Source organism: Meleagris gallopavo, chromosome 1 (assembly GCF_905368555.1).
Source record: "Meleagris gallopavo chromosome 1, MGAL_WU_HG_1.1, whole genome shotgun sequence".
In the NCBI taxonomy this organism is placed as follows: Eukaryota; Metazoa; Chordata; class Aves; order Galliformes; family Phasianidae; genus Meleagris; species Meleagris gallopavo.
The window spans coordinates 35,905,780-36,010,841 of record NC_139404.1 but is presented as its reverse complement, the minus strand read 5'-3'; the positions used below and the strand labels follow the sequence as shown (position 1 = coordinate 36,010,841).

The 105,062-nt window shown below is 38.4% G+C and overlaps 3 protein-coding genes and 1 long non-coding RNA gene across 5 annotated transcripts; 2 read left to right on the top strand and 2 right to left on the bottom strand.

Moving 5' to 3' along the window:
- Positions 1 to 2,695: 2,695 nt before the first annotated feature.
- RAB21 (RAB21, member RAS oncogene family) lies at positions 2,696 to 12,914 on the bottom strand. Its single transcript, XM_003202088.4, has 7 exons — positions 12,601 to 12,914; positions 6,260 to 6,319; positions 5,961 to 6,068; positions 5,124 to 5,187; positions 4,286 to 4,340; positions 3,783 to 3,871; positions 2,696 to 2,982 (listed from the first exon to the last, which is right to left on the bottom strand). Exons 1-7 carry the CDS (start codon positions 12,745 to 12,747, stop codon positions 2,843 to 2,845), a joined length of 663 nt encoding a protein of 220 aa, XP_003202136.3. The 5' UTR covers positions 12,748 to 12,914; the 3' UTR covers positions 2,696 to 2,842.
- Positions 12,915 to 33,645: 20,731 nt separating this feature from the next.
- Positions 33,646 to 48,792, bottom strand: TMEM19 (transmembrane protein 19). 2 transcript variants are annotated; one of them, XM_085221344.1, is made up of 7 exons: positions 48,687 to 48,792; positions 48,229 to 48,379; positions 42,353 to 42,466; positions 40,909 to 41,046; positions 40,383 to 40,637; positions 39,132 to 39,341; positions 33,646 to 36,391 (listed from the first exon to the last, which is right to left on the bottom strand). In XM_085221344.1, the coding sequence occupies exons 1-7, from the start codon at positions 48,747 to 48,749 to the stop codon at positions 36,228 to 36,230; spliced, it is 1,095 nt and encodes a 364-aa protein (XP_085077470.1). In that variant the 5' UTR covers positions 48,750 to 48,792; the 3' UTR covers positions 33,646 to 36,227. The 2 variants fall into 2 exon arrangements, with proteins under 2 accessions (XP_085077470.1, XP_085077477.1); XM_085221351.1 differs by lacking the exon at positions 48,687 to 48,792 and adding an exon at positions 48,478 to 48,669.
- Positions 48,793 to 56,681: 7,889 nt separating this feature from the next.
- On the top strand, positions 56,682 to 59,022 carry LOC146545254 (uncharacterized). Its single transcript, XR_014882596.1, has 2 exons — positions 56,682 to 56,747; positions 56,879 to 59,022. It is a non-coding gene; the product is annotated as an uncharacterized LOC146545254 (long non-coding RNA).
- Positions 59,023 to 66,120: 7,098 nt separating this feature from the next.
- On the top strand, positions 66,121 to 104,110 carry ZFC3H1 (zinc finger C3H1-type containing). Its single transcript, XM_085221332.1, is given in 36 exon segments — positions 66,121 to 66,874; positions 71,150 to 71,569; positions 74,028 to 74,092; positions 74,365 to 74,563; positions 74,763 to 74,989; positions 77,064 to 77,187; positions 78,741 to 78,841; positions 79,667 to 79,870; positions 80,460 to 80,624; positions 83,305 to 83,442; positions 83,775 to 83,893; positions 84,222 to 84,368; positions 85,428 to 85,602; positions 85,773 to 85,904; positions 86,620 to 87,168; positions 87,246 to 87,355; positions 87,774 to 87,905; positions 88,957 to 89,078; positions 89,436 to 89,537; positions 89,951 to 90,067; positions 90,982 to 91,165; positions 91,737 to 91,923; positions 92,356 to 92,479; positions 92,482 to 92,546; positions 94,178 to 94,415; positions 95,586 to 95,691; positions 95,770 to 95,968; positions 96,431 to 96,525; positions 97,470 to 97,580; positions 97,973 to 98,077; positions 98,164 to 98,329; positions 99,031 to 99,131; positions 100,274 to 100,375; positions 100,963 to 101,002; positions 103,075 to 103,137; positions 103,263 to 104,110. Coding segments are annotated over 36 exon segments (5,958 nt in total). The 5' UTR covers positions 66,121 to 66,288; the 3' UTR covers positions 103,401 to 104,110.
- Positions 104,111 to 105,062: the final 952 nt, after the last annotated feature.

The window sequence follows — 105,062 nt, the reverse complement described above, 5'->3', positions numbered from 1 at the left end:
CTACCATCCCAGCCTTTTAGATGCACACTCCAATCAAGTGTTTTCAAACTTTAATAAACAACAAGCATTCCAGATATCACCTCAGGTCAATAGGTAATATTAAGGAAACAGGTTTTCAGGTGACTGTTTTACTATTCATTCAATTAAACTGTTATTTCTAAGAAAAGTGACTGACTGGAGACAATCCTTTCCTTTCTTTCCTTTCAAGGAAGTATTAATCTTAGTACAGAAGTGTCTATAGACAACTGCCAAAATAATCTGTATTACTGGCTTTGTAACATTTTATAACATTTGCCTGAGACATTAGGTTGTTAAATGTGCTGTAATATATAATGTCAGAAGTAGGATTTTTAAGAACTATACTCAGGTTCCTACTCATATTATCAAACATGATATCTTGCTTAACAGACTTGTTCTCCAACTCAAGTCCAGCCAAGCTGCAGCTTAAACAACAAAGCTCCCAGTCAGGCTTTGTCATGGTGTAGTTTCATTGGCCCTACGAGCACTAACTTCTGAGAATTTCTTTAAAAGTAATATTTTTTTAATAGCAGCCAAATATTTTAAGTACCAAAAAAAAAAAAAAAACCAGCTTTCTTACCCTCTCTCAAGTTTTCAGTAGTTAATAATTTTAGTTTTGCAAGTGAATTAAGAGTTGGCATCAATGTGACTTTGTTAGTTTTGTATTTAACAGAAGTCACACAAAATCCCTACTACAGAATACTTTTTTTTGCATGTCTGCAGACTGCTTCACTGTGGTCGAATTCATGCAGTGTTTACCCAAGTCCATGTTGCTGCAGCTATCTACAAAGCAGAAAACACTCTGCTATGATGGGAAGACATGCCCTGGAACAGATAAAGAAGCAGATAGCTCAGGAGAACTTACCAAGCCTAATAGTGATGTCTAACTTGAACACAGGGGCTCAACTTTACTCCTCCTAATATTGTATAACCTATACAACTGACTTGTCTCATGAATGTATTTGAAGGTAATTTTTAAAAAACTGACCTGTTTTTAATTTTGGCAAGCCTCATTTAAGTTTGGATGTAATATTGGAGTGTTTACTTAAGTGTTGCTATATTGACACAGTCATAAATTTTAGAATCAGAGCAAGGCTCTGTGCAGTCATGTAGTACTGTCTTCACTTAGCAAGGAAAACACTCATTTATTTTTTTTTTTTTTAACATAGTTGTATGCATGATGGGAAGAACACACCAATGTTAACTTTAGAGAGAGTTTATAAACCAGTTTAAGCAGAAAGAAAGGAAATAAAAGCATCAGGACCAGTCTGTAGCAAAGCCATCTATTATTTCAGAGAAAATAGATACCAGATGAAGGCATTTCTTACATGTCAGACTGATTAGTTAGTACTACTCCCGTTGTGCACTGTAACATACTCACATCACTCAGTGCATTTATAGGCAATACTAATACTACCCTTCAGAAAAAGGAAGGCCAAGAAATACTCTATTTTGTCATAGACATCACCTTTACTGTTTTTCCAAGCAAGACAACTTAAGTAAAAAATCCAGAGCACAAAACACTTTGAAGTTTTAACTACCACCATTTGTGATCCTTCTGTGATAGTAATTTATACACTATTTCTGAAATCCCTCCTCCCAGAACCTTAAGTGGGCTTCAAAAAGCATTACAAGTAAAAGAGCAAGTCAAGAGTAAGTTCAGTTTTGTCTAGTATTCCCAAGTTTACAATTGTGTCTGGCAAGTTTCTTACCTTCCACATAATGATTCCAAGTCAGAAGCAGTTCTAATTAATGCCAATTCATTTTTCCCCACACAAGCCTTGCAACACAAGAAAAATTTACGCTTCATTTTTTTTTTCTTTTTAATATAATGCTGTCTTGGTGCATAAATGTATTAATGCAGATTAAGAGTTTTCCCATGCATCTGGTTTAGGTGGCTACCAGATAGACAAGGGCTAAATTTGCTCCAGTTTTCTAGGGATATTCTGAGAGGCAAGATAAATGCACACTCCAGCTGTTTCAGCTGGAAGTCAAATGCCTCAATGTTTAACAGCAGGCTAAGGAATCATTCCCTTCCTACTAAGAGGGTATTCTAAATACTGCTGCTTGCCAGAAAAAAGCTTTAAAAAAAAAAAAAATACTGTAGCTATGAGTTCACAAAAAAAAAAAAGCTGTTTTCAATTTTCAGGAAGGGGAAATAGAATGAACAGTTCAACAGTACACATGAAAAGTTTGCATCTTTTCACTGACTTATTCACTTCACAATCACTGACAAGACTGATGTACATATTTCTGCACCTGCACTTGTAAAAGCAGATAAAATATTTAATAGGTAATTTACAATGTATTTTACCAGCTTGGCATACAGGATGAACAGAATATATCAAAGTAGTTGACAGTTACAGGCTTGTGGAGGCCCTGCAAAAATATTACTTCATATATCTGCTAATTTAAAAAAAAAAAATCAATGTGCATTTTAGAAGTGATACAATTCAATCTAGCACAAAATACAAAGAGCTGCAAAAATGTATACCATTCCAACAACAACGTATATAAGTTATTAAATAATGATCTGATTTAAAAGAATATAAATGAAGCCTTTAAGTAGGTCTTTTCTACATGCATATTATTCCTCATTAAAGAAAAATATGTAAAAAGGCCATTGGTAATTGCTTTGTTAACCACTGTAGAAAATGCCAATTCTCTGGTCACAGACGCCACTAGTTTAGCACTTAAGGTCTCTGCAGTGTTATATGTGATTATTTTTAAATACTGTTAACTCTATTACTCCATTGGTAAAGAACGCGTGACTTGGAATATGGCAGTCTTCATATTGAGAGGGCAGTGATGCACAGTTTTGTCACTATCCAGAAGAACAGCACCCTCCGCTGCTCTGTACTTGTGGTTCATCATCAATGATCTGTACACCTCGCCTCGCTGTTCCTGACTGACTGGATCCGTTGCCTCTTGCTCTTTCATCCACTTGAGCAGTTTCTATCATTCCTGCAAATATAGTTCATTAGATGAAATGTATTAGCGTTCCATTCTATTATGACGTAAGACCTTAAGATCTTAATCTGAGTTACGTGCACAAAGTTCAGCAAGACCGATTCGCTCAATTATGCACAAAGTAAACACTCTGGAATCTCAAGGTGTAGTTGAAAGAAAATCTTAGGTCTTTTTCCTAGAGCATAAAACATTCAGAAGTTCCTGTTGACTTAAATGCTGATGTTCTGGAGTTATTGACCTTCAAAAGCTAGATTTACCCACTCATATTAGAAACGTTTGGTCAACTAAAGCCACACACTCCACAAAACACAATACACAACCATGAAGGTGAAGTCCTGCTAAAAGAATATTACAAATAGGATAGCTTCCCTGTGTGGTGTTTTATCCTGGATTCAGTATTCTTTATCATCTGTTTCATCTGTACAGTTTCAAGTTTATGAACTGTAATTGACATCATCTGATAATATATTTGAAATATGTTGAAATAAAGTATGAAGTAGACAGCAGTGAGAGCAATCACACTAAGCTTGATCTGAAGTTACTTAAAGTATATTGAGTGAAACAGAATGCTCAGGACTCCGACAGAGCAAGAAAGATGTTCTTGAAGTACAGCATGAATTTCCATCCACACATCAAGTTCACATAGCTCATCCAATACAGAAGTGGACTGAAGTACACTCAGAGGAACAGTTCTTCTCAATTATTTAAATTAAGGATTTTTTTTTTATAGGCTTTGAAACATTATTGAAACCTCTGTGTCTAAGCTCTTCACGAACAAACTAAATAGTACCTACTTTTACAAAGGTCAAGAAACAGTTCTTCAATTCCTTTATTCTGCTTAGCTGATGTATGATAATGTTTTGCTCCGACAGATTCAGCATACCTGTAAGAATGAAGATGCAGAAGAGTAAATTGCACTGAAGAACTCAGTCTTTCTAAGCAACTTTACATGAAGTGGAAAGAGGAGAGCTTTCTATTCTTAACTCTTAATTAATACACATGCTGATTTAACAAAGGGAACTGCGGTTAAAATTGAGCAATTCAAAAAAATATTAGCTTAAGTTCATTTCTAAACATGACATGAGCTGGAAATGTTGACTTCTGTCAGAAATGATATAAAACTCAAGTTACACTTTGTTCATTAAGGACACTCCAAAATTAAGATAGTAACAGAACACTCTGTAGAAGCCAGCCAGCCACAGCTAGTTATGCTTGCCAGTTGTTAGAAGCATCACAAATTTATTACTCCAACATAATTCTGCAATGACTGCTTCTATTAATAATGAGTGTGACTTACGTTTCTGCTTCCTGCACTGAAACATGTCTCTCTTTTTCCAAGTCTATTTTGTTACCTGTTGAGAACAATATTTCATGTCTTTGTACTCCAAAGTTAACAAAAGTCACAATCACTGTACTTCATCTTTTTTCCTCCTATAAGCTGCTTCAATAAAAACAGATTCTTACTCAAGTCTATTCAGACCACAACAGACCACATGCAGAAGACCCCTTTCAGTCAAACATTTAGAAACCACGAGCTTCTGTAGCCTAATCAAGATAGCTGAATACCTTGATTAGTTAAAAAAGAAAAGCTTTTACTAGGCAAAAATCTGTGTTGCAGAACGTAGTTTTCATAGAATATCCACATACCTATCCTCCTGAAAGATCTAATGATTCAATTTTAGTATTTACATGCATTTGTGAAAATTCATTGAAATACCCAAGTTTTAGTCTTATCCCCCACACTCTCCACACTCAAACACTTAATTTTGAAAACAGACAAGTATTGAGTCTATGCCATTGCACGCAGTACATAAAGAAAAAACAAGGAGTCAAGGTACTTGCAAGAAGGATCTAATACATTTGATATATCTTTCTTCATTCAACTATTAATTTTGCAACTTGTCTTAACCATGCACTTCAGCCATAGTGCATCATTAAGCTTTTCCCAAATTAACTCTCATTTTCTCCTATTGCAATCCCTTGAAACTTCTAGCTCCAAATGCCTTTTTAATTGCCAAATTCACTTAAGATTTATCCCTTCATATGCACAAGCTGTTACAGTAGTGTTTGGAAGATAATATCAAAAGAAACATTTCCAATTCGGTCACTAGAATCACATGCTAAAGAGTACTTACCTACTATACATAGACAGATTTCATTGCCCAGCATTTTTCTTAATTCCTTAACCCAGTTTTTTACCTGCATAAAGAACAGAGGTAAATTTGATTTCTCACAACACCCTGCCAGTTTAGGCATTGTGGAAATTGCCCACATCCTTCTTTAACTGTGTAAGTCTAAAACAAATGTGTTCAGAGCAACAGAGACTGACAAAATATTTCCTACTCTTTTTTGCCACAAGCTCATCAGAACCAGACTCCTCAGAAAAGCATATCAATTTTCAGCTGGGGCATCCTATGGAGCAACAGCATGACAAAGGATTGGACAAGAACTCACCTGTTTCAACCTGATCAACTAATACTTTAAAGTAGTTAATGATCAAATTTCAAGTTAAATGAAGACTGGGAAGTTCAAATATCTATTATCATCAAGAATGCAATGTTCCTGCTGCTATGTATTGCGATTTCAGGTGTTCATAATCTGAAGTTTAACATCACTTAATATATTTGAGCATTTTGATTTATACAGTAGAGAACAGTATATTATCACAAGAGTACTTTTATTTCATATTCATAGTCTGCCACACATTAATTCTCTGGTGTTCTTTGAATAACTCCACTAGATCTTTATTAAGAGTAGGCCTCAAAAAAAAGTGTACACTTAAATTACATGACCTGATTCTACAGATGTAACATTATCTGCAAATGACATGATCAAGTATTAATCCTATTATTCAGGCAAATTAAGCATAGATGCTATCCCTGAAAAAGAAGATTCCCCACGAGCACACTCATATCATAGATTCCCTTCCAATCAGAACAGACTTTTCATAGAGGTAAAAATCTGTTTGGTACCTTCTGGAAAGAGTCCTCATCTGTTATATCATATACTAGAATAGCACCATTAGAGTCTCTGTAGTAGATCGGCCCCAGTGCATGAAATCTTTCTTGTCCAGCTGTATCCTGCATAAAAAAAAAACTTGTTAGTATGTAAGATTATAACAATATTTTGAAAGATTCCAATGACTTCTAACTCCTACTTTATTATGAAGTGCCTAACATTTGAGTTCAATCAAACAGAATATTTTCCTGAAAAATAACTTATCTAGGGAGGGAGTGCATAGCGGGGAGGACAGTTAGGAAAGCAAACATACCCATATTGCAAGGTTTACTCTTTTCCCACCAATATTCAGCTTCTTCGTAAGAAAGGATGCCTGGAAAGCAAAACAGAGTTAAGTTTTCACACAAACATGTCTGTCTGAATTCAGATTTATTTACTAATAAAAATATCTTAATCAACAGAAAACGGATTTCTGAAGCTAAATACTCCCTGAGCCAGAAGGCTGGGTCAATACTAAGCTGGTTAGTCATTTCACTACAATTTGCCAGAAGTCTGTTCTAAATAAATTTGCCTTAAGCAAATTGTTTCCTACATCTTTTGCTGTTGCTTTGAATGATTTAGGAGAGATAAGAAGGTTGAATTCTGAATAAGGATAAGCCTACGATGAATTTGAAACACTTCACAAGAGTAAGCAAAGCTACTGGGATTTTAAGGTTGCAGGTATTAGCACAATAGTTCAATACCAGTGAAATAGTAAAAATAATTCAAGTTTAGAGCTAGAATTCTCAAAACATGAGTATTTTGCAAGAAGTTCCTTCATCTGCATTTTTTTTCCCTGCTGAAATGACCTCACAGCTCTCTTCATTTTATTTCTTCCCTCAACATTCATTCAGATACCATTCCTGAAAGCCTCGTGTTAATGTTTCTCAAGTAACAGAACCAGAGGAAGGAGGAGAAGCAGTACACACACAAAAAGAAAGCAAGTGGTAGGGTGAAAAGTTTCAGAAGAAGCATACATGTTGCTCTACATATTCTACTACATGTCTTCTGAAAACATTTGACATGACCAGAGCATATTACAAGCTTAGCCTCATTTCTGTAACTCAGGAAGATGTCTGCTCTCAGAGCCTGCATGATGCAATTTTCAAATGCTACCCTTCTGCTACCCATTAGATAATTCACCAGCCAAAAAGAAGTATTAAAAATTGATATTAAATCAATAGATAGAACAGGTTTTGAAGTAGTCAATGCATTAAGAACCTGCACCTCCATCCTGAAGATCAACAGTAACAGGTTAACAACAGACAATCCAGTTGCCAAGATTAACTTCAGTCAGTTTCCCAAGTTTACCTGGTTCCCATTCAGTTTCACCTCCGCATACATTTGGATATCAAGTACTCAGTGAACAAACATTTATCTTAGATCATTTTAGGCTGGCCTGTAGCTTCTCAGCACAATCCCTCTATATAAGAGCTCTAATCAGGCACTGAGCTGACTAAAAATCACATGTATGTAGAAAGGGAAAACGTCATTGGCCAGGTCAGCTGCTTGAACCAGTCTGCTGCTTAATTTACACCAGCATAAACTGCTGTTAAAATCTTCCTCGAGTCCTTCCTGTGTTAAACTAATCTAGCATCAATTCTGGCATTCATATTACTGAAGATGAGTCAGTAATTTCCCTCTGTGTTTTAAAAGAAGTCATACCCTCCCTGCAAAGTTTTCCACAAAGTCTGGCAACAAATGGAGCAGATCCAGAAAGACAGAGCACAGGAAAGAAGAACACCCGAGACCTTCCAAGTGCAGGCAGAAAGGAACTAATCTTGACCACTGTGTTGAACACATCTCGAGTTTAAAATCCCTTCAGTCTACAGTAAGGTGGTGGAAGTCAACTTCAGGAAGAGTTCCAGAGAGCAAGTTTGAAGTATTTAAAACACTGGTCAACTTGTAACAAGGAGCTTGACAGCAAAGCTGTAAGTCTTAAACATCAGGACAAGGCCAATGGATTTTCAAATAAATCATAAGTTGTGCAGAAGTTCTTTTGCAGCTTTCACTCATCTGTTCCCATAAAATCAGCGTCTACTCTCATAATTTGTTCCACAGCATCAGTTTAAAAGTTGTAAGCTCAGACATTTTAATATACCAACACCTGGGTCATATTAAGAAACGTTATGAGCTAGCCATACTAAGCCTATCTGCCAACATTTTTTTGATCTACTGCACTAAAACATTTGATATTCTACTGTACATCTCAGAGGAAAAGCTGTTCAAAGCACTGTTTGCTTTGGTCACTATAATAAAGCTCAACTCTGCCCAGTTGATGCAAGATTAGCAAAAAAAAAAAAAACCTCTAGAGCCACATTTCTGGACCTCTGGAAAGAAAAATTCTTCACTGAGAAAGGATTTGCATTAAAAACCACAAAAAACAATATTCATGAGGTTAAGTCATCATGGCTTTGGACATTGGCCCAGTAAGGATAGCTGTGCTATTTAGTCGTCTGACATATCAAATATTAAAATAGGTTTTCGGATCACAGATAAGGCATTGTGGTTTCTTTTTCCTGTTTTGTTTTATAGTAACACGTCCCACAGGTCACCATAGCTTTTGATAGAACATTATCTTTTAGCACTGAAAGTCGGGTATTTCCTTTTCTACAGATCCAAATATTAGAAGGCCAACACTCTCAGGCAAGTCTTTTAGTGTTTCCTGCAAGAAGTGACATGAGTCAGCAGCAAGGGCATTTAGGATTGACTACTGTATTTGCACTCCACATCAAAACTTGATATATTTGTACTGTTTTAGGTTATAGTCCAATAAAATCCTAGATTCCTAACCAAAGTGATGATAGTCTATATCAGATATCCTGATTACAATGAAGTTTATATATAAACTTGCTTGTTAACAAGACTGGTAGTTTGTATTTCTGGTAGTGATAGCTAATAACTAAGCCAAAAGCTTTAAGAGCATGCTGTGAGAAACAGTCAATACTATATTACACTTTAAATGCTTCATTTCTCTAATGTATTTATATACTTGAAGAATATTGTTCGCAGGTCCTGTTCTTAAATTAAAAGCTACAGCTAAGTCTGGCATAATTATCATCAGTTAAGTGTATTTTAAAAGTTAGAGCCATACACTCCAAAGACAAAACAGCTAATATTTGACATTCTAAAGTTATACCCGCATCCATTTCCATTTGTCTCACAGAAGAGCAAGGTTACTACTCTCCATCCATTCTGACATTAGAGATCAAAAAGCTGAAGATCAAAGGAGCAGCAGGACTTAATTTTTAGAAATTTGGGGACTCCAATGAGTAAAGAGAATCTTCACTACCGGTCATGAGTTCCCCTATCCAACCCAGCTCTGAGGTGAGGGAAAGCATCAGCTACCAAGAGTGTGAAAGCCTTTGGAAGCAATGCCATGCAGACAGCATTACATGACTGCACACTGAAGAGGATCAACATGTGTTCTCATCTCCTGAGGTTTTACCCAATTGAGTAATAGGGAGTTAAGTGTCAGTCATGACTTAACTTATAATCAGTGACTCCTTTCCACATTCTTTTCATTATTATGGCAATTCATCTTAGCTCTGACTTCCAAAAAACAAGTGTATGGGACTACAGTTTATTCCAAGATAAATAATCTCAAGCAGCTCTTTGAAGTAAACTAACCTTTGTATTTTGACTCAAGTGCCTTATGACTAGTGTGAAGAATACTCATATGCTTAGAAAGAAAGGATAATGCAATTATGAGCTCTAAAATACCAGTCTCTTTATGTGTCCCTAGAAAAACTTTGTTCTTTTAATTCTCTTTTAAGAGCTCAGTACCACATGTTCATGAGGCCCGGCTGAGAGCTGACAAAAGGGCCTGACAAGAACACAAGGAAGACTCAGCTGAAAAAGATACACTTGAAAGTCACTAGAATATAGCAGGTTTACATCATCTGCCCCTTGGCTGCTTTATACTAGGCATACAAACACTACCTGCAGCACTGGACTTCCTTGTACTGCATTTTCTAAGCTGTCTTACACATCCAAGACAATTTTTCCTGGTTACATGAGTCCAAAGCACTGAGGATCAGTACATATCACTAGCACCATCATGTCAGTGGCTTAATACACACAGGCTGTATTTATCCTGAGTAATTTACAGACAGTACCCATCCACATTTTAAAAAAAGAAAACAGGTTTTATTACCAGAATATTACCAGCATATTTCACTTGGTTTCATCTTACAGCTTAGAATCCTTTTAAGAAGAAAATACTGACCTCCATATTTTGATCAATGGGAACCAATTCTAATCATCCCACCGGGTCTAACAGAAGGTTATGGATTGTCATCATTGTCAAGAAAGAAAAGCCACAACAAAAACAAGGCTACCTTTCCTACATTTTCCTTCAGCAGATCAATAGCTGCCTTAATTTCAATTTGCATATCACTGATATCTGATGTAAATGACTCCAAGTTCACAGAACTCCAGCAACATACCCTGCAGCCTCCTAATCTTGATGTAAGCAAGTCCCAGTTTACCATTTCCTTCTAACCAGCAGTTGGAAAAAGAACAGGAGGGGAGAGAGAGACAGCTCCCTTTCAATAAAGCTTTGTTACCTACAAATAGGTGACTTTCCCCTCTGCTAGTACACAGCCAGCCTTCACAGCAGGATACTGGAAAGTACAGACTTGCAAGGTGCTAGAAGATTCACACTGACCAGCTGAAGGTCTTCCTGTGTCTCTCAAATCACTGGGATCCCACTGCAGGAAGCCCCAGCCAACACCTATATTCAGAAAGCTGTAGTCTCACCATGTTTTTGCTGCAAAAAGGTTGGCATGAAGTACAACAGCACCTCTACCTCAGCACCCCCTGCTAAATCAGATTACCATGGATTGCGAGGCTCTCATCCCACTGACCAGTGATTTTTTTTTTTCCATACGGCTCATCACTGTGGCTCCTTTGCCAAATTCAGAATCCAATATTTATCTAATTTTGGCTTAGTTGGAACAGAAACCTGTTTGCTGCAATACTTTGAACTGATGCCACAAAGCAAAGTCACTTAATTTGATAAAGTTAAAATATACAGGGAGCAACTAGAAACCTAACCACAGCAGAGGAACAGAACTTCAATATCACATGTGAGCATGTGCTCCTCTTCCTTTACAAGTGACTTCCATTCTCCTCAAGCAAAAGCTCTTGGGCTGTAGCATCTAGAGAGACATTTTACTGTCAATGTTTTGGGGCCATTTAAGTTTCCATTTTATGATGCCTGTGACCCACTCACTTTTGGTTTCTAATTTTAGGCTTTCCGCTGCAGATTTTGAGACAACAAAGCCAGAGCTATGTCACGTGACAAGCTATTCTTTTTACACAGGATATCAGAATTCGGCTATACAAAATCACTGCAACACACTTCTAAACACGTTTGCTCAACACTACACTTCTGGTGGTACAGCAACAGAAGTTACAACTGCAGCTCTGACATCTACCAATAACTGATTGCTTCTGTAGTGTGCCTCCGTGGCAATCAGACCTACCATTAGCTTGCCATGCATCACACTCAGTAAACCTACTAATAGGTACATCTAACAGCCCATGTATGAGCACAGACAGGCAAATGAACTTCAAAATATTTTCAGTTATTTAAAATAAATATGGAGCAACACTACCCGTCAATGAAATATTAAGCATACTGTTTCTAATGTGCCTCTAACACGTCTTTTCTTTATAAAGTTTCAGGATTACACACTCCAAGATATCCAGCCTGCTGGAATCTCCCCCAAGATGTGCATGAACAGCAGCTACCCCGAGGCATCACCATTTATCCTGTATTTCACAGAACTTCAAAAGCAGTTCAGAACCCACTCGGTGGCAGGGTTTGTTTCTTTATTTACAAGAAAACATAGCGAGCACAGCATACACTGCAGTGCTAAAACCACATACATGCCCACGATGGGTAGAAAAGATGCCGCGCAGCTGCAAATGAAGAGGCTAAGCATGCAGAGAGGGCTCAAGAGACACACGCTGATTGTACAGTCCACAACATGAAACTCAAAACACATTTTCCAAGGCCACGTAGAACACACGTGCGTTTTGCTGTGTGGGATGCAGACCATTCAGCACTGGGAGGCAGCGACAAACATTGCTTTCCAGTGGACCCCCATCACGCTTTCACCAGTGTGATTCTGCTGCTCAGATGTTTGTAAATTCGGCGGTAATTCAGGCTAAAATTCAGGGAGATTACATGAGGGCCTCGTGGATCTTGTCAGTTATTAAATCATAAGCCTTAATCTCACAGACCCGCTTGTCTGCTAGCACTGAGGTAACTCAGGCACCGTGTCCGCCAAGCAGAGGAAGGCTGTCATTAACAGAAAGGCGGCACACACGTAGCGCTCAGTCATCAGCCCACCACCGGCGATCACAACAACAGCCACGCTACTTTAAAGCCGCGCTTCCGCATCCCAAGACTCGAAGGAACATATCCACGAACGCGCTTAGACAAGAGCCACCGGTCGGAAAGCGAGACCCCGAAGCACCACCCTCCGCTAAGGCCGAAGAGAAGAAGCTCAACAGCAGCCCCCAGCACCGCTCCTCAGGGGAGGGACAGCCGCCCCCTCCTCCCCTCCCCCCCCAGCCCCACGCTGCCTCCCGCCCGGCCCGCACCTGCAGCGTGGTGATGTGCTTGTCGTTGAACTTGTTCTCGCAGTAGCGCAGCACCAGGGAGGTTTTCCCCACGCAGCCCTCCCCGAGCAGCACCACCTTGAAGGAGAAGCTGCGACCGCCGGCCGCCGCGCCGGTCCCCGCCGCCATCCGCGTCCCGCCGCCCGCCGGGGCCGCTTCACATCCACCGCCCCCCTCTGCGGCCGCGGGGCGCCGCCGCCCACAGGGACGAGGAGCGCAGGGAACGGGCGGGAGGAGGCGCCGCGGAGACGACAGACAGACACAACCACAAACACCTTCCCGCAGCAAGCGGCCCCGCTGCCCCTAATGGCGTCTTCTTCCTCCTACGTCACGCACCGCCCGGTCACGCGCCGCGTCGCCGCCAATGGGAGGGGCGGGAGCGGCGGCGGCGAGAGGCCACGCCCCCTCGGGGCGCGTGGGCGGGGCCAATCCGCTGGGGGGGCGGGGCATGGCGGGTGGGGCGCCCTGTGCCGCCCGGCTCCGGCTGTGGTCGTGTGGTGTGGGGGTGTGAAAGGGCCGAGCTGTCCTCGGGGTGCCCTGTAAGTAGGAGCGATGAGGCACTCGGGCTTTACCAATAGATTACCTTATCCAGAAATATAGTGTTGGAAGGGAAACAAAGCCAACAAAGCCACGCAAGGTTCATGCACGCACGTGATTTGTGCATAAATGCTTCCTCAAGACTTTCCACCTGTGGTAAAACCATGGTGCTGTGAGTGAGAAGATAAAACCTCTGTCAACAGATGATAAACATAAAGCATGCTTTCTGATCTGCCCACTGCCAGCGGCTTCATCCGTACAAACTATTGGTACTTAAATATTTGCCTGCCCGTGAACAGTCAATAATAAAATGCTTTGAAACAGAGATGTGGGAACAGGCAGTGAAAAAGGCAGAAGAAAAAACACGTGCAGAATGGCCTGGGTTGGAAGGATCCTCACGAATCATGAAGCTTCAACCTCCCTGCCACAGGCAGGGCCACCAACCTTTAGATCTGGTACTAGACCAGGCTGCCCAGGGCCCCATCCAACCTGGCCTTGAACACCTCCAGGGACGGGGCATCCACAGCTTCTCTGGACAGCCTGTTCCAGCACCTCACCGCTCTCATAGTAAAGAATTTCCCCCTGACATCCAACCTAAATCTTCACTCCTTCAACTTAAAACCATTCCCCCTTGTCCTATCAGTATCTACCCAAGTAAAAAGTTGATTCCCCTCCTGTTTATAATCCCTTTTTAAATACTGGAAAGCTGTAGTGAGGTCTCCTTGCAGCCTTTTCTTCTCCAGGTTGATCAGCTTCCTCAGCCTGTCTTCGTAGGGGAGGTGCTCCGGCCCTCTGATCATCTTTGTGGCCCTCCTCTGGCCCCTCTCCAACAGCTCCCCGTTCTTCTGTAGAACTCCTTGATTGCTGGGCTCCTTCCTGGAATCAGAGAATGTTTTGGGTTGGAAGGGACCTTAAAGACCATCCAGTTCCAACCTGTCTGTGGTGGGCAGGAACACCTCCCACTGGGTCAGGCTGCCCAGGGCCTCATCCATCCTGGCTCTGAGCATCTCCAAGGTTGGGGCACCCACATCTCCTCTGGGCAGCTCACGAACCTGTATTTCTCCAGCAGCATCTCGTACATCCAAGAACCGGATAACTGTCCTGTAAAATTGAATATCCTTCCTAAATTAAAAGCATTCTGCACATAGCAATCCAAACTGCTGCAATGTAACTCCTCTCTAGTGATCATTTAGTGGTAAGAAAAGTAATGCTTATGAAAAGGCATCATGGTGCAATTTCCTTTGTCAGATAAGACTAATGCTCTGTTGTGTGAGAACGAATAGAGGAAAGAACGGAGAGCGCTTCCAGGAGAACAAAGATCAAATTTCCTGGAGCAAGAAGCCTCATTAATGAGCAGCATTACATTCACACAGAAAATGGATTTGTTTTCCCCTGATGTAAGCGAAGGAAATAGGACAAGGTGAAAAATCAATGCAGTCAAAATCTCTAAGAGTATCTTTTCTTTAAACGCTAGTTTTATTAGCAAATGAGTTATTTCAGCAAGTTAGGATAAAAATACTGTCTTGCTGGAAAGTGACACTGACTTCTGTCAATCCTGCCATCCATGTTTGAGCTGTACAACTGCCTAGCAAGTTAGTAAGTCTTCTAGGCCAAACAGATGAAGAAGTGAGATCTGCTTGGATGAAGGTTGCACAGACAGTGGAAGTCGATGCTTGAGAGCATGAGCTGCTGGCACAGCTCCAGAATAGTCGTCAGGGAGAGTCACTCTGCACAAAGTCCATGAGCTGATGTTCCTGACCACAGCTGTGAGCACTGCTTTTCTATCAGAGGACAGCGAAGCGTAAGATGCCATCTGGAGCTAGTTCTGGCAGAGTGCATTTCTCCAACAGACCTGTGCCATGGTGCACAGCCAGAAGATGCATCTTCCTGCTAATGATAAGCACTTTCAAGTTACTACTTGGTTCCATCATTCCTGTTTTCCTCTCTCTTGTCTGGAACCTGTGGTTACAGATGCGCTTGTATAGCACCCAAAACTTTAATATCCAAAATTTCAGCCACCAATACTAAATGAAATTAAAAGGCCGATATGGCTGACAACAGAAAATTCTGTATGAGCTATAAAAAGTGTCACCTTTGACTCTAATCTGACATGTGTGATATTAAAATCCGCAAATCTAAATATCTGTGATGGTTATCAATTTATTTTTAATAGTGGTAATTAAATTTGGAAGTCCCTGTTTTATTTCAGAATATTTGAGAATGCCTTTTTCCACTTAATATGGTGTGCTTCCCCTTTTTACCTAGCTTCCTAAAAATACTTCTATAAAACTTCTGCTTTAATTTTTCTTTCATATTGATGTTTTCATACCATTTTTCAAAACTCTTAAAGAAACTATTTTTTACAAGGCAGTCTATTTTGTAGATAACTTACAGCCCTGTATTTCTTCATCACTGCCCTTGAGATTCAGGATAACTGCTGCTGCAGGCAGGGCTGGCAGTCAGTAGATGTGTTTGAAAATGGAGCTTGTAGCTCACTGGCCCTGAGGCGATAGCACTGTGATAGCGGTTTTGTAGTGAAGCAGTCAGACACAAAGTAGTGCTTTTGTAGCGTGAACTCCAGGACTACAAATGCCTTGCACAGTGAGGGTGTAGCTGATAGCCCCTTGGATTGGAATTCTTTTTATCTAACTTGTGGACACCTGCATGGTTAATGCTCTTCAATCTGTTTGAAGAGGAATGCTCGGCTGACATGGCAGCATGTGTTTTTCCCCACAGCTTCAGTGGAACAGATGTTTCACCTAGGCAATCACAGTTTCTGAAAAGAAACAGAAAGGAAAAAGGGAAAGTCAACTATATTGCTGATTTCATCTGCAAGAAAAATGTCACTCAAAACGTATTTTCTATTGCATAAAGAAACCACAGTAGAATCATAGAATCACTGAAGTTGGGAAAGAGATTTGAGATCATCAAGTTCAATCATTCAGCTAGACCTAGAAGTTCACCATTAAACTATGTCCCCAAGCACCCCACATCTCTTAAAGATCTCCAGGGACGGGGACTCTACCACCTCCCCCTGGTACCCTGTTCCAAAACCTGACCACATTCTCTGAAAAATTTTTCCTACTGTCCCACCTGAAAACCTTCCGTGGCCATTTTCTCATGTCTTATCACACATCACTTTAGAAAAGAGACCAGCACCTTCCTCACTGCAACTTCCTAAGAGGTCTCCTCTCAGCCTCCTCTAGACTAAACGACTCCAATTCACTCAGCCACTCCTCATGTGGTTTGTTTTCCTGTCACTTCACCAGCTTTTTGCTGTTTACACATGCATTCAATCAACTAAGTGTCCATCCTGTAATGAGGGGCCCAAAACTGAACATAGTACTGAAGATGAGTTCTCACCAGTGCTATGTACAAGGGGACAGTTACTTCCTAACCCTGCTGGCTGCACTATTTCTGATGCAGGCCAGGATGCTGTTGGTTGTCTTGGCCACTTGGACACACTTCTAGCTCACGTTCAGATGGCTGTTGGCCAGCACCACCAGGTCCTTCTCTGCTGAGCAGTTTTCCAGCTGCTCTTCCCCAGTCCTATACCAGGACATGGAGTTGTTATGGCCCAAAGCACTTGAGATCCTCAAGTTGTGCGAGGGGAGGTTCAGATTGGATATTAGGAAAAATTTCTTCTCTGAAATTTCTTCTCTGCTGGAATGGGTTGCCTAGTAAGGTATTGAGTCATCGTCCCTGGAGGTGTTCAGGAAACATTTAGGTGTTATACTGAGACATGGTTTAATGAAAAATACTGGTGGTAGGAGGACAGTTGGACAAGATGATCTTGGAGGTCTTTTTCAACCTCGGTGATTCTGTGCTATATTCTGTGATTCTGTGATTTCTGGGTAATTATCAGTTCCGCATAAACTACAAAGGTGGAAGTTATTGTGCAGATGATGTGATGATGTGAATCTTATATGGGCATTGTTTTCCTTTGAGGAACATTTATGAGCACAATTTGTCATTGTTGCACTAAAATGCTCTTATTTTATTGGATTTACTTGGAAAATAAAGACAGCATGAAATCTTAACCAATTAATTTGTTGTTTTGTAGGATCAAATGTCTCCTTGAAACAGTGTAAATGTCCATAAAATCAAGACATAAGAATAGGTTAAAAAAGCCCAGCTTATCATGGAGTTAATAAAATGGTATCAAGATGAGAGCTGTTCAGAATGAAATCTGTGTGTTTGTTTCCATTACAACTGATACGAACATCCAGCATAGAAGAGACAGGAAACACTGTTCCACCAAATGGCAATTATGAGTAATATCAACCCATCCATCAAGAGTACAGTACATGTATTCATCTAGGGTGAGAGCAATACTTTGGGTTGCTTAAATCATGACAATTCAGTAAGCATATTGAAAGAAATATCCACGTATTAAAATGGTGCATTCTGCTGCAAAAAGAAAGACTATTCAGGCACCTAAGATGAAGAGTAAAGATAAAGAAGAAATGTAAAGCATGTGAATCTAAACAGAAAAGAACAAGTAAATCAGGAAGAACCTTGACCAGGGGGACTTTCTTTACCCATATCTTACCAACTCACTCAGTGCTGATAGCCTTGGTGTACCCCTGGTGATGTGCTTGACAGGTTCAGTAATATGCTTGGAGACTTTGCACAGTATGAAATTTGTTTCCAATTTGTAGAAACAAGTGAAACATGGAAACTGATTTCTAGCTAAAAAACAATTCCAACAGGAGACAACTGTTTTGCTGTTGTTTTTCTATTCTTATAGAGAAAAAGATGATTATTTTTTAAAAGTTCAGTATTGAAGAGTAATTGTCTGTAAATGTAGTTCCTTCCAGGATAAGCAGTTCTGAAGCACTTGCTCTTTGCATTGTCTTTTTCACACGTACACTGTCATACATGAGGCTGTGCCAAATTCCATCCCCATGTGGTTCTGATAGAACACTTCACTGACGAGCACATACTGAGAACAGCAAGCAGCACACTGCTCCACTGTTCATACATCAATCACCTCCTCTAGGCATCTTCACTTGCAGGAATGAAGGTGCTTTTCAGGCTGTAAGTGCTCTGTCTAAGGTTTCTTTTTCTCCTGCTGTTCCTGGAATGGGTGCTCCTCAAATCCTGTAGTAAAGGAACATACTGGTGAAAGAAAGAGCGAAGCTGAGGGCATCAGGATGCTCAGAGCAAGCTCAGAGAAAAAGAGATGCTGGAGGTCTGGGGAGAAAAAAAAAAAAAAAAAAAGCAGGAATCAAAAATAAAGCAGTCAGGTCAATGTTTGTTTTTGTTTGTTTGTTTGTTTTCCATTTTTTGAGTAATTCTGCCATACCCCAGGAGAAGAAGAAAAGAAGAGTGAGTAATATTCTAGGCTAAGAATGAGAAGGAGGTAAACTTTTTCCTCAGTTTCTCCCCCTCCTCTTTTTTAAGATCATCCTTTCATAATCATACCTAAGATTTTTCTTCACATTTCTTCAGTTTGGGAAAATCTGGCCATTATTTTGATTATGTTTTGCTGATCAGAGTATGTTTTTAAAGTAACTCCAGTTCTTGCTGTATTAGTAATAATTAAGCTATAATAATAATAATTCTTGTGTTCTTTGACAACGTTATTCCAAATGACCTGTGGATGTACCATATTTATTATAGGAAATCAAGCATTTAAGTTGTAACACATATGTACACGAGAGAAATGTTGTCATCCACAAAAATGTTTTTTTGTCAGAAAAGCTTAACTTTAGCCCAGATATTCCTAAGGTTATCTGACTGTAACTATTCACACACACCGTTTCATTTCCTGTAGGCCTTCAATGTGAGTTTTAATTATTCAGAAATTGAAGCACAGAACATGAAGATAGGATCTCTTGGGGGGGAGGAGGGGGGAGGTGGTGGGGAGGGAGGACAGAAAAGCAGGAAATAATAGAAAAAATTGGACTAGAAGACCTTTAAGGGTCCCTTCCAGTTCAAACGATTCTGTTTCAAAGATTAATCAAGGCTGTAGGATATGGACATTTCTCTTTATGACACATTAGAACAAATAGATTGGAATCCCATAGAAACTAGACAGACTCTGAAAGAGTTGAGGACCAGACCAATGGTATCATTTATTAATCTCTTTCAGTTTTAAGTCACATTCCCACTCTTTAGCCCTCTTGGGTACAGGGACAGTATGGAGTTGGTACCTGACCCTTTCTTCTGAGGAGATATCCCCAGGCAGTACCACGGGGAAGCTGCACCCCAAGAGAGCAGAAAATATTCCATCCAAATGGTTGGATCCTCAGCTGCTGCAAATGCAAGCTCTCGGCTGTGTGGAATTTGTCCTCAGTCCAGCAGGCGGTCTGGAGGTTTCATTTGAGGATTGGTCCTCCTGGCTGGCAACCAAGCGGGAATCAGAAGAGGGCAATGAGAGGATAAATACATTACAAGTCCATCTACTTTCCACTATGTTTGTATTAGCAGCCTGGGAATGGAGCAAGGGGGAAAAAATTACTAACAAAATGTGATATGAATAGTGTTTCTGAAGATTGTGTGGACGTTTTGAATGGCCGAAATATAAAAATAATATGATATAGTCTATTTAACAGCCATAATGATAGTGAAAAATTGCTCATGGGACACTGTAACTTGTTTTGAAGATGCTATAGCGTATCATTATTATTAACGACTCAGCTACAGAGAGCCTTCAGTGTACCATTTCTACCAGAAAAACTCAATAAAGGGATATTGCTGCAAATCAATAAAAGGCCACCAAACAAACTAGAAAATAAGTTTAAATTTCTTCATAGAAACATGTCTGTCTTCTGCCTGGCATTGGAACAGGCTGCCCAGGGAAAGTGGTGGAGTCACAGATCCTGGAAATGGTCAAGAAATATTATAGATATATAGATGTGGCACTGAGGGATGTGGTTAGTGGACATGGTGGTGGTGGGTTGATAGTTGGAGTATATGATCTTAGTGGTCTTTTCCAACCTTAATGATCTTACGGATCTCGGAAAAGTGGAAGTCATAACTGAGACTTCTCTAAGAAGAGCATATAACGCTAGAAAAAACAAATTCCATGATTTAAAAAAGAAGGATGCAGAGGTAACTTACACTAAATGCCCTACATGGATGAGCTGGAACAGAAATTAAACAAATATTAATTAAAAAAAAGACATGAAAGGCAGGAGAAGTAGAAAGCAATTATTAGCCATTTATCATAATGATAGGCAGAACATGAACAGAGCATTCATATCTTCAGCTGTGGCGGGAGCAGGTGACCGTAAGGAGAGAAGTGATGATGTAAAAGAATGGCTAACAAATTAAATGAGGCAATGGAATATTATCTGTGCCAGTCAACAATGTCCAATGGAAAAGTAGGTCTGGTCAGACAAAGTAGAAGGAAACCCACTGCTTATAAAGTCAATAGGTTTTAAAAAGTCATAGGAACAAAAGCAAATGGCTCCCTCCCCAAAAGTCCATTTGCAAGATAAGGGCTATGACAGCATTAAGAATGAGAGAGAGAAAAAAAAAAAAGCGGAAGTGCTTATTCTAAACACTGCTAGACCAGGGAAATTCCAGAGGAAGGCAGAAACAAAGAGATTATAAAATAAATTAAAAAAAAAAACCACCATGAAAACGTGATCCACATAATTTTAAGCTACCTAGAATACAGTCAGTCCTTAGCAAACAAAGATCATGCCTTGCTGAAATAATCATGCCCATGTTTGCAAACGCAGAAGGCCAGTGCAGCAGCTGGCAGGCCTGCATTTTACCACTCGGTGTATAAAGGATGGAACCTTCCAGCAGAGTCACAGACTGACACAGTGTGTGGCAGAGACAGGGGAAGTAAGGGCACTGCAGGTTCCCTTGTGCTCCCAGTGAGAGGGATGTGGGAGCGGGTCCATGGTGAGGCCCACAGGACAGTAGCAATAAACTGGAGGTTTTGTGTTTTCTGGATGGATGATCAGCCTGTAAATCCTCCAAAGGACGTACCCAGGGAACAGGAACATGGCAAGGAAGGGCGGATGCTAATAGAGCTCCCCGGGGACAGCCTAAAGCCCACTTGTTCCAGCACTACTGAGCTGCAGCCAGGCAGTGCTAATTGCACAGGGAGGAAATAAATGAGCTCCTCTGAGAAAACCAGCCTGCTGGAAGCTCCCTAAATCAACTACATAGCTTCATCAGCAGCATCACAGTGACCAGCCCATTCAGAGACCAACTCCTGGGTACTGACAAGTGCCTAACGTGTACGGGCTTGCACTGCCTTTGTATACATAGACCTTGACTGATGACTCCTCAGCATGGCATTCACACCTTCAGCTGTGGCAGGAGCAGGTGACTGTAAGGAGAGAAGTAATGATGTAGAAGAATAGCTAACAATTAAGTGAGACATTGGGATATTATCCGTGCCAGTCAACAATGTCTAATGGAAAAGTAGGTCTGGTCAAACAAAGCTGTGATGAGGTTACAGATTCAGCTGTTAGAAGATAATTACATAGTTGTGCTAATTTTTAAGCTGCTTGACTTCACACCATGTGTTAATGATCAGAAAAATAATTACTTCATAAAGTGATAAGCACAGATGCAGTGCATCAAGAACAGACTGAGTGACTCAAAGCAGCTGTCAGTGGGACTGTTGTCTTTGAAAACGGATGTTTTCTTCAAGGTTCCTTGGGGTTCCTAAACTGTCTGGAAAGCACATATAAAATTGCTCCTAATCAAGAGTTAAGTAATGTGCTGTCAGTGTGATGTGCAGTGTTAAGAACTGGGCTGTCAGCTGCATGACAAGATGTCTCCTGGAAAGCATGAGGATCTAAGGGATGTAAGAGTGATAACTCTTAGGCAACAAAGAGAGTATGAGTGCCAAAGCCTGACAGGCATCTCTGTGTATGCCTGCAGTAAAAGGATGATGGTAATTCCTTGATACAAATGTCGGAGTAAAAATTATTCCTGTATATATCATTGGTAAAAATGATGCTGAAATTTGGCATAAAAATAAGACAGAGAACAGGAAGGAGATCAGTGGTATAGCAGGGACAAACACATGGAAAGAAGCCAGAGAGGGAATCCAGAGCTGACAAATACAGATTCAAAATGAACATTTTAAACCAGGAAGAACAACCAAAGTGATTCCTTCTTCCCTGTCAACTTTGCATGAACTCGCTGAGAGCTTGCTGGCACGACTGCCAGATACAGATAGTATTTTGGGCTGTCAGCACAGCTCACAGGAGGCTAACAGTCTCAGCCAGCTGTGAAACATATACAATTAATTTTTCAGTATTGTACTCAGCATACTTATTTCTGAAATAAAGACAGACAGAATTATTAATGGCCCAAATGAGCATAACATCTTAGTAATATCTTGTGCATTCAACTAAGTCTTCTACAACTTGGAGAAAAAAAACTGCTTTCTAAACATATTCTTTGTGTAAATAATTGGAGAAATCCTGGGACTACATCATATGGTTTAAATTGAAGCAGTTTCAGACTTCAAAACAAAACAAAACAAAACAAAACAAAAAACATTTTAATAGCATCGTTCAATCACTACCACCAATACAAAACTTATTGCAGTACTCTGAAATACATTTAACTTTACATATCCTTTCCTCTGCAGAGTGGTCCTTAAAATGCTTTTCAGTACAGATATCAGTAATGAAAAAGTGAACAGGCCTTACCCTGTTCTTACTCATGTGCTCAACTAAGACTCCTGTTCAGTCCTGCAATTTGCAATATTGTATGAAAGGCAAGTGGCTGGGCATTGGGATTACTATCATATAAGCCCTTAAAGAAAGTGCTTTCATTTCTACCAACCAATCAAATAAAGCCGAATCAGTCAGCCTTTTCCTTCTCCTCGTTATTTATTTCTTTAGAAATTTCCATTTCAAAGCCAGCTCTTCGTGTTTCAATTACAGTCCCTAACCCAGTTTAGAGAAAGTCACATGGGCACAGCAGGAAGAAAAGAGCGTAGTTCATAAAGGGCAATTACACAATTAATGTCAGAAGAACACATCCCATTAAAAAAAAGGCCAACACGCATCTTTCTGCTTTGACTGATTCAGTAGTCTCTTCTAAAATCCAAACCCTCTCATGGTTAGAAATGGAGAGCTGAAGCAATGGAAAATGATGGTTCTCAGTTTCTGCCCAGAAACATGTCCAGGTCTGGCTCCTCTCCCCAGGCCCGAAGCAGCTGATAAGGGGGTTTCCCTCAGTTCTGTGGGAAACCAGAGACCAGGATGACATGATTCTGACACCCGTGTTGTACCAAGTGCTGCTCAGAGCCAGCAGCAGCACTGCATTTCTGGCACACATCCTCCGCCTGTCCCTGAGCAAAAGCACTGCAGCAATGTGCTGCCACAGTGCATGCCTGTCACCTGGGATAAACAGCCCTGCAGAGCAAGCACAGCCGTGTATGCACGTGGTGTGTACATATAGGTGCATGTATATGTAATTTGACATTGTATCCTGGGACAGAATCTCCATTGGAGAGGGATTTCACAGTCTGCTCAGGCCTGAACTAAAACACTAAAACCACAGAGAACAGCTCTGGAGCCACTACATCACTTCTTAGTGCTGGAGATATCACACAGTGAAGATGCAGCCAAAGGCAGGAGCCTGTCAGAAATTCTGGTACCGATTTTCTCTGTTGTGATTTGAGTTTTGTATTTAATTTTACCCCTGTAGTAATAGCCCTTATACTGCTATTACAAAACAACTCTCAAGCTGAGTTGAGGTCTTGGGCCTCAAGTCAGTTGGTCCCATTCAGCTTTGCAAGGACTCATGATGCAAATCTTCCATTTCCATTTTTGGACAGCTGCTCATTTGGTGACTTTGTAATAAAACCTTCAAGACTTCATATACTCTTGGGCATTTCATAGGCAGGGCCTGAGATGACAAACCCAAACAAGCCTTCTATTTCTCACTGAATAATCACTTATGGAAGACATCCTCCTTAGCCCGAGGGTAATGCTGATCAGATAATGCTGATGGTATTTACTATTAGGACTTGTAGTTTGCAGGTGAATTTATACACAAGACTGAGGTGGCAGTTGCTTCTGAATACACATGCAAAAGAAATCTTTTTGCCACACAATATTCACTGTTCCCTTGAAATAATAGCCCTCTGAATCACAATAAATACTACAGAAAAAAAGAAAAAAAAATAAGAAAGTGAGAATGTTTTGTTAGCAATAAACTTTATATTTTATTAGCAAGACTTCATGAAGACTGTAGTTTTGTTGGAATATGTATCTGCATTACTGGGCTGTCAAGCCCAGCTGCACACTTCTTCTGATTTAGAGTACATATGAAAGACACACAGTCATCTGCACTCAGTCATGCCCTAACTGTCCCAGTTTGCACAGTTCTTACCCAAGTATGGCACTGCGTCACTTTAGTCCTGCCATAGAAGGAAGGAGATGTCCACAAAAACCTTAAAATAAACATTATTTTCATTCTTACAGTCATCGAGCTGTTGAAAGATTCCTCCTTGTACTGTTCAATCATGTACTTTTATTTTCCATATGAATTCCTTTTTTTTTTTTTTTGAACCTTACACTTCTCTGTAGTCATAACTCTTTAGGTATATAATGGACACAAGTTTAAGAAGACAGTCAAAAAACTAATGCACAACAACGTTTGCTGGTTCAGTCAATCAAAAATCCCATGGAGAGTTGTGACACTATAAATCTTGGGTCGAAATGGGAGACATTGTCTTAATTTGACGTTATCTGATGACCACCAATGTGCTAAGATTGCCTTAAGGCCATGGACAGAAGGGGTAAATGAGGCAATGGAGGTGCAACTAGCGCCATGCCTGAGTGGATTCTGTTCCTAAGCTCTTTCACTGTAAAGTGCACATTAGAGACCACTTGGATTACTTGTAACTTCTGAGGGAACAATCAAGCTCAGCCTTTTCTCCACAAGATAGCCCAGTAGCACTTTTCCACTGAAGCCAATATTTTTTCCAGTGGAAATACTTTCAGATTGAGCTTCTTGACAAAAAAACATCATAAACTTTTTACATGAAAAATTGTTTCTTTCTCTTCTTGGTGGATATTTTTACTCCAGGGAGTAAAAACCTGAAAGCATTTTCTGATAAATTCCAATTCTTACAATGGTGAGCACTATTTGCTTGTTCAGTAGGTGGCAATGATCTGGAACACCAGAGCCAAACACTTGGGGCTTTTTTTTTTTTCCCCCCCCTAAATCAACGAGTGGCTCAAGAGAAGAGCTACACCATACATGTATTTATTGGTGATGTTTTGTATATAATTACCACCAGATTAAATTTGCAGAAAGATAGAAAATTGCTTGGATTGCCCCAGGAAGAATTTCACTCCATTTTATTCACTAAATTCACCCAGAAGATCCCTGTGCTGCCCCTACTTGACATCTCTGTACCTGTTTCTACGCCAGCTTTTGTGCTAGGAAATATATCAGTATAATTGTGCCAATACAATGCACTACTTTAGCTCTACGTTGTAACTGTAATGGGGACAGTGTAACTCGATTAAGACATTTCTGATTTAGATATGCCAAAAGGTGATGATTGAATTGGGAAAAAAAAAAAAAAGGCTCTGTATCCTGAAACTGGGAATGTTATTTTAATGTTATTTTAAATATAGATCTATATCTTTAGGCCACTACATTTAGCCCCATATTTCAGATGTTTCTTAGCATCTCTGCTGTGCTGCTCAGACTGAATGGAAGTGGCTTCTGTTCACACTGACAACTGTCCTTTCCTTTTCTTTAATCTTTGCCCGAATGCTCTTTAATGGATGGATGGATAATCTTCTCTGTCCTCATCTCCTTGGGCTTACCAAGTCATCTGGAGCAATAATTCTGCTCCCATCATTTTTGCTTTCTTTTTCAGATGATCATGGCAGAGAGAAGTCCAGAGTGCCATTTTCTGGTAGGGCTTTGACCCATCTGATCCAGATATGTTTAGTACAGCTGCCCAAGATGAATTCACCACATGAGTAGGGAAGGACAGGCTGACAGACCACACTGCTCACTTTCAGCTCCTGAGTGCACAGAGTCTTGTGTCACCTTCTGGTCTTATTAAATAGTCAGACTTTCTTGTCTACTTTGTCACAGAATCATAGAATGGTGCTTGTGTCGGAAGGGACCTTAAAGCCCACCCTGTTCCACCTCCCTGCCATGGGCTCAGGGCTGCTGCCCAGGGCCCCAGCCAACTTGGCCTTGAATGCTTCCAAGGATGAGGCATCCACAACTTACTTGGGCAACCCGCTGTCCTTACCACATGAGGACAACTGCAAGGGGAATGCTGTGAGTCTTCATGGGAGATGAGCATACATCTAGGTTCAGTTGTCATCTTTGCCTTTCAGATGGTGAAAGCATTACAGGAATTTTAAAATGTTGTATAGCAGAGCTACGAGCGCTGAGAGTTCTCGTCTCTTGGCTCCAGGACTCCTCATCAGTTATTAAAGACCAGAACTCTGAAGTTTCAGAAAATTCAGACTCTTAACTAATGTGAGTAAAGAAACTACTGCTGTGTGCAGGTCAGCTCCTAATTGCCTGGGCCAGTTCTCTTACTTCATATTGATTCTTCCTTTCAGGCATCCAGCACTGGCCAGTTTCCAGGAGGGATCCCGAGACTTCTGCTCCAATTTGATGATACATTACGTTCCTAGGAAATATCATGTGTCTACGTGCATTAGACGAAGGAACAATACAAGATCCAGAAACGCAGTGCTTTCACATGGCTGAGTCATGGGAATTGCTGGAAACAAGCTGGTGTCTGGAAGCCTCAGGCTCCATTTCGGTAGCTCCCTACTTCATTTTCATACAAGACAGCTGCTGGTAATATTAAAAGGCATGGAAGGAGTTACAAAATTAGCTTATTTTAACAAAGGTGTTCTCAAAAAAGATCTGAAGTTGTAGATAGTGATTGGTTTTCCATTTATCTTTTCACAGAGTGGAGCCATTTCTTAGATTGTTTTTCTCCTCTGTTTATTAGCATCATAAAGGAAAACATGAAAGAAATCATCTATCAGTATAAACAGCTTATTTAAAAGGTGAAGGCTGAAGTTACCTGCCCATCTGATCTGACTTTCCATGGAGAAACATAAAAAAATTGCTTATATACTTCAACAAAATGACAAGGTCTCTCTGATGCCACAAATACACTACGGTATCAGTCACTCTCCACACAGGCACTGTTCTATGCACAGCAATTATCTTTCAACAAAGGCAGAGTGGACCACCTTGTCTTGGTGGTAGTAGTGTTTGTTATCTACAGTGCCTGTGCCAAGCTCTGCTTCCTACTGTCCCTGTCTCCCAGCGTGTCTTTTGGATGGACTTGAGACTCATGGGGTAGGCTGCCTTGCCTGTCTCCAGCTCTGCCTGATGGTCTGCAGATAAATGTCCTGGTCCCATCTCCTGGCCTGTGTCTGGCTCCATCTCCAGTGTTGATACTGCAATGTTGATTCTACATAGTTACATTATAGTACAGCTCCGCTGAGGCAAAACACTTCAGAAATCCTACGGTATCTTCTAATCTTGTACTTTTATCAGAAAATCACTTCAGCTAACCATCAAAAGCCTGCAGGTTGTTCAGAACACTTTCAGGGCCAAGTGTTCAGAGTCAGAATGCTTCAGGCTGGTTAGGTGTTTTTGTGTAAAAATAAGTTTTACATGTATTAGTGTTAGCAGATGAAGAAACTGTGCAACTAAAAGCAAATTCAAAGCAAAAATAAATAATAAAAATCATAGAGAGGCTTGTGTTGGAAAGTTCCAACCCCTGGCCATGGGCAAGGCTGCCACCCACTAGCTCAGGCTGCCCAGGAGGTGACACTGCAGAGGTGACAGAAGTCATACCGAAGCAGCAAAGCATGATGGACACTATCCAGTATCTCAGTGAGATGTAAAGCGGAAATTTTGGCTATCTTCATTGTTAATTAGTTGATGAAATGCTTTATACACCTGCATAAATGCATATTCATGACAGTTGTCTGCCACATGATCTCTGCCTAGCTCAATAGCTATGCTTACACACCAGAATCTGTGTCTTCTATCACAAGCAAGGCCCACTATTTTGAGTCACTGCTTGTCCAGATACATTTCTGGTCCCACAAAAGTGATCAGTACACCAAATTCACAGACCAGCAAGCTAATGTTGCCATCAAGTACCCTGACCTCCTGTCTAATCTAATCATGGCATCCTCTCTGACTAATTCTCATATGAGTTTCCGAGACTACATTTTAGACGAACATTGTCATGGCTTCAGTCTTCCATCTGAGTAATTATAGTCCATCACTGACAGCCCATTTTACCTGGAGGATCTTTAGGTGTCTTCAACGTGGATCCCTTAGTACTATGCAATTTAAAGGAGTTTTACTACACCCAGTTTCTGGGTGCAGCATTTTTAAATAGCCTATCCACATTCATTTCCTTATACCCTCCCTTGAAGATTATCAAAGTGCTTTTTTTGATCTAGAAAATATGTTCCAGGCTAGGGAGGGTCTGAAGTGATGGCAGTAATAATACAATCATTTTGAATTATGTTTGAGGCCTAAGCACAATTCAGCAAAGTTAAAACTGATTAACTCAGCCCTGCAGCTGCACATGCACTTTATGGGCCTGACCATAGGAGCAGGGCACACCTCCAGCAGCTGAAGCACAGGGCCCTGCTGACTGCTGGTTAGCAAGGCTCTTCAAACAACACAAGCTCACCCTCTGATTGCTAGCCCTTCAGTATGGCTAATACAAATACAAGGCTAATCTATTTTTCAGCCTTTCTATTTAAAAAAATGGTAGACAATCTATTCTATCTAGATGCTCTTGGATAGAGAAGCTATACAGTTCTGGTGCAGAAGGCTCTCTGCTGTGCTCTGCTATGGGCTCAGGCAGGACTACACCTGGCTTGCAGGGGGAAGATGCTGAGCTCACGCTTTAGCATTGCATTCAACTGTAAAGATGTCTCTGTGCATTAAACTGTTCCCCAGGAGAGGGTATCCTAACACTCCTTAGCAACCTCAGTGCTAAAGGGAGCTCAGCTTTCTGTAACTTTCAACCCCTGTAATAAGCTTTTATTGTTTTATGTTTCACTTTGGATGCAAAAGGACACATCGTAAACCCCAGAGGACATCAGGCTGTGTTTTTATACAGCTATTTGCACGACCAAGGAAAAAATAATGGTTCAAAATAGATCAGTCCCATGCCATGCACAGAAGCGCAAACACCAACTCAGCATCTCCTACTATGAAGAGAATCACTGTTCTGTGGTTCCTCTAAGCCACATTCATGAGGACTGAAGAACAGCTGCAGACTGCAGGAGGAGCTAAAGCTGAAAACAAAAAACGAGATAAAGGAGACAGGAACAAAGGCAACTGAATTCTTCAGATAATAGCAAAAAATAAATAGGAAATGATATGTTTCTCGTGTTGCAGATAACTAACAGTTGAAAAAATACTTTAATGATTACAGTGCAAAAAGCTGGTGATAGCAGCCCCAAAACATGCACGCAGGTGTTGTTTTGGGACTGGTGCGTCCCATGAAGATGTGGCCATAGGCTGATACGCGTTCATTGCCACCAGTCATTTTTCTCACTGCTTCTTGCTTAAATACTGAAGAGCTGCTGGTGCATAGAGCCATCATTGAAGTGAATTCAAATACCACAGATTTAATAGTAACTTTCAACTACCAAACCCATTTAATCTCTAGAAGACACTTTTTAGCATACAGTTCTAATGTTTCCTTCTCAGTCAAAACTAGGAGTAACCTTCAAACAAAATGCTATCCTCGTGATGGTGTGAAGAAAAACATGCACCTACAGTGATGTACCTCCTTCCTATAAGCAAATTAGAACAGAACTTTTAAAGCAGTAGGATTTCAGCTTCAGCAAATGGCTGTTGTCAGAGAGAATAACTCTCACCAATTTTTGGTTTTGAAAATTAGAGGTGTCAAAAAGCAGCCCTGTATGTGCCTATTGAATCTGGTAGGATTTTACTGCTATGTTATGTATAAATGACAGTCAACACCTTCCCTCTTCAGGGCACTGTTAGATGCTGAATATCAACACTCATGGGTGCCTCCTGGAATTCACAGCACTGCTCAATGAGATATTCCTGTTCCTTATCACGATGTATACTGTTGCATTAAGTTGTCCTTTCAGTTTGGCTGCTTAGAAAGTGCCTAAAGCATTTGCTTTTCTAAAATGCTAGTTTGGTAGTGCCACTAAGCGGGGTTTTGGCACAAGTATCTAGAATAAACTATGGAAGTTTTTTTGTTTGTTTGTTTGTTTTTCCCAACAGAAGCAGTCTGATTGTCAAAAATCTCAAGGAAAGAGAACATTGGAGTTAAGCCGTTGTGTATTTTCTAAATTAGGACTTTATTCTCTTCCTAAAAATGCTACTGCAGGCTCAGTCAAGCCCTGTGCTGTATACGTCTGAGCTCCTGAGACTGCACTTAGGGCTACAGGCGCAAGAGCATTCTGCCTAAGGATGATCAAAGGGCACAGTCAATGAAGACGGAGCTTGCAGTCCGTCTGCAACAACATCTGCAAGGAAGAACTGGGCAAAGCAAGTCAGACTGCATTTTCAAAAACTAATGTGGGTTTATCTTTGCCTCTCTTCTCCTGACTTTGTCACATCTGAAGAACAAAGACATCTCCTCACACAGCAGTAAGTGAAGACGATCAGCAGTTCTTCATTGTGGAAAAGAATCAAAGTATGCAGTAAGAGACTGGATTCATCTGAGAGAAAAAGGAAAGGCATCTAAGTTCCAAGTTTATGTTACATTCTTATTTCAGGTTAGCTCTGAACCAAATGAAGTAACATTAATCCACTTGAGGTATTACTCACAAACCCATAGACAAGCCGGTGTCAGTTTAAACTGTGAAGTACATTAAAATATGCTTTCACTTTGTCTTGTGATAATGGATTATGCATTTTTAGGTGTTTTTTTTTTTTTCTGGCATAGCTAACTTAGCTCAGAGCTGCAGACACTGTGAATGCAACGGTCCATGCTGACACTCTATTTTCTTTTTCTTAGAGCACCATCCAAACGACTTCTAGAATTCTAATAATGAATTACACCCATGCTTCTTATCCCAGTGCACTATGGATTACCTGTTTTCACTTCTCCATTTTAAAACACATTGGGAGGAGACGTAATACAACAAGATGATGCATATATTTTTCATACTGGGAGTAGCATAACTGGAGGTGTTTGGCTGCTTAAGACAGGCTATCAGCAGGCTGAAATGACTACTACTTTAGGATAAGCACTGGATTGCTGCAGCTTTCCTCGGTGATTCCAGGATTTAGGATATCAACAAATGGAATAATGAAGTATCAGGATAATGAACAATGATCACATGGAAACCAGGAAGCCAGAGTCAATGCTTTCCTAGTACGGGGCTGAACTCTTCAGCAATCATTGTAGCAGGAGTTCATTAGGTGTTACATGGGAATTTTAATGCTTTTATAAATACTGTGCTAGCTGTGCTAGGTTGTGGAGGTTGAAGTTGATCAGTGTATTTACCCAGATAAACACACTGGAAACCGAAAGGCTTGTATAAAATCTATAATTGGATTAAGTGAGAGAGAGCATTAAGAATAACATTCTCCAGTTCACAGCACAAGGTTACACTGCAGAGCTCACCTCTGTAACAAGAAGTGCCTGCAGAGGCCTTCATTTTTGCATGACATCCACGCATGTTACTCCCTCATGCTGACAGAAGTTTTAATGAAGCCCTTCTACTTTCATAGTTTTGCAGCTAGGACTGCAGTTGGAAAGCCTTGATAGAAGCAGTTATTGAGCTATGAGAGGATAATAACCAATGAGCACAAAGACTTTAATTGTTACTCTTTTTTGTTCTCTCCTGGCATTCTCTCTAAAGGCAGAGTACATTCATACTGCTGTCGTTCCTGCTAGTGGTATGGTTTTGAACCTCCAAATTCAATTTTGATGGTGATCACATAGAGGAATTTAGTTCTGCTTTATCCTTGTTTGCCACAAAAAAAAAAAAAAAAAAAAAAGGGAAAAAAGGGAAAAATAGGGGCAAATAAGTTCAAATAAGTTATAAAGCTGTCTGTGAAGCACTGTTTAAGTCCAAGTTGTCCCCCAGGAAAAGCAGTTGTTTCCATGCTGGTGGTGGTCCACTTTCTGAAACCCCTTCCCTCAATACAAGTCAAGCTGGTTCTTCCACTTTTCAGCTACACACAGTCTTTTCTTCTACAGCCACTCTGTTAGGAACCAACACATAGCCCTGCTCTAGGACAACAATACCCAAAGCAATGTAAAGCTAACAACTCTCTAGATGGCCTACTAAAGGAATGTAGATTTATTCTAATGATATTCCTACAGTTACAATGTTTACAACACTTACAACAGTACTGCTTCACACTACCAGTCAATCACACAGGATGTTTCTGGGTCAGAACCTGCACACAGAGGAAAGCTGAGGACCACTGTTACTGGTCTTATGGTATATCAAGGAAAACTGGCATTTAGTTCTTCATTGAGTAGCAAGATATTCATATTGATCAGCTGCCTCCTTGGGGATGGAAGCCAAAGAAAAGCTACTGAATAAATTCTGTCCTGCTGGAATTTGTTTCATTTTGGCTCAGAGTTTGATAGAGCAGGGTATGTAAGTACATGGCACCATTTGCCTGACAGTTTTGTTTCCACATTTCCAGATTTCATCTTCATTTGGGACTTGCAATATTTACTGGCAGCCCCAGACTTGGGTGTGCTGTAGTGCTCCACATAGTCTGAGTGAATTCACATCCCTGCTCTTATTCACACACAGGCCCCTAATTCTGAGAGTTCCACAGAACTTCCATCCCACATCTCCCCAAAACAAAGCAAGTATTTAAATTGAAAGAGATTACCCAGTTACAGTAACGTCGGAAAATGCAGACGCTCAGACAGGTTGGTCATGGTGTGAAGCAACAAATACCTGGCAGCACTGGAAGAACTGCCAGAAGCAGAGTGCAATGTATCTACAAAGTCAACACTCCAACTTCCTGAAAATAGGTTAACTCCTGCTTGAAAAAATAATGATCTAGTGCAATTTCAGGATCTGGATAATCAAAATCAGAGAAGGGATCAGAGCAATACTGGGGGAAAACACAGGAAAACAAATCCCACTTACAAATGTGAAAAACAAAATCCTAACAGATTTAAATGTGAATATCAATCTACTGCTGCATTTATCCAATCCATAAACCAAGGTCTGTAAAATGTCAACAGTCTTTCAAGATTTTTCAGCCCCTTGTTGTCAAAAAAGTGAGTTATCTGAATGTTAGCTAGCCTTTAAATCTCAAGAGAGGTGATATATCCTCTTCACTTTTTATACCGCTTTATTTCATTGTCCCAGCAAAGTGTGCTTTACAGCTGTAATGACAGACCAGTCAACAGCAAAATGGACAGACCCAAGACAATCTAAGAGAAATTCAAAGTAATTCTGAACATTGGTCACTCTGATACCAATACTCTTCAACTCTCAAGATCAGAACACCAAGTCTAAGCAAGACCTGGCTAAAGACTTCTCATACACAGAGTGATTGCAATATGTTATTTATTAAAAATAAATTATGCCATTATCATACTTTTACTTGAACTTGAAACTTCTAACACATCTAAAAACAAGCCAAAAATGAGGAACAATGTTTCACAATTGAAACTTCTCAATTAAAAAATAAAATAAAATAAAAATTCAGTGCATCCTCTTGGTGCTATGGAAAATCTCTGTCACTTCAATAAAATTTAGTGACAGAGTTATCTCACACACTAAAGGTACCAACAGTTCTGAAGCAAAACATATTCAGGTGTTTTTGATTTCTGTTTTCAATCTACCTTCTCTCCTCATTTTCCCTTTTACTTCTATATATTTCCCAAAGTATCACGTGGAAAGGCAGCACTCCTGTCTGCTCCTTTCTCATCTCAGTAATAGCTCTTAGTGACACATCAGTTAACAGGCTGTTCACAGGTACAGCCACACTGTATCGTCCTCCCTGTACCTTCTATAAAAAGAAGTAATGAAATTAGCATAAGCTGTACCTCAGTTGATATAGTATACCTAGAATTAACAATGTCCTTTTTGGAGTTCAAGAGTACTCTGATCTTTCTAAATATTGAAGATTTAGGAGTGGGAATTTCATAAACAACTCAGTGTCACCATCATGAAGATAAAGGTAAAATTTTGGACAGTGGCCTTTGAAGGTCCTTCCTGCAAGACTCTGATGGGATCACATTAATTCACATGATAACAGATCAAAGCATTTCATGCTGCTATGGACTTAAAACTACAGATGTCTTCTCACTGTGACATGCTATTTTTAAAATGAGACCAGTATTGAACAGCAGTGAAAAGTAGGCTAAGTCTACCTCAGTATTTGAGGTATTTGAAAGCAGACTTTGTTTCAGGAACTGAAATAATATTTAAAAAAAAAAAAAGGCATTTAATTGAAAGAAAAATTATTTTACAAAAATGTGTATTTCCTAATTCTAAACATTACAGAAGTACTAATAAAATCCTAAAAGCCAACTAACACAGCCTTTATGTAGAAGCAGCATAAATCCACTCAAAAAAAAGAAAAAAATCTCATGTATACCTTGCTACAGATCAAGTGCATACATTTCTTTTATGATTGTGTGCTTTTCCACAAAAAGGCTGACATACAGCAACCACACAACTTGTTCTTTTCAGAAAGCTTTTATACCTTCAAAAAGCTGGATAATACAGTTCACTAGATCCAGTGCTAAATTCCAGACTACTCTATTTATGGAGTAAATTTCAAATCAATAAATCCAATGTGGAAGGTACTAAAATTTTTGAATGTTCTCAAAAAAAGGTGACAGAGTATGATCCAGATGAATCTGGACAGGCAACACACTCACAACATGTTTGTAAAAGAAAATAAAAACTAAAAAAGAAAATATAAACTACAAATCTTCACCTACCTCTAACAACAAAAATAAGAAGCTTTAAAGTTAACAGAAAGGGCTCTACCCTCTGAACATCTCCAGCTACTATGAAGGTACGCATGAAGTTTAAACACAACCTATGCTGGCTCAGTAACTTCCACATCTTCTACAATTAACAATGAGAGATGGAACCATCTATTACAGCAAACAAAGAACTAAAAATTAAACTCCCACTTTGAAATGATTTGTCAGTGAAACTTTCTCTATTCACTTTGAGGATAACCTCCGTAGCTTCATTGGTTGAGACTCTCATCTGTGAATAGCAACCTCAAACGAAAGAAAAACTTACACTGTTGTGCAGGAACCAAAGAATACAGTTTGCTCAGAATGCTAAATATTATGAAGCAATTCTATGCTTACAGAGACAATCTGCATATTTATAAAACAATGAACGTGAATTCAAAATTTTGAAACTCAATTCCAGATAATTTAATAACTATTGCATTACAATAGTGATAATAATCTTCATATATTTAATTAGTTAGGAAATAACAATTTCAAATAAACATGGGCAAATTTATTATTCTTACTGGAAACATCTTTTTTTTTTTTTTTTTTAAATTCTAACCATAGTCTCTTGCTCCAAACGTTATGTAATGGTATTATTTTTAACAACTGTATTTTAAGGGAAGGAAAAGTTTTATCAGGATACAGAATAGGCAACAAGGCTTACCTTTCCTTTTTTTTTCCTCCCCAAAACATTTCCATAAAACTTTACATACTCTAGATTATAGGGAATACTAAACCAGAATTCATCCTTTCTACTTGTGTTATCGCTGCCTACACAAAGTTGCAGAGGACTTGTGCCTGGCTTGGACAATAGCTTCAGTGCTCCAACACCCTGGTAAATGTACATCACATTTCCATTTCCAGCCTCTTGCTCCTCCATTGAGACCACTGAAGCTAATCCTTAGGTTTCAGGAGTACAAAGTGCTTTACCTCACTTGGCAATGATCTGCACCCACTCAAAGAAGAGCAACAGCAAAATTAACAAAACTTCTTGTCCTGATGGATGACTACTGCCATACGAAGCTTACATAAGTTGAGATGGAAATCCATTGGCTCTCTCAAATGTTCAGATTCTCTTTGAGCACTCTTAGAAGTCTTTAAGAAAGACTGTATGTAACTGATTACATGCCAACAGCCTTAAGCCATTTCAACGTCTTGGCCAGAAACACAATGCCACAGCTGGAAAAACCAGAGCAACAAGCAGAGAGGAAAAAAGATTTACTGCATTGTTGTCTAATATAGGTTTTCCAGATATGTGCTGGCAGTCTCTTGTTTGATAGTTGACAACCATGCTGGTATTCTTGTCAAAACCTGGGAAGAGAAAGACTTCATTTTAAAAAGGCAAAGCAGATGAAAAGAAACAGTAACCAAGCGTATACAACTTTCTACATTTCCTTTACCATTACAGTGTCTGACTCTGTAAAAAAAGACAGTAAAACACTAACCAAAATTATAGTTAGCTACATCTGGTAGATTCAAAGAATGCAACCTAAATACAATCCTTTAAGTTCAAAGTTTTGAGCAGCTGTGCTTCTACCGAGTCTACTTATCTCTTTATGTAGTTATATGAGAGAGAAAGGTAGGAAACACGAGCTTAAACCAAAAGAGGAAGAAGCTATTGGGAGAGCCACTAAGGCAAAGGATGCTGTTCTGAACAGAACAGAAACAACTGACTGTTAGAAAGATTTATTTGTTTTTAAAGAAAACTATGAAGTAACACTTTTAACTGAGCCGACAGAAAACAAACTCTGGATAGAGCCTGAATTTAACATTTCTGTTTAGTTTTATACCACCAGGCATTTAATCCCTATAACTTAAGTAATTTCCTGCTGTGCCACAGTGTTCCCAGTATTCTAGCACTGTGCCTCATTTTCTGTCACCGTGCACATTCCATTATCCAATGCTTTGTCCAATTTTATACACTGGTAAAAGTGTAGCATTCTAGCATGCTAGATTTTAATGGCCACTCACAGGTCAGTGCAGTATTGATCAGGTGTGTGCATGCATACAGATCTAAGGCTGACATGAATGAATGCTCCAAAACACATGAGCATATTTTGAACTAAAATTATTTTTCTCTGTATATTGGAGTATCTGTTAATGCTCACAATACAGAAACATCACTTGGAACTCCTACTTTAATGACACATTTTCAGCACCTCAGACAAATCGTAAAACAACAACACAATCAAACAGAAACCACAAAACACATCCCTCCCCATATGCACACACCATAAACCAACTTGGGAACTATGTTTTAGAATGTCTCGAGCTTCCTTGACAGAAAAAAAATGGTCTTTAATAAATATATACCACAAATGTACATACATTGTAGATTGTAGATTCAGAGCATAAAAATGTTCCTTCAGCAAGTTTTTTTTTTTTTTTGTAGTTTTGTTATTTACATCATTGGTATAATCTCAGTTTGGAGATACAGGAAAATCTGGATGCAATTCTGCAAAACTGTTAAGGAAAGTCTTGATGTGTGCAGTAGGGAAGGACTTCTTCTTCAAAACAGACTATTATATAAACTGAAAGTACCAGTAGGTAAAACATCAAGAGAAGGTATAGGCTGCACTGGCATCATGTTTTCCAAAAAAACCCACAGTATCACAGCTATTATGACTGCCATATTCATTTTTTCAAGATGCTGAAGAGAGATTGGAGCACTTCTCATGAGAACACATGGAACACAGTTTGGGAAAGCAGGTTAAGCAAAGAGGGAGATGTAACCTAATAGTGTGCACACCATGAGCAGCACTTATTCATCTATGTCACAGCATGTATACCACTCATGCATGTATAGCAATCACATGCATACATAGTAAACACGGTCCAGAAGTGCTTATAAATTTGGAAATGAATCTGTGAACTCACACACTGTCCCTTCTGTAGCTCAGTAAAGAAGTTGCTGAGCATGGAAAAACATCTTAAGTGAGTAAGAAACGAATGACAAAGGCAGACATGCATTAACTAAGTTTACCACATTATCTTAATCCATCTGCCTCACTAGAAGAATGAAACATGGTCTGAGTGCTTCAGTGCTTCATCTTTTATAATAAAGCATTATATTTAAGAATTCCTCGCATGGTTAAACACGCCATTTTGGTTTGGACTTTCCTGGATCTACAACGAATAGAGCACACAAACTGCTGGAAAGCCAAATCCACAGCATCAACAAGAGTGCGGTGCTCACTGTGACAGTAGCTTCAATGGGCTTTTATCTCTCATCTGCAAATTCAAACTGTGACTTCTAACAAGTGTACTGACAATGAAATCAGAAAACTAAAATTCTTTCTGTAAATCAGCTTTTGGACAGAATAGCATCAGATATGGATTTTAAGTACAAGCTTAGTCTGAAGGTTGCCCGTATTGTTCATTCACAATGATCCTAAGGAGCAATGAGTAACTAAATAGTAGAATTATTTAGAATCAACCAGCTGACAACCTTTTTCAATGGACACCAATTTGTTTGTTTTAAATAAAAGCACAGCTAGCTCATGAAACACTTAACTTCCAGGAAACAGTACTCTATTACCCTACTAGACAGTCAAAAAACAGAACCTAAAATAAAGGGTACATCTTCTCAGAACTCTCCTTGTTTAGTTCTCAAAGCTGGCACTATCACTAGGTCTCCAGAGTAAGAAATGGACATTCTGCAGTTCCCAATTAGTCTGAGTGAATGGACAAAATTAAGGTGACATTTTCTCTTCTAAAAGGTTACCATAATTAGATACAGAAAAACAGAAGAAGGAAGAAATTATTCTTGGCAAGGTAGCGTGATGGAAATCTCTGGTCTCTTTCAGTCATCAAGACAATAATGTGAGACAAACAAACCAAAATGTGCAAAAGGAAGAGGATGAAGGACACAAGTGAGGACCAACTGCCGTAGCTCTTGTTGTCATTATCATGCCCACTGCTCTGACTCTTTGTTCTTTGCGACGTCTACTCTGTACTTGTCTATACATCTCAGCCCTTCCTGATATTAAGTCCATTTTTAGGTCATAACAGCAAAAGAAAAAAAAAAAAAAAAAAAAAAGACAATTCTTACCACTGTATTGCATTGTAGCACCCAAATATGAATCAAGAATTGATCCCAGTAAGCCAGCTGCTGCTCCAAACACAATAATTGGCCACTGTGGAGCTGACACATCCAGATCACTCACGAAAACAAGCTGTGTTATGTAGTAGGCTATACCTACTGCCATGCCACCAAGAAAACTTGAGAGCAGACCCACCAATGTAACTCCTCCATTAGTACCTAAATCAAAGAAAAATCAAGCTGATTTACAATTCTGTTTTTCTCTTACAGACTTAAATTTACTACGCCCATAGTCATATCTATCAAGAAGACTATGCCATAACAGCTTGTATTTATAAATTCTCATGAAGCTGCTCAGATGCTTAACTGGTATATATACATTATTTTATTATATATACAAGTATTAACATTACTTTCCCTGTCTCTAAGGCTTGTTGTCTAGAAATATTTCCTAGCAATAAATGAAGCAAAACCAGATAGTAAACTTCTCAATACAACCTAGTATCTGATTGCTATAAACCTGGAGGAAAAAAAAATTACTCAAAGAATACCAAGCTCGAGTTCTGCAGGCTATTAAAACAACGCCTCTTTCAGAAGTATATTAAGAAGCATTTCACCAATATGTTTAAAAATAAGAGGAAAATCCATAGAAAAGACATTTGATAGCCTTCTGAAAAGAAATAAATCTGAAGAACACTTCCAATGAGGAAAAATTGCCCATACAATGCCTAAAACGTGTATCAGCACGCCTGCAAGACTCAACAGTGATTTAAGGCAGCAATGTCATCTACTGTGTAAAAATGATTTCACAGACAGAAGGCTCACTTTGCGCAGTCTTTGTAAGACATTAAAGGAAATGAGCAATTTGATTAAGAGGTGAGTTTTCTGCAGCATCTGTAATGAAAATATTTTTTCTATTGATTACAATTTTAACGACTGAGAAACACAGTTAATTTATAGTCTTTGTGTTATTGTCTGTATAAGCACTTCTAAGAGTCAAATACCTGAGTCAAGAAGTGACAGCATTCTCTATGAATGATGTCAGCTCACCGGATTCTGTGTCAACACATCTCACAGTTGCTATACAGCAGAAAAACAACTGAGTAAATTACATTTCAGAGAACGCATTCCTCCTAGCATTTTCGAATCTGTTTCCAATGTTTGGGCTTTTTTTAAGGCTCTTCTGGAACTTTTCCAGTTGGGTGCATAATTCAAAACAAAACATTAAGATATAAATATACAGAACAGACAATATCTCACCTACTGGAACTTGTTTCCAGGTTGTTATCAACCTTGGTTTGCTTTTACTCATAACGCTACCAATCTCTGATGCCCACGTATCGCCAGCAGAGCATGCCAAAGCTCCCAAAAGGGATAAGCACATCCACGATGCCGTGTAATACTTTGAAAAGTCTATTGGAATTTCACCAGGTCCACTTTCTATCATGTACAAGATAGCCAGCTCAGTAGGAATACCACCATTACAGAATACCTGCAACCAATTCCTCTGGCCTCCTAAAGTGACAGAATGAAATTTTAGTATTTTCAGATAAAACACCTTGAAATACAACAGCTGGAGACAAAAGCAAAATGCAGCGTATAAAATTAAATTTTAAAAATGCACATTTTCAAAAAGTAAGTTGCTTGCATTCATGGGGATAAGGAGATGGGAATGACAAGTGTTCCCTATTCTGGGTGTTACATCACATCTGATGCTTTGAAAGAAAGGGTACACAGTATTTACTCTTCACAAGGGATCTGAAGAAATCAAAGTGTCAGGGCTTACCTTCTTTGTATTCTGAATCTATATGTTTCTTTATATCTTTTTTCCATTTAGTAAGTTTTGAAGAAGTAACAAAAAATACAAGCAAAGAAGTGAAGAAACTGTAATTTGCAACTGTAAGGATAAATCCAACCACCAATCCTATAAAGAAAAAAAAAAGTACGTAAAATTCCTTCACATAACAACTTAACTGCATAGCAATTAAGTACTTTTATACTTTTGAATACAATCTCCATGATAAATGAACATCATGATAAATCTAAGATAAACATGCAATAAGAAAATTAATGAAGCATCTAACATCTGTAATGCAAACTTTAGAGACATCTTGACTGAACAATATCAGTTACCCTTATTATTTTCTCGTAAATTTAACTACTAAAATTGTTGATTTTATTGCTACTGCTAGAACATACGATCTTCTCTTGCCACAAATCAGTAAAGTAGTGCAGAAGATGGAGCAATAAAGAAAAGTTTACCTGCCTGAAGAATTTGACTCTTCCTATGAGAAGTATACAGACAGCTGTGACTACCTCTCTATCTGGACGTTTATCTTCAGTTTAAGGATCAAACCCCCTCCCCACACAAGGCCACTCCCTGCCATTCATTTTCTTTTGTTTCTGAATTGTTTGATCTTTTTCTTTCCATTATTTTCTTTAGTATTTGAGCTGCTGGATGTGCTTCCTTTTTTTTTTCCTACCTCCTTCTCTACAGAGGAAGTCTACATCTCAGTGCCCACAGCTCCTCACAATTGGAAGAAATCATGATTTTAAACCAAGAAAATCCTCGCTCTGAACTCACAGACAGAACAGTATTTGCAGATGGGTGACATAGGAGGAATAGATTGTAGGTTGTTTCTTCCACTGACCATCAGCTCAGACAATGCCACAAGACAAGGAAGGGTCAGCAACCTCAACCAGAGGTCTTACATCGGATTTCAATGAACACCAAGTGCTTTCTTTCCTTGTGGCCAAGAAAAACTCTGTTGGAACAGTCATTGGCTTGAAGTGAAGAATAGAACTTAATTTTCTTCTTATTTGTGGGAGGCAAAAATGCTGATGTCAGATAAAGGAGAACCATGTTATCTTCACTGGTTTCCTACCAGGCAGATAGGCTGCCAGCAAGGCTTTTCATTATCCCTCTCTTCAACTTCTTTATCTCTAGATGTGTGAAACAAACAAGACCATGCAGATTTAACTGCAAATTGTACCTGAGTTCAAAACAATCTTGTGAATTATGTAAATCTAACAACAATGCTAATGGAATGAACTGCAAACAGCTGCAAAAGTTAACTGAAGCATTATAAAAATCAGTATGAATTCAAAGTATGCATACTTACATCTATATTGAACCAGGTAGAATGGTGTAAAAGAATACTACATACTATGAAAGGGACCTTAATTCAGTTTACTGAGTGTTTATCTTAATAATCTCAGAAGAAATATACCTGCCAATGCACCACTGTGATCAAGACTCCTCTTCTTAAAACCTTGTGTAACAATCACTACTGGAACTGTGACTGAAAAAAGCCAGCGCCATGGAGAAATTGGTCGGATATTACCTGGTGAATAAAATGAAATGGTTACATATCATCCTTATAAGTTTTTCAGTGCCTTTATATCTGACAAATATTTCTCTCCAAGAATACATTTAAAGTCTGGCTTTAATAGAGATTAAACCTCCTTAGCATTTAAAACCAAGTATTTTTACGGAAGGAAGGTCAAAATATCTGCAATTATTACTTTTTCTTAATTCAGAAAAAATACATAAAAGTAACTGAAATTAATGATCAAGAAATGGCAAATTCATTAGAAATAAACAGAATGAGATTTTTCTTTCTAAAAAAAGAGTTTATAAACCCCCTAAATTAATATGCAAAATGTAAAGAACAACTGAAACCTAACTGAATAAAACAGATATGTTCAGATTTTAGACAAAGTACACACCCACAATAAGGTATGTAGAACTCAGTTTATATGAATAAAATACAAAGTAAAACCGTAGTTAATAAAGCATTAACATTCCTTTCATGTGAAAAGACTACAAAGCAACTTCAAGAAAACAAATCAGGGCAAGAGTTTCTCTCACAGATCATGTGATGACTGACTTGCTCAGAACTTGAATAAATCTGAATTGTTCATGACGATGATGGTGCTTTTTGATCAAGGTTCAGAAGCCAGCACACTGCATCGAGCCAAGCATCTGCCTGACTCAGAACCCCACCTGGCAGCAGCCAGCTGCAAGTGCTCAACAGAAGAGTGTAAGAAAGATATACAGACTCATATTCCCCTTTTTATTGGAACTTTTATGTTATAATTTCTAAAATCACCCCCATCATATTTGCCCAATTCCATTTTTAAGCCAGTTGTTGTGTAGCCCAACTACACAGATACTGCTGCCTCAAGTTTCATTGGACACCTGCTGCAGTTTTCAACCTACTGAATGTGAAAAGATTCTGTGATTCTGTGATTTCCTATTCACATTTCTCTTGCCATTCATGACCTATACAGATGTCCCATTTCTACGCTGAAATACCTTTACCTGATAAGTCTTCCTAAATGGATGCTATTATCTGTGCTGCTCATACTCATTCTTTTCTGTCTGGTATGGACATCGTGAGATGGGATGAATGCAAGTATATGGGGAGACACCATGAATTTACAGTTATAATAGTGAGATTTTCTTCTTTGCTAGCAAATCATCAATTTTTTTAACAATGTGTTTCATTTCAAAATAAAAACAACAAAACAACAAATAGATGAGGATATATTAGGTAACTTGCACAATGCAATTCCCCTCTCCTGCATTAGCTGCTTGTACTGAACCAGGCTACTGACCTCTTCAGTCATGCAGTACATCAATTACAGACTACTATGGTGTAAAACACAAATATTTGTTTCATTGCTTCCACTGCTATCTGATCTTCTTTAACCTTCTTCAGGCTGCTGTTGGGTTCTTTACTCCACCACAGCAGTCTACCTCCTCAACAGGGAGAATTTATATCCCTCAGCATCTGCAAAAACATCCATTATCCATTCTAACACCATGGGTGTTCTTATGACTATATAAACCAAAAGGGCTAGCAGTCCTAGGAACTTTCAAAGTAAACTAGGAACACCTAAAACTGTAAAGAAACTGAAAATTAAGCTTATTTCAGCAAGCCTTGGGCTCCCCTATTAAACCACTGTTTTTATGAAAGATGTTATAGATTTTGTATTTAAGAAAAAGGTATCCAGAAGATTTAAGTCTGGGGTTAACCTTGTTTCCCTTTAAATGTTTATCCTTGAGCAAGTTTGAAGTTACCTAGTTCAGTTCTCCCAGTTCTGTCTCTGTTCCCCTAATCTACAGAAAACTTGGCTCAGCTGAGAACTACAGGTCACTTGGAATTCTTCACTTAGAGGAGACCCTCTTTACTGCCCATGCACACACACAGCCTCTTCCCAACCTGGCAGCAGTATAAAAACTGGCTGTGCACCTTGGTCCATAGCCCTGCAGACACTTGTTGGAAAAGAAGCTGTATCCAACAGTTTCATGTCTTGTAATGGATACTGACTGTCAAAAGTTCTCCCCCCTCATTCCCCCCAAGGAGTCTTTCATTACAATGTGAATTCCCTTGTAGAACAGAAAAACAATATCCCACTGAGCCACCATATTCCACACCATTCCATAAAGTACCAGTGTCCATAGCAGCTTATCTTCTAAGTAGATGATTTATCTTCAGTGTCCTACACATATTTGTTTCCTTCTCAAATTCCAGAACACTCACTGAAATAAAAGCTATTAATAAATTAAAAAGGAGTTATTACTGTCCAGTTAGAGGGTTGTTTTAATCATAGAACTGACTCAATGTATCTACTGCCTTAGCAGTAGTTAATATATGTACATACATGTTGAATCACCTCATTTTACTTTTAATTCTAAGATACACATTTCACAGCAAAAGACGTTTCAAGTACATATTCTAGAATATAAAAATTTGAAAGTATAAGAAGAAATGGTTGCTAAGACTGTTAAAAAGTCTTCTATCTTTGCACCCAGAGACAAGAAAGCTATTCATTATATTCTGAACTTCACAACTTCCTCTGAAAGAATGTTACTTCCAGAAAACATGACAAGAAATTCTACTAGGTAGAAGTGGTGCAACTGCTGTCTAGAACATCATCTTTCTGATTCCTTTTAAACTTCATGTAAGGCTCTCAAAAATATATCTTAAACTGATTATCTCAGCAAGATTTCATATGAGAGTTTTGTTTAAAAAAAGCCCATTAAAAAACAGTGAAGCTAATCGTTAACATGGCTTTTGATCTAAAACAATACCAAAACATGAGAAACTATTTATTACATCTGCTATACACATATATGACATCACAAATCTAGCATTACATTCGACCTATCTAATGGAATAGAAATTTCACACAGGCACAGCTGCTTGCCACACAAAGCTGAACACGATGGTTTGTAACACGAGTGCTTGCGTCAGCGTTACAGCTCTGCGGCTCTTCAGGCTCCTCAGAGGAAAGCAGGGCAAACATATCTCGCAGTGAAACACTTGTCAACGCAGCACAAGGGTTTTCATGATAAAACCACCTCTTTTTCATGCACTGGAAAAGCTCAGTGGCAGAGATGGTGTGGAGGTGCACCCTGTAGCTAACAGCTGGGTCAAAAACTCAAAGAAAAGCACCGCATCACAATTCTCTTTCCTATTTGATTAAGCCCACTCCTACTATACGCTTAATTCCCCTTCACATCTTGGTCTTTCCATAGTTTCGGTCAAATGGAAAACAGACGTCCCATGTTGCTGTTCCATAATCCTCTGCAAAAAAGAGGATTTGTCTCCAGTCTCCTGACTTCCACTAGCACCTGATTCATGTGATATCAGGGATTTCCACCCTACACCTTCCTGTTACATAGCAAGAGCAGGAATAACTTAATTAGTGAAAAAGCTGAGAGAGTTATACCTATTGAGCAGACGTGCAAAAATGACACTGTTATAAGTCTGCTTAAATTTGACTGTTGTGGCTTAATACAGCAGTTGGCTAAGAACCACAGCTATCTGTTCATCCCTCTCCTTCCCAGTGGAATGGAGGAGAGAATCAGAGAAAAAAAAGTAGAACTTGTGGGTTGAGATAAAACTAAGACAGAGGAAAGGAAGAAAATAACAGTTATGACTACATGTGTCTATAAACAATTAAATATATATATATATGAATATATGCAACAAGTATTGTACAAGCAATTGCTCACTAACCACTGACAGATGCCCAGCTAGCCCTCCGTGCAGTGGAAAATGAATTCCCACTCCTTCAAAATTTCTGCTTGATGATATGTTATGGAATATCTCTTTAGCCAGTTTAGTTAGCTGTCCTAATTCTGCTCCCTCACAGAATCTTGGGCCCTTCACTGTGAAAGGCCTTGGCTCTGTACATCATTGCCTAACGGCAACTTTATATATAGGTGTGTTATAAACATGATTTGGTTCTAGGAGAAAAACTATAACATCATACCAGACACTCTGGTGGAAAACAATCACATCTTAGCTGAAACTAAGACACCAACTCTTCTGCTAGTTCTGAAATAATTAACCAAACCTGTTTGTCAAGCCTGTTTTTGTACACTTGCTTTGTGTCAAGTACCTCTCCGGAAGGTGATGTGGAGGTGCCAGAGAACATTCCAAGTTGGAAGGGACTTACAGGAATCACAGAGTTCAACTCCTGGCTCTATATAGCACCACCCAAACCAAAACCCGATGTCTTAGGGCCAACACTCCTTAAGCTCCAATAGCTCAGGGCCGTGTCCACTGCCCTGGACAGCCCGTTCCATGCCCACCACCTACCGGCACAGAGCCTTTCCCTAACCCCACCTGACTATCCCTGACACAACTCCATGCTGAGCTGTAGACACAACCTGCACTCATGTGACACCTGATTTCATGTCAGCCTGATAAGAGAATCCTGTACGGAACCGCGAGTGTTCCTTTATTCTGTTCAGTTAGAATCATGGAGCATTCTGAGACAGAATGGAGTCGTAAGGATCATCAAGTCCAACTCCTGGCTCCACAAAGAACCACCCAAAAATCAGACAGTATATCTGAGAGTACTGCCATTCTAAAAACTAAAGCACTGGTGTCATGGTTTTATGTTTTTTTTTGTTTTTGGTTCTCAGTATTCCGCATCAAAACATCATGTAGTGTACTGGGAGTTAAAGTGTTAATGCTCCAATTCCAGGCACCTATCCCTATACATTACAGAAGTCATGGGATCTGGCCCTTCCGGGTGGGGCGGTCTCTTACTGCCTGGCAGTGGGTGCTGGAGGGTGCTCTCCTGGCCGTTCCAAGCTTTTCAGGTTTGAATCGGTATCGGGAACTCTCTCTCTCTCCTATTTTGTTTGATTTATTAGTCTCAATTTCAATCAGATTGTATTATATTGTGTTATCTTGCATTCCAATATCATAATTAGTAAAATAAGTTTTCCTCCATAGATTGTTGCCGCTGTTTTTTTTGTTTTCCTTCTTTCCTTCCCATTTTGTGGGCTGGGGAGGGGAGGGCAGGGGCCTACCGCCCCCTGTCACGGGTGTAGATTGATCTCGTTAACTCCGTGACAACTGGAAAGCACTAAGCAGAAACATTAAATAACCACTATGAGAGTGTGCATATACTGGTGAGGTATGTATTTTATCTCCTTTGAATCCAAGGTGACAGCAAGCACTTAGGCATGCTCCTACACTGGGAGTCCCTAGGCACTGAGTGGCACTGCAGTGACACTGGAGCTCCTCCTGCGGCAAAGCAGCTGATGCATTAGAGACAGCTGTTCACCTGCCCAGGAAAGCTGTTCAACTCTTCAAGGTTTGAACAGATGCTGCAGGCAGCACTGCCGCATCTGTATTTTGCAGTTAAAAAAAGGTCTTAACAAAAGTGACAGCCCACAGAGAGCACTTGTGTCCCTGCAACTACACACAACCCACAGCCCACCTGGGTTACCTGACCAGAACAGAGCTGACCGTACATACCCACCTCAGCAACTCCCCACTCACATCACTTTCCTGCAGCAGATTCCTGCTTCTTCCCCATCACACTTTCCCACATGCCCTATTCAAAGCCTTCAAGAGCATTTCCAAAACTTCTGCAGGCCGGAGCGCCCCTCGCTACCTGTCATCCTTACCCTCACTACAGGACAGCACTGCTCTCTCTGGGCCTCGGGCTCCAGCTCTACTCGGGCTGGGAAAGCCCTTCAGATGCCTCATCCAGACCCAGACCCCGTCCCCGGGGAGGAAGGTGGGGCGGCTGGCTGCGGGCCCAGCCGACTGACCGCGGCCTTTGCACTCACCGTAGTATGTGCTTGCAGTCATGGACACGATCCAGAACGCTAGAGAGACCGAGATGAGCAGGCTCAGGATGACGATGTTCGCCAACATCTTGAGGTAGTCCCTGAAGAAATCTTCCTGGCTGCTTGTCATGGGGAGCCAGAGGGCGGCCGCCTGCGGGGAGGCACAAGGCACAGGGCACGTCAGTGCCGCGGCCAGCCCTGCTGCCCTGCTGCCGTGCCCACCCGCTTTGCCGCTCTCCCGACACCTACGGACATCTCGGGTGGCTCCGCGGGGGGCTCCCGGCGAGCCGCCCGCGACCGCCCCCCGCCCGCTAACCCGCGCGCTGCCAGCGCCGAAACAGCCCCGAACCGCGTCAGCTCGGGGACGGAAGCGATGGCAGCGACGGCTGAAGGCAGGAGAAAGGCGTCGGGACGCGTCCAGCCCCGCCTACCCCCCGCCGCCCGGCTCCGCCACCGACCTGCAGTTCGGGCCCGCCAGCGGCGCCACCATCCCACCCCGCCGCCAGCGCCGCACCGCGCATGCGCCGCCCATCCCCGCCTCAGCCTGTGGAGATGGAGGGTTAGGCGTCGAAGCGCGGCCCTGCCCTGCCTTGTCCGGGCTGTTGTTTGCTGGTCGCTAGTTGTTGGCTGTTCCAATGGCTCTGGCATGGAGAGTTTTCCGTATGCCTTCCCACTGTTTCGTGAGGGCACGAGCGCGCCCCCCTGCCAGCGTGCTGTGCGGCTGTTGGTGCTTGCCCCGTGCCTGTGGGCTCTGCTCTGTGCCCGCATACAGCAGTTACATGCATGTCAAAGGAAGCAGTGCTTATTACATGGAAATCCATTGAGAAATAAGACAGATTGATAACGACAGGGATGAGGTTTTTTTTTTTTTTTGGAGGTTTGAAACTTGTTGGAACATTGCAAAGTTCATTAACGTAAAGACTTGAAGTTTTCCTAAAACCAGCTTGGGATGAAAACAAGCCAAACCTGCCTGGTGGCTTTTCTGATGGCATGCCAGAATTACCTGCAAAACATATGGCCATGAATAAAGCCAACACGAGTTATTAGAGAACTCCGCACCTCCCTCTTGCATACCGAAGAAGCTTTGTCAATGTACCACAGAAAGATGGGAAGCTCCCCACTTAGCAACAATCAACTCCCGCCCCCCCAAGCCTCTTTGCAATGTGGCAAATAAGAAATAAGATTTATTTGAAATAAACAAGATTTAAAGCATTTCAGAAGAGATTTTTGAGATAACATATTCAGCATTTGTTCTGTAAGTAGAAAGGTGCTGAAAGTAAATGGAAAAAAAAAAAACCTAAATTTTACAGTGTTACAGATGGGCCATTGTATCAACATCAGTAAAGTAACCTCAAGTCCTTGCTTTCATGGAACTGAACCAGCAGCATGATAAAATATGTAATTGTTCAATGAGGAGCTGAGTAATAGGAAAAAGTAAATTAAAAGATCTTCTACACAGAACAGGTAGCATGATAAGTTACAGGCATTGGTGGAACAGAAGTTTTTAGCATTGAAAATTCTAATGATTAATCTTCAGATAAGAACTGATGGTTTCCCTACTGGATTTAAGAGTATTTCTGGCTCATTGGCACCTGATTTATCTCAAGGTGTGTGTTGTTGCTTTTCGTTCTGCTCCTGCATCACTGCTCCTGCAGTGAGTTTCTAACAGGATGAGCACACAGCTTATGGAGTCTTTTTGCAACAGAAGCTTAGACATATTTACGTGTTGTTACAGATGAAATAATCAGTTACCAGTCAGGGCTTCTGCAGATGTTGTCTAAACTAGTGACCATACTAGACTTACAGATGGTTGGCTTTAGCTGAAGATAGTAGGTCAGTTCCAGAGACTTTTAAACGCTTGGGTATTGACAGTGTTTTGTTTGTAGACAATAAGAACCAAAAACCTGGACCAGGTGCCTTGGATGCCTTCTCTACTGTATTTATTGGCAGTAAGAACTAGGAACATACATATTTTATCTGAGCTAGAGATTCTGAAAATGTTAACACTAATGTAGCAGAACTAACTGGTGTATTTGGTCTTTCATCATCCAGTACTTGAAGGGAGGGGGACTGACCTTTTACATGGTCTGATAGTGATAGGATGAGGGGGAATGGCCTTAAACTAAAAGAGGGGAGATTTAGGTTGGATGTTAGGAATAAATTCTTTACTCAAAAGAGTAGTGAAGTACTGGAAGAGTTTGCCCAGAGAAGCTGTGGATGTCCGATCCTTGGAGGCATTCAAGGCCAGGTTTGATGGGACTCTGTGCAGCCTGATCTGTTGGGTGGCAGCCCTGCCCACAGCACAGAGTTGGAACTGAATGATCTTTAATGTCTCTTCCAACCTAAGCCATTCTATGATTCTTATCTCCAAAATTGTCTTTTAACCTCCATTTGAGAAATGTATCTGAAATCCTGGGCTGAGTAGTTGTAGGATGCTTTATGAGAACAGGACACTTTTGAAGGGTAACTCTAATACATTGGTTAGATTCTCCTGCCACAACCTAAATAACTGAATTTTTTTTACCAACTCTACTTAGTCTGGGGGCTGAACAAGCAGCTGCCTGTGTAGTGGTAGTCAGCTCCAATATGTTTTTTGAATGTGTTTATTCAAATAGCCCTTAGCTGCAGTATTGCTTTGTTTAGCTTATTGCTTAGCTTTTGTTTTCCAGCTTGTAACAGAGACTGGATACTGGAATTTCTGGTGGAGGGACTCTTACAGGAATCATACAGCCCAGGCTTATACTGGCAAGACTGTACAACCATGTGACCATGATGAATCACAACCCACACACTAATGCAAAGAGGAGGCATGTTTGCGGAAGATCCTTCAGCTTTCTGCATTGCTCCCATACTTGAGTTAAGAAGCACTGGAGCCAGTTTAGAGAGACATGCCAGAATGCTGTCCTGGCTTATCCACAGACCTCGCATCTTGGCTTAAAGCCACAGATTGCTCTGCTGTTGGAGTTTACAAGAGGAAGAAAAGCAAAACAGCTCTAACTGCCTGGCATGAACGAAGTGACTCCAATTATGAATTTTGTAGCAACCATAACAAGAATAATGTTGACTTTGACTCCTACTGCAGCTCAGAGACTTCTGTTACATGTGACTTTGTGCGTTATTTGAAACCAACATATTTTTCTGCAATTGCTTAATAAACATTACATTTTACAGACAGATTAGGAAGTGAAAAAGAAAGAAACTTAAAATTCTGTATTTGGAAACTGAAGGATGCAGGCTCATTTTGGAAAGTAGTGAATCTACAGCTCTTTGTCCAAATACTGTGTTTAAACTCCTGCTTTCTAAATGTTGCCCTTCGTTTTTTCTAGGTCTTGAAATTAAAAAAAATCATCACACTTCTAAGGTTGTTTTTTTTTTTTTATTTAATGTTCATCTAGTTATTGACAGTATTGTGAGTTTAGAATTTACATACTTAAAATGCCATCCTGAATCAATAACAACAGTGATACATGCAGTATGTACATTTCATATACAATTTTTCCTTATATTTAAATATACACTTCTGGCTTTTGTAGCTGAACAGCTTGTTAATTTAAAAATGGCAAGTAACTACTGCTTGAAAGTTTCTCCTTACACTTTCATATACAAATACATACTTGAAGTAAGAAAAATCTGAGAAGTTTAAATCTAAAAACAGTATAGTGTCATTATAAGCAGCCTGGGTATTTGTACAGAGAACCATAGGATACAAAATACAATCAGCACAGAATCTAGAATTAAAAATAATCATGGTGATTTAACAGGAGACTGGAATGTGAGATGAGCTAAGGCAACATGATAAAGTGAAGTTAATAGCATGTTACTGTATATAGCATGTTAATTAAAATTAACTCTTTTGCATTCATTCTTATGAATGTATTAAAATTCAGTAGATTTGGTGTATTACAGCATAATGTTTCCAAAGTTTCATGAAATAACTGTTCTGCTCTTCTTTGCTTTTCTGCCTCTTTTCTCTCTGTGGTGGTACTCTCCATTTCTCTTCTCTGCTTAAACATTATTCCTGTCTGTGAGGGCTCTGTTTTTGTCATGTTATTCTTTTTTTCTTAGGGATATAAATTTAATAGAAAATGCTAATCTCACAATGGAATAATTGAAACTGGGTCTATTGTATTTAACTGACTACTTGAACCACCAGACTGCTTTATCTTCTGAGGGACATCAGTATTATATGAGTTTTTTTCTACATTCTGTCCTAAGTAAGGAACAAACAGAAAATTAGCTGAACAGAATATATTTTCATTTCAGTACAACATCACTTCCCCAAATAAAAAAAAAAAAAAAGAGAATTGTAAAATTCCTAAACACTTCTTCCAGATAAAGAAACCACACCAACAGGCTGTCAAGTCCAACTGTTTGGTGGACTTATGTATGTTTCATGCTAGATGCTAATACCAAAACACAGCATCTGTGTGACTAAGATATTTCAAACAGTTGCTTATCATGCTGTTTCTTTCTTCTGAGATAAAACTGCACTGAACTGCACCATGAGCTTTACTAAGGATAACTATCAGCAAAGTCAATAATAGGTGATAATGCTTCAGTTGCCAGTTCTCCAGTCAGGGAAACAACTTCATATCTTCTACTCCTCTTCTCCAACATTATTTCAGTTGCTGCAAGCGTTTCTGCCTTTTCTATGTAAAAGATATCAGGATGCTTTTGTAACAAACAATAGAAATTACATAAACTCTAGGATGAACCATTTGTGGCTTCAGTGCTGTTCAAGGCAGTGAAGGTGTGTTACACAACGTGCAGATCTGACCCAAAATCTCAAGGCAGGTGCTGTTAACACCATCAGGCTGATGTATCTTCTTACTAATTACTATTTTAAAAGCAAGCAGTGAAAATTGCTGTTTGATTAAAGAAGAGATTGGCTCTCAAACCCTGATTAAATGATTTTTTTCTCTGTACTTTTTTGCTACATGTTCACTATTAAATTTCCTTTTTTTTTTTTTATTGCTCCTAAGAAATTAATACAGAAAGTGGGTATTTCTTATTAGTGCCAACTATCTTTCAGAGTGGTAAAGCAGAAAAGCCCTGGGTTTTGGGTTACCCTTGCCTTGTTTACATATCTCCTTCAAACCAGAGGATGAATTATTCTCAGATACTCACTAGACAGACCAGCAATTGGCCAAAATACAGCTTTTACTGAGCTGATGTACACACAGCAGAGAAGCACAGATGACTAAGGTGCTGCCCCTGCTAGTTTGCTTCAGCTGCCTAAGCCATTGCAATTTGGACTGATTTTAGATGCATAGATGAAAGTGGTACAATTCATGTTTTCAGTGATGAGTAAGTTCATTTCAGTTGAATTATGTGATGAATACTTATGTATTACTAGTAGTTCTGATTGAAAAAAAAAAAGGTTGTAATCACTTCATATATAATTGAATGTTGAATGTAGTCCATTTATATTTCTTTCAATTGATTAACACAACAGATGTTACTGTTTATATACAAAATTCAGTTCTGACTAGGGAAATACAGAAAAATAGCTTTCTAAACTCTTTTCTGCAGTTAAATATTCTTCTGTTAAATGTATAATCCATTACATAAAACCAAGTGAAGCGTGCAAAATGCCTCATAAATCAACTTCAAAGCAGCTTTATTTCACTGTTTCAGGTTATTAAAGCGTGGATTAGCAGAAAATCTAGTATCATAAGCAATCTGAATTTTAAGCTGAATGATTTATGATGTGAAGACAATATTGGTATAACATCATGAGTGTTATACTGCATCTGAGAAGCAGGAGCATCAGTTATGAAGATACAGAGTAAGTACTGAGGTTGTTCCCTCTCTTTGAATTACATATTTTGCATTTCGGTAGCAGTTAAATCATGAGAGGTTAAAAGAGCTTCACTAACATTATGTTTCAGCAAAGTTAAAGGGAAGGGAATAACACTGGTGTGTTCATCCAGGCCATGTGAGAAGGTCAATCAAGAACCACACAAAACCAGATATCCGCTAGTTTTTTTCATACATAATGAAATGTTGTATTAAATGTTCTATTAAGCATTTGTGAAAAAAATGCTATGAACCCTAACCAGACTGTCTGGATTCTTCAGTAAAATCCATGATCGTGCTTCAGTGCTTAACCTCCATAACTAGCAAAGAAACTTCAAGGAAAATTCTCAAGAGGATTATCCACCGTGAGAAGTGCACCTAGATTCAAATGCACGGCACTGTGAAGACTTCCACACACTTCAGATATTGCAGAAACATTATGTTAAATTAGTCTCAGGACACAGGAAACCCTACATGTTAGTAGTAGCCTATTAAAAGTACTACATACAACAACAGTGTTCAATATGTTTTTGAAGTGGACTACTTTTCTTCCCTACAGTGCAGCACTGCTATAAGGATATATAAGGATATGTTGCTATAAGAAAGATTAGAATACAAATTCAAAACTATTTCTTAGATTTACAGTAGCTTGTAAATTATGTACGTCTAACGTACACCTGAATAATTATATGTTGCATTATACCTGGACAGTTGTTCAGAGTTTTCTGTTAAACCAGATGAACATTATGTGCCACACAGATTTAGCTCCATTTTGCAGATAGATGAAATCATAAGTTTTCTGAGGCAACAAGCTGGATTGCAAGAAATAGAATCTACACTTTAATAATGAGCAGGAAATACTTTACATACAGTAGTTTCAATTTTGTCAGTGCAGATTTTAGTCCACTCAGGACAAATACCTGGATATCTAACTTAAAACACTCCTAGATCTGAAAAGGTTTTCACTACAGAAATTGGATAATTATTTAAGAGATATTGTGATTTTCTGTAAAAAAAAATATATATATATATATGTATATATGAGTACAGAGTAAAGAACAGAAGTTTTACATAAGAGATGTGGCTACAATGATGTGCACTCAAAAGTTAAGCAGAAATATCCCTTACCTTTCAAGACTTCTGCTCAGTCCAGATTCAATAGAACTGCTGTAGAACAAGTGTTTAAAAAGCAAGACGAACTCAAGTTCCATGAGAAAGAATTGCAGATTCCCAACATTTTCTACAACTGAAGTCTAATCAGAAGAAACGTTCAACTGTCTATTCTGCTTCTTTGCTATGATAATTTAGCCACATTCTTTCAGCCACAAACAGCAGCGATGCCACAGCAACACACCCTGCCACGAAGCAGATAAGAAGTGGAGAAATCATGTGGCTAACTAATGAGGTGGAGCCCAACTCACAGCTCTCCCACCAAGACAGTGTCAAGTAAAGGGTTTCTTTCTTGTTCTTCTGAATTCAGAGATCCACCCAGTGTCATAAATTGGTATTGAAGTTACAGTGCCCTGTCACTGTGCCAAACACTTAAGGTGCCATTGTTTTTATCTCAGAAAGGTGGTGGTTTTGACTTGCTGTGCTAACTGCCCACAATAAGTACATTCTTAGTTTGTGAAAGGAGTTTGTATATACTCTCTAGCATTGTCGTAACAAAGATAAACAAAACTTGGCGTTCTGCTTTTCCATGTACATCTGAGACACTTCAGGTTTTGGAAGCTTACGACATTGCATAACAACAAGTGATTAGCTCATGGCTTCCAAGTTTTCCCCCACTTGTCATTTTTTCTTGATGACATAGGCACTGGATAATATGTATGCAGGAAGGAAAATGAATTGAATTCAAACAAGACCTTATCAGAATAAATCTAAAGACAATAAAAAGTGAATATAGTTAACATCCTTGGTTATTTTAGTAGATCATGTTTTCTTTACATATATTTTGCATTATTTTGTCTTGAGATGTCAGTCAGCCTGCTTTAATGTTACTTTCTTGAGCTCCCCACCTGTCCATTAACCATTAACCTATCTGGAATTTAATTTATATATTTATTTTCTCTTATATCAGCTACTGATTAAGTTGTAAGCTGGAGCTGACCCAGTCTTTGTGAACAAAGTACTCGTGTTAAAAAAAAAAACACTTTTTTTTTTTTTGCCTAAAAATTCAAACACAAAAGATGTTTGTCAAAGGCTTTAGATTTCTTTCTTGCAATTTAAGAATTTGCATTACAGAATCAGCACTATCACACAGATGCACTTTTAAATAAGTGCTTGCATCCAAGATCCTGAGTGCAATTAGTAACGAAAAGTTTTCTGTACAACTAAAAGCCACTGGTTATGATGATCGCTGATTCATGTCAGACACTCTTAGACACTCATGATGCACGTACAAAATTGAAGTTTAGCCTATAGAAGCCACTCCCTTCCTATTAATTAAAGCAAGAAGATTTCTTTTTTGTGCGCTCCCTCTGCAGTCAGCTAACACTGAGTGAACTGAAACAACTGGTAAAGACATTTTTCTTTGCCCCTTAACTATGAGAGAAGACCTTGGTGACAATTTTATACTGCTAAATAAATAAACAGGGCCTTGAAGCAGCTCGGGCACTTGACCTCTCCATAATCCACACATTGTTTAATTGCAGGTTTGGTCTTCAGCTGCACTTGGACTGCTCCAACCAGCTGTTTCTAGGAGATCCCCCAGAGACTGGGTTAGTCCTAAGCACAAGTTGGCCTTGAGGCCAAGGTCCGACCCTTCCCCCATATTTAGCAGTACAAAGTCAAATATTAGCCTTTACTTTAAGCCTTGTGAATATCACCCCTATCTTGTGTTTTCTTGCAGTTTTAAAGATCCATTCTGCCAAGTGAATGTTCCTGAGCTTTCCTGAAGACAATGCAAACAACAGGTGTTTAGAGCTAGACAAAACATTTGAAATTCTTTAATTTTCTGGCATTTTCATCATTCAGAATAAGCTGAAGAATAACAATGAAGTGCTGTAAGTAAAGCTGAAAATATTGTCCTGGCACTAAGGGTCATGTCATGCTTCCCTACATATGGATTCAGTTTTCCAGAAATGCAATCCCAACACTTTTTACAGCTACAAACTGAAAAGCATCATACATAATCTATTTTGTATTATAACTTTTGTAACTAATTTATTTTTGCAAATTTGGCATCTTTAATATGTTTAATAATATAAATGTTGATATGTTTAATAGTATGAATTACTGAGTGTAAGTATTCAGGCAGGCTGGTGGACCAGGACAAATGGGATGCATTTTTCAGCTATTAGGAAAAGACATCTAAAGGAAAAAAAAAAAAAACACCAACAAAACAGATGCTGCTGCTGCTTTTTTATTATTATTATTGGAAACAAACAAACAAACAACCACCCAGATATTCTGATCCTTCATTATCTCTTAATTCTTGCTATTTCTCACCTTGTCAAATCCCTCCTTTTAAAATGGAAAGCACAGCATATTTACAAATTATGGTTAAGTGAGAACAAATATTGCTCCAGTTTTCAGCCAGCGTTTCTCATTTGCTGTTCTACCCTTAACCCCACAGCATTGTGATGTGCCACTTGCAATGGAGATGCACATGAATGTTGTACTGTGCCAGAACAAGATACTAGGCTTGTTTAGCTTGGAGAAGAGAAGGCTCTAGGAAGACTTCATTGCAACCTTGCAGTACTTGAAGGAGGAGGACTGACTTTTTAGGTAGTCTGACAAGGGAGGAGGAGATGTGGGTGATGGCTTTAAACTGAAAAAGGGAGATATAGGTTAGGTGTTAGGAGGAGATTCTTCACTCAGGGTGTGGTGAGGACATTGGCACAGGTTGCCCAGAGAAGCTGTGGATACATCCCTGGAGATGTGTGAGACCAGGTTGGATGGGGCCCTGGGCAGCATGATCTGCTGGGGGGCAACTCTGCTCATGGTGGGGGTTTAGAACTGGGTGATCTTTAATGTCCCTTCCAGCTTAAGCCATTACATGAATCAATGATCTCAGAGATGTTCCCTTACAAAATACAGTTATAATCCTTTTTGTGGGTGAGGGGCCTCATCCCCACCTGCTTTTCTTTCAAAACTGCCTTATTTTACAGGAACCGGACCCAGAAGATGAAAATGATGGCTGGCTTGGGCAGAGATACCAGTCACACCTCAGTTCCTTGTGTCAATCTCAGGGCAGTGGCTGTATTGCACCTGACGTTCCCTTCCCCTCTCTTGCTGGTGTGACCCATGTGGTGGCTCACGCAGCAGTATAGAAAGTTGGTTTGCAAACGGTCCAAACCAAAGTTGCTGCACATCCAAAACAACGGGATCCCGTTGTGAATTTTTAAGTGGATTTTATACAGATAACTAAGTGCTGTAAGTATAGATACAGTCTTGTAATCATGAACACGTTCTTCTGATGGGTAGAGGCCACGTAGAGTCAGCGTAGACACAAAGATGCTGCTGCTGTCACCAAGGAACTATTGGTTTGATTCTTTGATTCGGCATACCCTTCACACTACACAGTGACTGAGGGACTCAGTTCATAGAGTACATTGTTCAGGTGGTCTGTAAAGCCTCAGAAATCTAACAGCATTTACACTCGGGAGCTGTTGAAAGGAAGAATTTTGATTTAAATAAACTGCCCCAAATTTGTAAAGTAACTGTCTTTAAATGGCCAGATCTCTACCATGGTGTCAAGGCACCTAAGCCACTGCATCTACCCAAGCTACAGATGATTGATGATGTTACGATGAATTATTAGAAAGTTCTAATGAAATGTTTGTGATCTCAACAGTAAAAGACGACCTTCCAGAACCTGGCTATGAACTGTGCCACTCTTGTGAGCCCAAACTTGAGTCTACACTGAGGTGGCACAGACAACTGAAAATCAACAGAAAGGAACACAGGGACACAGTCCTCTGAAAGTTTAAAGTCATTGTATCAGTGCATGAACAATAAAGATACCCTTGAGTTGGCTTATCATTACAAGAATGAGGTAGATGTTGCAAAACGTTGGGTGTGTTTGTGTTCCTCACCACTCTAATGAAGTTGTCACCCTGTGTCCTATAGCATGTAATTTTTTAGTTAAGAGATCAGTTTGCAATCCCCACAGGGCAGCAATTGCTTGTCCAAGATTATCTGATGATAGTAAGCGGAATTGATCCAAGTCAATCCAATACCATGTAAGTGTGAAGATCCAACTCTGCCCTCCACCTGGGACTGGATGCTCCTGAGAACAGCTGTTACTTGAAAGCAAATGCAACATACTATATAGGGCATGGTAATCATACCTAAACGGTGAATTTTTAGAACAATATTATTTGACAATTTACTGATCTGATTCCAACTCATCTTCTATACCTGCTCCCTTAAAAGCCTATGCTATTCAAGGTATATTTGCATACCCATGGCTTTGAGAAGACTGATTTGGATCATGTTATATAATAACCTCAGCTATTCAACATTTTTTTCCTCTTCCTTCTGAATATTATCAGAAAACGTGAGTTATCTCAGAACATGAAAATTGTTGGGCTGTGATGCTTCCCATGCATGAGGTGGCAAAAACCATTAAAAGAATAGTAATTTGCCAGCTATTATTTAAAGCAAATTGTCAATAATGCTGTGGATCCTTTTTACCACATTAGGAATGACATGTCTGATATTGTGCAGTCAAAACAGGTTAAAAACTTGGCATTGTGCTGGCTCATTGGGGTGAGACATGCACTGTTTTACCAATATGCCAGGCAATTTTGAAACCATCTGGGATTTGAGTGTACACATTAAAAAAGAGGCAGCCAAAGCAGAGCAATCCAATAATTGGAGGCTGTGGAACTGCTCTGTAAACATTTTAAAAGTTAGGGTTTCTAGATAAAAAACTGTACAGTATTTTACTATCATTGTTGGTTGTATTGTATTTGCAGTATTAAGAAATGCAGAGTTACTGCTGTAACCATACTAATCCCAGCCTTGTAAATGGGATTCATGTAGTAAACAGAGGTCGAAATGAAGGCGAAATCCAAAAGTTGATGCTGCTGGACACCTAACTCTACAGGCAAGGACAGATGGTAAGTCAGCATAGTCTTCATTAGAAGAGCCATGACATCTTGACATCTGTGTCTTGTCTGTAGCACACTAAAGGTCTCTCAGAATAGAGAGAGAATAAAATCTCAAAGAGGGAAAGGTGTCAGCAGGCTCCCTGTGCCTAGAAGTTTGACAAGGGCACAGCAGTGTCACAGGACAGGCAACTGAACAGGGATATGTTGAGACCACAGGGCTGCAGACTCAGAATCATGAGGAACACAATGGCATAGCTGTTGTGACAAAGTCTCCTCCTGCACAGATGCTGCTCTGCCATATCAGTCCCTTTACAAAGCTGATTGTATCTGCTGTGTGTTACACTTTTAAGTTCGTATTGATAGAGAACTGAACTTCTGTCACTCTGTGCTGTTTCCCATAGCTGTAGAAATAACCCACTTCTGCCTGACCTAAATCTGCAAAATAGGTGTGTTTATTCTGTGACACCAGGGAAAGAGTGACTTAATTGAAAAGCAGTTTGTTATAATACAGGAAAAGTGGGGTGATACATTCTGCAGTTGTTGCACTTGAAAATTACTACTTATATAATATGTGGAAGTTACACAAAGTGAAAAGGCAACTCCTATATTCTCAAGCTAAAGATATGCGTTCTCAGTCACCCAGAAATACAGTTCTGAAGTGCAAGTAAAGAAGAAAACTTTCTTTCCCAGTCAAAAGGAAGAGTTATTTATTTTTACCCGCTCTGTTGCCATGACCAGTACAAACAAACAACTGCTGTCTTATAACTCATCATTCCCTCCATCCAAATAAAAAACTTACAGATAAGGGCTCCTGTTATTGTTGTAACAGCTAACTTATTACTTGTGTCTGAGATCAGTTTTGTTATCCTTTGCTCTGAGCATATACTATAGGAAATACTACTTTAAAAAGGTTTATATTGAGGAATGCCAAGAACTCATAAAAAATGCAGAGTACCTCAGTGCATTGCTTCTATCATGCTTTTAACAAAGATACTGGATGTATTATATAGATGAAAATGCTGTAGCAGAGTTTTCCCTGCCTCATAGAAAAAAAAGTCTCATATGAGACTGTGGTTTAGTTTTTTCACTTCTTTCTTGATCCAACATTTTGCATGCAGTCCATAGCAGTATTTACATTTGATAGAAAAGCTACACTTGATTTTATTATTTAAAAACATGCTGATTTGCACAGTTAGTTTCAGATTATGACTTTGTACAAACAATGAATATACAGATGATGTAGTTGTACAATCAATGAATGTACAGATGAAATAGTACATCCAGGAGTTTGGCTGATGTAATTATTACACTAGAGTAGGAAAAAAAGGACACTCACCCTATCCTAGGCTCACATGATAGACTCCAGCAGAGCAGATCTCCAGAAAAGAACTTTCCTCACTGGCAGTCAGCTCTTAAATGGGTCTAAGAGAGGTGGAACCAGGCTCCACCCCTTCCTGCAGCACAGGTGAATTGCCTTCACCTGTGCTCCCATGGCTGACTCATTGCTTGCCTCAGGCAATTAATCAGAGGTTCAGGCCGTGATTCAGCAGCCCCATACGCTCTTTGAAGTGTTTTGGAAGCATTAAAAAAAAAGACCGCAGACATAAGATATGTCATCTAGAGCTAATATGACATCGACTGTAGCATCCATGTGCCATAAATAACATTTCTCTTAATCTTTTATCTGAAGAGGAATCAGACTCCAAGATACTTAAAAAATAAATACATGCCTATGTTAACACATATAAAAATGCTATAGGATATTTCTAGCTCTGTATTTAGATCAACCATGATTACACGTGCATACAATCTGAAGAATTAAGGAATGCTATTCATCCCTGTACAGGGCAAAAAATTCTTTACACACTCACTAGAGTCTTTAGTGTTAACTTAGATGTACTAGGTTCAAGTACAATACAAACTCAGCTGAAGTTGCTTTTGCTTTAATGATGGCATGAGTTCTACAATTAAATTTCTGACCTGCTTGCTTACTTCTCAGCATGTCATTCATTCCTTTGAGTCCTTTCAGAGAGGCTTATTTAGAGTCTCAAATGCCAATGAGTTCCTCAGTTGTTGACCTCATGGAATGGCCATTAAGCTCTCTGGAGGCAATTGGAATTCTTTTTAAAACGTATCACTGGAAGAAGTTAACTGCTACTTGAGTATGTGTGTTCCATTTAAAGTTATCTGCAGTAACTGTTCTCTATTCCTAATAATAAAGCCTCTCTCAAAAGAAAAAAATCTTGTCTACACTTAGTGAAAGACTGAACTTGCAGCTCCCCCACCAGACACTGTTATTATCTCATGTGACAACCTTGACATCCTCACATTTTAAAGAAGTCTTCATTAGTAACTGCTAGGCAGTGAATAATTTAACAGTCCCCAAAAATAGACTTCTTGTCACCAAGTGAGTACCGATGTGGCTGATTCATTTTTAATATTAACTCAGCAAAACAGGTAAAGATTATAGTCTACTCTCTGATTTAAAAAGCTTTTATAATCTGCTGTAAATTATCTCATTTTTATTTCATATTTAATATAAATATCTCGTTTTTATCTTGCATTTTGAACTCATACAAAGGAAAATTTCTTAAGGCCTTTAATATAATTTGCTTGGATGTGCAGCTATGTCTTCTTTTTCTCTTTTTCTCAATTTTACTATCCTCTGTAGTGGATAATTCAATTTTGCATGTATTTTGAAGGTATTAATTGCACTCAGTAACTTGTTTACAATTAATGATTATTTTGTAGTTGGATGTCTCTTCTTAGGTATAAACCTCTAAGCTTCTTCCATCTCAGGAAGATTTCTTCACATAGGTGTCTGCTTAAATAAATAAACAAACTGAAAACATACACACAATACAGAAGTATGCTAGGAACACAACTACAAAGCAATGTGAAATTGTGCAGTTTGCACCGTGCCAAATTATGGGTTAACTTCACAATCCCCAGAAATTCAAATACAATCTATACAGTGTTCAAATCTTTCTGTAAAATCCCTTCATCATAAAACGTAAGACCTCAAACCTTATGAAAGAAATATTTAACAGTCACATACTCTGCTCTCACCCGTTTCCAAAGCCCAGTTTTTAGCCAGTTCATGTTTTCCTAAATTAGAAGAAAACCTAATCCTCATTGTTTACATGGTGTCCATCATAATTAAAATTACAGTTATTGAGTACCAAGAAGAAAACAAACAAACAAAATGCATTGTACTCCATTCATTCCAGGAATGCTTATTGGAGAATCATATATAATTATTAGAGTTCAAACTGTCACAAGTTTGAGTAGGAAAAGCCAATGAATATGAATAAGCACTTATTAGTAACATGTGAATAATCTGCATATAGTTATGTGTCCTGCTGCAATCGGCTGACCCTGGCTATGTCCCCACACTGCTGCTCACTCACCTCCCCACCACCAGTGGGAGAAGAGTTCATAGGAAGAACAAAAGCAAGAAAACTCATAGGTCATGAGATAAACAGCTTACAAAAACAAGCAACACAAAGAAAATCAAGCAACACAAAGAAAATCACATGCCACCTTGCACAAGCAGATTCATGTCCAGCCTGTCTTCAAGCAATGGCCAGCTTGGAAGACAAAAAGGAAACTACTCTTCTGTTTCCTCCACTGTACCAGCATTGTGGTACTAGAAGAGATCTAAATCTCAGATTGTGCTTCCAAAAGACAAGATTCCACCCTGCTTGTAAGAATTTCATTTAATATGGTAAATGTTACCATTTTTTTTTTACCTGAAACTTTGAAAAATATATATTTTTAACATTTTGTGGACCAGAAATGAGGCATATCTAACTTGAAGCTACAGCATCATTGGAGATCACTAATTCTAGTATTCTATTTATTTATTTATTTATTTATTTATCTATTTATTTATTTTGCTTTGGACTAGTAAATTTGAGATACCTACCAGAAGAAGATAATGATATGGTAATATTTTATGTCAGGGATATTTAAAACTTTACGAGAAATAACACTAGTAGGATTAGTATTGCTGCACTAATTGTCATTGTTCAAATTTGTAAAATATGCAAATGAGTCTTATCTGCATTAAAGCTATTTAACCATCATGTGATCTTTGCTGCTTATGTTTAAATACAAAACTTATTACCAGCTGTACAAGCTGAGTCTCATGAAGAGATCTGGGTGATATATTTTAATTCAATCAGCCTTAGCTGCTTACATACACAGATGTCAGAAATTCATTTTCATAAACATGCTATTTCCCCAATGCTTTTTTGCCTGTATCTAGAGGTGCAAAAAATATGCAGGAAATATGACAAAGGAAATGTCAAATTCCATGTTCTATATTAAGACATGCTTTCTGATATTTTAAATTGTTCCATTTGACTTTATTGAAAGTACGTTCAGTATTTAAAACAAAAATGGTGCTCCAGAAGCTATAATAGATATCCTTCAAGTGTATGAAGTCAAATACATCAAAGAGAAAATTTATTTATTTTGGATTTCATCTTACATTTACAAACTGTAACAAAACCTCACAGGATCTATTAGTACTATTAGTACTATTAGTACTAATAAGTGCTCGATCTATTACCTATGGGATAAATGTGGAAAATTCTTAATGTTTTATTTTTGAAAGGCAGTTTTCAAATGTTTGTGTGCACTTGTATAAATATGTAGATATGTAGACATATCAGATCAACACGTTCTTCTTTTTCAGATAGTCAAATACGTCAGGTAGAAATTTACAATGCAGATCACATACTGGCACTGAATAAATTCAGCTCACTTGTTGGATGAGTTCTGGGCAATCAAACAGCAGCATTGAACTGAATGGGAACACCACATGGGGTTAACTTCCCATTGAGCTGCTAATTCTCTGCCAATTCCTTACAGTTTTGTAAGCACTTCCCTTCCCCTACGCAAAACGCTGAAACTGGTATCTACTGCTGCGTGAAAATACTTAGAAACAGAGTTAGCTGTCTGTATACAAAGAAAATGGAAACCATATACATGCAAAGCTCTAGGATGCCCAAATAAACAAACGGTTCTTGGGAGGGAAATTTCTGCCCTTTGCAACACTAGAGGTGGTGATATTGAAACATTTGTAACCGCAGCAGATTGGATTTCATGCACAGGCAGAGGAAGCTAACCGTGTTTTAGAAGCCCTGCCTGGCTTCCAGCAGCTGTTTCAAAAAGCTCTCGGTAGGTTTTGTGCTAATCTACCAGCCCTTTCGAGACCTGTTGAGCACGGGTTGTCTAGAACAGGGTGACTTGCCAATTAAGCATGATTTCTAGGGATTACATCCACCTGAATAAAATTGACACAAAAAGCATATCACTGCGTTATGATGGATGATTGCCAGAAAGAAAAAAACACAACTTTTTCATCATTCTTCTTTGAAACTATTTTAATAGATTCAGCACTGCTTCAGATAGAAGGCGTTGGAGAGATTTAGGACATGATATACAGATTCTATTACTCTGAATTTGTAATAAGCCACATCACTGAAAGAGCACCTGCTTATAGTCATGCATTTGACCCTTCGGGTCAAAAGAGCATGAGTGTGCAGAGGGCCTTGAGCACATTGCTTTGGGCTTCACAGCACATAGGTATCATCCATTCATCGTGTTGTATCAAAATGATACATAGAAAGAAAAAAAAAAAAACAAGGAAATTTTATATTTTTATTTTTTATGGCACTTGTAGCACGTTATTAACTGAAAAAAAAAATTACTATTCACTCTTAAGAAAAAGAAAGGCATCAGTCTTCTCCAAGATTCAGAAACGTACGCGCAATCACCACAGGGCCACGCAGCCGCTCACAACTGTTCCACCACCCTCCTTTTTCAGGCAGCGCGCTTCCCCTCAACAAGATGGCGGCCTCCTCCACCGACATGGCGGCTCGGATTTCTATTGGCGCCTGCACTCCCACCGGCCCGCTATTGGCTGAGCCACAGGTCCTCTCGGCCCCGTCCCGAGCTGGGAACTACATTACCCAGGGTGCCCTGCGCTCGGGGGGTAGTTTCCAGCTCTCGCGTTCTTTTTGTAGTTGCGTAACGGGGCAGCGGGGAATAGGGTGTGGTCTCGCGAGAGGTCGGTGCGGGTCGGGGCCGCAGGGTGGGCGGCTGGGGAGGGGGCGAGGCGTAGGGCTTCCGTGCGCAGGAAGCGAAACCGGCCGCGCGGCTCTCGCTGTGCCTCGCTGTTGGCTTGGGCTCCATGGCGGCCGCGGAGGCCGCACCTGCGGAGGCAGCGCTGGATTCTAGCGGGCTCTCCCCTAAGGAAGAGGGAGAGCTGGAAGACGGCGAGATCAGCGACGATGACAACAACGGTTCTGGGCCGTGCGGCGGCGGCGGCTCCGAGCCCGGCGGCGGCCTGGCGGGCAACAGGCCCTACTCGAGGCGCAGGCCGCCTCCCGGTCTCCGCGGCGGCATCTCCCTCTCGTCCTCTAGGCGCTTTCCGCGGTCGCGGCACCAGCCCCCGCCCGAGATGGGCCACCTGCACGGCCACGGCGGTTACCGTCCCAAGGACTCGTTCCGCTCCCACCCGCCGCCTCTGCCCGCGCCGCGGATGCCGTCGGGCCCGCACTCGGAGACGGGTCCCCGGCTCTCCTTCTGGGAGCGCAGCCACAACGCCCTGGACCGATTCCGCTTCCGAGGCCGGCCCTACCGAGGCGGATGGCGCTGGGGTAGGAGCCGGGGCGGCGGCGAGAGGGGTGGCAACCCGCCGGGAAGGCCGCCCGGAGGGGGAAGCTGCGCTGGCTTCAGCGGCAGCCAGGGCTGGAGGGAGCCCTCGCCTCGGAAATGTATCCTTTCTTCAGGAGGGGGGCGGTGGCCCGAGCTGCCGGGTGGGCCCGCTGTGTCAGCGCCGCGCTACGTGGCCCAGGGCGCGGGGAGGGACGCGGTTCCTTTGGCTGCAGCTCCTTTGGCTCTGCCTCCCGCCGCCAGGGGCTGCGGACAGCCGGGTTCCCGCTGGGACGGCGCTGCAGCCTGCCCGGCCCGATCAGGCATAGAAAAAAGCGTAGCCTGAAACAAAGCCCTGCTCTGTTGGATTCGAGGTGCTGCTGTGCTAGCCCGAAGTGAGCCTTAGGATATTGCTTCAGCGAGACAGTATATGATTGAAGTGTCCTACTTGTAAAACTAAAGCACCGAGCCTGTTAATTTCCCTTATTGGGCAATGAAGGATCTGTCCTTCTTTCATGTTCACAGCCCTTCAGAGGTTATGTTGAAGCCAAACTCACGTTAAATGTAACTTGGGGCTCTGTACACAGAAAATGCGTTATGTGGGAGTTCGGGTAACATGGAATGCCCTCTTTCTGTGTAAAGCCACACCCAGTATTTCTTGAAGATGTTCTCTACCAGTTGCTCCTGGATAAGTTTGGTGAGGTGGTTTCCATCGGTTTTAAAGTTTTCTCCCGTTAAGAGTAGAAATAGAAAAGCAGTGGAAAAAGCTCTTCTCGTTTTCCAGAATCACTATAGAAAAAAAACAGTTTTGATGCCAACTGTAACTTCGGGACAGCATGGCACTGAGATTTGATACAACTGCATAGTTGCCTGAGAACAGATACTAAAAACAAACAAACCACCCAGCAAAACTTGAGCAAAAGAATTAGTGCTTAAAAGTTGCTTTCCAGAATCTTATGCTGCTTTGTTGACAGCTGTAGCCGTAGTTGAAAGATGTGACTTGTTTTTTGTTGCTCTGCTTGTCCCCAAGAACAAGGATTTTTTTTTTTTTTCCTACTTGTGCTTGGACTTAAGGTTTTGAAAGCTGCTCATTAGTTCCCTGTGCTACTTTGGAGCCAAGATTATGTATCTGTGTCAATCGTTCTTTTTTGGTATGCAGAGAGAAAATGTAAATTACTGATAAAGAGCTGTTCTTTATCAGTAATTTTGTTCGTCTGGTGATGTTAAGAGTGTTCCTGAAGCCTTCGTAACTCTTCGTTCAAGGATTGTTTCTTATCATGGAGGCAGGGAATGAAGATGTGATTTGCCCAAGGTTGCACAGTGCAACAGTGCCAGTGCTGAAAATAGATGCTATAGCTCTTAATTTGCAGTGTTGCTCAAAGTACCAGAAAATAGTTACTTTCTGTGTAATTTGCAGGGCAAATATGTTAATCATTTTCAGCTGACCTTACAGTGCTTGATACAGATACAGTCACCTTGGTCATTTAAGAGATCATTCAGAAACTGATAATTCTGTTTTCAAACCAAACGAGCAAGGAAATGAATTAAGTCTTTTATTGCTGATATGTAAGATGCACTCTTCTGTTTAAGTATTACAGATGATTTTCTAATGCTGTTGCTCCTTAAGTCACATTTGGTTCTAATGGATTAATTAAGGAAGGCCCATGATTTTCTCTCTAAAATACAAATTGTGTTTTTTTCATGTCTTTGCTATCCAGATGAGTTGGTATTACAGTATCCCTACATATAGAGGTACTTCCATATTGCTGATGTGAATGGAGGAGTGGTGCAATTAGCAAGTGACTTCAGATGAAACACTCACATGAACTGGTATGAGGAGGTTCACTGCATGGGGTGATATTTGGGACAAGTGAGAAATGTGAAGGTTTGCTAACAAACAATGGCTTTTCTTTTTTTACCCACGTAGCTGTTACTTTGTGTGCGCTCTGTAAGAGTGGAAGTGTAAATGAATAGGAGTAAGTCACTTACAGTTAAAGAATTGCTTTTCTTTGGATATTAGCTTTTAATAGGTTTATCTTTTGAATTCCTAGCAACTTCAATGTGGAGCTGTTGAATGAGTCTTCCATAGAAATTCTTATGTAGAGATTTGCGGAGTTCTGGGTCTGAAACATGGAGTCATAGTGTGACTTAGATGACTGTTGAATTCTGACCTCTTCCCTTTTCACGTTTTTTTTCTAATCAGTTGGTCTCTTTTTGGTTGTAGTTTGTAGGCTCTCCAGTGTTGGTAGCAGAACTGTTGTTCTAATGCACTCCTGTCTGCCTCTAATGGCACTCACCTACTCTTGCATTCTGTATCTAGAGCTATATATGAAAAAAAACCAGCAAACCTACATCCATAAAACACTGTTGTGGTTTAACTTTGTGGGCAGCTAAGTATCATGTGACCCAATGATGAGAGTGTCAGGGATGACTGAGAGAACTGAGAGAGGTAAAAAAGTGAAAAACTTGAGGGTTGAGATAGTTTAATAAACTGAGAGAGAAATGGGAGAGGAAAAAAAAAAATACAAAAGGAAGTGGTGCAAAATGTGATTGCTTGTCACAGGCTGATGCCTAGCTAGCTCTGGAGCAGCAGTAGTTCTCCCCTAACCAGGCTGTTTGCCCCCAGTTTTATTGCTGAGCACAGTGCCAGGTAGCACAGAGCATCCCTTTGGCCATGTAGGTCAGCTGCCCTAGGTTCTTCCTCTCCCAGCTTCTTGTTGGCAGGACAGCTTGAGAAACTGGAAGATCCTTGTCTCTCTGTGTAAGCACTGCTCAGCAGCAACAAAAACATCAGTGTGTTATCACCGCTAATTTCATCCTAAATCCAAAATAAACACGATACCAGTGACTGTGAAAAAAATTGACTGTCACAGCTAAAAGCCGAAACCACAACAACCACCTCATTTCTTATGAGTACCTTTTTGAGAGCTATAGCAACTTCATTAATCCAAGCTTAAAAAAACTTTTCAGAACTTTGTCTTCTGTTACCGAACTCTAGATGTCTTCAGAATCTGTTTCAGTATTGAAATTATCAAATCATTTTTAGATTTATTTTTATAGGTTGTGTTAAATAAGTTAATCAGCTTCAGATTTTCATGTCACTCATGAAATTACAAATGTTTTCTTAGAAGCAGAAACCTGTGAGTTTGACAGAATTCTTAGGTAATTTGTGGCTATTTTTCACAAAGCTCTTACATTTTGGATGTATTTACAATATATTTGTAAAACTCCTCAAATTTTTGATTGCCTTGTGGATTTAATGTGGTTTTATCTTATGTGCAAACACTTAGGAAAGCACTGTTAGAGCAGGAAATGTTTTGTTATACAAATTTGTTTATGCAGGACAAACAGCAAGAATCCTTAGTCTTAAAATAGTGAAATATCCAAGTTGTTGTGTTCTGTGAGCTGAAAACTAAGTTGCTTTCTTCTCTACTCAGGATTTTTTAGAAAGGTCTTACCTATTTTAGCTTTTAGTTTTTTACTCAAAATATTGACACCATATTGGAAAAAGCATTTCTCATAACTTATTTTGAGTCAGTGCTGATATGTAAGTTCAATGAATCAAACTTGACTCAGTATCCTATATATATATTTTTTTTCCTGCAGGTAATTATTTTACTAGATTGTTTAGCTTTCAATTTTATGAGAAAGATTTTCAAGGTAGGAGAAGTAGGAATTAAACTTATGGGTCTTTGTCCAACTTGGGATATTCTGTAAAGGGTAACTGTGTGTAGAACACATTTTCATGATGAAACTCTCACTAAGAATGTTTCCACTGCCTGCCCTGAACAGCTTGACTACCTATTCCAGCGGATACAAATTTTCTTGACAACTTTTTCTGACTAATTAATACTTCCAAATCCTCTCTTAAGTGTTTTGATTGCAAGTCTATAGCCAATATTTTTTCTTCCCTGCAGCTGTTGGCAATGTGATGCCTTACCTCACTTGTTGAGCTATAGTTTCTGCAGTCTTTAATTGTGCTGTGGCTAGATGTTAGCATTTATGAAAGGATAAAATCAATGAGAATGAATTCAACCCATCTTTTTCAGGTGATCAGCTGGGCAGCCAGCTCTAGAGTTAGGACCTCTAGGAGTTCAACTTGCTCTTTGTAATATGGAACCTTCTCATCTTACAGCAGTTGTCCCAAGATAGAGAAGGCGTCTCAGGGATTTTAGGATATTCTTTTAAATTGATGATATGAGAAAAGTGTTTATTTTAGCTTTCCATATCTGACAGTGACACATCTTTTATGTGCTGCTGTTACTTATAGATGGTATTTTTCAAGCTATCCTTAAGAGAAAACTAAATCAATTTAAGTTCTGTTTGTCATCGGTCTTATCTGTGCTATGTGAATGTTATACATGCTCTTTTCTTACTTTTCTTAACTGGTAATTCAGCCAAAACTTTTGGAAGGTCTCCATCTAGAAAACAGAACTATTCTTCTAAAAGTGAGAACTCTGTGGAAGAAAGTTTTGAGGATCTGCTCCTGAAGTATAAGCAGATACAGTTGGAGCTTGAGTACATTAATAAAGATGAAAGATTGGCTCTGAGCAACAGGGAAGAAAACGAACAACAAGATGATAGTAAAACAGCGGACACTGAGGACCAAATAACTGTAGAAAATGACAGTATTAAAACAGATGCTATAAAAGAAGTTTCTCCTGAGGAGAAAAATCCAGTTATGGCCTTTCAGGCATTTGAACTGAAACCTCTCAGACAAAAACTGCCCACTCCAGCTGAGAGGAGCAGGTTAAAAAAAGTCAAAGAAGGAACAAAGCAGTCGTCGCAGAAATCTGAAGTCACAGAATCCACTCAAGGTAAATACCTGTAAAGTTGTTGTAGCTCATTTGTTTTATTGTAGTTCTTTTTGTATGCCTTAATTTATCATACTCGTTAAGTGTTCGAAAGTATTGTACTAAATAACATTGTAATTGAAACTGGGATTTTAGTTTTAAGTGATACAGTAAATCTTGCTGTATTGCCTTCCTCTTCTATGTAATTCATCAAAACTGCTTGGAAACACGGTTGTGGTGTGTTGTTTATTTTTTTTTTTGACAGATAAAGACCTTCTGGTAAAGGTCCTTGAAGTTACTTTTAAGATGAGCAAACTGAGGTAGTTAGCTTTAAATTTCTTAATTCTGAGCCTCCACCTAGTTCTGCTACATGATGCTTATTGTGTTGGAGGATGTGCTAATGGATGTCACTTGTCATCTTGTGGTAGCTAATTTGTCAGCGTGCATAAACTATCAATTTGAGTGGGAAGAGACAAATTGCTAAATGAATGGACTAAGGATACACTTAAATGATTTGTAGGGATGTGAAGAAAGATGGGACTAGAACACTCAAAGTTAGAATGATTAATTCGTGTGCGACTTCAGTATGAGAATTTAGAAGGGAGATTAAAATTAAAATCAGTAAAGAGCTAGAGAAAACTGGTGATTACTAGATAAACCTTGTATTAACCTAGGTATTTTCCCCTTGTGTTTTTCCCATTAATTAAACAAAAATTTTGATATTCTTTAAGAAAGAACATAATTTTTAGTGGGAGATGTGGGGGAGCAGAGGCAATCAATTTTGACCATATGAAGAGGGAAAACAGTGGCTTGCAGGAGAAAGTTGCAAGGCAGGAATAAAAGACCTATTTCAAAAGCAAAAGTTTGCAAGAAAATCTGCCTTCAAAATTCAGAAGCAGTGAGAACGAAAATACCTGGTCATATGATAGGGGAAATAGATATTGATATATATGTACTAAGAACATCTGGATTTTTGCACACCACTCAGTTAAATGTATGACAGAGATGATCTGAAAGCAGGCAGAATGCACAAGATGGAGGCCTTTATGGCAATCTAATACATGTTTCCAAAGTAGGAAAAATCTGGATTTTAATTATTGCAAATTAATGAGTATCAAGTAAATGCATGCTACTTAATTACACATATATTAAGACATTGACAACATTCATTTTTCACAAACTGGTTTCCTGGATGTCCTGACCTTCTAGAGTTGAAGAATTTGTCTTAAAACTGAGTAAAGCTTATGTATTCTAGAATTAATTATCTGTAGTTCAAGTCCATTGCACTGACAGGCTTTACAGTGTTATTCCTTGCTCTCCTCTTGCTTCTCATTAGTCTGTTCTACCAGTGTCTTCCTCTTCTAGTTTACATACCATGTCCTTATCTGCATCTCCTCACTTCCATCCTCTGGACTGAGTGGCTGAGAACTTTGCTTAATGTAGTAACTTCCTTGGTTTTTTTTTTTTTTTTTAGAATGCAGATGGGCATTAAATAATTATTTTTCTCCCTCATGTGTGTGTTATTAAAAAAAAAAAACAAAACAAAAACACAACACATGCATGTCCAAACACTTGCACTGTTTTTATTTAGGTATAAGCTCTTAATATATTTTAAGCAACCTCTTTGTGACTTTTCATAAAATACTGAGAAGAATGAAAGCTATGCTGATTGCAGTCTTTCCAGTGATGTAACTTTCTTGGTGAGGAATCTTTCTGAAGAAAGGCTGATACAGGAGAGGGTTGCAAAACTTCTATTTGTTCATAGTTGTATATATTTTCCATTATAATTATACAATACAAAGTTAAATATACTATTGATTTGTATACATAATACTATTGATTTTGTTAATAAGAATTAATTAATTGTGTTAATTGGTTAGATTTAATAAATGATATAGCACTGTGTATGCTGTATGTAAATATGTAAAACATAATAAACAGCTTCATGGCTTTTGGGCAGTCTAACAAATTGATTTGCCAATACACTTATGGGAAAAGCATTACTATTTGCTTTTCACTTTCATAGCGTAATTTTATATTTGGTGTGAAATGAACCAACATTCTTACTGCAGCGTTGAGCCTTTATTTCTGCGAACAACTGACCCGTTACTCAAAATATCTGGCAGGGAAATCTGAGATGCTCAGAGCAGTAACTGATGCAAGATGCCGGCTAAAGTGGATGGCGAGAAGCCTTGTTTTCGTCTTGTTTCTTGATCTGTTCTGCTCTGCTTCTTGGGGAAGTGCAGCCAGAGGACTATTGGAAAAGTCAAATCTTGCCTTAGGTTTATCCCTTCTTGATGATGCAAATTTCATCAGATATGCCATTAATGGTTTTTAATGTGTATGTATACTTAAAATTGTAATTCTGTTTTATGTAGTGTACCATTGGTATTTTTGTATAGATTCATTTCTGTATTTAATTCTAATATAGTTCTGTTGTTTCATGAGAATCAACTTGCTCTAAACCATTATCTTTTGAAAGGTGCAGAAGACAAAGAACAAACATCAACACGGAAGCCTAGCAGTTCAGATGTAATTTCTGAAAAGGTAAGAAAGTAGTCCCCTATAAGTAAGGTATCATTGCTTTATGGTATTTCCTATGATTTTTTTCCAAACTGTGGTTCAGAAACATTTCAGTGATAGTAGCAGTTGATTCTACAGGAACAGCTCTTCACCTTTAGAGCGTTAGTTTAATCTTCTTAAGAAATGTAGAGACAGCCTTTAAAAGACTTTCCAAAAATATTCACTTACTAAATGACTTATTAAGTGACACATCTTGACTTTGTCTCATCCTTTTTTTTTTTTTTTCTTCCCTCAAGAAACTGCTTGATGAGGAGGAGGAGATGTCTGAATTGCAGCTTAGGCTTCTTGCACTTCAGTCTGCTAGTAAAAAATGGCAACAAAAAGAGCAACAGGTGATGAAGGAAAGCAAGGAAAAATTAACAAAAACGAAAACTGTAACACAGAAGGTCAAAGCCAGTGCAAAAGCACATTCAACAAAAAAGACAAGTTCTACAGGTAAGAAGTTAATGTTACTGAAATTGGAAACTACAACAAAAAACTCTGAAAAAAGACATAGAATGTTTTGTGGAACAGTGAATTATGAGCCATTAATCCTTCTGGAACGGTCTTCATTTACTGAGAGCTCCTGAAGATTCTAGGACTTGGGAAATTATTTAGTTAAAGTAGAGTTAATTGCGTATCTTTTTATTTAAAGGCAAGCAAACTTTGAGGAAACAACAGACAAAGACATCAAAGAAGATACAGCAACAAAAGGAACAAGATAGGCGTCAGAAAGAGGAAGACCAGAGGAAACAAGAAGAGGAGGAGGAAAGAAGAAAGAGAGAAGAAGAAATCAGAAAAATTAGGGACCTCTCAAATCAAGAGGAGCAGTACAATCGGTTTATGAAGCTAGTTGGAGGAAAAAGGAGATCAAGAAGCAGGGTAATGAAATTTGTTATGTCATGTGGGATTGTATTTGGGATTAATGACTGATTCCTGTCTTTATGCTCCTCCTGATTTCACTCTAACTAACCCTTCCTTATCCCCTTAAAACTTGAAGTACATAGGTCACTCTGATAGCACTGCCTCTTGTTTCTTTCTATGGAAACTACAACAGATGCAAAGAGCACAGTAGCACTGTTTGATAGAGCAAATTCTCAGCTAAATTCTCAGCTAAAAACAAATTCTCAATATAGTCACCACCGTAAGTGATGAACAAGAGCCTTTTTGCTGCATTCATCAAAATCTGCACCAGCAGAGGTGCCCCACTGTTGCCACTGCTGACGTGCACCACCCTCTGCCTCGTTGTGCTCACAACCACTGTTTGGTCTCCATAAACGTTAAGCAAGTGGCAGTGAATGTCAGTGGGTGCTGTTTTTCTGCATGGAGGAATTCAGTGATATATCTTTGTTTCTTATGCTCTTCCATGTCAGATGCCATTGCGTCAGACTGCCCCTCTGCTGCCATCTGTTGCATTGCAACAAAATGTGACAGGATATTGGTGGGAGGATTCAACTTCTACTGCCATACCACCAACATGCACCTCTGATATTGTGGTTCAATAGAATAAAATAGGAGGCATTACTTTCGGAGCAGCCCACTTATTCCAGTGGTTACAAAGTTTTAATGTCTTCCTAGATAGATACTCCCTTTGGTTTTAGTAAGATCAGTTTTGTGTGAATTATAGAGATGTGGCAAGTTAATGATAAAATGTTTTCCTCCTAGAGATATTTAGCCAAACCTTTTTTTTACTTTCTTTGCTTAGATTGCAATTCTGTCTCCACACTTAATTTCTTTGTCTACAACCTCAGTGACCTACTGCTTTCAAAATGTCATCCAAGCTTTAATTTTTTCATAGTATTTTTTAATCTGTCAAGGTACTAAATATGCCCAAACAAAAAAAATAATTACATCAGATCTCATTACAGGATGACAGAATTGTGTCAACTTTCTGAAGGGCTAGAATGACTGCAATGGTGGTCTTGCTGTACTTCTAGGATCTTTTTCCTCCTTTCTTGCAACTAGTAAAATGCACTTGAATCATCACATTCTGCCTTTAGGTCATAGGTACATTGCAGAGAAAACAAGGAGACAGTATTTCTTCAGTGTTGGTTCTTTCCTCATAGAAGCTGCTTACAGCAGCTGCATCTGTATCAAGTGGTTTGTGCTACTGGTGCTGTAATTCCATTTTGCATTAGAGCTAGGGGAATTGTGACTCCCTGTTTGAATTAATTTTATACAAGACTCCCATGAAATGATGGGGAAATTGAGACTTGAAGTGTTTGAACATTCTGAAAGCTACCAACAGATGTACTGTATGCCTCTTAAGGATGCAAAATGAGGAGTCTTATGGAGTAACATCTACCTGTTCTGTTTCTTTTCATTTCTGAATATTAATTATTACTCTGAATTATTAGTTTAAATTTAAGTCTCTTGGCATGATTAGTGTGATTGTGTCTCATGTGGGACAAATGAAGGATTTGTGTCCTGAAACAGCAGTCTTATAACAACTGGAAAGTGTTTCAACTAAATGCACAAATTCAGCCTTGTCGAAGATTATCTATGTACAATTTTGAGTTCTTTCTAATAAAAAGTAATTTAAATTGTCTCGTTAGTTACCATGGCATATTTAACAGAAATGATCAAGAATTTATTTCCTTTCCAGTGTTTAAGAAACATGTAACCCTGGCAATTTACCTGATAAATGACTTGATAAATATTTAAAAATTGCTTGGGTATATAAGCTTGGTAGGCTTTCCTCCTTTTCCCCTCCAAAGTTCTAAGAACTCTTTTTAAAACTGTTTAAAGTCAGCTTTAAAGTCACTACCTGCAGTAGATTTAATGGAAAGTTAGTATTCAATTCAAAAGCTTTTATTAATAAGCTGAGTAAATTGTATTTATAAAGTAATTATAAGACTGTTACAAGGGCCTATCTCTGAAATCTTCTATAAATAGGTTTGCTCTGAAATAATAGTGTAAGAACAGCTAAATAAAATACTCTCATTGTTGCTTTCAGTCTTCAGATACAGACTTGAGATGGTCTTTGGATAAACAGTCTACGGATAGTGCAGGAGGCATATATCAGTATGATAATTACGATGAAGTTGCCATGGATACAGATAGTGAAACTAACTCTCCAGGTAAGACTCAGTTATTTATAAGATGATCGGTTAAAAGGTAGGAAATGAGCAGTTATTTTGGAATATGATATACTAACTTACATTAAAAAAAAAAAAAAAAAAGCACTAACTAACATGCTAATACTGACTCTTACTTCCTTTCTGTCTCTGCTGTAGTGGTGATTTGAAGGTGCCCAAGGTTATACTGTTCTTATGGTAGTACTGTGAAATCTTTATTATTATTTTTTTTACATTCCAGAGCGGTTGTATAGAAATCTGAGGCCCGTGGGTGTTGTCTAGGTAAACAGCAGCTTTGCAGAAAAGGGCCTGGGGTCAGCATTAGTGTTAAATGAAACATGAGTCAGCAGTACATCTTTGTGTGATAAAGGAAAGCTGCAGCCTGGGTTTGAGCACTGAGGCTATAATGGCTGAACAATGATTGAGGATTGAGGAAAGTGCTTATTCCCCTCTCGATTTAGGAGACTGATTTGTCTTTAGTTTTCAACTACATGAAAGATAATGTATTGGAATGAGTCTAGCAGAGGGCCTCTAAGTTTTTTAGGAACTGAAGCATGTGATTTATGAAAAGAGACCACAAGAGCTGAGATTGTGTTAAGAAGGCTGAGGCAGGTCTTTATTGCTGTCTTCATCTACCTCGTGGGCAGTCACAAAGACAATAGAGGCTACTCTTCTGTGGACTGGACAACAGAAGGATAAGGGAAAATTCTTAAATTGTTACGGAAGAAATTTTAGCTATAAGGCAAATCTTTCCACAGAGAATAATTGAATACTGAAACAGGTTGCCTCAAAATGTGAGAACTCAGCCCTTTAAAGATATTCGTAACTTAACTGGATGCATCACTTAGCAAACTTTAGTGCTGTATCGAACCCCTGTGTCAAGGCAAATGACTTGAGGGATCTCTTCGAACCTAAAATATTTAATGACTTTGAAATACTTTTAAGCATTCAGGCTTTCTTGTTCCATGTGAAGGCGTAGTGTTGCAAGAGCTCCATTAATCAAAATACTGCATTAGTAATTTTTATTCTTCTGCTTTTCATCTTCTAGTCTTTATTTTCTCTTTTTTTTTCCCATTCTTGTTAATCTACGTTATACATTAATTTGCTAAAGCAATGCTCTGCTACATGACGCATTGCTTGATGAAGCATTTCACACTCTAATGCTGTGTTTCTGAATTCAGTATGAGCTGTATGTTTGGTCTGCCTTGGTCCTTATTTGTACTGTGGTTTTGGTGTGCAATAGCAAGGAGTCACAGAATCACAGTCACTCTACTGAGATACGTAGTTTTAAGGATGCAGATTCTGACGTGCTACATAAAATATGACTTGGGATGATTTATCCCTTATTACCTCAGCAGTACTGTTTGGGAGTGCTTTCATTTCATATGTAACTTTTTTTGTGCATATGTGACTTAAATGCATTGTCTACATTTCGGGCTGATATACAAAGTGCTGATTAAGTAAAAGGAAATAATGGACTGCTGCTGCATTAAATCTGTCTTAGTAAAAGCATGAGTTTAGTATTTCTTACGCTCAGTTGTTTCTTTTTATTACAGCTTCCTCTCCTGCACAACCTCCTTACTTTGAGTGTCCAGTAGGATATTATCCACCTCCAACAATACCACCAATTTCCTTGCCACTGCCACCTCCAGTTCCAGTAAGTAACCTTGAAAAGAATGTGTTTCTGAAATTATTCTCATTTCCTGTTATTTCTAATGCTAGAGTTTTATGAAACATTCATGTAGTCCTGAATTATTTGATTACCTGATTTGTTTATCTGATATTTTTTGAATGATTCTTTCTGTTCAGTTGAAGTTTAATGTATTGAATAAAATTTTCTTCTTTACTGTTAGTGGTGCTACATGGTTTCTTAGCAAATAAGGTTGTTACCTAGGGGGGAAAAAAAAGCCCTGTAATTTGTCACAGTCCTTTCACACTTTGATAGAAAGAGTCAAAAGGCACAGTCTTTGTATCACAGAGTAACCACGAAAATGAAAGTAGTTCCCCACCTCTTTTCTTCAGTGAGTGTTTTTATTCTTGGGAAAGCAATAGGAAAGGAGGTACTTATTTTTCCCTGTTCCGATGTTCTGTTAATTGTTTTGAGTGAAGAAGTGGGGAATTCTGTTGGCAAGATGAACTATCAAAATCTTTTTGGGACTGCTTTTTAAACAGTTTGATACAATCCATTGGCCTAACCTGTCAGATTCAGCTATAATTCTGTGGCTAGACTATCCCTGGTTCTGAATTTTTATGTATAGTTGTGTGTCTGCACTACTTTCATCTTCCAAATGTAACTTTGTTGTTTCCATCTTTTTATGGGGTTATTACAGGTGCTTAGCTACAGCCTTTGACATTAGTTTAAATCCACTGCAGTTTAATTTTAAAACATGAAATAATTTAGATAGCATAACCTCTGGTGAATAACAATAAAGAAATAATAAGCTTCAGAAGTCTCAAACCCTTATTTTTATTTTTCTCTCAGCCTCTACCATCTTTGAGCCAACTTTATATGGAGGGTATTTCTTGTGTTTCTCTTGAGCCACCCCCACCCCTTCCACCTCTTCCACCTGAAGAGCCTGAACAGCCACCAAAACCTCCATTTGCAGATGAGGAAGAAGAAGAGGAGATGCTCTTACGAGAAGAATTACTCAAGTCTCTAGCTAACAAACGGGCTTTCAGATCTGAGGTACTTCATTGGTTTTTAAATGTAAACCTCTAGGTGGCAATCTTGACTAAAACTGAAATGTGAACTTCTGGGGATTGAAGGCTGCTTTTCTGATTTCTTAAAAATCAATTTCTACCACTGAAAAGAAATCAAAGTCAAACCAACTCCAGGGATACTCTTTGAATTGTAACTTGCAGCTTACTATTTATTTATGATGGAGTTATGAAACTCTTAAGTGCCAAAAACTTGAATACACTGGGGAAATGGGGATTTTCTGCAAAACTGCTTATTTCATTTGCTTAACTTCATTTCGAACTTACAGTGAGAGGAGTTGGGAGGCCTGTAACTTCTAAAAGATCACGTTTGGTGTGTGTGGTCTTTTTTTGAGAAGCAAGGTTTATGGTTTTGGAGATTGGGATTGTTTTAAGTGCCATGGCGTTTTGGCATGATTGCAGTGTTACAAGCTTTATCTGATATAGTTGTATAGTCTGTTTCATGTCTTGAAACTTGAAATTGTGATCTAAGCAAGATCATCTATGCTTACATTTGTCTTGTAAAGTACCTATGTGTAATGCCTATTTTTATGACTATTTTTATTTTATTTTGCTAGGAAACTTCAAGTAACAGTGGTCCTCCTTCCCCTCCTGTTCCAGATAATTTGCAATCTGTGCCAAGAAGCAATCTGTCTGCTGTCAGTATTAATACTGTATCTCAGCCACGGGTACAAAATACGAAGTTTGTTAGAGTACCAAGGCCTCCACGAGCAGTGATCACAGTAAGGAAATATTGGTGCTTTCTCTTAACAGGACTGCAAGTTGGAGTTGAATTCAGTTTGAGGGAAGAGCAAATAGATTAGATTTTTTTTTTTTTACTAGGGATACAGGATGGAATGGTGGAGCTTCAGTTAAACGTTTGAATCATCAGTAACTTTAATCCATGTTCTCTTCTAGAAATAATTTGATGCTGAATTAATAATTTAACAGCTTGAGGGAGCATCAAAACACACCCGTGCTTAGCTGAACTGCAGAATGTTTCTTTTTTCACTGTAGAAAGGAACGTCATTTCTGCTACACCAAACTAATAAGTTTGGAGAGAGTACTGGTGAAGTCTAGCTGCAGTGTTTATTACGTGGAACCAGACTAGGATCAGTTCACTTTAAGGTGCTTGAAGTACAGATCTGTGCCTGTTGCTAGTGTAGATATAGCTGATCTCTGCTAAAGCTGCATAAATTTCAAGTTTATGAAGCTTGCATTTCGAAGACTCTATATGTAGTTCAGTTAATTCCTTTTTCAGATTAGCATGGACTGAAACTGTGGTAGCTGGCCAAAGTAACCCCTCCGTTGCTCTTTCCCCTCAAAAGGTGGTCTTTCTCTTGCTCCTTGTCAGATGGTATCTCTCCTCTTGTAAACTATGATCTGGAGCATCATTCCTGTTCTTTATTTAACTTTTCTGCGTTAGTGAAAAAACTAAACTTTATAAGAGGTGTAAAGAACTTTGTTTTCTGCAGAGGTGGTGGTGGGGTTGGGTAGTGGTTTTTTTTTTTTTTCTTTTTCAGTAACTATGTGAGCATCAGCATGGAACTGGTGACAGGTGGCAATGTCTGTCAGAGCAAGTTTAAGGTGGAGAGGAGGGTGTTTTCCTCTTATAACAGCAGATTTCATTACGTTAGCTCCAGTCGTATTCTGTAACTTGAACTTCACTTGAATAGCATGTCTAACTTCAGTTAGCATTTGATTTGTGGTGTCTGCAAACATCTTGGATTGTTGGAAGCATGTTATAAAAAGTGTTTGCCTGTGTTGTGCCAAATTGAAGTCCATGTAATATGCTGTTCTATTTTTGTCAGTGAACAGAAGTGGCTAGTTAGCAATTCCTTGAAAAACATATCTTGTACTCTTTCACATGTAGAATCTGTAGTGAGCGGTATGATTATATTGGTGTTTGGTGTCTTTGTATTTATTTTATTTTTACTACATTTGGAGGAACACGTTATCTTTAAGCTTCTTATTCCTTTCTACAATCATTTCACCCTTGCTTGTGTTTTTAAGTGTTCTTATTCATGTCTAAATACTAAATGTGTGATGAAACAAAAAACCCTTAAATAACCATTTATGCTATTGCTCTGCATTATATCACAGATGAGAGGTGCTTAACTAAAGGTGCAGAAATGAGGGAGATTATGTCACTGGGAAGTTGTCAGGCAGTTTGAGTAATGTAATAAATGTCTCATATAAGTTGTGGTGATGAAAGGCATTGCTGTAACACCTGGAAAAAGGCTGGATTTGATCCTCCCTTGTGTCAGCTTTTCCCTAGAAGAAAAACAGGGAGATTTAGGGACAATTTATGCTGCCCTACTGTGCCAAAATTTTGGCAGCTTTGGTCTGTGAATGTCAGAAAGCCAGTGATAAGGAAATGATATTTTGGGCATTTGAAGATATAGTGAAGGGTGGAAAGCTCAATTTGATCAAGTAAGATTTATGTGGCAATCTAGACAGAGAATAATTGAGGGGGGGAGAACTAGTGATTTGTTATGTTTTCACGCACCAGTGAAAAATTGGAATTGCACCACTCTGCTGTGGTGGTGCAGGTACTGCAGCTATAGCACATTCAGAAGTAGTGGATATGATCCTTATTATGAGAATATCAGAAAGAACTTTGTTTTCCACTTAGAAGTGGAGGATTTCTTTGGTGTGCACTTTAAAAGGCGTGTAAAACTTTAGATGTGTATTGATGTAAAAGTTAAACTTAAATCTGTATTTCATTCACTTGACTTATTCTGGGAGATGGGAAAGTGAGTCCGGGAAATGTGAACTGAAGTTGCTTACTTTCCAACTGTAGCTTCAGAACATCTGAGACTAATCTAATCTCCTTGTTTCTATATCATTCTTTGTGCTGATTCAATTAGTAATGCTGTCAAAAAGTGATTAATCTTGGAGCCTGTGTTCTCCTTGTGCAGTTGCGTTCTGCCAGTTTAACTGCATGAGCAGCTCACTGTGAGGTCAGCTACTCTAACTGTGGGCTGGGACAAGAGGCATTCCAAGTGTGTGACAGTCCTGGTCTTTAATAGTCTTCTTTACAGCATTTCTAGGATGGACTTTCCTGCTATTCTTCAGTTTGTTCACAAAAACTGCTTGTAAGTGGCAGATAATTCTCCTTAAAATGGAAATAATTTATGAAATTATAGGAGTGAAATATTTGCGGTTTGTGTATTATGACCATGAAGCTACAAATATGCTATAGGTACTTGGGAGTAGGATGAAAGTGTTGATGTACCTTTCACCTTATGTTATCAAGGATGGATGCTAGGGGAGATGCCCAAGTTCTTAAGTTTTCTTCATGCAGCATGAAATTAGTGTACTATCTTGTGCCATAATAAAGGATTTTAACTTCCTTTTCCTAGTAAACGAGTTCAGTTATCTCTTTGTAGTTTTTTTAATTTTTTTTCTTCTTCCATACAGCTTCCAAAACACAAGTCTGTTGTGGTTACGTTAAATGATTCAGATGATAGTGAGTCTGATGGAGAGCCATCTAACTCAACCAACAGTGTATTTGGAGGACTAGAATCCATGATAAAAGAAGCAAGGAGAAATGTTGAGGTAAACTATCAATATTTAATAGGTTTATTTTGTAATTATTTTGCTTTGTTTACAGAATTTAAACTTCTAGAGTTGAATCAAGAAACAATTGGGTTACATCAGAAAAGGGCAAGAGTAGATGGATTACTCCTATCTGAATCATCAAGTTGTAATTTGCATAAGCTATTCATTATTTCAGTTCAAATTGAAGGTGTGTTTAATTAATGGTAGAATAAGCAGTTGGTTAAAAGTCTTGTTAGTCTTGAACAGATTCAAGTTTGTGCTGAAAAACAGTTAATAGCTGTATTTGAAACTTGCATGAGAAGTATTGACTTTAACTTTTTTTTTTAAAGGCTTCAAGAATCAAAGCTCCTCCAAAATCGGAAAAAGAAAATGATCCAATGAGAACTCCAGAGGCTCTACCAGAAGATAAGAAGATAGAGTACAGACTCCTAAAAGAAGAGATTGCTAGGTACAGACAGGTTTGATTGTTGTTAAAGTAAAATGTACATTCTTTGTAGGTCTTTGGTAATGTGTTTTTGTGACTAGAAAAAAAGAGGTTTGAAGACATTGCTATTACCTACAGTCTTTCCACCATCAGTTTTTGATAGGACAGCTGTAGGGGAGTCTGAAGGAAGTCATTAGATTCAAACTGCCTCACAGTAGATGTTTGGAGTTGTGGAAAACTTTTTCTTTAAATTGAAAGTCTTGAACTGCTCTTTTTTATTTAGAAAGTTTTAGAGCTATTAGGAATTAATGTTGAAGCTACTGAAAATCTTTGCTTTTGACATCTGTTTTAGTCGTGAGAAGCAACGTTTAATTAAATCTGATCCACTGAAGAACAGTTCGTCCCCTGCGAATTCTGATGGTGAAGTTGATGGAATTGGGAGAATAGCAGTAGCAACAAAACAAGTTACTGAAGCAGAAGCAAAGCTGAAGAGAAACAAGTGAGTCTCTTTCACTGTCCCATGCCCTGCCTTGTATATACATTCTCTAAGTATGTGTTTATTAATGTGTAGTCACTGAAGTACAGCAAGCATTTGTTTTCTTGTTGTCTTGAATTGTTGAACCTTGAGTTCTGTGGCTGTACAAGAGAAACTATGTTGAAGGGCAAGTTTGGTGTTTAGTAACTCATAAATAGGTTTGCTCACACTAACAGTTCTCAGCTGTTTTTACATTCAATGACGAGAACTGGATCTGTTCTTCTTAACTCTGAAATAGGGGTAAAATGAGCGTGGTTTTTCTCTGCTCTGTACACTTGGAGGATAGTGTGTTTTAATGAGATATTCTTGATATAAATGAATTAGTATTTTCTGCAGATTAGGCATGCTGTTTGAAGGTTTTCCGGTATATTTTTTCTTTTGGTGCGGCTCTTCCATGCTTCTCATCCTTCCTTTGCTATGGCAAAGATCATAGGTACTTTGCATCCTACTTTTTTTGCTTTCATTGTCACTTTATGATGTGTGGACTGGTGAGGAAACTGACTTGTGTTCAGATGTATATTGAAATATGTTCATCTCCTCTTTCTTTACTTACTTCCATCTCCTCTTCCTTTACTTACTTCCATCTCCTCTTCCTTTACTTACTTCCATCTCCTCTTCCTTTACTTACTTCCATCTCCTCTTCCTTTACTTACTTCCATCTCCTCTTCCTTTACTTACTTCCATCTCCTCTTCCTTTACTTACTTCCATCCACTGAATTCTTCATCTTTGATTACTGTTCTTTAAAGCTACATCTTGTAATGTCTTGAAGTATTACATGGCCTAGGAAAAAATTGGGTTGCTGTGTAACACAAGGCAACAAAATGTGGTTTTTGGATGTCAAAATGTCAAAAAGAGTATTGAAGATAGGTCACTTGCTTACCTTTCTATTTGTAGGCGCTTAGGTCTTCGCTAGAAGTGTGGGTAAGCATCACTCTAAACACAACTTGGTTTCTAAATAGAACAGTGATATCTCCAAGAGATTTCTCTGGAAAATAATTGTTACGTGTCTTATCTTTCTCTAGACTTCTGTTGATGAAGGATGAATCTGTCTTGAAGCATTTGTTGCAACAAGAAGCCAAGAAAAGAGAGAATGTTCGAATTGCTGAAAATAAAATTAACAAACTGGCTGAACAACTACAGGCAACAGAGAAGATCTTGAATGCTAATAAGATGTTTCTCAAGAAGCTTCAGGAACAAGTAAATTCTGAATTTCTGTTAATTGTAACTAGAAAACTTGGAGTAGGAAGCTTTGTTTGAAGACAGTAGGCTTGCTTTGGAGGCATGATTAATTCATTCCCATGTGTTTTCTAACTATTTTATTGCCTGATCAAATCTGGAAACTTGCATATATTTTTTTTTTTTTCCAGATTCATAAAGTTCAGCAGCGAGTAACAGTCAAAAAAGCTCTGGCATTAAAATATGGGGAGGAACTTGCTCGAGCAAAAGCAGTAGCAAGTAAGGAAATTGGGAAACGAAAACTGGAACAAGAACATCTTGGAGTAAGTCTGCTGTTCAACAGTGCTCTTAAACTATGTTGTTCTTTAAAAAGCAGTAGCAATTTTGAGTAGGAAACCTTTTTCAGATGGAATTTCAGGAAAAACAGGAGAAAATTTCAGAAGCACAGGAGGAATCTTCCTAATTTGTTTCTTCTGTTTTTCAGAAATCTATAGTGAAAAAAACCTTTTTTAAAAAATAAATAAATAAATTGTTCATAGCCAACATATATTTGCCTGAGCAATGTCATTAAGATACAGATTCTGTTATCTTTCTGTCTGTGGAGAAAGGAAATTGCTATCTATAGACATTAACCATCTCATTACGCTATCTACCAAAGGCACTGAAGTGGAATTTTTGTTACTATACAGATTATGGAAGAACCAGGCCTATATGCTTGCCTGTCTACTTTTGCAAATTTTTCTGTTTCCTGTGGATGTTTGTCTTGTAGTTCACCTTCTAAATATGCTCAAAACTTCTTTTCAAGCCTTACACAAGATGTAGTGTAACCTGTATTGGAAAAACCTGCATAGATGCCAGTTGATTTGCAGGAGACTTTTTGGTGGTTTTCCTGCTGTTTTTTGCCATTTTCTTGGCAAGAGTTTGAAAATATTTTTATAAACTCTTGAGTTAAATAACTTGCCCGTGTTTAATTTGTCTCCTGTCAATACATCAGTAAATGTGGAAAATGAAATAAAGGGATTTTTTTTTTTTTTTCAGCCAAGCAAAATGTTGAAATTGGAGAACTCCCCTGCATCAAGTCCAAAAAAGCATTCAGCAGAACTGATTGCACTAGAAAAAAAACGACTGCAGCAACTAGAGTATGAGTATGCTCTGAAGATTCAGAAATTGAAGGAAGCTCGTGCACTTCAAACCAAGGAACAATCCGATGTTGCACCTCAGGCAGATGAGGAAGCTGAATTTGCATTACCTCAGCCATCACTTCATGATCTTACCCAGGATAAATTGTCTCTGGACAGTGAAGAAAACTACTTTGATGATGAGGTGCTGTCTAATTCAAACCGGGAACGAAGGAGATCTTTTAGAGAATCTAGTTCTTACACTAAGCCAAATCTTAAACACATGGACACTCCAAAACAAGAACCTATAAACAAACTTTCTAAAAAGGCAGCGGAGGAGCCTGAGCTTTTCCTTGGTTTGAATGTTGATGAACTGAAAAAACTTTATGCTAAAGCTGACAGTTTAAAAGAACTGTTAGTGAAAAGTACTGCCTTTGTAGCACCTAAGGAAGATTTCTTATGTGGTCAGGTAAACACTTTAAATATGAATGTGGCTTTTATTAGGTCATATTGCACTTGCTATATATCTTTTCATCTGTTTTCTAGGAAATTTCAGTGGATATGGATTTTGTTACATCACAGAATAAACAAACTGAAGCAAAACCATTTCCGTTTGGACCATATCGTAGTCCTCTTCTAGTATTTAAATCCTACAGGTATGGAGGCACTTAACAGCTGTTTAACTTCTGTATGTACACCTTTTTAAAGAAGTCTACACTGCTTTTCATTGATAACCCACACATGTACAGAAAGGTGAATTGTGATGAGGAACATGACTCTGTTGAAGTAATTTTCTCTAGCTAGGGAACTTAATGATTGAAATTCTTGATGTAGGGGAGAAGAGAATATTAGAGCAGAATCTGTGTTGTAATACTGTTCCGTTCCATCTCTCTCCATCTGTTTTCCACCTATGTCTTATACTACAGGTCCTTGCTGGTTTTGGTTGGTAGTAGGGTTTTGGAAATACTGAGATTTAGTACTAAAAAACTGGTTATTTTTTCAAAATGTTTTCTTTAATAAAATTAGTGTCTCAGTTTGTATGCTTTGTCACGATAATTCATTGTTTCATTTTAGGTTTAGTCCGTATTTTCGAACCAAGGAAAAACTGTACCTCAGTTCAGTAACCTATAGCAATATGATTGAGCCAAAGCAGTGTTTCTGCCGCTTTGATTTAACAGGCACATGCAATGATGATGACTGTCAGTGGTGAGTTCTCTTTCATTTGATTCATAGGCGTCTGATTTAAGACCAAAATAGGCAGGGTTTTCTTCAGAAGGTCTCCATGTAGGGTTTTAAGGGCAAGTTTTAGAAAAGAAAGTTAGTTTCAAAATATCCTATTGCAAATACTGGTTAACAGTAAAAATAATTTGGAATCTTGCATCGGCACCATGAATAGAAATGGCTTTTTAGCTACAATTTTTTATTATAAAAAGGTGGCATAGACTATTAGAGAATATTTTACCTTTTGATTACCTTGTAATTCAGATAAGGCTCTTCTTATCTAGAGCTTTGGCTAACATTAGACCATAAATCTCCAGGTGGCGATGGATAACGTTAATCATGTTAGAAATATATTATGCAGCAAATGGACATAAGATACATAGCAAATACTAAGTGATTATATAGGAAAATAGCATTGTAGTAGAGAAATTCTGGCTTTCTGGTAAAATACTGGCTAAGTTATTTTGCTCCTGTAGAGGCTTGGTGTTAAATCATATTAAAAATACTTTATTAAATAGCATTACACTGTATGGTGTAAGAAATTGGTAGAACAACAACTGTGTATGTATTGGCCATGAGTAAATCCAGTTGAAATCTGGAAAAATATTATAGGAATGTATGTTTTGCCATAAAAAAGCTTTTTTGAATCAACCCATAGCTATTACAATCAAATCATGCTTCAGATCCTTTAAATGCAAAGGGATATCTTAATTGTTATAACTAACCTATTTGAACTGGAAAGTTTTAAACACCATGTTCCTCTGTTAGTGCAAAGTGAGTGTGTAGAATCTTATTCTAATGAACAAGGCTGTATTGAAATAATGAAGATCAGGATTAAGTTACTGATGTGGACTTAAGTTCAGAGAAGGTCCAGAGAAACATCTAAGGGAAATTTCAGAACAGACTGTATTATTAATCATGGATATCATTTTCTTTATGCCTCACCCTTGTGTGTACTAGTAACAACTTTCCAATTATGGACTTTATTAAATTGTTGCTGTGATAAACATTTTAATTGCTTTTTTGTTTATTTTAGGCAGCACATGAAAGATTGCACTCTTAGCCGAAAGCAGCTGTTTCAGGATATTCTGTCTTACAATTTAGAACTGATTGGCTGTTCAGAAAAAAGCACTGATGAGGAAATCAGCACTGCCACAGGTTTTAAAGAATTTTTTGCTTACTTATGTATTTAAAGATTTATTTGTAAAGATAGTAGTTTCCATTAGAAGTTCTGGGAGCAAGTACATTTTATACTTCTCTAGTTGCCCAGTTCAGTCCTCAGTAGTGGCTTTCTACAGTTGTGGTTTGTGGAATATTTCACTCAAAAGATTGCTGTGGTTCAGTGGATGGGGGCAGAAATTGGGATGAAATCTTGCCCTCTCTTCTTCACGTGTTAAATTAGCATACCTTTTGAAGAAGTCATATTTCATTAATTAAGCATAGATTGTGTTAAATTGCTGGGAAGTTATCTATCCATTTGTTTACCTAACTAAGACATGAATGTTCTCGTTCCAGAAAAGTACGTTGAAAAACTTTTTGGTATAAACAGAGACCGTATGTCAGTAGATCAAATGGCTGTTCTTCTGGCCAGCAATATCAACGAGAGTAAAGGTCATAGTAAGTAACTTTCTTGATAAATTAAATAAAATGTTGTTTTTTGTTTTTTTTTTTTTAAATTACATTGATACTTTATGACTTTTTCAACCAAGAATATTCCCTTTTGTGTGTCAATATTTTTAGTTTAGTTATACTTCTGATAGATTAAAGAACAGAACTTGTTTTAAGGCCATAATATAATAGTTTTACTAGTTTTTTAGTTTTATTAGTTCTATTAGTTTCTTCTATTTTTTTCCCCATTCAAAAATATGACTTAAGCACTTGAGAACCACAGATATAAATAAGCACTGTGAAAACTTGTACATTTGTATTGCATTTGTGGAATGTTTTTATCTGACATATTCATTGGCAGATATTTCAATCTCAACTAGAAAACGGTAAATGAGAACTTCTACCGCTTTGCTTGTTTACAGCACCTCCATTTACAACGTGGAAAGATAAAAGGAAATGGAGACCAAGGTATTGGAGAAAACCTCTGCTAGATAGCAGCAGTAGTGAGGAGGAACAGTCTGTTGGACCTATTAAATATGGTAATTCAGAAGCATGGCATCCATTAAAAAAGAATACTGGGGAGAAAAACATAGCAATCTCTACCCAACACCCAATATTTAAAATGATTCTCAAGAAAACTAGTGTTGTCTTTAACTCTTTTGGTTTCTTCCTATTTCCTGTATGCAGACATTCTTACATTCCTTCATGTAGCTGTTCTTGAAAAGTTGACCTTAATGGGTGGGACATAAGAAAAAACAAAAACAAAAAAAACACCAGAAAGAGCAAACAAAAACCAACAACAAAACAGCAACAAAAAAAAACCATCAACAAACTAGTATAAGGTGTGATTAGAAGCTTAGATGGGATTTCTGCCTATCTTTTCATGAACAGGAACATTGAGGTCCCTGGAATGTTACAGCTTCCTCAGAAGATGTTGTCTTTTTTTCCCTGAGAACTATAGAAAGTAGCAAACTTCATCTGTTAGCTTAAACTTGTACAGTGTTGATCGTAAGTGATAAGATCAGGAGGTAAAAAGCAAAGCTGCTTTTTAAACATCATTTGAGACTTGGAAGCTTGCTTGAGTCTCAGTAACCTGATATATGCTAATCATTGAAGTGGGAGTTTTGGGATTTCTTTACATCCTCTGTATTCCTGTATAAATGTTTTTTGAGATAATCCTTTATTTGACATAGATGTCCATTTCTTAAGGACACTTAGTTGGTGTCTTTTGGCCTAAGAAACAGTCTTTATTGCTATTTATTTCTTGTCTTCACATGTTAAATATAACCAATTTTCTACATGTTACAGTTTTAAATTTTTAAGATGCTGAAGTAATCATATTTTGTTCTTGACTATGGCTACATTTAGTATATAGGAATGTCGCTCCTCATATGAATTGTGTAGTGACAAGTCACTTCTGTTTTGAAAAGAGATTTTTTTTTTTCATTTGCAGCCCACACTGCAGAACATAAAAAAAGAATTCCAGCTCTTGATACTGTTGTGACTCCAGATGATATCCGATATTTTACAAGTGAGACTGATGACATTTCCAACTTGGAGGCAAGCGTCCAAGAAAACCCCTGCAACGTACAGCTTTGGATTAAACTTGCATATAAATACTTGAACCAAAATGAAGGGTAGGTCTGTTTTTACATTTTAGTTTTATACCTTACCCATGGAACTGTAATCAAGCTTTTTTTCTGATGTTAAGGAAATTTCTTTAATAAAAATACAAATAATTCATTTCTTGAAAGCAGATTAAAAGAGTACAGGGGCTACTCTTAATGTAATGCTTCCTATTTTATTATGTTGGCCCCTCATGTCAGAGGCAGATGGTGCTGATATGGAGCAAAGGTATGTCACTGAATTCCTGTGTTGAAAAAATGGTACCCTTTGACATTCATTGATGCTTGGTCTCCATGAACATGTATAGCAAACAGAAGATGTGATCACAGTGATGTGGTGGGTGATGCATTTCAGCAGTGGTGACAATGAGAGCAGGTCACCAGAAAAATGTAGGATAGAAATGCAGTGGTCAGTGTACAAAGAAAATACTTGCAGTCTGAAGGGAGCATGCTTTCTAAGTTATAAGCATAGTAAGAAAAAGACCGAAAAAAGAAGGGAGGAAACATAATGGAAGATAATGTAAAGTTTTTCTTAACCCATAGTAGGTCTGTTTTTTAAACATCATTATTTTGATTTTTGCAGCTCATCGTCAGAGTGTTTGGATTCTACTCTAAATGTTTTGGCTCGAGCTCTTGAAAACAACAAAGAAAATCCTGAGATTTGGTGTCATTACCTCAGACTCTTCTCAAAAAGAGGAACAAAGGAGGAGATACAGGAAATGTGTGAAACAGCAGTGGAATATGCCCCATCCTATCAGATCTGGTGGACAGTAAGTAAAAAATGTCAATTGTATGAATTTCCTACTGTAGAAGTTGTGTGTATTAAATAGGGAAGTGGAATTTGTCTAAATAAGCCAATAGAATAGCTTGTGAAAGTTTGGCTCACAATGAAGTAATTCAAAGTTCTGTTTGCAGAATGTTTGTAGAAATAGTCACTTTTTCCTCAGGAAAATCAGTCATTTAAAATCAAGATGTTTTATTTGCTTTTTTTATATAAGTTTGCAAAAATTAATGTTCACAAGGACATCAGAAGTTGATCATTAATATTTTAAGTGTTTTCTGAGGTTTTGGTATGTGGGGAGAGGAAAAATTGTTCATAAGGTGATAAAATATATTATTCAAAGTATGTTATTCATGTTGTTTTAAACTTTAACCTTGAAGTTCTGCAAGTATTTTTTTTAATGTAAATTATTTTTCTCTAGTTCTTGAATTTGGAGAGTTCCTTTGATGGAAAAGACTATGTGTGTGGGAGGATGCTGCAGTTCCTAATGGAAGTGACTGAGGGAGAGGAAAATCCCAATCTCTTATCGTTCCAGCTTCTGGAGACTCTTTGTACAGAGTTCACTTAAGCTTGTTTACAGGAAGATACCAGAATGCTCTTCTTCTGCTGCAGGTAACTTCCAAGTTAACACCCCAAGATCTGTCTTTGTACCTTCATCTTTCTAATGTCTGTGACTCCGTTAGCATCAACTTTAGAAAAGGTGTTGCATCTTTTGTTAGAGGAAGTCTCCTAGGGACTTGTATTTTAAAATACAATATAATTGTAAATTTGCATATACATTTAGTTTCTTTGTTGCATATTTTCTGTTGCATTGGTTGCTAATAGCCTAGGATGTGCACTATGCTTCATAATACTTATAGGAAATTGCTTTAGTTTCTGGTTAGCAGTAGAGTGCTTCTCTGTGAATGCTGTCTTGCTCAGGTATTCGGATGTTTCTTGTTGCTACAGAAGTGGTCAAATCAGTTATTTTTTTTGGAAGAATATAGTGGCTTGTTATTTTGCATTTTTGCCCCGCTTCAAAAACTGGGGAGTGTTATCTCTGGCATTGGAGATCCTGTGAACTAAAAAAAAAAAAAAAGCTCAGGCTTTTATTATTGCTTAAAGAGAATTCAGGTTGCTGTTGCTGACTCATAGCCCACAAACTGGGAATGAAGGTGAGAATGAGTCCTGAAAGTTGGAGCTGTGGTAATTTCAACCACGAGGTTTTCATTCCTGCCAGCAGGGGGCATTTATTGCTTGCTATATCTTAAAACAATTTTCTTGGTTGTTTTAAGGCTGTTAATGTTTTATTCTAGCTCAGTTTTAAATAGAAAATTATAATGCTTTGTTGACTTACTCCAACAGCTATTCTGAAGGCAGTAGTACTGATAGTTTGGTTTGTATTGTGCTGTGAAATGGAAGTCTAGAGTACATGAGGTGAGAAAGTGGATTGGTTTCTCTTACCTGAACTCAGAGTATTACACCAAAGCACTTTTTTGTGGTTGTGCACCTGTAATGTGTCACTGAAAAAGACTATAGTGAGGGGAATTATTTAACCTTATTTAATAAGAAAAAATTCTAGGTAAAAGTACTGCTTGAAACGGAGTGGTAATACTTCTCTTTAGAAACTCGAAAGAAAACTTTCTAAAATATTATGAGGAGTGGATAAACGAAATGTTGCTGAAACTTCAGTTTTCACCTCTTACTCAAGAAATACTTTGAATTTTGCCTAAATTTTCAGATATTTTTATTTCCTTTGTAAGTGCATTCTTTGTACTCCATTCTTCCAGAAAAAAGGTTGGCATACCTTTAACCATGACATTCTGTTCTGTTTCAGGAGCAGCTGTGTTTAAATTTTCTCATTGCTTGCTCTAATGATTTTATTTCAGATCTTGCAGTATAACTGCGTTGTTTTAGTTTTGCATGTGATTGTTCAAAAAAGTATATTGGAAATATTAGTGAGAAGCAGAGTACTGCTTGAAAATGCATTGGGAGATGGAATGTTTCAAAATCATTCTTTGCAACAGAAAAACCTTCAGCAATTTTTCTGAAACAATTAGTAGAAATTATATATAGTTGTGTATTTCTTGAATGTAGTCGCACACTCACTAAGTCAAATTTAATCTTGATTGGGCATGAATTATTTCCTGTTCTCCATAGGAAAGATTTGGAACATTAGAACTTTTCCTGTTTCCTTTCCTCATTCTTATACCTAAAAGATTATGTGGTTAAAACATACAATGTATTTCTTCTAACCTTTACAGAATGCTTTAAAATCAGCAAATGAAAAGATAATATCAGAACGCCTGACTTTAAGTGACCGTTGCTTGGCTTGGCTGTCTTACATACATTTAATTGAATTCAACATTCTCCCAGTCAAGTTCTATGATCCAGCTAACGTCGGTCCCTCAAGGATAATGAACAAAGAGCCATTTCTAATACCGTGGCAAGCAGTTCAAGATGTGAAGACTGATCCTGATACACTGTTAGCTATGTTTGAAGGTGAGATTAAGGGAGTAAACTGCTCAATACATTACTCACTTCTTTACAGTTGAAAAAATATTATGCAACTTCTGAAATTTCATTGGTGGTGTGATATTGCTGCTATGTTAAACCACTGGGATTAAATCCAGCACATATTTCATCTTGATTTGAACAGAAGAATAAGGAAACTCCATGGTTTGGATAGTTAATACCCGCACTTTTTCATCTGGTTGAAAGCTGTAGCTTTTCTTCTTTGAACTATGATATTCTAGCAAGATAGGGAACAGTAGCTTGTGACAGTACTCCATTACTTCTTTTTGTAGATTTTAAAAAAGCCAGACTTCTGTGCTCATACCCCTCTATCTCCCCCATCCCTAGTGGGGCATATCAGTTGGAAAGCTATGTTACTGAAAGATTATTATGCTTCCTTAGAAGATGCAGAGCAAAGCCTCTGTTTGTCTTCATTTGGAGTTTAAATAAACAGAGTAATTTTTTGAAAGAAGTATAATGAAGATACCAGAAGAAATTAAATTGACTTAGGCACTGCCAGGCACTGACTTCACAGTGGTGTTGTTTGAATGTCAGTATTTGGTGTGTTAGCTTCACTAATATTGAACTGTTGTGGAGTCTAAGTATGCTGCAGATGATAATATGGTGTGCAAGTAAATATTCAAGCATAATCTTTGTAGATAGTCCTCCTGTAGGAGTGGAGGTAGTCTAGCCATGATAATGTGTTGTTAGTATTGGAATTTAGTAACTTTGTTTTTCTTAACATAAAAAAATTTACCCATGTTAGTTCTTGCCTCAATAGAACTGATTTCAGCAGCTATACTGGAATTACTGCTGTATAATTCTAAGTAGGTGATATACTGTCAGCTTGAATAGTTCATTCGTAGGATGTTTCCTATTCTATTTGAGTTTTTGTTGTTTTTAAATGAACAAGGGATGAAACTCCTGAAAGACTTTTTTTTCATTCTTATCCTCATTGTGATGTGTTAATGAAAAAAACCTGAACTTTTCCAACAATAGTCATCTTCCTGTTTTTAACAACTCATGAGCATTGCTGAGAGCTTCCCATACTTTTGTAATTTTGTGATTAAGGAATAATTTTTGTGATGTTAAAGCTTTAAGTAACACTTGACATTACTTAAGGTCTAAGGTCTTAACTCTAATATTTTTGTTTTGAAGATGCAGTCAAAACATGTACTGATGAAAGCCTTGAGGCTGACAAAAGAATAGCTGTATGCTTTCCTCTCTATAGGAACATGATAGCTTTACTGAAGCTTCTTGAAAGGTAAGATGTTTCCAGACACTTCCAGTTAGGATTGCTCAACTCTATTTTTTTAAACATAACCTTTATCTTTTACTTTAGGTGGGAGTCTGCAGCAGAACTTTGTAGATCTTTATTGGAGCTCTGCCCTAACAACTGTCTGCTCTTGGAGAGTTTGGCCACCTTATATTTGCAGATGGAGCAGAGTGAAAGTGCCTATGGAGTGTGGATTGGAGCGTTTGAGAAGAGTCCTCAGAATGCAGAAATTTTTTATCAGTTGTGTAAATTTCTTATTTCACAGGTAATACCCTACCCTGAAACTCTCTCTGTTGGCCTGCTGGCTTTATAAAAGTTTTGGGGGTTCTATGTCATTTCAAACACTTAATCTTCATGATATTTTTGTAATGTCTTGTTCTTCTTTATATGAATTTAATATAGAACTGCCAAGATTAATGACAAGATTTAATGTAACCAAAGGAATTGTATGCATGGATAAACTTACACCTCAAACTGTTTGTTCTAATCCAGTGTTAGTATCCTTATGAAAGAATAATAGACAGTAATAGTAAAGTCCTGTAAGAAGTTTTTATTTTTTTCCTTCTACTTGCCTACTGACTTAATTAAACATTATTTTTGAGAGATTGAAGCAAAGGGGTATTACAGAGATAGACGGCACTTAAAATTTATTATGCTTAAATTTTTCTTATCAGCTTCAGGTTTGTCTGATTTAATTTTTTTAATTTAAAAAACCAACAAAAAACAGGAAAGGTCAGGCAGTGTTCTTCCACTGTTGCAAGATTTTGTGGCAGCTTTCTTTGAGAATACCTACCAACAGCATGATTCCATGGATCTCTTAAGGTATGTTTATGATATTTTCTGTGCAAGTGTTGGTAATACTGACATTTTCTTGAAAAGCAGGACAGCCTGTAATTCTTTTACTTTTAGCTTGGCAAACCTTAGTAAAACTTCAGTGAATTATGCTTTGATATTTTCTAAGGTTTGTGTAAGTTGTTTATGCTTTCATAACTATTTTTTTTCTTATTATTGCAAAGCCATAAGATGAAAAAAGACAAAACAGGCAGCAAGTTATGGGGAAAATGGGCATCAGTCAAATAATGTTGTATCCCTAAGTTGCTTTTTCAAAGCTGGAAGGAAAAAACTTCATACCTTAAACTTGTTATTTAGGGCATTTACAAAAGGCCTCCATCCAGAGCTCTATGCTTTTCATGAACAGACTATTGTTGCTGAAAAAGTGCAGGTTGGTAACAAGTCTGCTGGAACTCCATCTAAAATTTGGGCACCTACTTAACTATAGCAAGCTTGCATACTGAAAACTTCAGGAAGTCTATAAAAGTTACCTGCCTTTGAAGGCTTTCAAAGAAAGAACTTATTTGCTGAAGCTTAAATGTAGATAAGGCCATGAAATGTTTTTATCTCGAAGTTGGGTGTTAAGTTTTTATTCCTGGTCGTGTTTGTTTACATTGAATTTAATATTGGCAGTGCAGTGTAGCTGATGATAGGTAGGTAATTGTATCCTAGGTTTTGATGTATTTTATGGGATAGTTGTGCCAGAGAAAGAAACATTTCTCATGTCCTCAAATAATAGAATAAAATGCTTTCTATATAAAGTTTCTATAATTTTATGGGATACTTTCTTACATCTTTCTGGGCAGCGTTAAACTAAGAACAGCAGTTGCATCTTTTTAATACATCTCCTGAAGTAAGATTCTACACTAAATGTCTGTGTGGGAATCTTCAGAGTAAAGGGATGTTACCATTTATTACCACTTTTTTTCTTTTAGATATCTCTTGAATTTTCCAATGCCGATTGAATTTACAGCACCTCTCTATAAAGAGCATCTTACAGATGACATTGTAAACCAGCAAATCCCGTATCTTTGGCAGATCTACTGGTGAGGCTTTCTAAAGTATTTCTGAAAAACAGCTAGTGGGTTTGAGTAAATGGGGTTTTCAGTTGCAGAACATTAATCATTTACTCAGGGTGTGTCCCTTCAGGTTTTGTCAGAGCACTCTTAGTATGTAAAAGAATTAATAAGAGATACAAGAATAGAAGACAATTTGAGAGTTGCATTTTAAACGGTATAGATTGTGCTATTCTTTATAAGCAGTTGAGATTTCCCCATTGTAATATTCTCTCTGATAAAATTAGTCCATTATGCATTTGAACCAAAAAACAGTTTTCAGTTTATCTCAGAATTGGAAAGCTTTATTTCTAACCGTTAATTTAGAAGCGTGTGCATTATGTAAATAACATGTAACTTTTTTTAACTTCTAATATACACAGTTTGTGCCAGTCTCTTCATGCAAGTGTTAGTGAAGCACTGGATGCTTATGAAGCAGCTCTTGGTGCAGTGATGCAGCAGGAAATTGTTCAGAACATCTGGCTGGAGTAAGTTGTTAGGGGAGGAAAGTAGTTTAATCTCCGGACTATTCAGTGAAGGCCATCAGAACTATCTTTTTTTCCTTTTCTTCCAGTTATCTTGTTTTTATGAATAACAAGGTTGTTGGATCCAGCAACAAAGTTCAAGAATTCAAGGTTTTTACTGACTTAGTGAACAGATGTTTGGTTACGGTCCCCACACGATACCCAATTCCTTTTAGTGCTGCTGATTATTGGACCAATTACGAGTTCCATAACAAGGTAAAAACATTTGCATGGGCGTTTTTTAATCAAACAAAAAGACTGATATCCTTTTGACAAGTATTTCTTATTGTCAAAATACAGCATTGGTACTATATGTACACTGGCAGCTAGGAATTAATTAAAAAAAAAATCTGAGGAGAGCATAGTGTTCCAAGCGGAAAGTATCTAGCAGTGACTTCTTGAGTAGAGGATAAGAGAAGCCTAAGTAAGTGACGTGTTTTCATATTGTGTGGATACAGCTCTTAATGGCAAACTGTTCTTTCGTTGTGAAAAGAGAAACTGTAAAGGAGAGAAGAGGTGGTTGAGCAAAAGAGGTCTGCAGAGCTCTAACACTGAAGAATGGAAACAGTATTTAAGCTGTCGGTTTTTATTACAGTGGTTGAGAAACAAAAGAAATAGAATAGTAAGGGAAAGATCAAGGTGAGCACTTCAGTGAGTTTTATTCTGGATCTGTAAATCCTGTGTCCCGTTTTGCTAACACTCAGTGCATTTCTTTTTGCTTACTAAATATGAGCTGGAAGGACTAAAATTTTAGTAGTATTAGCTTCTGTATGAATTGATTTCTGTACCACTGAGGGGATAAGATTTGTGGGTGTTAAATTATTTTGGTCACAAAATTTGTAGTTTACTTCTCCATTATTCTTAGCAAAATTAGATACCTATGAAGCAGATTAATATTTATAATTCAAATTTTACAGGTAGTTTTCTTCTACTTGAGCTGTATTCCAAAATCTCAACATTCCAAAGCTTTGGAAAGGTTTTGTTCTACCATGCCTGCTAATCCTGGACTTGCACTGAGGTATGTAGAAATACATGTAATCAAGGTGAACACTTAGTACAGTTACTACTACTTTGTACATGATTACAAGATGCATGTGATTTGATTTCTACTAGAAGAATGAAACCTCTCCCTCGTACTGCATTTTTTTGAGGTATATTGTGCTTTCTGACATCTTCTCAATCTCTTTCTAGATTTTACAGATTTCTAGTCTATTTAAAGAGTATATAATTACATAGGAACTGTTAATTTATCCATTTTGCACGAGTCAAAATGTCAACATTTCAAGTGTATGGAGAATATTAGTGATATATTAAAATCTTGTGTTTATTATAAGTATAGTTTCAATGTGGAGCAAAATAAAATGGATATACCAGTATATAACAGTGTTACCTTAAGGCTTGGTGCATTATAGTGAAGACAAATCACTTTAGAAAGTGATTTCCAAATCATTTTGGAAAGATCTTATGGGAAACAAAAGCAATTAAAGTCATGCTGACTTTACTGAACAATATTTCAAAACATATTCTACCATATTCTTCATTCTTTCCAGGATTAGAAAACTTGCATCAGTGCATTCGGCTGCTGTGAACTCACAAACATTCTGTTGAATAAGTTTAAGTCCCTGAATGCTTACTGTTTGTCATCAGTAGGGGCTGCTGCGATTTCAAAGCTAGATGTTAAAGAAGCATGTTATTGGCACAGGGAGAGAATATGACGCCTAGCTTTTGGTGTAGGAAGGTGAATGGCTGCATTTTAAACCAAGTTGCAATTCTGTTGAGGTGGAGCTTGTAGCTTCCGTAGACCAAGTTGATACTGTATGAAATGGGTGAGCAGAACTGGCTGCGCAGCAGCTTGTAGTCACACGACTGCAGAAGTAACTTGTCTTCCTTCAAATGAACAGTTGCTAAAAACGAATCTTGTACTGTGCCAAGATCATATTTTCTCTCTGATTTTATACCATGTAGTTACTCTAACGTGCATCTTTTTCTGAAAACATTCTCAGTCAGTACTGTGTGTGATGCTTTGCCTCTTTTTCCTACCTGCAGCTCTTGGTTGAGATTAGGTATGATATATTTTGTATAATGTGTTTTTATCTTTGCATTGCTGTTCTACTTCCAGTGATTAGAGCAGTGTTCCTTTCTCATGAATGCCTTTTACAGACTACTTCTGCGATACTGGGAGGAGAGCAATGTTCAAATTCTGAAACTGCAAGCCAAGATGTTTACATATAATATCCCAACATGCCTGGCCATCTGGAAAATGTAATGCTACAGTCATACATCTGTTTTCATAGATATTACTTTTGTTTATAAGGTTTACATCACAAAGGTAAATCTGAAACATCCTTCAAATTGGGCTTGTGCTGGAAGTCTCTCATTATTTTATTTAAACAGTTACTTTGTTGCAACGGACAAGGTACTGTCATGTCTTTACAGTTACAAGTGAATGGAATTTCCCTCTTGGAGAAGCTTATGTGAATGGATATTATGCAGATAAAGATGAATGATGTGTTTACAAGTTGCCTTTTTTAATTCAACTATTGACTTCTGTCTCCTCCTCTCTACCCTCCCCTTTATATATCGCAATAGCAGTAATCTCCATTATCCAGTGATGCTGAACTGATCTTTTTCTTCACTGTTTGTTCATAATGGGGAACCACTGAAATGTCTTGCTCATGTAAGATTGTTTTTAAAAAATGGCTATTTCTATCTTTCCACCGTAGATTAATATCATTGGAAGTTAGTCAGTTTCTTCACAAGGAATTTGTAGATCCATTCCACATCAGTATGTTGCCGATAATGGCACTTACAATAATTCAAGAATAAATATTTTTGTTTCTTTTTCTCAGAGCCATTGCTGCCGAGTGCTTTCTAATGGGACAAAGAGAAGTAAGTCAATGCACTTTACTAAAATGAATAATTATAAAGTTCTGTAGGTTTGTTTGTTCCTTTGCTTTATGTAAATCAACTGTGCTCTTAAACTCAAGGTTTCTTGATAGTTGAAATATTCTCTGTATAAACACAAGCATTTGCTTCAAGTGAGAAATACCTTCAGCAATTGAAGTAGAAAGGATTATATTTTATATTTCTGAAACTATTTGTATCTTTCTTCTGTTGGGGAGCCTGTATTCTACTTTGTTTTGTTTAACCCGGAGGAGATGACTAGCATTTCAAATACAATAGAGGGATAAAAGGTTTCTTGTGCTGGAAGATGTTAACAACTACTGTTTACAGGAGTTGGAATGGTGGTTCTGCCAAGCAAATGTATGTAGAGAGCTTAAGTAGTGATCTCCCTGAAAGCTATCTGCTTTTTTTTCTCCTAAAATAATGAATTTATTAATATATAGTATTTGTGTGGAGAGTGTTTTTATCCCTCTGTACACAAATAAGTGTTTTTTGGCACAGCAACAGAGTCACTTCTCAGCTCAAACAGAATGGATCTTCCTGGTGGTGTTGCTGTCACCCAAAACATTCTGCTCATGGAAAGATGCTTTGTATTAAAGGGGATCTGGGAGGCCCAGGGTTTGTGACTCACCACTTGGTTGTGGCATTTCTGAGCTACTTCTCTGTGGTTTCACATTATGTGTCATTTTTGTAGAGCCTGCTTCTCAGCACCGTTCTCTTCTGTCAGTAGCTTTTCTTTTAAAACAAAGCTTTAACTGATATATAATAGGTAGCATGGCTACTGTAATATTCAGTTGTGAAGTCTTTTTCCTTTTTTACTGTCTCCTGAGTAGGCAGTTACTTAGTTGATAGCATCAAATACTCCATGGTTGTGTACTCAACCTTAATTCTGTCTCTGTATTGATGATTTTGTGTCATCTGCAATTAGTCACAGATCCCTGCTTCAGTCTTTGTATTAGGAGGACTACATTTTCAGGCACTACATACATACAGTAAGACTGACTTAGAAGGTCACTGCTTTATTTAGTTATACAATTGGAAAACTGTTTCAAAGGAATTCAGAAGAGGGCTCTCAAAGATGAACCAATTAGAAATAAAGCATATGTAAAATGTTGTAGTTGGATTACACCCAGAAGAAATCATATAGCTTTCTTCTGCAACCACCCAACTAACCATGCAATGTGAAGTAAAATCACTTAAACAGGCACACAAAGTGCAGTTATTTGTTTTTATTTTTTAGGGACAGGAGGGTGGAAGAGAGGGGAGAAATGCCCAGTTGGGGATATAGCGAGCACTTTGACAGCTGCACAAACCAGTGACAGTTGCAGATAACTGTGATTTATTGTAAACAAGTAAAAATATTGTTTGAAGAGTGGGTTATGATTCAGATTCTGGATTTCCAGTCCCTGGAAAACTGTCACTCCCTTCAGCAGCTCATTTATAGGATTACTGAGAGAATATACAAATGGTTATGAAAGTTTTAAATGCTAACAAACCCCTTCACCAATTGCAATCTGATTAGGTTGGTACTTGAAATAGCAGTAGTGGAAGGAGGCTTTTGTAGATGTTTGCATTAAACCTTTTTGGTTCTCTTCTTTCCAGATGTAAAATGGTGTAAAAAAAATAAAAACATAAAAAAATAAAAACAAAAACAAAGCAAGGAACAAACAAAAAATAGCCATTTTGTTTTGCTGTTGTTGCAGGCATATAAGCTAAAGCCATGTTAAAGCATAGATAGGTGATAGATGTCATAGGAGAAAACCTAAAAGGTGAAAGGGACAAGGAAAGCTACTTTATTCTCTGAATGTGTTCCATCCTGTGCAATGAACAAGGCAAGAGTCTTGTTGAAGAAAAATAGTTGTCTTTATGTAATTATCTGTGTATATTCAAAGGTCAGAATTAAGGTCAGGTGAACTTGCCTTTTCATTTGGCAGCAACATAATGCTTGAAAAACTGATTTAAAAAAAAAAAAGTATTGCATTTGATTTTTGAGCTTTAAATCAATGACTTTGAATGCACAGCATTCTGCTGACTTAATATTTGTTTTTATTTTACAGGTCCATCATTTATATCAGAGAGCTCTTCATAAGTTACCTCTATGTGCAACACTATGGAAAGATGTAATGTTTTCTCCTTATGATTCAGTTTGAGGTTTCCTATAAATTTTCTGCATATCCCATATCCTTAGATGTGGTGATGCTCAAGCTTTGGCTAAATCTTATATCTGCTTCCCCCTCTCTTGCAGCAACTCTTGTTTGAAGCGTCAGGAGGAGGTAAAACTGATAACCTGAGAAAACTAGTATCCAAGTGCCAAGAGGTTGGAGTCAGCCTAGATGAGCTTTTAAGTTTAAACACTTGCAGAACAGAATGCAAGAATCTCTGAACGCTGGGTACAGTCAGCCATAAGTTCTGTTAAATGCCAAAATCAGTTGAATGATTCTTCAGGCTGATCTATGCCTAAGATCTGCATAAGGCAGATGAGTATTGCTGAGCATATCAAGCCTCCAGTCTGCTTTCCACGAAGCTGGAAACAATTAACATGACCCTCCTCTCTGGAAAAATGAACTCCTGTCTGGCCTCGCTTCTGGGCCCTGCCAGATTGTCATAGCATCATGTACGTAAGTATAGTTAATCCAAATGACAGACATTATTTTTTTCATGTTTTTCTTTTGTTTTCTGTTTTCTTTGTTTTGCTGTTCCTGATTCACTTGACACTCTCACTGATGCCTGAGAGATCTGTGTTTGGGATTAATTTACTGGGCTGTGTTTACAGTAAAAAGCAAGTAGTCCACTTTGGGTTTTTCCTTTTTTAAACCTTTTTTGAGACTTTTTCATTACAGGATTTAAAACAAAAGCAGCCGCTCTTAAGGAAAGTGTAACTGCCGTGGCCACAAGTATGCTTGTTGCACTTGAAGGCTCTAAGAGGGTTGCTTACTGCCCTTTTCTGCATTGGACTCATGGCAGAGACTATTAAACTTGAAGATTAAAGAAACTATTGCAAATGCCAGTGCATCAGAACCTAAGAGTGGTCAATTATGTGCAATTTTTGTAAAGAAATTTTAATTTATAATAAAGTTTAACAGTTTAAAGAAAGTTGGTGTTGATCTGTTTTGTATTGATACACCCATGTTCCATTAGTTATTTTTGCAGACATTTTCAGTTTCAGTTGATTTTAGAAAAAATATTCTGTTGCTTATATTTTACCCAAAATACAAACACATGTGCTTGCATATTGTGGCTGTAGGATAACTACATATTTCTAGTTGTTTTTTTTTACCCTTGCCTCAGGTACACAGATGTATTTGTCCCATTTTCCTTTCAATAATGTCACATCAGTAATGAAAGTACACTTTACGTTTTTCATTTTCATCTTTAATGAAATGAGACCCTCTTTCCACAGTCCCTGCATACATTGCAGAGGGATAGTACCAACCTACTGAATTTGTCACGGGGCTGTTCACATTGGATTGGCTTTCTGCCTGTTCTTTCATTTGTGCAAAATTACATTAAAAAAAAAAAAAAGATTGCACCTTTTACATAGGTGACTTAATCAGATGCTGTGAAAACAGAGTAAGTGGTCTAAACTGTTTGCAAATAAGGGAAAAGAGGCTTCTGACATTAAAAAAAAAATAATAAAATTAGTAGTTTTCAAAACCTGTATCTGAAGTTACACATGAAGCAGCTCTCTTAAAAGAGAGAAAAGTGGGAAATGCTATTTTTCATGTAAGGGAATGGAGGATGATTACACACATAAATAACAAAGATGTATAGAAAGATTTAAGAATGAATTACTAAATAAGTAAAACTTTAAATACTGAGGTTAAATGGCCAGGTTTTCCTGCAGGCTGCAAAAGTATGCAGTATGAAGAAAGCAGATTCTAGCCCATTCACTGTGGTACAGTAGTACTGATTTCTTCAGACTGCACTTCAGTGGTACAGCTCAGAATGAAGAAGTAGACTATAAACATGCAGTATTAATAAAAAGCCGCCTTGTCTGGTAAACATGGGCAACATGTGTAAGCCAATGTTGTTTTCCAACTCAACT

What these genes read in the sequence shown, in the direction of transcription:
- TMEM19 (XM_085221344.1), bottom strand. Translation starts at nt 48,749, where the DNA reads ATGCGCGGTGCGGCGCTGGCGGCGGGGTGGGATGGTGGCGCCGCTGGC. An exon ending in AGATTCAGAATACAAAGAAG is followed by an intron (nt 40,638 to 40,908) that starts GTAAGCCCTGAC and finishes CTGTCACTTTAG; the next exon opens with GAGGCCAGAGGAATTGGTTG. An exon ending in CTGGAAACAAGTTCCAGTAG is followed by an intron (nt 39,342 to 40,382) that starts GTGAGATATTGT and finishes TCTTTGATTTAG; the next exon opens with GTACTAATGGAGGAGTTACA.
- RAB21 (XM_003202088.4), bottom strand. Translation starts at nt 12,747, where the DNA reads ATGGCGGCGGGGACCGGCGCGGCGGCCGGCGGTCGCAGCTTCTCCTTC. An exon ending in AGCACATCACCACGCTGCAG is followed by an intron (nt 6,320 to 12,600) that starts GTGCGGGCCGGG and finishes TTTGCTTTCCAG; the next exon opens with GCATCCTTTCTTACGAAGAA. An exon ending in AATCTGTCTATGTATAGTAG is followed by an intron (nt 4,341 to 5,123) that starts GTAAGTACTCTT and finishes TGTTCTCAACAG; the next exon opens with GTAACAAAATAGACTTGGAA.